This window comes from Lathamus discolor, chromosome 5, assembly GCF_037157495.1.
Source record: "Lathamus discolor isolate bLatDis1 chromosome 5, bLatDis1.hap1, whole genome shotgun sequence".
Lineage (NCBI taxonomy): Eukaryota > Metazoa > Chordata > Aves > Psittaciformes > Psittacidae > Lathamus > Lathamus discolor.
Genome location: NC_088888.1, coordinates 13,554,819 through 13,698,533, shown reverse-complemented (window position 1 = coordinate 13,698,533; position 143,715 = coordinate 13,554,819). Strand labels below are relative to the sequence as shown.

The following is a 143,715-nucleotide window of genomic DNA, read 5'->3' as shown; positions in this document are numbered from 1 at the left end:
CCAAATTACTCACTCTATTAACATATGCACCATCCCTCTCAGGAGCTCAAGATGATTTAAAATTGCTAATTAAGCTTCCTACACCGGAGATGAGTGAGGATTATGATGCCCATTTTACAGATGCATGTTTCCATGTTCCCTGGAAGTCTGGTGGTGTACATAAAACCCCCATGTACCTATTTTGGGTCCCTAGCTAGCTCTTAACCAGATATAATGCTAATCTGGACAGCAGCTGAGCCTAGCACTCTGCAGCAAGCAGAAACTCTTGAAGCTGAGAGCAAAGGGAGCTTAGCTGGCATCTGTACAGCATACGTAGAAAATACCACATGCGTTCATCCTCCTGCTTTCAGGAACTGCAACTTTTGATTCAAGGACAAGCTCTATAGCTCTTTCTGCATAGCCTGAGCATCTCAACAGACCTAACTACCAACTTCATATGACTTTGATGCACAGTACTATGTGCATTCTCAACAGAGTGAATTATCCTGCAGGACACTGTGCAAATACACAAAAGGTTGCCATCCAAATCTTTCTATCTGCCCCTGATGTGTATTTTCCGCTGAACAGTTAATGGGATCTAAGTATGCAGTCTAGACAATGCTTTGTCTTTTTTTTCTTTATCAGGCTAACAAGAAGACAGTGTGAAAAGATGCTGAACCCAGACAGATGTATAACAGACTACAATTTTCAGAGGATTATGGGGATTCCACTTTTTATGTTCACTTATTAGGTTCCACATTATTTTGTCCTCTGCATGGAAAGAAATACTGATTATCCCATGCAGTAGTAACATAAAGCTGACTGTACTTTTCTGCTGAATACTCAAAAAAATTATAGACCCTGATATCTGTTTAGCCAAGAAATGCATCTGATCATGTGCCCAGATGAAAAATCAGGCTCCAAATACCCATCTGGATTCAGAAATGAACTCAGCACCTCAGGCTCATCCCCAGTGGAAAGAATGACACACACAAGCGTGACTTCATGGTCATAAGGCCTTGAAAATGTACATCCAAATTGTTTGCAACAATATACATTTGATCAGATTTTGGAAGCTTTTAAAAATAAACAGCCAAATGATGAAGCAGTGGAGAGTGTCTGCAGGGAAAAGGTGCTTTGTGCCAGTAAGCTGGGGATGTTACCCTTGGCTCACAAGTCTTCATTATATTTTGGCCATACACTCAGACTTGAATCATGCAGATCCTGCAAAGATGTAAGAGAAGCAGAAGATGTCACTTGCTTCCTTAGGCTCAACCCCCACACTTTAAAAGCTGTATTGAATGTTACACACAGCATATGCTTTTCTACCTGTTTTTCTTCCCTTGCAATTAATATAGAAAAGCAGCCCTAGAATTGGGTGAATATTGCAAGAAGTTTTTGCATAAACATTTCCTGGTTTGCATGTTTAAATGAAGATGCTCCAGGCATAGCTGTTAAGTGTGCAACTGCACTAAACCTGACAAGCTGGAGAAGCCCAGGAGGTGGGTGGTGAAGAAAAAGTGAGCAATGATTTTAGTATTACTCATGGCTGAGTATGGGCTCTATTTCATTTCCACGACCAAAGGTCCAGATGAACTCTGCTATCCTACTGGTTAGCTCTTCTTTGAATGGATTTCTACCCATTTTGTATTTCCACTTTGGAAGGGCTCCAGTAAATGAATTTACTGGTGATGGTACATGATAACAATGGCATTGTATGGAAATATCACAAAAGGATTTGTCAAAGACTTGAGGTTTGTATTGCCGCCTCGAGGATTTACATTGTAAAAGTATTTCCAAGAGCTACCTTCCTCTGCAAGACAGCAGAGTGATACTTCGTGAGCTGTGTGTCATCAAGGCAGCAAACCTCCCAGTGAGCCCTGGAAACTCATCTTGCACCGACGCGTGTTCAGCCCACTGGAGGGGACCCTCAGCTCCACCTTCAGTTACTTTGACAAACAAGTCTACTTCTACCTCCCTGAACCTATGGGGGAAAGCTGGCACCAGTCCCAGACATGTTCCAGCTCTCTCCTGAGGCTGCTGTGGATGACCTGCCACTTGGGCTGAGGGCCAGGATAGGAGGTAAATGCCAGATCCCAATGCTGTTTCCTCAGGCAACAAGCAGTCAGCCCAGAGTAAAATGGGTGAGAAGCTTGGGTCTGAACTGGAAGTGGTTTGGGGATTTTTTTGACCCGCAGAATAGGCAAGATTCTCTAAAAAGGGATAAGGACCTAGTATCAGGCAGGAAACTATGCCACCACTATTCCAGTTCACCCATGGGACATGGTAAGGAGTAACATGGGGAGAGGACTGTGGAGGAAATAGCTTGGAGGATCCTGTGTATCTTCCAGGCAGGAAACACCACCAGGTGATGGCTGGAGAAGCTTGGACTCACTCTTCCTTCCCAGACCTGCTGCTCCATCTGTTCTGGCAGTTTCCAAGCACTGCCAGTGACATATCGGTTCTCGCAGCTGTGTTGGTAGTGTGTGAATCCTTCTCCTTAGAATATTTGTAATCAGCTACAATTTTGATGTGCTGCCAATATTTTATGTTTCAGCAATTCCTCCAGGAGTGAGGAAATAGTAAGTTTTCAATCATTTCTATTGTGGCAATACCTGAAGAGAAATTCACAGAAGAAAACCAAGGTACTTTTCTGTGCTGATCACTTTCTTCCTGTCAGATTTCAAAGCATGAGGCAAATAATAAAGATGTTGGAGCTTCTTGGAAGTGGAAGGAACCTTTCATCACATGCAGTGTTAGCCCAGCAGCCGGGATCACAGGGATCGCTGTAAAGCTGGCAGGTAAATTTGGCCCATGTAGATAAAACAGAATAATAGAAGGTGATGAAGGAAACTCAGCTCTAGGTAAACAAAACAAAGACTCAAAGCCTTCAGAGTAAAACCCCCTTTTGTGAGAAGAATCATCTCTCACAATGGTGATCTTAGTCTTCTCCTCCTCCTGTCGCAGGAAGGTGTCTGTGGCAAGACCTGGGGAGCTGCTCTATTTCTGTGACACACTCCTGCCTGCAGATAAAGTTCACGGGGAGCTGAGAGTGCATCAGAATTTTATTAGCAATTTTCCATTGCATCATACCAGACAACCACCAACATGAAAACTAACGTTAGCTGAGCTGGTGTGACACGGGGTTTGTTCTAACTGAAAAGTATGTCTAAACCAATTCCATCAACACTTTTTGTCGTGTATGAGACACGTAATGATTAATGTGGAAAGTCTTCATCAAGAAGGGCCATTCCACGCCCTCATCCACGTATTATCAATTCCCACCTATAGAAAACATGTCTGGGCAAGACTCAACTATATTTGCTTGGTGAGATGTTTTCTCAGGAAAATAATGAGATTATTCATCCAGAGATTAGGGAGCTAGATTTAGGCTCTCCTTTGAAGGACAGACTCTATAATGACACAATGCTCTCCTGGCAATACCACACAGCTCTATTTTCCATGTTGGACTCAGACCTGATCCTCCTGACTCAAGTGTATGGGTGGTACCCACTGCTTTCCATTGGGAAGGATAGGATGTGTAATAACTTCTAAGGACTGCATAAGATGGAGTCCTGGGCTTTTAAAAAATAAATTTAATTGATTATTATTTTTTCCTTAAACTGAATAATTAGGCATAATCACCACTGCAGATGCATGAAAACACTTCTTACCAGGAAATAAGCTGTATGTTGTAGAAATGCTTCAGTATTACAGCTGGTTGCTATTCATTTGTTTCTTCTGCTCTTCCAATGATACTGATGTAGTTCAAGCATTTTCATCTGGACAAAGGTTTCAGTTTTTGATGCCTAGTTCACTGAAGCTGCTATTGAGTTGTGTAAATTCTGGTTTAGACATGTATAAACATTTGTTTCCTGGATGCGTCAGTTAACTCAGCCCAAGCTGTAGCATGGAGATATTTTTACAGCGAGAAGGTAGCTATTTGCACATGATATGATGTTTATTTTGACAATTCTCCTTGTGCCTTTCCCCAGCTCCTCACTCGGGCACCTTCACTACCGTTTGCTGCGCAGGTGGTGGATGTCCAAACACAAAAAGAAGGGCAGTAAGCTTTCATTTTAAACCCCATCTAAGGACAGCTGGAATTTTATAGAAGCAAGCACAGATTTGTTAACTTTTTTCGCCCTTAATTGACTATAATTTGTCATTTTGTTTGTTTGTTTCTTGAGGATTGTTACTCGAGAACAGCAAATGAATAAAATGCAGTGTGTTTGGAAGCAGACTGACTGCCAATGAGATAAAACAAAAAAAGGGCTGCAATAAATCCATGAGTCATCTGATGTTCACAGGAAAAATGTGGGATGTACAGTAGGAAGGGAAAGTATAGAATAGAAAGAGTTGCTGCAGCATGTCCTGTTCTCCTGCCGTGCCTGTGTTACTGGCAGCTGGAGGTTGGATCTTAACCAGCATGGCTGTTCCTATGTAAGAAAGAAGCTGCTTCATGAGTATTTCACAGTAGAAAAGCGAACAGGAGAGTTCACAGTTTGCATTGAGGGCATCACCAGAAGAAAATGTTGAGAAAGAAAAAATAATACAGATTATCTCTGGGTATTTTTATGCATGGCATGGGTTGACGGAGAGCAGAAAACCTTGCAGAAAGCCAAGCGAAAGTCATTAGTGACTGTTACAATGGGGAGACTGTAGGGCAGGAAGAAAAATGTATTCTTTCTTAATTACACTGTAGACTTTTTCCCGTGGGTTCTCCCTTGGTTGGAGTATTAGTGCTTCATACTTAATTAGCTCTTCCCTCCTTCAAAGCAATTTTATGATATTAATTAATACAGCATTGTTAACCTATTAATCCTGCCAACTGGCTTGAGGTATTGCACAAATGGTTAAAAACAATCAGCAACTGAAACAGAGCCATAATTTATCAAGGCTTTTTCAACTTGAAATAGGCTGCTCAGCCCTATAAATGCAGTGACTCCAGGATCCCTGTCTGTGAGAGATCTGACTCAGGAATGCTAAAGGCCATGTAGAAATGCAGGTCCTGAATCTGAGATACTGTCTCAGGTAAAGCCTTATGTCCTGATCCAAGATGCATTTTTAAGTCTTACTTAGCTCTCAGGATGTGAAATGTCTCATGGAAATTGAAAGAATTAAGAAGTAAGTGGTGCATCAAAACCTCAGTGATGCTGAATCCCCACTGTCAAGATTCATTTCGGAGGAAGTTCACATGGATGTGGAGCTACAGCATCAAGGCCACTTAGGCTGGCAGATGCCAAGATGCTTTCAGACTTTTGAAACCAACCTGCAGAGGTTATGGCTTATAAATGGCTTCATTATAAATGGCTTCGGGGAAGATGTGGGAGACAATATAGCAGGAGGAAGAGTTGGTTTTGAGACAAGCAGTAATTTCATGTTCTGCAGCGGGTCATCTGTAAAATACAGAGTACTGGGGTCGAGTTAGACAGCGCTTGTACAAGCTGTACTCATGGTACTATACATTGGCACCTCATGAGCTGCTATTTACTCTTTTTAAAAGAAATAAAGAAGAGTGAATAAAGTGAATATAAATAAAAAGGCATAGAGGCTGGGTGGAGAGCAGAGTGGGGCCAGCACAGAGCTTGGGACTCTGACACGAAGAGGTCAGAGGAGTTAGCTCAGCAATGAGGGGTGGAATACAGCATTTTAAGTGCTGTGTTTGCTGGTGTAATGGCTGGATGCATGGGCTGGGCACACCCTGCAGTCACACCTCTACGCTGATGGTGGACAAAAGATCAAAAGCTCTCTGGGAGCTTTTGACCAGGCACACACAGGGGCAGAGCTCTCCTTTTAAAACAAAGCCCGGGAGAGACAGATAGCTGTGGCCGTTGCATCAGCACGTTTTCATCACAGAAAAGAGGAGGCACAGGATCACACTCCCACCCCACCGAATGCTACTTGCCATCTTATAGAAATGTGGGGGAAGTTTCCCTCCTGTAAAGAAGGGACCAATCCTTCACCATCTACCGAAGTTCCCAGATATATTTTATGTGTGAGGCAAACCTAGAGTTCTCCCCTCTTAACCCTTCCTTCCTTCCAGGTGAGGATAAACCACAGAAAATGTGGGAGTTACTTGGATGGGTCAATTCCAGGTGGAATTTTATTTGGAAGAAAAGCATGATTTTGACAGAATACAGGCAGCATTATTTCTTGTAGTATTAGGCAATAAACTGTAATGCGTTGCAGCCCAGTTTTAACAGAGAAACTTCACAGTCATATTATAAACAGGAACATTAGCAGTTTTATCATCTTGTTCCAGGTAATCATCTTGTTCCATATAATTATTAGCTTTCGCTTCTTGGATGAAGTAATCTTTGCAAATCTGTTCCTATTTAATTAGCCACATTCCCTACTGACTGCCACAGGCATCTCCTGTGCAGGTGTAGTCTTGAAGCTGTAAATTCATTTTCAGAAGCGATTCCAAGAAGGAGCTGCTCAGGCTGGAATTTGCAGCAGAAACCCTCTTCTGCATCGGTCTTACCATGTAAGACAAGATGATTTGCTCCAAGGCTGCGTAACAAGCTCAATTCTGAGCAGGCAGCCAACCAAGCAATGAGACCTGCTCACAGGTAGGCTTTCTTGTTGCTACTTTTTTGCTCAGTGCTTAGAAAGCTTGGTCCTAGCTTCCACTGAAGTTACTTGGAGTTTAGGTGTACTTAGCATCATCCAAAAGTAGGTCCTAATTAACTGATCAAAAGGCAGGACTCCAAATGGAATAATGGCCTGGGGATGAGCTTTGTATTCTCACTGGCTGAGGTGTAAGTCCTGCAGTTATACACACATGTTCATACCCTGCCCTTCATCCATTATGTTCAGCTCCACACGATCCCAAGCTTTAATGCCAAAAGGATGTGCATTAAAGCTGACAGCAGCATGTGGCCACTCCCAGGATTTCAGTCTGTTTCCTGACTGGCTGGGGATATTTTTTAGAGAAAGGATGATGGCAGCTGTGATTGTCATGGAAAGGATTGGCCAGGGAAATGAATAAAAGATAAGGGAAAAAACCTGGGGCTTTTATATTCCACAATAAACTACAAATCAGTCTTTAAGCACCTCTTTCACACTACAAGTTAGGCCAGAATCAAAACAGGGTGATTGTGCTGTAGCCTTTTTGGCTAATGGTAGCAAAGAAAGAAAGTTTCCAGCCTTCTTTCATTTACAAACCACAACTATGTCAACTTGCCTAGGACACAAAGATTACACAAGTTTACAACATCTCCATTAGAAAGCAAAAAAAGGGCATATACTGAGTTCTACTAGTCATGGTAATCCAGTAGTCTCCAGAGTTCAATGAAGTGAGGAACTTTGAGGGGGGAAAAAGGAAGAGAATTGCTCTAATAAGGCCAAACCCCTTGAGGAAATCCTGCTGCTGATGGTGGTCTCCCAGCATCAAACACCTTCTCCAGGAGTTTTCCGTTTGTTATTTGTTACCTCAGTACAACTGTGCCTATACTGGATCATCCATATCTTGATATTAGGAAGAGGAAAGTTCAATATTTAACTGCCCCCCCTGAACATTAGATGATGTCTGTAAAAAGTAATTTTGTAAAGTAATTGCCATCTGCTAAGAAATACAAGTCATTTTAAAAAACTAAGGTTGGAACTTCCAAAAGAGCAGATGAGGTGTTTGCCTCAGGCCACAACTTCAGAGAATTAGAAGCTACCCATTTTAACTGTTCAGTTTATCTGGTAAGTTTTTAAAAATACATCTCTGTAGTCTTGTCTTGGAGTTTCACATGGGGCTTTGGAAATCAGCTCCCAGCTTCTCTCTCCTGGTGCTTCTCTTATAGGAGCACGTATTTCTCCTGATGTTGGCCCAGCTTTTTCTCTCCATAGTGTTACACTATGTGCTTTGAGTAGTGGCAAATTTAGCTCTAATCTTTTTGTCTCCAGAAGCAGCTGATTTTATCTAGGTGCTGGAAGAAGAGACTTTGGGGATGCTCTCGAAGGGAGAGACTGGTAGGTCCAATTCTGCTATGTGTTCAGAGTTAGAATGAATAGCCTAAGGTAAAGGGAATCCTCCTCTGCTCCAGAAGGTTTATTCCCCTGGCCCCAGGCCATAGCAATAAAGAAGTCCTTTGAAATTATTCCCCAGTCCACGATAACCTTTGTAAATCCCACATCAGGAAGGGATTTGGCAGAGATGGTGTTGCCATTATTCTTGCTTTGACCCTCATCCAAAGCATGTTTGTATTGCAGAAGACAGAGTGAGTTTTCCCTGACTGCCTGTGCACAGCATGGACAGGGAAAGCTGTGAAGGGTCTCTGTCACGTCTTTGCTCTCTGTGATCCTTGCTGCTGCACTGGGCTCTGGTAAGGGTAAAAGCCAAACTTCTTGTGATAGTATCATAATTATTAGTCCTGGATGATATTCCAAAATTACATCAAGCTGTCTACAACATATAATAAGTTATTAAGAGGATTAAACTGAATTTAAGCTGTTTCTTGCTGTCAATATCTATTGCCTACATAGTGGCATCTGAAACTGAGGAGAGGAGTCATTGTCAGTCAGAGACTTTCATTTTCACTGAAGGAATTTGGAATCATAGAGTCGTAGAATAGTTAGTGTTGGAAAGAACCTTAAGATCATCTAGCTCCAACCGCCCCTGCCATTTCAGAGAGGCAAATCCACCAGCTTCAGGAGGGATGCTCTTGGCTTGAATGAGTCTAAAACAGATGAGAAGCAGGCCCCTAATATCTATATATTAACCTTCTGCTTGGCTACCCACCACTGTTCCTTATCTCTGCCATAAAGATATTTATGCTGATGTGATTTTTAGATGTAGTTAAATGGTGGCTTACTTAAGGGATTTTGTTGGGGGGTAATTGGTACTGTACTGCTCTGTGCCTGTAGTTGGTGTAACCGAAGGCTCAGCAGGGCCCTATTCTACTCTTTCTGTATACTGTCTTTGATGTACACCTCATAGTGTCTGAGCACTTCCAAAGGACGCAGGGGTTCAGCCTCACAGTGGCCCTGTGCAATGGATGATATCCCATTTTACAGGGGATTACATATTCACACTGCCAACCTTTAAGCTTCCAGCTTGGCACATAGGAGCCTTAGGCTCCTTATAGAGTCAGTTAAGTCTTCAGCCACCTAAATTAGGTATTCTGAATTATCACAAAGAGATTAAACCCCTGACTTTCAAGCATGGCTTCTAATTAGGGGATATGCCATTTCTGATGCTTTGGGAGAATCTTGACTTCGATTTACACACGGTAAAAACTGCAGGTCTCATAGACTTCGTATGGAGTTGGAGGCATTAAAGGCCAGGCCTCCAACTGGGCAAACAAATCCAATCAATCACAACAAAAATCAGAAGTCAGCTATGAAACAAGCCCTAAAGCTTTCTTCAGAGGAGGCTTGGCATAACTTGTAGGGGATTGTTCTCCTACATTTTGAGCCCAAATGCCTTAACAACATTACTCTTTCCTCTTAACGAAAGAAGCTACAGGAAAGTCTAGAAGCTATGGGTCAAGCGAAAGGGTTTCATATGGTTTTTTTAAGCAATTATGAAAACCTCAGGAGAAGAATGTATGGCAGATATGGACAAGTACTCATCTGTCTGGGAGGTTACTGGCTTTCTAAAGAAGGACAAAATCATTTATTGTTTGGCTTCTTCCTACATATATATCACCTGTTTTTAATGGCAAAGTTATGAATAAGCATGTTATTTCTCAATCTGTAATTGCTGCTGTTTTTTCTGTAAATGTTCTTGTGGTTACCCTGTCTGTCTCTAAGAAGTGCAGGGTTTTATTGATCGTTATGGAGTTGTTAACTACATAGCATTGACTTAGTCTTTTACCTATTTTCTCCTCTTTATTTTTTTATATTTTAATATTAATATTGTTAATATTTTCACTTGTTTTCCCAGTAGATCTGCCTGCCTGCTTAACATTCTGTTCTGCCTTGCATACAGTGAAATATACTTCTCAAATATGATAAGCTACAAAATGTGCTGCATCATGCGAGTAATGTACCTCACATATATTCACTGCATATACTTGATGCACCAAGCATCAAGGACTGCTGGAAACTTGAGCAGTCTAAAAGGAATTTCTTATAATGAAAGAATGAGCAGAAAGTTAAATTTTAAGGCTATGATCTGACTTGTGTACTCTGAATGCAAGGAGAACTGAGCCCTGACTGGCAACGCAGGTGAAAAAACGTCAAAAGTGAGAAAGTAAAAGCTATGCAATGTGCTGGGATGAAATGAATTTGAGAAAATTGATTTTTTATTTTTTTGTCCTATTCTCTTCCAGTTACTTTATTCTCTCAGTTACTGTATTCTCAGATATTGCTATAAAGAATGGAAGGATAAAAATAGACAGAATCATGGCATTTTCTTAAGATGCAGAATTATTAATGGAAAGCAAAATAATAATGTTCATATTAAGCTGTATGAAGCACCTCTTGACATACACCACAAACAAAAGCAGTGGGGAATTCTGAAGTTGCCAGCCTGAAATACTTGATATTGTATTAACAAAAGCCTTTTGAAAAGACTTGTACAAATCCTCAGTAAGTTCCTGTATCTTAGGTAATCCAGAGCTGGCTAACTGAATGATAAAAATGCAAACTTTCGTATTTGGGGTCAAAAATAAAAAAAATCTCCCAATGAGCCTCAAGTTTTCTTGTGAATCTGGTCCAACTTCCTAAATCTCTCTACTTCCTGACCAAGCAGAAAACTACATGGGTTACGAGTCTAGGGACAGAAGATGCCACAAGCACTAAATCAGTAGGTTTATTCTCTGTATTATCAGCCTTCAAAAAATAATTTTAAACTGAGTTGTCCTTTCTCTCTCCCTTTCCTTCTTTTTTGATGTTGAAAAGCAGCATGAGAAAATTCAACCTCTAAATATTGCCTTGCTTTCTTTTCACCTTACACAATCTGGGTGAGGGACTTTTTACAAGGGCATGTAGTGACATGATAAGGGGGAAGAGTTTTAAACTAACAGGGGGGAGGTTTAGATTTTACATTACATTAGATTAGACATTAGGAAGAAATTCTTCCCTGTGAGGTTGCTGAGGCACTGGCACAGGGTGCCCAGAGAAGCTGTGGCTGCCCCATCCCTGACAGTGTTCAAGATCAGATTGGATGGGGCTTGGAGCTACCTGCACTAGTGGAAGGTGTCCCTGCCCATTGCAGGGGGTTGGAATTGAATGGGCTTTAAGGTCATCTCCAACCCAAATCATCTATGATTCTGATCCAATTCTGGGTCTCCACTGGTTTTGCATAACATTTGTTGGCATCCCTGAAGAATGTGTGTCAGTAATTCTCATGCACTTGTTAAAATCACCATGAGGAGGTGAAGGGAAAGACATGCTCAGTGCTAGACAGCTTTATGACAGAGGCTTCCTTCCTCCAGCATGTTAATTAATCTAAAATTCAACCAGTTAAGTGCTTTTTAGGAGAATAAATTGATGGAAACACAGAGCCATCATTCCCTCACTCCTTGTAAGCTAGCACCACTGACTGAATGCTGATGTCATGCCATCAAATGATGTAAGTACAATCAGTCATTTATTCTGGGGCTACATCTAGGCCTGAATTAGGGCAGAAAGAGAGCACATTATGTGTATACACAAATCACAAAGAATTGAAATGAAAAAGAATAAACCTGTCTTTTGATGTTTGTTTTTTATTTCTACATGGCAGGTCATTTTCAGCTGTTACTCTGTGAGTGGCACAGTAACCTGTACTGAATGCTCACCTTCAGATGGATTTGGACATTCTGAAGAAGGCTGTGCTGCTTGTGTCTGTCACCACTTGTTGGTGTAACTTTTTAATTAAAAACTGACAAGACTATGCAGTTGTCAGTGATTGATTTACAAGAAGTTTCTTGAAAGACCTCTATGTATGGGGGTTCTTTGTTATTCAAAGAGCACGCAAGCCGCGGACATGTTCTCAGAATCTGAGAAGGTATTAGTCACAACAGAGCAAGAGTATTCATTTGAAGTGTTCAGGAAATTTGGCACGATAGGTCCCATTTTAAAATCAATCCATTTTCTCAGCCTTGGGGGCACAAAGTGAGGTGCAGAGGAGCTATCTGACATCATCCCGTTGTCTGACAAATCAGATGACTAGAACTGTTGTTCGAACAAAACATTGGGATGGGCAAATGATTCATAGCACTATCCAGGGAATGATCTATGTGGAGTCTCTGGAATGTGAAGTCAGTCAGTAGTATTTTTAAAAGACTGATACGTTGCTCACCTCTAGCAGTAACTGCTTATATTTATGTATTTGTTTTAATTTCTTCTGTTAAAATTGTCTGCGCGATGCTGTTGGAAGAGGTCAACAACACGTGAAAATGATGTTTTTATGGTACATATTTCTGTGGTGGTTTGCTCAACTTCCTACTTAACCCTCTTCCACTGTATTAATCATCTGGCAAAAGATAATTGCTGCAATATTTTTTGTTCCCATACCTCTATATGTTCATCAGATTACTTCATCATCATCAGAGTTCATCTTTGCAGAAGAGATTGAAATGTCCCCTTTAGGGAAACTAAAATGAAATCAGGTGTTCCTTTGTACTGGCATACTATTGCTTCCAGCTTCAGAATGCAAAGCAGGCCACTGTTGTAGACAAGGCTGGATGACATGGTGGTAGAAACCTCATTACCAGCCCACACCACATTCCCTATAACTTACACAGTGGAGCTGTATCACTGGTTTTAAAAGAAAGTGTAATATATGCAGGCCGTTTGTGATTTGAACAAAACAGCAAAGTTTTGCCTTTTCGATTGGAATAGGAGATGCATGATCACATTGCTTTAAGTCTTCAGAAAACATTGTGCATGTGAATAGCTGTGTATAAGACTACAGAACCTGTCTTTTCACACAGAAGCAGGGACCAAGTTACTAGAAACATGCAAATATTGAGTCTGAAGAAATCAGAACTAGTTGCTCTTTTAACAGAAGTGTGGACTATAAAATTGCAGCGTGTTGCTAGTGACTGTCACAAGCAATGAAATGAAATGATAGACTACAGTCCTGCAATGGTGCTAAGGAGCACAGCTGAATGATCTCATGATATCTTACAGCATGAAATCAATTTTCAGAGGTAAAATGATAACTAACAAAGCAGCAAGCAGATGTGTCATGCAAGGTTTGTAAGGAAGTCACCATCAGGAATGACTTGGCAAAAGAAATCAAATCTTAAGGGTCTTGAAGAATTTCCACACTTAGAACCATATCCTCCATACCTCTACATCCTACAACTGTCCCTGAAGCTCAGTCACTGCCACCTCACACTGTGCAGCCCCATGGTATGCAAGTGTTGGCGCTGTGGTTAGGGCTGGGACTTCCCAAGCTTCCCAGTCTGGGTTTAAATTAGGAGCAAGAGGATGTGAGGTCAGCACTTCATATAGGGCTAGTTTTGGGCACTCCAGGTTGGAATATTATGTGTGAGCTTGTTATTATTTGGTATTTTAAAGAAGAGTAACTATCAGCACTGTAGCAGCTATGCCATGGTGTGCCTTTTCTGAGAGAGAGAAGGTTTTACTGGCCCTGACACAGACCTCTGCAGTCTGTCTCAGAAGAGCCACCAGAATGCAGGCACCTTTAGTGAACACTTCCAAGACAAATGGGGAAAAACAAATGCACCACACTGGCCACTCTACGAAGGCAGAGCTAGAGAGCTCCAGGTGAATTACCGAAGGACAAGCTGGACCACCTTTTTCCAAGTGTTGCAGGCAGAGACTCTAAATTTTATGTGGTGGTTATCTATTCACAAAGTACCCAAGGCTGCAGCGCAGGCACTGCCAAACAAACAGCATAAAACCCACTGCAAGCTCCTTTGATCTTGTGTATGCATTGTGATTCTACCAGGAGATTTATGAGAGCAGCCAGCAACACTGCACAAACAGCAGGGCTGAAGATTGCACAAGAGCCCAGCCTAGAGAACACTGAAGCCACTGGGCCACCCTCACAACAAAAGTCCTTTCTCTTGCACAAGACCCTTGCAAGGGTTTTTCTGGTTCCTGTACAAAGAGAACAGGGGTACAACAGAACTGCTAACCTGCTGACTGATTTAATCTATTTACATGAGCCAACACAAACCCCCCAAGCTAATTGCCCCTTCTTTTGACATATTCCAAAGCATCTCATCTTTGCTACATGAAGACCTACAGCAAGTGAAAGCAATTTGGATTACACTTTATTGCCTTGTCTGGACACCTCAGTGTGAATTAAAGATGGGGTAGTGTTAAGGGAGTCATCTTGCATTTAGCATGAGGACTGATATTGAGAAAGTATAATTTAAAATCCCTTACTCTTTTTTAACTCTGCCTTAGACTTTTTGATGCCACAGCTCCCCTGAAGCAGTAAGTAGTGCACACAGGTGGATGGCCAACATGTAGTTCAGAAAGAAAAAGGAGCAAGAGAGGGATCTGTTCCAGCAACTACTGGACCTAACCCAACAGAAGGCCCTAACACACTTCCCAGAGAATCCTCGGAGGACTGAAATGGAGCTCATTGCCCTGAAAAGAGCACTGACACAGGCACTGCAGGGGAGGAATGTCATGAATTAACTTCTTTTGTGATCAGCTCTAAGGACTGCATCCGGGAGTACTGCGCTCTGGAGAAGATACACCATTCAGGGGTAACTGGAGGGCCCTCCCGCAGCATGCAGTGTGCAGTCCCACTCCCAAAAGATGGATGAGAATAAACACATTACCTACATTGGTCATTCTTAACCTGTGGTTTACAGATCTCCAGCACTTTTCCAGTGGAAGTCCTGCTTTGTATTCAATGAACTTACACCATCTACTTGCTTTGTTACTTACTTACCTAATTACCAAAAGGTCAGTTCACCAGGGGCTTGTTAGTCCATAAATAATGTACTACTTACATTTTTATGTTTATTTGATGTTATTTATTGTAAAATAAACTTATTCTGATAGCACTCAGAGTGGTGCTACACAAAGCAGAGATGTTGCGGAGAAGTGTTCTGCTGAAGTTCTTGCTCAGTTTCTTTGTAATCAATACCTAGAGAAGAAGCAAGGACATTAATTTCCAAGCCCCCAGCCTGTACACTTCATGGTGGTCATCCTATAGGGTACCACCAGAGAAACCACTGGGTGCAGAATGATGGAGCAGGCCCTCACATCAGGGGTTGTCTTCCCACAACACCATGCCGTTCATTCAAGCAAGCTATGTCATTCAGTCAAACAAGCTACGTCAACGCAGTGATCAACAAGGAGGATATTATAAATCATCATGGTTTGTGTATACTTAGGTGCCACATAGTTTAAGGAGGCTTGAGCAAAATCACAAGACACAAAATCAAAGTGTAAATGCATAATCATAAGGGAAAATAATGTGACATTAGTTCTACAGAGGTGATCTCTGCTGTGTGTACTTCTAGAGCAGACTATAAGCCAGCCCAGCAACTATCCTGCAAACCATCCTCCCATTAGAAAGAACCATAGAATCACAGAATGGCTAGGGTTGGAATACGCATTAAGCTGTAGCCCGTGGAAAATATTTCAGTCGTCTTTTGGCTGAGATCCAGCCTGGAGTCAGCCGAGCATCTGTGGGAGTGCTGGGCTCCTCACTGCAAGCATTGTCTTCAGGCTGACAGCATCACAGCTGTGAAAAAGGACACCAAGGAGCCTTGGCAGAACACTCCACATTACTCGGTGCAAAATATTGGTGTAACATATGATGTTTTGGATAACTATCTGAGTTATCACTAAAACTCTATAAATGTGATGATATTCCTCCACTGCCTGGGGCTCACAGAAACATCTGTTTATCAGATATGAATGCAAGGGGCTGGATCACACTCCAGGATTTTTTCATGCTGTCCTAGTAGAGGCTGCCTTAAGAAAAACAGAAATTGAAAAGGAAATTCCTGAATAAAGGCAAAAAGTTCATACCATATATGGATAGGAATATTTGAGGAAGACATCATGATTAAAAAAATAAGATTATAGCTACATATAAGATTACTGCCAATTTGTTCTGATGAACACTTTTGGCACATCGCATCTGATGGTGTGCAGTACTCCTCAAGCCCTTAAAAGAACTTATGCAGAGACAATTAAAACAAATGGAATCTGCCTTGTGACTCCATTGGGATTTGGAAATTAAGTGCCAGAATGCTATCAGTGTTTTATCACTTCCTAGTGCTCTTTCTGTCTCTTGGATTTGAAGATCACACCCGTTGAATAGATCACAGGAAATCCAGGCAGGGAAACCTTTATAGATATATAGTAAGGCAAATAGATAGATCCAGTAGAATAAAAGCATAACAAGATGATATAATTACTGTATGGTCAGAACCAGAGTTCTGTTTTTGTAGCTGACCCTTAAATTGCAAGGGGTGACATTCTTGCCCCACTGAAACCAGTGGGATTTGTGCCATTGACTTCAAGACAGCTAGGATTTTAACTTATTTAATTAGCTATGAAAACAAGCCAAAATCCCAAATCTTCCTTGAACTCTGACTAACTGGAAATCCAGTTTCAAACTTCATAGCCCATGTTCAGCTCTGTCTATAACAGACTCAAAGCAGAGGCTGTCATCTTGAGAAATACATCCATAGGTGACCTAGTCACACTGACAACTTTGGGAAAAAGAAAATCACAGGCAAAAAAATCTGTTTTTCATGTTGGTCTTGCTACTGCAGCCAACTGTGTTTGATTCAGTGTGCCTCTCCAGCTCCCTCCAATCCAAACGTCTTTGCCCCTTTTTCTTGAAGGAAAGCATTTGTAGCACCAAAACCTATTGCTAAAAATTTGCTTGTTAATGTCCTGAACTAATCAAGAGATTTTTACTAGCAAAAAGGAAAAGATGATTTATGACCGTATTTAGAAGATAATCAGGTTCATGATAATTTGTATGGTATATGGGAGTTCCTTGTTGAGAATTTTCTCATGTCTGAGTCCCATTTAATAGAAGAAAGAAATTCCTTTGTTGGTGACTCTGTAACACAGAGGAACTTGGGGTTCAAAGAGCACATTTATAATACGATATGCGTGACTATTTGCAAGTGTAATAGCTAATTGTACATAAAGAAAGGGCTGTATTTCCTCATCAGAAGTATACAATAAAGTAATGACACACAGAGTATGTGCCCACTGGCTGCAAATTCCTTTCTAGAGGGAATCTGGAAGGACCCTGGTTTCTGGAAGAAATCCCCAAGTGCAATAATTAGTAGGCTTAATAATTTCATAGTCCTCTCTCTGTTTCATCATTTATCTGTCTTCTCATGTCCACATTCCTTGTATATTGATGTCAGCAGATTTCAAACTCAAATGAGGAGTTGACAGAAGTAGAATGAGACACTACTATAGGGGACTGAGGAAAAAATATGCTGCAATCAGAAATTAATGATTGATCTGAGGGCTTGCCTTCCTCTGTTTCCTTCTCCTGTATCCTATACAAGGGGCATTTTACATCTTCCTTGAGCAGACATTAACAGCATGGAGAATCTCTGTCTCAGAGTAAACCACTGTGTGGAAAAATAAGTCAGAGCTGGCCTGGAAGACGGTCAAAGTGGCAGAAGGCAGCTGCACACTGCACAGACTTGTCTTTCTAAGTGGCCACCTGCAGAACCAACAGTACAAGGAACCATCTGAAAGTTGGGGTGCATCCTGGGTATGTTCCTGGCTGAGAATATTGAGAAATACAGACAACTAGGGAGAAGAAGATTTGTAGAAGGCTCTTTGCCTGATTTGCTGATCAAAGTTAGGAAACCTTGTTATAGTCAGGGCCCAACAGCAACATCCTGAAAATATTTAAGAACAATATATTTCCATTAAATTCACATGTTTTAAGACCGCTATCCACACTCTGTTGCCCATGAGCAGCATGAGCATATCAATATCCTTTCCCACACACACAAGAGTAAAGACAATAACTTTCACCTAAAGTTCGCCCTTCAGTTTTTTCAATTTTTCAGTCGTATGTTTCTGTTTATTCTTCCTCTGGATTTTGTTAAAAAAACAGTGGTACAAGTGCTCCACTAAATATTTATTCTGTACTACACATCTTGATAAAGTATTTTGCAAATAGGGAAACACGAGTGAGATTTTAAGGGAAAGACAAAGCTATATCTTGGACCATTTACCTGTATCAAGAAGAAATGTCACGATGCAGTGTGTGTGTGTTACCATGAGATAACACATGCCTTCTGGGAATTAGGAAACACTTTGCCTTGCTTATACCTTCAGCAGACTGGTGGGAATTATCTCATGGTAATAAGTAACCAAAATGTCTAATTCCTACAACAAAAAAGCAAGGAGAAAATAAGCAATAACTTCATTGTTATGAAAGATCACATTCCTTCCCACTGACAAAAATGTTAGTAGTTGAAAATGCCTTGGGAATGTATCTGAACTAATTATATGCCTGCACCTAGTGTATCTACTGTGTGCAGTTTATTATGCATACAGGTATAAATACACATTGATAGGTACTATTTCCAGATGTGCATAGACACTTGAGAAAAAAAAAGGTTATGCCTATACTTAATAAATTATGCCCATATATTTAACTTTATAACTGCTTTATAACATGAGTTACCCTTTAATTAGAATTTGGAATTGCTTTGAACATGTGGCACTATTGCATCTTTTTGAATGCTGTAAATGTTAATGCTGCAAGAGGAAAATAGAACTTTTACTACAAGGATTTATGTACAGGTTCATAATTCTGTTTCAGAAACAAAACATCTGACTATTTAATTTTGAAAATAATCAAATAGGCATATTTTAAAGGATTATATCAACTGAATTGCTTCTGTAAATGGCAATTAGGTAGGGTTTTTTCATACTTTTAGAAAGAAGCAGCTTAAATTCCAGAGAAGAATATCTTTTGACCCCCAGATATCTTGCTTTATAGGTACTCGGTATTGAACCTTCTCTTGATTTGAGCGAACTGCAGGATTATGACAAATCATGATGCACTTCCCTGCATACTTATGTTTTGAGCTTACTGTGGACTTATATGCCTGAAATCTGGCACAGACAGGAAGGCACATGGCTGTCTCATTATTTTTGTCACCTCAGGGCAAAATTTTACCACTGTCAGCCTTGGGTTGTTTAGGAATCTGCTAGAAGCCAAAAAAAAAAAAAAAAAAAAAAGGAAAAGAAGAAAAGATAAAAGTAAAGGAGGATGTTAATATTTGACTTTAGGATTAGGAGGATTTTATGTTAATTATTGATTTGTGTCCTTTAATGTATGTGATGTGTCCCTTGAGACCGACAGGATAGCTATAGATTACTAACGACCTTTCCCTAAACTAACATTAAGCAAAATATTAACAACAAAAATTGCATTCCTTTAGTCTTCTTATTGGTAAGAGATCAAAGAACAAATTTGCAGCTCCATAAACATGGGCTTCAAGACACATTCCTCATACCAAAGTGCAGGAATCAGCCTCATTCTTCCATTTGCAGGATCTAGCCTTTGGTGCTGGTTATTATTTGATAAATGACTAACACAAATATATTGCAGCCAATGGCTTGCTCATGAACTATGCGTTAGGATGATTGCTTAGAATACCAGCTGCCTATAGTTCGGCCTGACTTGTCAGATGGTAAAGAGAAGGATGGGATAGGATTGGATGGGATGGGATGGGATGGAGAAGGCTTGGAGAGCTACTGCTAGGTGATGGTACCAGTAGCTGTGCTAGTAGGAGGTAGGGATCAGCCACTCAGGCTTGGACAACCCATCCTGGCAGCCTGCCCTGGTTCCAGGGATGCCTGCTGCTGTGGGCCTGTCCTAAATCTCCCCAGTTGCATGGGATATAACTGTCATGAGAAAGGTGCCCAGGTGCCATGGTAAAAGAGGCTATGTAAGTACCAGAGATATGACCATATTCTTTTTCATCTTGTGAAGGAATTCCCATATTCACTGATGACATTGTTTTGAATCTATATTAAGGGCTCAATCAGTACATTTCTCCAGCCATTCATTAGTGTTTTTCTTACTGCTGGTCACAATAAATGACTCTACAGTGAGTATATGATTGTAAAACATTAGTCAATTTTGGCAGACCATCTTCCCTAAACTGAACAAGCATTTTCTTGGCTTTGTTCCTTGGTATTTCATTCTTGCTCTGCTATTTGCTATGCCCATTTAGTGCATAATTTGAATTTTAGACTGCTCTTCCATTTCTCCTCCACATCTTGGCATGCTACATACTGGTAATAATAGCAACCAAGATCCATATTCTAAGCTTGTTAACAGAAGAATAAATCTGAAGCTTCTGTGTTGGCTTTACCAGAGGTGTAGAGAGCTTGCAAGGACCATGATCTTAACACTGAAGCTGCATATATCCATGGCTTTTAGCACAGACCATGTTGTAACAACAAGGCTTTTGTTTGTATGAAGCTTTAAACAAACTGGACTCCTGATTTCTCTCACAGTATTAAAAAAAAAAAAAAAGTCTTTTAAAGAGTAAGTACTTGCAGTTAATGTAACTTGCACTTGTCATTAGTAACACAATTTCAATGAAAGTGGAACCTATTACCATACACTGTTTTGATAGTATTACTATGCATCAACATTTGCTTTGGCCTATAAGATGGGTCACATGGAGAACTGTCTGCATTAACAATGATGAGGACCAGATTGTCTGCTGGTATATACTGGGATAGCCCCAGTGGGGTCAACAAAGAGGAGCTGTCTTACAGTCCCAAGGATTACGGCCTTGGCAGCCCCACCATAAGCCTCACTGGGAGTCAGATCCAGTCCCTAGTGTACATTCTCTAGGAGATGAATAGCTAACTAGGAATGAAAATTAGGGAAAGAAAGAATACTTGCACAAATGTGTTGCTCGCTTTCAGTGATTCAAGTTTACTGTTTGTGCTACATCAAAACAAATCTTTGCAATTACATTTTTCTTGGGGGAAGGGAGGTGTGTTTTTTTCTGAACTCCTACACCCTGGTTAAAAGCTTAAAGGAGGCTGAGTTGTGCAAGGCTGTGTTGAGACTGATTATGCAGGAAAGCACGCTGTGACACTCCCATCCGTGTGAAAGAAGAATGGACCAGCTCCTGTAGTCCGTCCTCGGCAGAGCTTTATCTTCCTCCCACTTGCTCATGTCAGCAGCCCTGACGCAGGAGCAGGAGGTGCATCCAGTCCTTACTCAGCAACAACTGCTATGGAAATCAGATGGAAGGGTGCATGCTCAGCTGCTTTTTATCCATCAGGATTTGAACTACTGTGAGTTCTGCTTCTAGTAAGATCTCAATAAAAACTGACCAGGAGACCTTAAGTTTTGATCTGGTAGGTTTTCAATGTACTTCTACAGGACAAATATTGGCAATAGAGGTGCAGTGCCAAAAGTAAGGCTCAAGATACAAATCTAACCTGAAAATGTTGTATATATATATTTCAGCCTTGCAACTGAAATACACTTCAGCGTTCTCAAGGATAGACTTGAAAACCATACTAGAAAATGTTTTGGTACCCCAGTGAGATCTTCTGACCCATATTTCATTGCAACTATATCAGAACTCTGTAAAAAATGGAACTATTATCTTAAGTAAACTTACTAAACTTATTCTCAGATAGCTTTTTAGTGTTCCTAAAAGGTGATGGACTTTACAGTCTTTTAGCTATATATACTTAATTCTGTCATCACTGTCACCAACAATGCTTAGCTGAGTTTTGCATAGGTTATCCCAGAATAATGACTGGCATTTTCTTCTACCCCTGTAAGTGCTGGCATCCTCACAGAGCATTTTCACTGGCTCTAAACTAAGTTGAAGAGTTACAGAGAGGAACAACATTTCCTCTAGCAGCAGGAGCATACCAGGCGTCAGATAGGAACAACCGGCCGTGATTAACCCCTGACAGATTTGAGCAGTGACCTAGAGATCAGAAGCAGCATATCACCTAACAATGTGAAATACAAACATAATCCATAACCTTTATTCAATAGTGTTGTGTTTCATCCCACTGTAGATACGTCATTAACATGCTGTAGGCAAAGATGAAAACACCATGCCTAATATTATGCATTTATGTAATGCATAATAATGCTTAGCATACGTATATCACTGTTCATCCTCGAAACACTTCAAAGCATTTAAACCTGAAAAAAGCTGTGAGGTAGATAAACATGTTGCTTCTATTTATTTTTTAATTTTATTTTATTTTTTAATACATATTTTTCCACTAAAACTTATGTGTAAGTGCATCACATCAAGGAACAATAGATCTATGGCCAAATTCTGATCAAATTACTTTGGTGAAACTATTAATTATCTTTGAAGCCAATGGAAAACTTCCAGCAGTATAACCAAAATCAGAGTCTGGATCCTATTCCTACATGCCATAAAGCTGAGCTGTTACTGAATAGCTTGGTACATCTAAAAATAAACACTTTGGTTTATTTTTAGTTCATTCTGGAAATTGGGTTGGCATTGTTTCTTACATCTCCAGCTAACTTAAAAAGTAAAATCCGACAACATGCTTCTTTTCTTGGTTGCTGTCTTCTACCTGTTTCCAGGCACTCTCCCTCCACAAGCTTGCAAAGCACAGCGATGTGGCTTTGCAAGGCAACGGTACTGTGTGGTCATTTATCACATCTCAGGCACAACCAGGTAACTCAGAGTAAGGTCCTCTTTCCTCTCCCTGTGCCTGACTTTGGGTGTTAAGTTTTGTGTAGTCATTTACTCAATGCAAAGTAAACACTGCTGCCTATAATTCTCATCCGGTCATTTTATACCCGCTTAGGACTCTTTTAAAAAAAGAGACCTGTAGAATCTATCCTCTTTTAAATCCACCACTGAAGCTATTGCAGCCAAGGTTATTGCCAGCTCCACGGCTGTTACGGGAGGTCCAGATGGCCTTTCTTTGTTCCTGATAACCTCAAAGAAGGTGGGAGGGATTTCAGCTTAGTCTTCAGTCTGCTGTAAGACGTGGTCAGTTCAACTCACGGCAGTTGTTAGCCATTTTGCTCTGCACGGGATTTCTGGACATGATGAAATTTACTTTCTCTTGTGGGACTAATATGTTCATTTGAACAGGCCATTGTGGTGTAACTGTTAAGAAGTCCGGGAATGCCTGTGTCAGTTCTTCCGTTCCAACATTTTATTCTATCCTGTCATTTTGTCAATTATCTTTAAGGTTATTCTGCCAGTTCAGTGCAGTCAGCAGAAAACAAAACAGGGAGACTGCTTTTTTTTTTTTTTTTTGGGGGGGGGGGGTAGTGAGGTTGGGGGGAAAGTACCCAACATCGCAAGCCATTTTAAGCCTCTAAAGTGGTAGAATGACTCGGTAAAATATGAAACTCAGTGCACTCAACAAGGTATCTTAACCAAGTAAGATATTATAAAAATATGAAATAAAAGTTGTCTTAAATAAGTTAAAAAATATTCACTCACAGAGACACACACATGCTTAAATGTTGCAGTTGGGAGTTTAGCTCAAATCTTTCTTTCCTTGGCTACTTTAAAATGGTGGAAAGACTACTAGAACTGACCCCGGAGGATTACATAGGGTCTCTGTGACAGAAGCTTCCCTGAAACAGAATCATATATTGGATTAATGCATATAAAACCCTGAAATTATTCCTGGATCAAAAGCTGTTCTAGTTTGAATAGGAATATGCAATGCTGCTGCTGCAGGATAGCTTTGCACCTTTCTGCATCAACAAGCTCTTGTTGTGCTACTGGAGAATATACGTCTTTGGAAAAAACAGATCCTGCTGGGGACAGCAGCTCCATTTAGCAGAGTTTCTGTTTCCACAGAAACCACACCAATGAAGTCTGCAGAGGGCAGATGTGGAGTGAGAACATCTGTGACCACTTAGGTTAATTGCCTTTCCCAACTCGTCCCCCACTTCTGGGCTCTGATGGCCCTCTGAAGATCAATGGCAGATCATCAGGCATCTTGTTGCAGGCTTTCTGCCATCCTGCCCCATCTCCTGGGGTTATCTAAAGCTGGTTTTAAATCTGTATCCAGAGAGTCCCAAAGGACTACTTATGGAGAGTCTGCTGTCTCCTTTGTCCCTGTCTTCCTCTCTGTTCCTGAACAAACCATTTAGTCCCTCCGCTCCTCAGATCTACAGCTGAGCAGCACCTAGGGAAGCTTCCCAACTTCACAGACCTAATGCAGTGGTGCATTATGTCTTTTGTGATAGCTCAGATACAGCTGTGATAGGAATCATATAAGTACCTGCTTTAGATAGCTATTTTACTATTTAACATGCTTTCATAATGAATAAATATTTTCAGATAAAAGGGATACCAAGATGTTGCATTTTGTTACAGATATTTCCAACATGCTACACTCTGTTCTCATTGTTATTACTCTGATACATAATTTCACTCTAAGAATGTTATTATTTAAAAAAAAAAATGAGTATCAAAAAGGATATTGTCAGCGCTGATGCATGAAAATGATTCAAGCCTTACCTCCTCTGCCAACATGCTTAATCTAAACTCAAGCTACAAAAAGGAAAGAAAGAAAATGAGATTTTTTTAAAAGCAAGTTTGAAACCACTATTGAAAGCCACAACAGTAAAAAAAAAAAAAAAAAAAGACTGCAGCAAATGAAAAGTAGGGCTGAAATTCATGCAGTTGCCATTGCCCCAGGTTTCATTGTGGTTCTACCTCAGTGCTATAGTGGCTTGCTAGTTTCCTTTTTGAGACTCTTCAGATGTGGGAAGAAGTTGGCTGTGGCTGTAGAGACTGGGGGCGTCACAAGAAAGATGAGATATCAAAGCTGAAGGAAACAATCAAAACTATTTATTTTTAACCATGATTATTAAGAGCCAGTACAGAGATCTTTGGCAATGTAAGACCAATTTATAACACCCTTCTGGTTTTCTTCAGGCCATTAGAGGCATGCTCAGGAACAGAACAAATGTCCTTACTAGCTTCTTCAGACCATTGGCAACCCATGTTTTAGAAGTGTCTTCCTTCTGTCAAACAGATTTGCTGATACCATTTTAGAGGCCTTGGGGATGTGTGAGAAAGCTCTGTAACTACGGAGTTGTACTATGATTTTACTATCCTCCTCCCAGAGATCCTGCTGGATCAGCCAAATGCTGCTTTTATTGACTGTTTTCATATGAAATTACATGGACTTTCTTACAGCAGGTCTTCATAGTGGCTTTGAAGTTACAGAAATCTTCAGTTACCCAGAAAATGTGAAGACAAACTTAACTACTTTTAGGGCCAGTTTTCAGTACAACTCATCTTGAGACAAATTCTGGCCTCTTAAATGTATTTATAATAGTATAAAATATATGATAACAGTAGTAACAAGAGGTATGTGTTCCTGTTAAAATGAAAAAAAAAAAGCTCATTTCTTTAGAAGTTTAATGTATTTGAGGCAAATTATACATTATTGATATTTTCACCAAGACTGTACTTCCTAATGATTCTTAGGACAAAATCAAAATCTTGTCTGATATATATTTAATATATATATATAATTATATATATATTTACAAAGTCTACAGAGTCCAAGTATTCAGAGTACATATAATTTTGTCCTGTGTCCCCCATGAAAGTAAATAATTCATGGAGCCCTGTATCTGTACTTTGTAATGACTTCAGGAGTCCATAATACTACTGCAGTATTACTACATGCAGCTGCAGGTATATTACTTTTATGCATTTGCCAGGTCTTTTGTTTCATTTTCCACAATATAGTATATTCCTTGTGCAATGAAACTCATTAAAGACCAAGATTTTGCTCAATTTTATTCACGTTTCAGTGCTCATCTGTTCCTGCATTATTTCTGAACCTCTCACCCTTTCACTGTTCAGAATTAGATTTGAAAATTGTGGGAAAAGGTTTCATTCAATTTAGTGTCTGAAATCACTAATACAGTTGTGGATGGGATTCACTTACTGTTAAGGTGGTGGAACATCCACTCTTCAGAGCTGAAGTTCATGCCAGTCATTAAATTAACTACAGACCATTTGAGGTGGGTCCAGAAGGAGCACTGGAGCTGGGAAGCCAACCTTCTGCTGGGCAGGAGAGACTGGGGTTTTTGTGCCTGTGCTCGCCTGGCTGTGCTGCTCCCATCCAGCACATCCCTGCAAACAAAAAGGAAAGCAAGCCTAATCACCAGACAGCTGGCTTCGTGGAGGAGGCGCATGGGCTTGGCTTCTACAAGGCACAAAGCAACAAGTATGTTCTGCCTGTGTTGCAGGAAGCTGAAGCTGACTCAGTGCTGGAGCTTCTCTTTGGAGGGACAAGTGCCTACAAAGCTGACTGACACCTTAGTTTCCTCACTAAACAAAGTTGTCTAGTCATAAATAAACATGTAATTTCTGGCAAAAATGCAGAGAATGAGTGCATTTCAGAATAATAATGCTGTATGAGTTCAAGTCTTGTGATTTGCATCCTCTCTTTCTGCCTCAACAACCAGCCAGGAACAAAACAATCAGGCTTGAGAAGAGGCCTCTGCAGGTTTCTCAGAGCTCAGGGTAAAAGATCACAACTACTACCCAGAGCTCACTGTTGACATGAATCTGCCCTTTTCACTTCTGATGTGATGAGCCAAGGCTTCCTCTAGCCCCTTAAAACAGGTATCCCAAGCAAAACACTTGTTTCTGTTTTATCTCTTTGGAGAGCAGCTAGAGGACAATGGGGCCATCTTTGTGGTCACTTTCTAGTCCATGCAGCTCGTCGGTCATTGTCCCTGAATTTTCTCACTCAGTGGAGATGAGAGACCAGTGGTAATAACCAAACACAATTAAACCAAGCTATTAAATGAATGAGTGACCTTATTAACATGAAGGAAGATTGTAACAGTAACAACCATGGCCAAAACAACTGCAAAACAGATCTTTAGATACAAACAATTACTACATTACTCCGCTTTAAATTTCATGATGAACCAACATTTTCCTATGAATTAGTGACCACAACACATCCATATCTAAGGCAGGAAGTCTTCCTAGGCTTTCCCTTAGTCAGCGGTGCCATTAAACACATTTAGAAGACATTTGAGTCTCCTTATCCAAACACATGTGCGTAAACAGATCCATACCGCAACAGGCTTGTGTCAGCAGGAGTTTTCACCAAGCAAGGGTTGCAGCGAGGCTCCACGCAGAGCCCTAGACACAGCCTTGTTCTTATTTGGGATAAAAGTGAATGCACTTTGATGAGCTAAGCAACCAAACTGGGTGAATATCCAGTTTAGAATCACAGAATCAACTAGGTTGAAAAAGACCTTTAAGATGACTGAGTCCAACCATTACCCCAGGACTGCCAAGTCCACCTAAACTATATCACTGAGGGCAAACTGATCTCCCCTCAAGATCTTCCCTTATGGCTGCCTCTCATGATCTCCACTCACATCCATCCCTCATCTGCCCCTCACAGTGGCCCATGCTGCTGCCCCTACCCTCCATGGCCACCTCTCACATCCCATGGCCACCCCTCCTTTCCCCTAATGATTTCCCCTCATGGCTGCCCTTCCTCTCCCCTCACGATCTCTGCTCACAATGGTGCCTCACCCCTCACTGGCGCCCTTCCTCTCTCCTCCTGATCTCCCCTCATGGCTGCCTCTTCTTTCCCCTCACAATCTCCCCTCATGGCCACCCTTCATCTCGTATCATGACACCACCTCATGGCCGCCTCTCCTTTTCCTCCATGATTTTCCCTCATGGCTGCCCCTCCTCTCCCCTCATTATCTCCTCTCACGACCACCTTTCAACCCTCATGGTCTCCCCTCATGGCCGCCACTCCTTTCCGCTCATGATCTTCCCTCATGCCGCCCCTCCTCTTTTGTCATGATCTCCCCTCATGGCCACCCTTCTTTCCACTCCCTATCTCCCCTCATGTTCACCTCTCCCCTCACAACCTCCCCTTACGGCAACCCCTTCTTTTACCTCACGATCTCCCCTCATGGCTGCTCCTTGTTTTTCCTCATGATCTTCCCTCATGCCTGCCCCTCCTCTCCCCTCAGGATCTTCCCTCATGGATGCCCTTCCTCTCCCCTCACAATCTCCCCTCTTGACAGCCCCTCACCCTTCATGGCCATCCCTCCTCTCTCATCATGATCTTCCCTCATGGATGCTCCTCCTCTCCCCAAATGATCTTCCCTCACGGCTGCCCTCCCTCTCCCCTCATGATCTCCTCTTACAACCACCCTTCACCCCACATGGCCACCCCTTCTCTCCCCTCATGGCCTTCCCTCACAGTCACCCCTCTTTTCCCCTCACAATCTTCCCTCATGGCTGCCAGTCCTCTCCCTTCATGATCTCCCCTCACCCCTCAAGGCCAAACGTCCTCACCCCTCACAGCTTCCCCTTCTTTCCCCTCGTGATCTTCTCTCATGCCCACCCTTCACCTCTCATGGCCACACATCGTCTCCCCTCACGGTGGCCAACAAACTTGTTATGGCTAGACCATGGCTGTTTACCCTGAGTAAACCAAACCTTGGGTTGTTTTATTCCCAGGAAAATGAAGGCCCCTGAAGTTTCCCTTGCAGTAACGCCAGCTCTGTGAGGAGAGAGCTGGGCCTTGCAAGGACTTGGGAGGCTTTGTGCTGAGGACTCGCTGGGAACCTCTGTCATTCCAGCCACTCGAATCATCCACTCTCAGAGCAACACGATGCTGAATGTGCAAAGGGCAAGTCCAGTCACACTGCTCGTACAACATGGGGATGTTCTCTGCCTATGCCTGCAACAGCTACAGAGGAAGAGCTGTTTTCCCAGACAGCTGGAAAACTCCACTGTCAGGGGCACTAACGCAGAGCTAGCTCAGCCAGAACTAAATACGCTCTAGCGCATTTACCTATAAATATAGGTTCACACATACATATTACCTATAAATATAGGTAATGAATAACAGTCTCTGCCCTTTCACAAGCACATGCAATCCATCATAGTACTTTCCACGAGGAAGGTCTTTCAGAACAATGACTGTATTCACAGCATTTATGGTGTTTATAGCCTCAGCTACAAAACCCCACCAATACACTGCAATGGAAATTGAGGCACATTGTTTTTGTTGTGGTTTGGTGCAAGGGAGGTTGTTTTTTCATTATTACTTCTAGAATTTGGAGGAGGGTTAATGTCATGTAAACACCAGTAACATCTCAAAGACAAAAAATGCCTGTATGGTTCTAATTTTAAGTACATGAGGTCATTGGTTAAGCATTTGAGTACTGTGTGCGGGTTGGACCTAAGTGGGTAGATGCATCGCAGTTCTGCTGATCCCGTTTCAGCTTCAAAGCGGGTAAAGCAGGCTGGCTCAGGCACACCAATGATTTACACAGACGCTGACACAGGGGTTTAAGAGCCTCCAGAAAGTCCGTGACTTGTGAACTCGGAGCTGTGCCGAAGGCGGGTACAGCCGCCCCACCGCCCTTCCTAAGGCCGACCCCTGGTAAGGGGAGAGTCTCCGTGGCGAGCCCCTCGCCAAGCTGCACCGGACACCAGCACCCCCGTGGGCCCGGTCCAGCCCCCCTCACGCTGGGGGCTCCGCTGACCTTCTCCCCGGGAACCGTATCGCCCCGTCCCCTCTTTCTCCCTCCCGAAGCAGCACACCCGCTTCTGCCCGATCCCTCTCGGGCCAGCGCCTGGCGCGCCCTCCCGGCGAGCCCCGACCCCGCCTGTGCCCGGCGCAGCACCACCCGCCACGGCTGCCACGGCGGGGGGAACGGCGGCGCCGGCAGATGCCACCCGCCCGCCCGCGTTTGCCGCTCCCGCCCGCACGACCCGGCGCTTCCTGCGGCGCGGGGCGGTGGAGCCTGGCCGGCGGGGCCGGGCCCAGCGCGGCGGGGCGGGGGCAGGGAGGACAAGGGGAGGGGAGAGACGGGGCAGGGAGCGTGGGGTAGCGGCGGCGGGAGGAGGAGTCGGTGTCTCCGCCGGATGCTGCGAGGTGGTGCCGTGGCCGCCGTGCGCTGCCGGCCGCTCACCTGAGCGGGCAGGAGGAGGAGGAGTCGGTGGTCGAGCTGCGCGAAGCCCGGCGGCGGCGAGGCGGGCGGGCGGGCGGGCGGGAGCGAGCGCAGAGGGTCGGCCGGGCGGGTGAGACCATGGCGCCGGGAGCCTAGCGGGGCCGGCAGCGCGGCAGGAGGCCCGCGTCCCGCCGTGTGCGCCCGGCTGCCGGCGGGAGCAGCCGGCGGCCTCCGCCGCGGCCTAAGGAGAGCGGGCGGCCTTCCTCTCAGCGCGCCGGGTGCGGCTCCACGGCCCACAAGATGTCCACTCGGACGCCGCTGCCCACCGTCAACGAGCGGGACACGGAGAACGTGAGTGCCGTGCCGGGCCTTACGCCTCCGCGCCCCTTCCCCCGCCCGACGCCCCCTCCGTAGCCGCCTCTCCCCGGCACCTGGCGGCGGCCCGGCCTTGCTTGTCCTGTCCTGCCGCCCAGGCCGGGTGCCCGGGGGGTGGGAGGGCCGCAGCCGTCCCCTCGCCTGGCGGGCCGGGCACTCCCCAGCGCCGGGCCGGCTCCGCCGCCTGCCCGCGCCTTAGGCTCCTCCATGCGGCGCTGCCGGGGCGGGTCCGGCGCGCTGGGATCCACGTCGCCCCAGCCCGACTGCGGCCCCGGGCCTCCGGCAGGGTCGGCGGGAGGTCGCCGTTCCACACCGAGACCGGACAACCTCTTCCAGGCGTTGTTGCGCTGGGCCGGGCTGCCCTTATATGTACTTTGCGGCTGTAAGCGCACACAGGCGATTTGCTTCGGTGCGTCGCCGGGGAGAGGCCTGTGGCCCCGCGGGCTGCATGCCGGGCTGCGCTGCCTTCACTCGTCCCCCACTCCGTGTACCCCTGCACCGGGGCCGGGGCGCCCGCTGGTGCGCTTCCTAACTGCCTGGCGCTCGGTCCTGTCTCGCCTTCTGAGATTCAACGGTACTTGTCCTTTGTTTGATTTGCACCTCGAAAGTGGTCCCCAGCATAGCTGTTGCTGTATTCCTTCCTCTGTTTTGCTTTGTGTTGCAGTTGAGAGAGGCTGTTGTCGTGTCCTTGGTACCTCCCGAGTTGATTGTTTGTATCTTCCTTTGTGCGCTGTTTAAACATATTTGCTCTCTTCCTCTGCTCCGCCCGGACTTGATGGAGCAGAAGCATAGTGTCGTGGTGGTCTTCCAGCAGAAAATAATCAGCCTTGGTTATGATAGGCAGTGTACCTGGGAAATCTTAAAATCCTGGACCATGTTTGGTCCTGTCCATTGATGGTGATTATTTAAATGGACAGTAGTATGGAAGGTCTGAAACTTCTGTCTTAGCAGAGGGGACCAATATTAAAGAGGTATGTTTGGAATGTGGGCTAGATACAGTTAGTTACATTCGAGAAGGTGCAAGAGGCATACAAAATTTGATGCATGCAGTCACACCCAACTTTGACTTGGGTAGAAAGTGATCAGTAAGAAATGAAGGAAGGTGGCCCGATGGGTTGAAATTGGTTGAAGAAGATGCTTGTTTGTATTGCATCAGTGTGTAGAAGTCGTGGCCCACAGTAGGAGCTAATAATATTTGTTACTGTACAAGCCAAAGCAGCAGTGTCTGCTGAAGGGGTTATTGAATTATATGAAGTGAAAAGTGAGAAGAGGGGTTGGAAGACAAAGGTAACAGAAATAAGGTAATATAGTTAAAGAAGTGAAACCCTAGCTTCCTGCCTTGTTATTATGAGCTTTTTAGTATCAGTTGCTCAGTGGAAGCTGAATTGACATAGCAATATCAGCCTGGTTACTAGTTAAAGCAAGTAAATGCATTTGGTCTGCCCTTACACTTCATGGACTGATGAGTCCTGTATTACTGTCAGAATGAAAGCAAGTCCTTGAGATTAAAATGAAAGTTTAGATTTAATTAAAAGACAAACTCTGGGTTTGAGACTCATGAGTCTCCGTTTCAATGTATATGGGAATGTAGATGAGAGAGAGATGACAGGAAGAAATATTCATGCATCTATCCAGTAATATAGTGCATAAGATTTGCAAGGTACATTTACACAAGGCAAATGGAAATCATTCGCAAATGCCATCAACTTCTATAGAATGAAAACTGCAATTAAAGTGAGTAGTTAATTTAGAAAATAATATGCTACATTTGAATATTCTGACACCTAGAGATGAGTAAGGAGTATTTTTTTACTGTTATTATTTCAGAGAGTGCATTATCAACCTCCCCCTTGCCCCCTAAACCAACAAACCAGGTTTGTACAGCATATCAACATACTCAGAATTGCACATTTGCTCCTGAAAATCTTGGTATAAGTCTGTAACCTAACACTAAGGAGTATAATCCTCCAGTGGCATAAACAGTAAAAAGCTGTTCAGGAGTAAGTTCCCAAATCTGCACAAAATAATTCAAATGCTGTTGTTAGTATAGCATCAGCTGGGGTTTGGAGCAGTGATATCAGGGAGGTTGTCACTTCTGCCCGTTAGGGAGCCTCAGGAATTCCTCTTTGCTACCCGTGATCTCCCTTACGTAAGACCTTTTGCTGAAGTGGCACTTGTGGGATGGAGGAGGAGGAGGAGGTCTGTTGCTGACTTCCCAAACAGCAGCATTCTGTGATTTAAAATGGATTCTGTCAGGCTGAGTTGAGACTCTTAATTTACTTTGCATGTGCTTCCTCCTGCTAATAAGCACTAATGGTCTAGAGAAGTGTTTATGCCAATGGGTCTTGATGCACAAAGTTTAGCTAGTAAGTGTCAGTGACTGAGGTGGTAAGAAGTTGCAGCTAAGGGGAGAAGTTACTGGAAAGAGTGAGCAGTTAAAGAGCAGCATAAGTATGAGTGGTTTTGACCTGGTAAATGACTTGATCTTTGTAGTGCATATTTCCAGTTCCTGAGTACATAATATTAGCAAACGTCTCACGAGTTCTGCAGCTAATGGTGATCTTCAGGAGATCTCCATCTTGTATGCATGGCCATCTCAGCAATGTAGCTCCATTGTGTGTCTCTCAAGGGACAGTCTGTATCTCTGTATCCTGAAGAGAGCTGATTGATGGTTCTGAGTACAAACCTACATGTATGTCCAGCTGTGGCTGGCACGTGGTGTGAGGCATGAAATCACAGGGAAATACCCTACTAGTGCCACCCCCTGTCTCTTGGCAGCTGCTTTTGGTGCTCTTTAAAGTAGAAAAGAAATAAAATGTCCATGTACGCTTTTCTCAGTGAGTATGTAAGCGTGTGCTCTTTCATTTGGAAAAAAGAAGATATAATAATTGGTTATAGCCCCTATCAGAAGAATATACATTCCTCGAGGAGTTATGGGAGTTCCTGGAAGGATGGGTGAAAACTGGGCATATTTCCATAATTCTTTGTGCCTTTTCTCCCACAGCACCCTCTGAAAATGGTCTAGAAAGCGATAAGATCGTGCAGCAGATTACTTTATAAGGTCTTATCAGAAAGCTGATGTCTAAGGTACAGGGACCATCAACAAGGGACAAGCAACAGGTGGAGGGAAGCAGTGAAACAATGTGTGTGGAACAGACAGGTCTGGTTACAGCAATTCACACCCTCTTTGTGTCTTTTCCTTTTTGCTATTATTTACATCTCTCGGTGCTATATTTAACTTCTTAAGCAGATGTCTGTCAATATTTTCATTCAGGAATGTTATTTCTCTTTCATGAAAGCTATGCTTAAAGAAACAAAATTGAGTATGAGTGTCAAACACTCCTATTGAATGGTTTATTGGGGAACTTGGGGAAATTAATGGGTGGAAGCAATATGACAAAGATTATTTTCATGCCTGTTACCAGATTTTATTTTTTCAAGACAGGGATAAGAGTAGTATTCAAAATACTAGTTTTCCTGGGTTTTGATTTTGCACAAGTAACTATTAACAGCTTTCTTTTGATACATTTTACTTAGGTTGTGGTAGGTAATGTTTCATTGCATTCAAACACTTGCTAGTTAGTGCTTTGGTTTAGTTTGGGTGAACAGAGCTTTCCATCCCTGCCTAAGCTGGAGGAGGAGAGGGACAGGCATCAGAAGGTTTGTGCTAGAGTAGCTTCTTTGTTTTCACTGAGTTCATACTCATTGAGGGAAGATGGGCTTTTATATTTTTGCCGTTTATATTGTGTTGGTTTGTATCGTCATTAAACTGGGGGATGGTTTTCCTGAATTAAGGCAGAAGAAAATATGTCAGTAATATATTCTCTTAAATGTTTTCTTGGGAGCTTTGTATAAGAAAAGACTCATTCAGTGGTCAGCTGTATACTATTTGCTTTAATAAAATTAATAAAAATGATAATGCTGTAGTCTTGCTTTTTCTGACGTGAGGCTCTCCGAGTCTACCATCAGAATACTTCTACAGTAAGTGCAACTTAATCTTTTGAAAGGTATTACTATTATTTGTGAAGGTATTATTAATTATTTGTGTGGCAGTGTCACAAATGTAGCTAAACTTTAAGGTATTATTTTGCTTTGTACTTTTCAGACACATAGAATTTGACTAATTGTGCTGCAGAGATCTTGCATGTCTCCAGCAGAAGAAGGAACAAACAAGGCAGGAGTGCCGGATGGTAACACTGGCCAGAGTCAAGGAGGAATGTGGGAATTGTGGTTTGCTTTAACTTAACCAGTGCCATATGAGAATGATGAAGAGATGTCATGGCAGAGGGATTTTTAAGGAAGGATAACACAGAGACCTATGCTTGTGTGATTTGCTTCATTATCATACAAATAATAATAATTTTGATATGTACACCCATTTTCAGGCTAGTGAGGGAAGGCTGATGTCTGATGCCATCCAAAGCTTTCTGACAGGGAGGCTGCATTTCAAAGAGGAAAATAACAAAATAGAGCAGGAGATTAAGACAATGGTCAGGTTGGGATAATAATGATTATACCAATTTCTTTCTTTTTCATTTTTGTTTTCCTCTTTTTCCCTTCTGGATTTGCTTTTGCACATTAAGAACACATGGTTTTGATTTGGACAGAGGGGGCGTGGGAGAAAGTATCTGACAAGAATTCTTTCGTTCAGTGCCTTAAGCAGAAGAATGGCCTAGTTTCCAAGCCTTATGGGTTCAAGAGTACAGCTGTATCTTTCTTATCCACAGGAGATGGGCTTTAGCAAAGTGGAGAATGCCTGTGTTTTTTTCTTTATAAGATTATTTTCTTTGGTCATAAATACACCATGAGGTCATAGGGGTTTTTGGAGTGGTAAGAACAGGGTATGTTCTCCTAATCTTATTTTGAAGGCTTGTGTTTTCTCTATGCAAACTTTTTTTTGTCATTTTGTTTGTCTCCATTCAAGTCTTGGGCGAGCTCTTATGTTGTAGGGAAAAACACGTTTAGCTAGAGCATTATGCGCAGAGACAGCAAGGTTCCTTTTGTCATGAATTACAGTATCCATTTTGAAGCCTTTGTGTGAATCTGAGAGTTGTGGGGCAGGTGATTTAGATGTTTAGTTTCATTTTCCTTTCATAAAGAGAAGTATTTTGGAACGAATGAGGGCAAAATGTAGCTTCACTGTTCAATGTTCTTTTTACGCATCATAAAAGAATATATAGTGTTAAAGTTCAGGATGAATTAATGCAGTTTGATTGTACTGCTTGTTTCATACTTCATGGGGTTTTTCAGGTTCACAGGTGAACATCAAGTTGGATTGTTTGTGGTTGGCATTCTGAAAACTGCACTTACATGGTCAGTGGAGTTAAACGCTGAACTAGAACAAAGAGATTATGTTCCATGAAGCCTTGTTCTCAGTGGGCTCTCTACTGTTACAGGGTCACGAGGACTTGCTGTTTATAATAGTATAGCTTTATTTTCAAACTCTGCACTTGAAATTTTCTAATCCTCACTAAAGGCAGGATTTTTTTCCTCCATGGCACCTGATTATATTTGTAAATTAGTGTTTCTACTGTAATTGTGGTAAGTTTTTATCATCGCAATTGCTGTTGTTCAGCAGACAGACCTCCTGCTAACTTCTAATTGATACCAGTAGTTTTAATACAGAAAAAGTAGTGATTTCATTTTTCTTTTAAGTGCAAGTACAGTGATTTCTATAAAATTACATTCTCCATCAGTGATTTGTATTTGCACTTGCAGAGGTTTTTTTCTTGTTCTCAGAATGTAGTATAGACCTAGCCTTAATATCTTATTCATGTTAAACACTTTTCCAGTAGAGCAGGTTCATTGACAAACTATCGTATAAGGAGAGATGATTTTACTATTAATGTGGAGCTAGAAAACACTGGTGCACCTAAAGCCCTAAGACAAATTTCTTATTAATTGGCCTACTAACAACTTGTGAGCTTGAGCTTTCCAAACATTGTGCTATTAGAAAGAAAGCACTTTAGCATTTCAGTTTAGATACTATCTTTTAGTAGCTTCAACCTGTCTTTTTAAATATACCTTCATGCTCTGTGCTGCCCTCCAGAATGAATATGCTACTTGTAAGTTGCTTAACTTACAAGTAGTAAGTTACTTGCATGACATGTTTCAAATTTAGCTTGTTTGTGTTCTGGTCATGACATGATCTGTTAGATTTTTTTTTTTTCTTGTTGGAAACACAATGCTTGCTTTTTGTGTGGGTGCTTTTTTGTTGTTGTTAGTTGTTTTTTTAGTCTTTCTGGAATTTCAGAATCACCAAACAACATTTTTTTTATGACTTCACCATTTTTTCTAGGTCTTCATTCTCAAATGTTTACTCACCTCTAGGTAGTGATAAATTAAGATTAAATGTTCTCCGCAGTCAAATGTTTCTGAAAACAGCTAAGAAAACAGGAAAACTTCATTGAAACATTCACATCATTCAGTATAATGAATTATAATGCAACTGAATCTGTTTTAATAATTAGTTGTTTCTCCGCATCGACTACCAAGCCTGTTTGTTAACATATTTCTACTTTTCTCACATTCAGAATTAATTCATAAGAGTGTATGTTCTTTCTTCTTACTGCTAAACTGAGCTTTAAATTGGGCCAGTTGAATTTCAGCTAAGAGAGACTGTTTCTCCTTTTTTGTTTTTGTTTTTCTGTGAATAACGTAGTGAAACAGTAAAATCAAAGGGTTGCTGAGATCTGAAGGACAGTTTAAGACTTCATAGCTGTACATGATGATGCAGCTTAGACAGTTTTGCTGAGCGTCCTATTGAATCTAACATTAAAAATCCAAGAGGATAAGATGGTCCTTGTTCTTAAGGCAGTTTTCCAGGTGCTTGTTTCATCTTATATTTTTTCTGAGTAGTGACCAGCACACTATAGCTATCATAGTAAAATAGTGTAAAACAGAAGCATTGGAAAGTACTCTCTGAGCTTATTATAATCCTGCATCTTTTGGGGCTAAGATAGCAGCTGTAAAAAAAGTTCAGTTGTTTGGGTTTGTTTGGGATTTTTTTCAGATGTTAGGGATTTCTGTATGCTTTTAAGGAAAACACCAACTTATGCAGAAAGACGTATGTTCACAGTTGTAGTAGGGCATCTGCACAGTTAAATTCATCTGGGCTACAATTAACCTTTAAAGCAGTGAACTGGACGTGCTCATAGAGCAGTACTATGGCATAGGCTGCAGTGATTGATCAGCAGAGTGTATTTATGTAAAACCCAAAAGTGCAGGTTCTCTGTGTGTCTATATAGAATGGAAGATCATTATGTTATTTGAAAATTCTCTGTCTTATCAACACAGCTGATAGACAGTCACTTTACATCACTTAAATCATTGTGGAAGGTAGACTGTCTTCTGCTGGAATGAATGCATTGCATTGTTTCTAAGTTCTCATATTCTGTGTTTGTTGTGTATGGATGCATGAAAATAATTTTCCTTCTTTTATCTTGCTGTTCCTGTTTGTGGGACACTTTAGGTGTAGGCTGTGAGTGTCACCTTGAGAGGTGGTCTGCACTCCACTTGTTTAGTTAGCATTAGCATGACTTAAGATCAAGATGACTTTTGTAAAGACTCCTGAGATTTAAGTGCTCAGAAGCAAGGACTCATGGCTCTTTGTCTGCAAACTATTTCAAGTTTGCAACATTTTATAAAAATGGAAGACATGTTACCAAAACCTACATTCATAATAGAGTAATATAATGTGGGGTTTGGAGAAAAAAAGATTATTTTTCTTCACACTTGCAGTCTTCAAAAGACTGGCAATATCAGAAAGAGGATTCTTAGTTACAGTAAGCTTTAGCCAGTTTCGTTCTTGTAATTTCCAAGCTGCATACCAAATCTAAAGAAGCACTTGCAAAAAAAAACCAACAATCCTAGAAGAGCAGTAAAACATTCTTTAAATTGTTCAGTCATTTTGAATACCTGGTGAGTGTAATCCCTGATAGGTGTTCATAGTCCTAATGATTTCTCAGGTAAGGATTGATAAACATAGCTAATTTATGCTGAGGAGAGGATAAAACACATTCATGACTTCACATCAGTGTCTGCCTTGTTCACCGTGACCCTAGTAGAGTAATAACCTTGTTTTATGTTTAAACATGTGGCCTGTAGAATTCACAGAAGTAGGAGAATGTTAATCAGACCAGAGAATGATACCCAAACTTATATATTTGAATTTGATAAGAACCTTTGTCCTGTTGTGTTGCACAGTGTGTTTTAAACATACATAACTGCAATGTGGATAGCTTGAATAATAAGACAAAAGTTTATTTCACCTCTGATGAAAGCACTTGTGTAGTAAGTACGTTGATGTTCACATAGCTGAACATGCAGAGCTACTGGATAGCCCATGGCAGTCTTTTGCAAGAACAGATAATGATAATATTACTGGTGACAAAGTCTAATTGGTTTTGTATTATAAAGTAATAGTAGCACATGATAACTTTTAAAATCTTAAGGATAGACAAAATTAGGCAAGGTTGTTAGACAGAAGTGATATCTTTCATTAGCCAGGTGTGGTTGGAGAAAATAGATTAGATTTGGATAGATTAGGCTCTAGCAGAGCTTGTTGTAAAGGCTTCTGCCCAAGGCTAACCTTGTGGTAAAACCTGTAGTGCCTCTGCTCTGCTGTACTTCTGGAGGAGGACCCATGCCTTACTCATGGTGCAGTAAAACACGCAGCTTCTTGTAAGTGGAGACCCAGCCTTAATTACTATGATAGAGTGCTATTTTCAGCTCTCTTGGAAGCTTTTCTCCTGACTTTCTCCTGTCCCCACTGTGGGTTTTTATCTTTTCCATCTCAACCCAATACTTAAGAAGAAAGTAGAAGAAAAATAAAGTAAAACATCTTCTACTTGTCTCCAAGCACTCCCCTTTTTCAGAGGGGAAGTGGTCATTTATTTTTAATCTTAAGAAAAAATGGTCTGTGATGATCTTTATTTAGCCCTTGAATATTTGACTAATTTCATTTTAAACCTGGTGATAGTCTGTAACCTGCCCTCACAGCAGCTTATTCCTTACATACTTCCCAATATCTGTCTCTTTGAGGTTCCATTTAACAATGTTCAGTAAGTTGCTGGCCATTTAATACGCCTAATTTCCTATCTTATCACACCCTTGCCCCCATCACCTTGTTTTCTCTCACATTTTGCTTGCTAATGTGCTTTTGTGCTTGATCTGGGGAACTTGTTGCCAACTTACTTACACTTCTCACTCTTTCTGGGATCTTTTCCAGTTTTGCTCATTTAATGACGTAAGCAAAACCAATACAAAGCTTTACTAAAACTACATAGCTGTTGCTCCTGCTTATCCTTCAAGTCATATTCTTCTGTATGAATCCCAAGGAGCATTTTAGTATGGGAATAATGTGAACTCGGACTGAAGAAATGCTTCACTATGGGTGGGTTGGTGGGAGTTGTTTCTGGTTCTGGGGCTCTTATTGAAATTACTAGCAAAAAGGATTACTACAACTTTAAATACTCACCAGTCAGATTACATTTTCCTCACTCTGCATTGCCTTCCCTCCCCCCCAGTAAAGTTACTGTGCTTTCTTCTCTCAGATAACAACAGAGAGTAAGCAAAGCTTTATAATGATTACTTAGAAAGAACATGCAATTTTATAATATTTGTACAGAGATAATTTCTTCATAAACTCAGATACATGAGAAATGTAATGTGTGAGAATTGCTGAGTTAGGGAAGCAAAGTGTAGGGCATACTGCAGTATGTGTAGCAGCAGTGTAAATTACTTGTGCTTAAAGAGTAAATATCTGGAATTCCTTTTCAAGAGTGCATGTTTGGCTTCAGTTGTATATAAGTACCTTTCTAATTCTTAGATGTTTCTGTCATTACTTAAAATAAGCAGAGGCACAGCTCAAAAATTCAGAGAATCTCATGCATTAAGAAAGGTCTGATTTCTGCCTTCTTACCTTAGCTTGTTAAATGCTATGTTGAGCTCTTACAGAGGATATGGTTGTTTTCTATAAATGCATTACACATGTAATGTATTTACTTGTATCTCTCTTCCAGATAATATTATTGATTGAAGGTAATAGAATTGTTTAAAGCATTTGGGGTTTTTATTTGGTAATTTTTCCAGCAGTAATCAGAATTCTTCCCCCTTGCAATTATTACAGCAAGAACTGTGTAGCAGAGAATGTCATTACTTGGTGAAGGACTAAAGTAGTATTTTCTCCTTAAGATTAGACTCTATGAAGAATAACAATTGTAATCTTTCAATACAATGAGGTGTATACAGGAAATGTTAATACTACTGCCTCTGAGTAGTCTTTACCAGGCATACCTGTGTATAAGAGCTTTTCAGATTTGCTTTTCTTAATTTGATATTAATTTAACAAAGGTAGCTGCTTTTTAAAGTTCTTTCTTGCAGTGATGGATGTAAGATGCACATGAACAAAGAAAATTTATGAAAGCAGTTCACAATGAAACTCTTGCTCCATCTACTGCATAGTCCAGAGAAATCTTACCTACATGAAGCTGGTATGAGTGATAAGGGTTGATGTAATACAGATGCTGGAATTAGTCAGTGGAAGACATAATTACTAGAGGATGTATGCCTGCAGTAGTGTTCCTAAACAGGCAAAGGGAAATCTAATCCTCAAGCTCTGTAAAGCAAAGCAGACTGATAAACTGCATTTAGAGGTCTTTCTTTATTTTAAGAAAGCTATTCTTGCTTATCCTATGATTGCAGAAGGATAATGCTCATATCAAAATAAAATTGGATGTTTTCTAAATGCTACAAGAGAAAACCTTGATTATTATTATTACAATTTCTGTCATTGTTGGGTGGTTGGTTGGTTGGGGGGGGGTTGTGTGACCTTTTGTAAAACTTTATATTTTGGTATTGTGCGCAAGCTTTTTCACATTAAATTAATATTTATTTACACATTAAATCCATTTCTTAGTGGTGTGTAATATTTTGTTTAAATAGAATTGCTTTCAAAGGCAGTGGTGTCAAGCCTTCTTGGACTAGCAGGGAAGTAAAAGTATTAGAAAATTAATAGATTTTGTTAGCTGCTTGGTGAAACAAGAAACAAAAAAGATGCAATAGCTTTTATATGCTGGGATTGGAAGGGTTCTAGTAAGTTTGGTAAATTAAGGAAGAAAATTACAGCTGGAGTTCCCAGTGAGGCTGTGACAATTCAGGAATCACAACAGTTGCAGAAGGGGATATGTGATTATCTCCCCTACAGTGCTGTGGCTTTCCTCATCTCTTAAGAGGCAAGGAGCTTCTTAGGGCAATGGGTGGGGGAAAGACAGGCTAATGGTGGAGAGAACATAACATTGCTGTCTGACCCTAAGACTTGGAATAAATCGATAATATCCATTTGAAATCTGTATAAGGATGACTTTTCTGTAAGTTTTTCTGGATGGATTCCCAGTTGCTCGTAGGGAGATTGATAGTCCCTATCACCTGCTGACAGTGTCCCATGATTTCTGTAATTTCCTCACTCTCACTCCCTTTAGGCTAAATGAAATTAATTCCTGTTTTAATATGAGATAGCGACTGATTAGGTAAACCACCACAGTTGGGGATTTCCAGACTGTAAGGCTTGTTGCTGTATTGATGTCTAGTTCACGACGGAACCAAGAGTTGCCACTGGTAATAGTGGGCACTGTTGCTGCTACAGGTTATTTGATGTAGATCACCATCTAGTTAAAGAAGTCTAGAAGTGCCTGACTTTGACAGCTTGCAGTCTAAAGGCCATAGCTGGGGATCTGGGATTCCTTACCCACTGACTGTCAAGGGCGCGAGAGAAAAAGATTCTTTGGCTTGTATCCTTAAGTTTCACATAAATATATGTATGTATATATATGTATTACTTCTTCCACATTTTCTTACGTTTTTACTTTAATAGGCTGGGTAAATCCAGCTTCTGTTGTTTTTAATATTTTCTTTGCATCCTGTGATGTTTTTTCTTTCCCTTCTGTTGCTGACTTATGTAACGTGGGCTGTTTAATTTACGTTCATTCTTTTTCTTGTGCTTGGCTTTTACATCTCAGCTATAATCACACCTGAGTTCTGTTTACAGTTTGAATTCAATACACTGACAGGTATCTCCAGTATATGTGTGATTGTCAGTATTCATTACCTACCATATTACTTTTTCTGCCACTTTAAAGCATATAAAGAAATACGTTCTTTTTTTATTAGATGTATTAATGCAAAGTCTGTGAGGAATACTGCTGCTGTTTGCTTTTTCTTCTCCTTCTTCAGTTTGGCTTCCTAGTTGCATATATTTTTAAAGTGCTAGATTATGGTAGTTTATGATCATAAATAATTGAAGCCCAAAAGTTAAAATAGGTGGTTGCATGAGTTGAGAAACAAGGGTCCTCGAGGAGATTGAGCTCTGCATAGAGCATACTCTTTGATCATAAGATATGAGCTGGTCCAAGGGACATGCAGTGTTTGCGCAGCTTAAAGTTAAGCATAAATCTGTGCAAGGCTGGGGAATACATTTGCTAAGTTGAAATGTGGTGTAGCATTATCCGCATAAAGGTAAATAGTTATTACAGCCCTACTGAGGACATTTTATTTGGTCTGTTAATTAACACATGGAAAACAGGGCAGAGAGCACTCGGCAAAAGACTCTTCGTTTTGCTTTGCGTTTTTCATTTGCGTTCACAGTGTCCTACTACACCAGCTGGCTTGGATACATCATCATAATCTGCCTCTGTGTGTAAAACACGGTTGATACTTTCAGAACACCAGCTAAGTTTAGTGATGTCCTTATAACCTTACCTGCAGCTCCTACCATGAGATCAGACTCTGCCAGACTGTTCTGGATAAAGAAAAACATTTTAAGTGAATGCTGCTTGAGTGCAGGCTCATTGCTACAGGTGTCCTACGCTGTCAAAGGTGCTTCCTCCTCTTAGGAAAGTGGCCAACATGCATGTTACTACTCAAAGTCAACCTTTGTATCAATGCTTATGAAAAGTAATGTCTGCAGAATGCTGCGTCTGATGGTATCCTGGCTTAAATGTTAAAACTGCATCTCCTTGGCAAATGTGCTCCAGTAAACACTCTGCACTTCTAAGGCAAGATTTGTTAATGAAATTAGAAGGCCTTGCTGCAGATACATTTATCAGAAAATGTTATGAAGCCTTAAAGTTGAAGAAAGTAGGCTACTATGCTTTAGTGCAAGAGGCCATGAAGGTGCTGTCCAGGTTAGGAGGGATTCCCTGCCACTCCCTGAGGACTGCAGCTGCTGTGGGAGGGCAGGAGATAGGCCCTGTGAATCTGCTGTAGGTCTGTGCAATTTTTCCTTCTTCTAATTCTCAAAATTGACTGGTTGCCCATTGTATTGTAGGAAGGGAAATATTAGATGAATCTCCATACCCCTTAGATTAGACTTCCAAGATCCCAAGATACATGTCAAAAGAATATTGGAAAATCCTGCTGAATACAGGTAATACTGGTAACTTGATTTGAAATGTGACTTGACGTGATCCTCAAGCATCCCAGAGTCCTGTGGTGCCCTATAATTTCTTTTCTGGGACACATGTGCTTCAATTAGTATGTATTGCTATCAGGTTGGATATTTTAATTGGTCATCTCATCACTTTTTAGAAGCAGGCTTTACTTCAGAAAGTTAATAAGACCTTGAGGTCAAATAGTCTTCAAGTAAGATGGTGATCTGTCTTGATAGATTCATCATTGGATCCATTGGATGAATCCAGTAATGGGGATGCTAAGGCTTCTGAAGTGCTGCTAAAAGAGTAACTTTTCTATGTAGCATAAATGTTAAGGGTGCTTTGCCTATTCATGTCACTTCTTTAAGCTCAGGTTACATGCTTCTCCGTCTCACACACCAAGTGCAGGGAAACAACACAAATAAGCAGATCTGCTTATTTGTTTGTGGGATTTTTTTTCTTTTTTTTTTTTTTTTAGTTGGTTTGCTTTGGAGGTTTTGTTTGCCTGTTTTTTTCTTTTTTATTTGTTTGTTTTGTTTGTTGTTGTTGTTTTGTTTTTTTTTTTTTATCTTGTTTTGCAATGGGAATAAGTATCTCCCAGCTGCAGTTTCACCACTGCTGTTAACATGGAGCTGATATGGCCCCCTCTTCCCAGTGATGGATGTTCCCCTTCTTTGCACCTGCACTGATGCTTGGGATGCTGGGGGTACATGTACTTGAGGAGCTGGTGGTTCCCCTGGCAGGAGAGTTGCTGGGTTTTGCCTGATGTGGCTTCCTGTGTTGGCTCTCTGTCCTGCTGCCCCAGTGATAATGTGGTTGTGACTGGGTGCAGGCATGTAAACAGTGTTGGATCAGCTTTAGCAGCCATTATGCCACATGTGGACACTTCCAGAGTTGTTTTAGGTATGCTGTGGGCAAGGAAGAAATTCAGGTTTCATAAACTTGGAGAGAAAGAATGAATTGGGGTTCAGAGCCTGGTCCCAATTAGCTGCTGTATGCTTTCCTTCTGTGGAAGAAAACCCCTCATCTGGCCCAGAAGATGGGTCGTTTGATCCTGAGTGTCAGAGACAATTAGGTCTCTAATGTAGTCACTCTTCTGAAATAAACCTTGCCTCTTGCTGCTGTTCTCATCTGGAGGAAAGCCTCAGGTTTCCAAACTGTAGTCTCCAGGCTGCATAAACAGCCCTTTTGCCTCAGTTTTGAAGTTTGATATTAAACCAGTTTCCACTTCTTGTACTACTGCAAGTGTTTGGGAAGCTCCATGTGCTTGATGTGATCCTGAACCATAAGTTGTTTTGTGTCTCTCTTCTCCTTTCATCAGGCCAGTTGAAAAATGAACTGGCTGCATCAGTTATAAGTTCAATAAAAACTCCTGCCAGTTTCCTTTGCCAGAAGTTTCGCTTTCTGGGTGTGTTCCTGTTCTTGTTTGGTTGGTTCTGTTAACAATCAACATCAGCATTTCATTGTCTTTTTGTTTTACTGAGGGGTTTTGATCAAACTGTGAGTGCCGTGACATTCAGCAACAGTGCCCCATAGCTGCCTGCATCTCTGGGTGCAGGGTTAAACTGATCACATCCTGAGGAAAGTGCAAGAAATGTAGAAAGAACTCTGTCTGCATGAAGGGTCTTTCTCTGTTTAAATGTGTCCAGGACACTGCAGCAGGAATTGCCTTTCTCCTTCCTTCCCCTTCCCATAAGTGCTTTTTTTCAGAAACATGAGTTGTGTTAGATTTCATAGGTGAGAGACATTAACTGTTTTCCTTTGACAAGATAGGAAATATGTACTCTTTTGCTTGATGGGGCTCACTGTAGCTTCTAGTACTACACCAAATTACAAATAAAAATGAGGAAACATAAGAGGATTTCAGGAAAAAACTCTCTTGCCCCCACTTCCCTGGGTTCTACCTGTGGTTTACAGCAGTAGCTTTTAGCTGGCTTGTCTTTAATTCTCACTGGGGCGCCGGGGAGGGCTCAGTTTTGCCATAGCAATTAATGGAGATGATATGGGCCGACTGTCCTGAATTAGCCCTGGAAAATGTTTGTGTGTTTGGGATGAGTCAGGAAGGAAAGTGCCAGGTTGGAATAACTGTGCCAGTTCTCAGTGAAGCGGAACAAAAGCAGGAAGGTCCTGTTCTGCTGCACCTGCACGCCTGGCTGGGCCCAGGGCTTCAGGCCTGGGGAGAGGAGGAAGCATGTTGACAGAGTGCAGGTTACAAGACCTGATTTAATGCTGTGAAGGTATTTGTTGTTCTGAAGTGTTTTGGCTGACTTCTCAGGGGAGGACCAGTGCAATTATTATGTTTTAATCCTTTAAATAAAAAGAGTCTGTGACTCCATGTAACAATGAACTCCACCCTTCCATATGATGTCACTGCCATGTTAAAAAAGAAAAGAAACTGGGAGCAAGCTTACTATACCATGAGCAGGATTTATGACAAGTTGGTGTCACCATATGAAGATTACAAGTATTCTGAAGAACCTTGTGTATGAACTTTTGAAACTCAGCTGTGTGTGGCACTGCACTGGTCATGGGCTCTGTTTTCTATCATAGATTGCTGCAAGTATGGAGCTGTAAACATCACATCCTGTGTATTTTGTGATTAGAAAAACAATTCTGTCTCTAAGTTGGCAAACTTATTTCTGCTATGTCTCACAAAGCTCTGTTGAGCACTTAAAAGCAAACAAACAAAAAACCCCAAACAAAACAAAAAACCCCACCAAAACTTGTAAGGGGCTTAGGAACCATAGTAACAAGCACAGGATAAGATTTATTCAATGCTCAGCATAACTTTAGCTGTCACCAACATATGTATGCTTTTAAAAGGCATCTTTGTTGTAAATTGACATTAAGGGATTGTATTTCACCTTGCAATAGAAATGGTTCCCTATTAGCTTTGAAGTTGTTTTTTTGGAATACAGAAGATTACAATTGGGAAGAAGAGAAAGGAATAGAAAAAAAAAAAGAGCAAGGGGAAGTTACTGTGTTTAGTATCTCACTTGATACTATCTATTGAACTCCATGCTTATAGTTTGGATTTTTTAAGTTTTATATAATGGCTTTCAGAGTTACAGGATCAGTTAATGAAATGTTCCCATATGCTTGACTGAGGCCAGCTGTATTCAAAATCATTGTTTCTTATTGCTGACAGGTTCAAGCTCTTTTAAAAGTCTATGGCTGGAATTCCTACATATTATGTAAATCTGATATAAACTGAAAGATGCACATGTATGTGTTTGATTGGTTTTTTTGGGGGGTTTTTTGTGGGTTTGTTTGTTTGTTTGTTTGTTTGTTTTTTGCACTTCTGGAAAGCCTCTGTGAGCAGGCTCAAACTGTGGCTACGAGTTCCAGACAAATGTCCCAGTATTGTCCAATTCTCTTCTGTTTCTGCCATTTATTGACCTTGGTATCTGATTTAAAAATCTATATATTTATATAGATCTCACTGTGTGTGTGTTTCTTGGGTTTTTCTGAGCAGAGTCCTGCGTATAATCCTGTTGCAGTGGAGTAGGTTGATTGCTTTGGGTTCGGGATTTATTTTTCTGAATGACAAAGTTTCTCTCATGCATTCCCAATCTAGTATACATTTCATAATTTCTTATCAACAATTAAAAGAATCAGGATGTATACATTCAGTCTTAATTGTTCCCCCACAGCACTTTTTCATATGTCTGAGATACAAAAAATCAGAGTAGATAATGCTCTATTAGTGTTCTGGTTGAGATCAGAGGTGCTTTAGTAATTGTAGTGTGATGCAGCAGGTACATGTGGCCAGAATGAGCTGTGGTTTTGTGCAGATGGGAGGTTTACCTGGAAGAGGGGTGAATCCCCTTCTGCAAAGGCTGATAGATCAGGTAGTATCATCTTGTGCAGTTCAGAGTTGCACTACGCTTCATACCCTGTAAATCTGGACCTCTGAGTGCTCTTGATGTATGATGTAGAACAAGCTGATGTGAATGTTTCTGTTAGTTTCTACATTGAGGTTCACCAAGATCTTTCTTCTAGTTTACTTTTAGTTTGATCGTTAGGTTAAGAAAAGACTTGCTTGTGGTGGTTTGCTAGAAGCAAGAGAGCAAGCAGTTGCAGAGGGCAAGCAGTTTAAACATGAACACATCCAGGACTTTACTTCTCTTTCTCCCCTTTCCTTCCCCTGTATTCTGAATCAAAGCCATTGCAGATGAGAGCTGTTTAGAAAGACAGTCTTCTAAAGCTGTCAGACTCCCTCTGTCTGGCATAGCTATTTTGATTACCTTGCAGGATATGACAGCTGTTACAAATGCTCGTGTGTATTGCACATGCTTGAAAATGTTGGGAGTAATGAATATAAAAATTGCCTGGAAGAAATTTAAGTTCAGAACAGGGGATAATAAAGGAAGTGTGGTGATGTGCCTTTTCTAGCGCAGTGTGTGCATACTTTGGACTGACTATACCAAGGAATTTGCCTTGCAGTAATTCAAGAAAGGGAAAATTCAGGGCAAAGATGTTTGTTTAATCAAGTGTGGTGTATTTGCAGGCAGATTGACGTGTAGAAGTTACCTATTACTCAGAAAGGCTATAGAGGCCATCAGTTTTACTTGATTGAGAAGGACTGTGGTTTGGTGGCCAGAATAGTTTCGGGGGCATTTTAAGAATAAGCTGTAAGAGCAGTTTATATATTTGGTGATGTAAGTTTAATTATGGTGTATAATCTGTGAGAATACTACTCCAGTGGCAAGCTGAGCGTCTAAAGGACGCTGAATAAGCAGAGTAATGGAGTACATACTTTGTATCTACTTGGTGGGGTTAGTTCCTTGGTGCTTCCTCAGAGGTAATGTGTCTGGGCATCGGGTCATCTTGCTTTGGAAAAGCTGCCTTGGGTAAACACGGAAAATGATAGCTTTGAGCCTTGGGGAAGCAGTGGATCAAGTTAACTCTTGCAATTTTAGTACCTTTGGCTTTGTTATAACTCTTAATGGAATGTGTCAGAAACAAACCTAGTTAGGCATAATAAGTGTTAATTGAGCTCTTTTCAGTAGCAATCTTAAGTTGAATGCTAAAGTTACTTTTCTGAGGTGTCAGAAAAGGTGGTGGATTCTGGTTTGTGTGGGTTTTTCCTGTTGTATTGTTTTTTGTTTTTTAAATACCTGATTAATATGCAGAATACTAAATGGCTGTTCTAATACACCCTTTCAACTCTAAACATTTGTTACTGCTGCACCTTTATTGTTTAAAATTACATTTTATATTAAGAAACATAATTTTTTGTACTGATTTCCAGACATTTTATTTAACACTGGCATAAACTGAACATACAGCGGTGGTGTATATGATGTACTAGTAAGGTAGTGTTTTCCACTAAAAAAAGATAGGAAAATATCAGAATCTGTAACTAAAATCCCATGTGGTTAGCTGGAATTGTTTGAGATGACAGTGAGCTCCAGGGAGAGCAGTGGTTTTTTACAGCCTGCTTTTTTCCAGCACCCTGTAAAACTTCTCAGATTTTAGAGATTGTTCTTCTGCAATGGCGTAATCAAATAGCCACATAGTAGCTGATGCATAATGAATGAACCTATTGTAATGGACCAGAAAGATCTTTAAACTATGCAGTCTGTCTTTCTAGACAATGTGGATATTACGTGCTTCTGTGGAATTCAGCTTTAGCATTGTTTGGAAATTGTCTCTGAGATACCATTATTTGACTGACCTTTGTTGTTGTTTTCCAGCATCTTAACCTTGATATGTTTCAATGTTGTTGAATGCTTATTTCTAGAAGTTGCTGAGATTCTAGTTCAGATTCCTCTGTACTTTCCAACAATAGCAAGCTGTTGATGTGCAAAAGAAGGCCGATTGCAAGACTTAAGAAGAATAATTTGAATTTCATGCAGTTCTGTTCAAATTCAGAAGTTTGTGAGCACTATATATGTATATAAACTAAGAAACTTGACCTTTTTAATGCATGTTTTCTGTCATCCTTGGGCATAGCTGAGGAGAATGGTTGACTCTGAAGATAACCTTAGAGAGAATAATTAAGAAACTGTCCAGAGGGGCTTAGTTTTTCTGTCACAGGAAGGCCAAAGTCATCATGACCATGAACTTTGTTACTTTCCCCACAAACACACACTTCGGATTTGTGTCTGCATTATATTGTCATTTATGCTTTCAATAACAATAGCTATAGCTGCTTTCCTTGTTAAATCTGCATTAAAATTATCTCTTCTGTGAAGCCACCGTATGCTTTGTGTGTGGCACTGGTTTTGCTTGGCTATCCAACTGTTTATCTAAAAGATCCCTTCGAGCTGGAAGTAGGCTAATCCTGTGAAGCATATGAAATTGGCAGTTGATATTGGGGTTTCCAGTGCTTCTGGTAGGCATTGTAATTCAAGTAGTGAAAACCTAATTGTGTGCATAAACAGGCTCAAAGACTTCCAAAACTTGCTTTTGTAGCATAGTACTTTAGCTCTGGACGGGGTTCTAGGTACAACTGTAATATTCATTATTGGCGCCATATAAATACTGTTCTGGTGGGTGTTGTGGGATCACAGACTGGTTTGGGTTGGGAGGGACATTAAAGCTCATCCAGTTCCAACCCTGTGCCACGGGCACGGGCACCTTCCACTAGACCAGGTTGCTCCAAGCCCCATCCGACCTGGCCCTGAACACTACCAGGGATGGGGCAGCCACAGCTTCTCTGGGCAGCCACAGCTTCTCTGGGCAACCTGTGTCAGTGCCTCAGCACCCTCATAGTGGAGAACTTCTTAATGTCTAATCTAAATCTCACATAAATTTCTTAGGCAATATTTTTGGGGGCTGTGGTTTATCATATGTGCAATTAATGTTGAAGTAATATTTCAAAGCCTCTTTGCCTGGCTCTGTCCTTCTGATCCTCTCTTTCCAAGACCAGAAAAAGTATTTTAATTATGTGCTTCTAAAGTATAAATGTTACTGCTAGTGTGTTACTTCATGGTTGAATAAATTTGTCTGATACAGAGAATCTAAACGTGCCTGACTTGCTTGGTTCTGGGGTATCTTATAAAACAGTTTAGCAGTGGGATAAAGTAGTATTTTGCAGAGAGAGTCTGGTAATGAAAAGACAAAGAGAGAATTATCTTTAGGACCATTCTCCTGGCTGTAGTGAATAATTAATAATGCTTTAGGTGATGTGAGCAGAGCTGTGCTACATTTGGGAAGAAGATTCTGGTTGTGGTATAGTTGTTTTTTCCGGTTCTGTGGCAGCTGTTTGCTAGTTTGCCCAGTTCTGCTAGTGCTTATGACCTGAAATAGTCCCCCTGAGCCAAGTGGAATTATCTGTGAGCCATGGTGTTTACAGGAGGGGATTGACTTTAGTGTATACTGAAAACACACTGGAGCCAGAAGCATTCTTTACATTTTGCTTGTAGAAGAAAATGATTATTTGCATAAGGAATGATGGGTGAAATCTGCATAGACCCACATTAGATTTGGTATTGGTAGAAACCAAGTAAAGCCTCCCACTGCCTTCTGACTCTGCTTTCAACTTAATGTCAAAGATCTAGAAACCTTTGGTCTGTAAAGAAAGTCTCAGAGCTCTAAAGGTACAGGTTCCCACTTTTTGACTGAAGCAGTGAATAATGGGAAAATATTGAGGTGTATTTTGAGTTTTGTTGATGCTTTATGCTTAGCAGGAGCTGGGTGAGCTAGGAGTAATCATGCTTTTCTGTTGTTGAAACCTGAAGGCATGTTGTTGTTGAAACCTAAAAACTGGTCTGCAAAGGCATTGTTTCTACCTACAGTATTTGCCTGCCTTAAAATCCTTACCTTAAGAGAGCAGAGGCTGAATTTTACCTGTTACATTTGTGCCCAGTAAGTTAGAAAGCAGTTTGAAATACTGAAACACTTAACACCCCTTTGACATTTTCTGTTACTTTGATTTCTCCTTGGAACACTTCCAAGCCCCATCTGTATGTTGCCCCTTATATACTTGGAAGTTAAAGGGTACAGAAGCTCTGCAGATTTCAGTGACTAACACTTAATGTGGGATGATGTGTTGGTATGCAGTAAAAATAACATCCTTTTAGTTCTTCAGACTTTTTACGATTTAAAATTACATTTATGAGATATGGAGTTTTTTAAGAATGGATTATTATTTTTAACTAAAGGTATAGAGTGTTTGTTGTTTGAATGAAAACTTCTCTGCCTTACAGAAAGATGCAGACAGGTTTGGGGAGCAAAGCTTACTTGAATAAATACTTTTTTCATAATGTTATTTGAAGAAAGTTAATAAAATAATTGGGTGAAATCTTATTTCCAAATATGCCAAAGTACAAATATTTATAGTTTGTTTTGAAAAGACTAAATTTGGTTAGGATTAGTCAAGTTTGTAATGTAGTGTAGTGTGTAGTTTGGCACAGTTTCATATTAAAGTCTGTAATGGTTTGTTTATTACTACCTAGGTGTCTCTCGTTTTATTTTGGGGGCTGGTGAAACTCTGTCTGTAGGCTTTTCCTGAGATATTGTCCAAGGACAGTATGTTCTGCTTAGGCTGCATCCAAAGTTATCATATGTATATTGTAAAAGTAAATAAATTACTCCCCTCTACACCTTTCTGTGCTTTTAGTCTATTTTGCTGCAACTGTCTAAGATCCAAGTAGCTAAATTCCAAACTATTTTATCTGCCTTTCAGCATACATCCGTGGATGGATACACTGAACCACACGTCCAGCCTATCAAGTCAAGTAGCAGACAAAATATCCCCAGGTGTAGAAACTCCATTACATCTACCAATGAAGAGCATCCTCACATTGGAAATTACCGCTTACTGAAAACAATAGGAAAAGGAAATTTTGCCAAAGTGAAACTGGCCAGGCATGTCCTTACTGGAAGAGAGGTAAGCCTTTCAAGAAACAAAAGTTAAACGTGTGTTTTATATTCTCTTTGGCTATCTTTATAGGTATTTCTGCTGTTCTTTTACTTTTCTCCCTGTAACCTTTCACCCCTCTTTGTAAAATGTAACTTCTTGGTGAAGAAATAAAAATCTTTGTGCTTCCAGGGGTATTTCGGGGTTGGGAGGGGGTCCGTTCAACCCCAAACCAAAACCAAAGAGAAATCTGTTGATAGATTTCATTCATATTGATAAATCTATTGATAGATCAGTCTTTGTTGTTGAAATATACAGATAGACAGATCTTGTGTTTGGAGGACCTGGTTTTGCAGTGGACAAGATAACATTGTTCTGTCCAAACACTGACAGAAGTATAACACTGATTCCTTGGTATTACCATCTTGTGGCAAAGTTCTGAGCTCCTGCTGATTAATCCTCATAGGTGAGGCGATTTTGCTTGGCGTAATGCATAAAAGCAGACATATATGCATGTCTTAGAGGTATATCTATGATTTTGCTTGCAAAGGCGCAATATATTTTTGTGCAAACACTTTTCTGAGTTTAATAATTAATTTTGGTTTGTTTTGTTTGTTCCCCAAGGTTGCTGTGAAAATAATAGATAAAACCCAGCTAAATCCTACTAGTCTGCAAAAGGTAAGAATATACCATAACATCTGAAATTCTGTGAACAGTTGAACTGTGGTCTTTTGTGTATTTAACAAAAATATTCGGTCCATTTATCTTGCTAAACAAACATCTTTGTGTGCATATGACCTTGGGAGACAGTCTTTGCTATAAGGTGCATGGGCAAGTTGTCGCAGTTACTCTGTGTGTTTCCTATCTAAGTGTTGCTTCCTTCCTCATTCAGCTTTATTCTTTGCTGACAGTAAAATTTGTATCTAATTAAGTACACAAGTAGTTTGTCTACCTAATAAATCAAGACATAATGCTGTAAATGAGTTTTTCTTTGATTTTTATGTAATATAGTAATTGTGTATAGAATTGCCAGAATGACTGAACATAGTCAGAACATTCTTGCTTGCTTTTGCCTGTAGACAGAAATTCAGGAGTCCTTCATAACCGTTGTGATAAGTGTTTTAACAGAACCCTATGGGTTTCCATGTGCTTTGGGTTGCTAGTATATGAGCTAGTGAAGAGGACCCACAGAAGCAGTACCTGACAGAGCATATTGGGGAAATCATGTGCTGCTCACATAGCTCGTCTGCTGCCTAGCTTGGTGTTTACACTAGGAGAGCTGTATGAGTTTGTCTCATTGTTGAGCAATGAGAGGGTAAAAATGTTAAAAAGTTCTGGAAAACTAAGCATGAAAAACTTAACTTCTGGGATAATTGCTGTAATGACAAGTAAGTTGTATGTCACACAATAATATTCAATAATAAATCATTCCAGGTATAAATGAAACTTTCACAGCCTATAAAAGATGCTGTCACACTACACAAAATACTTCTGTGGTAGGATATTGCTGCTGTTACTTGGTTGTTGAGTGGGAATCTGATAGCAAGAGAAACATTTTTAGGTACGGTTAGAAGCAGCTTATATCAGAAATAAGTTAAATTTAGTGATTTAACCACAATTCCATTCTTCAGTAACTTCTAAAAATATTTATCCCATCTTCTGTTTACACTGGAAAATGTGAAGTTTTCCTTTGTAGCATTTTGATTGAAATTGATTGTAGAAAAAAAGTAGGTTTTGTTTTGAAGCTTTAAATGTCTTCAGCTTTGCAGTTTTCTGAGAATTTTGAGTATTGATTCCCTGAAAGCTTTTAAGTAAGCTTAAGCACAGTTTTTTGCACAGTCACTCAAGCAACTGTTTTTTAAAGCGAATAAGGGTAGGAGGGTGGTTCATTAGCGTGGTTAGATTTACTTCTGTTTCAGGCCTTCAATCACTATTGATTATTATAAATCACACAAGGCAAATATGATATTATCTTGGGCACAGCGTTATTCACAAAACCATCCCCTTTCTTTTCGCTGTAGTATAAAGGATAGCAAAAGCAAGTAATTGCTACTGACCTAATTAAGTAAAATGATGTGGGGCATTGTAGCTTCTCATGTGCCATTCTGTTTTGTAAACAGAAATATTTAAGCACATACTTAGGTTGCTGAAAGTATTATACAAGCTGGGTCTGTAGTCAGTCATGAGTATGAAAGCAGAGCAAATCTTCAGTTTGTTCTTAGCCATTCTCCAGTGTTCTTTGTGGCATACAGGATGATGTCATGGTTTAGCCCCAGATGACAATTAAGCACCTTGCAGCTGCTCACTCACTCCCTCCAGCAGGATGGGGGGAGAGAATCAGAAGAGTAAAAGTGGGAACTCATGGGTTGCCATAAAGAGAGTTTAGTAGGTAAAACAAAGCAAAACAAGGCATTCATTCACTATTTCATATTGGCAGGCAGGTATTGGGCCAACTGCAGGAAAGCAGGGCTGTATCACGCTTCATGGTTACTTGGGAAGCCAAACACCGTCACTCTAAATGTCCTCCCTTCCTTTTTCTTCCCCCAGCTTTATATGCTGAGAATGATGCCATATGGTCTGGAATATCCTTTGGGTCAGTTGGGGTCAGCTGTCCTGGCTGTGTCCCTTCCAGCTCCTTGTTCACCTCCAGCCCACTTGCTGATGGGGTGGTGTGAGAGGCAGAATCAGCCTTGATTCTGTGTATTCACTGCTCAGCAGCAACTAAAACATCCCTATGTTATCAACACTGTTTTCAGCACAAATCCAAAACACAGCACTATGTCAGCTACTGTGAAGAAAGCTAACTATCCCAGCCAAAACTAGCACATATGGACAGGGTACTTAACAGACATAGTTACTCTAATTTAAACCATTAAATGTTAGGAGATGATTGCACAAGTAAGCTGACCTTGTGAATTTTTAATACCGCATTCTTGTGCCTGCAGTATGTTAGTCTGAGGTTCTTGCTTCAGAACCTCTGCCTTCTTAAATAGATAAACAATGTTGAATTAAAGGCACTGCCTTTTGTTTTCAATTTGTTCAGTATGTGGTTCCCATCTTAGTGGGTTAGCACCTGTTTAGAAGACAAAACTGGCTTTTTTATGAACTTGCTGTCTTGATAGTAACATATTGTACTGACTTAGCTTTTCCACTGTCATGATTTGTAATTTGTTCCCAAATATAAGTATTTGGGTTTCATCATAACTAGAGTTTATATCAAAATAGCTGTTCTATTTTCTGCATGTCTGCTACATCTTCTTGTACTGGCTCAACTTAGGGAGGTTTCTGAAATAGCCTTCTGTTGCTGTTCTGCAAACTGCTAATGGAGCAGAAGGGGCTTTTTTTCTTCTTAATAGGCTTGATTAGCAAATGGCAGTTCAGATTTTCCTTTTTTAGGGGTCAGCATGCTTCTTCTTATTATTTAAACAGATCTAAAGCCTCAAACTTAGTTTCTTTCTTTCCTTAACAACAGAAAATGGGAAACAATTTCAGTACATTACCTACTGAAAGCTATGCTTTTTTACAACATCCATTCTCAATAATGATGTAGAAACTAGAGAAGCATTCCAGCACATCTTTCAAAGCAAGAAAAAGCCTTGGTTAACTGAAGGTTTTTTTCGTTTGAGTGTAGTGACTTAAAATAGTACATCTTCAATGTAGATGTCAGCCTGACGGCAAGTAGAAGTGTTAGCAATGAAAGATCTTTGTACTTGCTGCAGCTTGCCCTGAAAAATGAAACTGGAAAAGCAGGATTCAGGTTTTCAAGCATTGTGCCTTTTCCATACGTACAAGTTCTACAAATTGAGTATGGTGCTGGCTGTCCTCTATTATGAGTGAAGCTATTGACGCTACAGCCCTTTTACAAGGAAATGCTTGTCCAGGAGCTTTTCTGAATGGCAGCGCTTTGTTAAGAATGAAGAGCAGCCCTATAGATGTGGGGTGGATTATGGGGCAGGAAGTCAGGGAGCACTTAAACTTTCTGAGAGAGCAGTACCCTGCTGCTCAAGAAAGTAGAGGTGTGCATGAAACCTGAATTATATTCTTGTATAATCCTGCAGCTTGCCTCGTCACAAAAGCAGAACTAAGCTCTCTGATCTGTCTAGATTTCTATAAAATTAACAAACTTGGCTTTGTAGGAAAGAACTGTGGTCTTGTTGCTTTAATGCATCTATTCTTTTGCATACAGAGATATCCTGGGTGTTACTGAAGGGTGTAGTGGCTATTGTTTAAAGGTATCTCTATTTGTTAAATACATAGTTATTGACATAAATGGTGTTAATGACCAACATGCTTCTGCAAAGGAAAAGGGGAGGACGGGATTTATCCCAAAGTAGTGCTTCATAGAATGCAAAGTCTGAATGTTAAAACAATGTACTGAAATACTGGAATACTGTTAATGCTTTTATTCAAGTGTTATCCATTTGTCAGAGATTTTCTAGATTGTTTCTCTCATATATTTATAGCGGTCTATATTTTAATTCTGCTTGTGAGAGAAAATTGGATGGAACGATGGCATCTTCTTAATTTGTATAAATGCACATTTACACTGGACCAAGTAAAATCTTGAATATACACCAAGACTCCAGAGAACAGTTCGTTTGCCCCATTTCCATCCCACTCCCCCTCTGCTGTTTTGAACATCTGTATTGAAAAAAGGGTCCCTGCTCTTTCTTCTTTGAGAGCCCCTTACACATCCCCTTGGACCACATGGGCCATCAACTACACAAGGTGTAATGGGGCTTGTTTATGGTCTGTATACAGTGCTATTCCATTATTTCAGTTTTCAGCCTTTCAAACAATTTCTTTCTTCCTGGGTTGGAAGTATCTGTCATGCCAAGCAGCTTTAACAAAGCTGCTTGACTTAGTTACATCACAGTATATTGGAATACGTAAGTTACATCTGCCTAATTTGCAGGATGCCTACACCTGAGTTACTTCTCAAAAATATCTGAAAACATCAGTTTCCAGGTGTATCACTGCTGAAACTTGTCAGATGCTGATGAAAACTGCAAAATACAATCTCTCAGAGTAATATGGATCTCCCCATGAAGAAGGCAGCCTTGTGTGCTGTAGTTTCAGTAGTGGGCAGGCAGTTGGGAGAGGGGTTTTGCGGGGCATACAACCACTTAAAGTTTTTAATCTTTTCTCAGAGCAAGCCATTTAATTAACAGGTACCTGCAGGTAGGTTCCAAGATTTCAACTGTTCTTTCAGTTCTTACTCTGCTGATTTCTCTTTTTTGCTGCTCTCGTGTTTGCAGGGAGGTGTTGCCATCCTGACTGTAAAATAAACCAGCCAGTTTCCCTTCATCCTATGCTTGACGCGATTTGCGTGGATGAGCATCACCTAAGATAACTTAATCTGTTTCAGCCTTGCCCCATTCTTGCCCTAAGCATGCAAATGCATTTCAACCAAGATTAAAAGTGCCTTTAAGTCAAAATCCCCAAACTAAGAAGCCCACCACAGAGCCACTAATCACCAATCCGACCTTGTGACTTTGAGTTCATCTAGAATTTGCCTTGGAATAGCTGCTTTCTTTCAAAAGGTTGAGACTAACTACTCCCTGTGATCTCCTCATGGTGGCTCATACCTGGACTATATACTGCTTGTATATGAACATACACTTTAGTTTTCTGAAAAATGCCTGTTCAACAGGATACATAATACAAGAGGCTGTTAAAAAACGTACTGGTGTGAATATGGATAAACCTAAGCCCACACTTTGTATCTTAGTGATGTCTTTTATTCAGAACCAGGGCAACTAGGTGTTTCATTTCATATAACAGAGTATCTGCATGAGGCTAGAGGGCTTGAGGAAAATAGACTTTTTGTCCTTTTCCTAGTAGGCTTTTTCCTTTATGAAGAAATTAAAAAAAAATAAAAAATTCCATACTATGTTAAACAGAATTCATGCCACTGAAATAAATTCAAATCCTAAACCAATTAGTCAACTTTGAAATCCTGTAAGAGTATTGAATAGAACAATTCCCATCCCACTTCTATTTTTACAATTACTGTGTGCTTCCCATTACATGTAAAATTATTTCTTTGATCTTTTTTTCTAGATTGGAAATTATTTTATATATAGCAGTCTATATTTTTATTCTGCTTATGAAGGCATGTTTTCATTGCTGAAACTTTTATACCAGCATTAATACTGTTATGAAATATCTTTCTGACATTCTGGCAGGAATTGTGGTTTTCCGTATACCTGCTTAGAAGCTCTTCTGAAGCTGTACCCTAGCTTGGTTTAGGTTTGTTAGCTTTTGACTAATTGATACTGATTTAGCTGGGAAATGTATTCTTGTGCAGCAAACTCAAAAACCAAGAAATGCACAAAGAACAGTCAGGTAGGATGTATTTTTGTGGGAATAACTGACTTCATGAGGACACAAGAATATTTGCCAAAGTTTAATTCTAATATTTTAATCCATAGTATTATGTACCCATGAGTTATATTTTGAATACAAGCAAACTGCATCATACTGATCAGGTTGTTAGAGAAATGTTTTTATAGTCCTTGCTTCCTTCTAAAATTGTTTTAATGGCAACTGTAAAGCAAGTGGATTGTAACTAGATTGAAATACTTAAATAATGTTAATATAGAACTGAGTAATATTGATCAAAAGCTGAATTGCAAAAAGATGTTTCTCTGTAGAATAAATGCAGAGTTTTACAAATGTTATGACTAAGTAGCTTTGTCTAAGCAAAAGAATTTCAATTTCTCTTAACTTGTAGCCTCAGCCAGCATAAAATAGAAACTGTGAAGTGCTGCTCTTTGAGGAGGTGTCCAGTCTGTGGCTTGCCTCACAGTACCCTTTTGCAAAGGTAGAATCTGAACAAATGGGACTTATTTTGAAAATGGAGGCAGAGATGCTCTCTGAGACATCAGAGAAGCAAAACAGCAACATACTTCTGCACTGAGCCAGGTTGCTCTGTAAGGAGGTCTGTACTGCTAAGACACCTCCAAAACGTCTTGAGCATTACACTGAAGCCAGTGAGCTTTTCTTCATTTCAACATCTTACCGTAATCCAATGCAGTACTGAGCATGCAGCACAGTAAATAGAATTGACAGTGGGGTTATGCTGTTCACTTGAAGTGAAACAGTGCAAACTTACCAGTATTGACAGCCTTAAAGCACAGAGTAATGGAATTGTGTAGTCATTTTGGATTCCTTCTTTCTTTTGACCCCCTAGGTTAGTCTTGCTATACCTCTTATTTAATCACTAAACCCATGAATGCTAGAAATTTAAGAGCTAAAACCTCATTTCTGGTTAAAAAAAGTCATCAACCCACTGTTGCCTAAAGTGTATACAGGTAGGGATGTAAGTTTGTGCTGTTGTTTTCAGTTATGTGACTCAAGATTCTAAAGCAGACTTTGAGCAATCATAAACCTTCAGGCCTTGCCAGGGGGAGAGGGGACATTGCTGTTTATGACCTAGTGTAAAATCTGGTAGCTGGGAGAAAAGAATTTGCCTGTTTCACCTCTGTGGAGCAGCAGGACTGGGGAAAGTCATGGTATCTAATTCCATTTCAACATCTGTGTGCTCAACTTTTCTGTAGTTTCAACTACACCTTGTATTTGCACCCACTGTTACATATGTATTCAGAGTAGTTAGGTCAGCTGGCCAGTCACTAAAGAAAACAGAACAAAGAGATAACAAAAACTTGTGTGAATAATCTGTTTGTTTTGGTCAATGCTGAAACTCCAGAAGGGGCTATAAAACTTACCTGTGTGTGTTTGTATAAGGCTTAAAATTTAGTCTGGTTTTGATATGTAGTTGGTAGTGGTTATTTTCATATAAGGTGTGAGATACAGATTATGTTTTCTGGAATTCACTGTGCTATATATTTATCCATATTTTATGCTAATGCTAGTTTCTGTGGTTTATGCTTCTCCTTTTTGGCAGCTAACATTGCATATCTTGTGTAACTTCTCTCTAATAAACACACTCTTAAGAAAATTGTCTTGCTTCCTTGACAGTTGTTTCGAGAAGTGCGAATAATGAAGATACTGAATCATCCCAATATTGGTAGGTGCCCTGCATTTCTGCAAACTTTTTTCTATTGTACTGTTTACATTTTACTCTCTTTGGCTTTATTTGAATGTACTTTACTGCTCTGCTGTTAAACTTTTTTAAGATAATAGGACAGTGAGCATTCAGTAAATGCTTCATTGTCTTACCTCCTTTACTCACTCTGCTTGAAACAGGAGTGGTGCTCTGAGGAGAGAAACTGCTCAGTCCAGGAAAGCATTAACATAGGAGATGCTGAGTGCTCACACTGGTCTGTTGAGGACCCCAACTCCCGTTTTCTGTTGAAATTGTTCTTGAGGCCAAAAAGCATGATTTTTTTTTTTTTTAAGTGAAAGTAGCAAAACTCCATTAGTTCAGTCTAGGAGAGACTCCTGCTGACTAACATTTCCATAAAATTAGAATTACGAAGTATGTAATTTTCCCTTTCTGCTTTAGTTCTTTCACGTACCCCACAGCTTCAGGGCCCTACTTTGTGATGACAATTCTTCTGGCTGAGGAGGGCTGGACAGTCTTGTTCCAGAGACAGTTAATGGTCCTGAATCGGCCAGAGGGCTTGTTGCATACAAGGTATGGACAAGGTGTACAAGTTATTACACGCTAGGCACTCCCTCTCATCCCTTAAATTGTCTGTTGCTTTTCCAGCATTCTTACCTTCTGCTGGTTTTTGTTTTCTTGGGGGGGGTGGTGGGGGTGTGTTTGTTTTAAATGAATGGTTACTATTGCAATCTGAGGAAAGTCTTTCAGACCTAATGTTTCTGGTACCCACTTGGTCAGAATCTCAAATTTCTAATTGGGAGCAGTTTACTAGAGAAACAGGGAAGGTTTGTATGATCTTAAAGACGTCCATGTCAAATTGAACACTAATTTCAGCATGAACTCATTTGTACAGTGTGCATAAACTTCTCGGAAAATTGTGAATTAATATGCTTTGTTATCAGCTGTGATTTAGAAATTAATTTTGCTTTCCCCCCCCCAAAAAGAATGCTAACCTAAAGGATATAAAGTTTTTCTGTGGTTTAGTGTTATCACTGGCCATAAATTATACTCACTTCATGAGTATGATTTTTTGTTTGTGCTGTGCTTTTGCTCCCTGCTGCAATCTCTCTCTCATTCATTTTTCTTGCAGTAAAATTATTTGAAGTTATTGAAACTGAAAAGACATTGTATTTGGTAATGGAATATGCCAGTGGGGGTAAGTGTATTCTTAATTCTGCTTTAAGGATAAACTGAAATATGGAAAGCCATGTGGGTTGCATGCCTAGGAATGATATAAGAACTTCATGGTTAATGGGTTATTCTAATCTGGCCTTCACAGCACTCCTAACAGACCTCTCACGGCAGACTTTCTTGCTTGCATCATGTTCTGTAAAGTAACCCGTTAGGTTTGTGTTTAAGGGTAGTCACTGTTCTGAGGCTTCTGCTGGAATTTCAAGAGATAACCTGGTGCTGAATATGGCAAAAACTTGACTCTCTCTGCTTTACTTAGGCAAGCACTGGTGCCTTGTATGATCTTGAAAACGTGTGCCAAAGCACTTGGAGAGGCAGGTCCAGGGATAGGAATAAGGAACACAGGAAGGAGAGCAGCTGGATTGTAAAGATAATGGGTGCCTGCTTGAGAAGCTGCTTAGCAGCTGAATGGGAATGTTTGAATGTGGGAAGGGAATCCAGCATAGGGTGACCAGCTAGGAAAGGCTGCTCAACAGACAGTGCAAAGATTAGGATCTGAAAGGCATTTAAGCAGCTTTATTAGAGAACAGGAAAGGAAAACCAGAAGTAATATAGATAATGTTGTGAAACCACTAGAGATGTGCAAAACAAATCTGATACATAAGAAGCTACCCATTTCTCAGTTTCTTATATGCTTTATGAATAATTTTTATTATTTAAAGTCTCTGATTTGTTTCACAGTGGTTCTTTAAGTAAATTTTTTCTTAAATTTAAAGAAGCCTTAGTATGAAGGGTTCCATTTTTATATTTCTTGACTATTGATGTCTGGAAAGTGAAATTCAGTGAAAACAGTCAGAGGGAATTTTTTGCTGGCTGCTTCTATTTCCCTTCAAGAAGCAGGTGTGTGGGATGTTGTTTTCAAGCATGATTTGATTGTGCATGACAGTCAAAAATAAAACCTGTGCAGTAGAGCTGATGTTTTGTCCATGTTGTGGTCAGGAGAAGTGTTTGACTACCTAGTTGCACATGGAAGAATGAAAGAGAAAGAGGCTCGTGCAAAATTCAGGCAGGTATGAAATTAAAATTCACTCTTTCTTTTGTTTCTATTTATGGTATGTTTGGATAGACATAAATGTGAGTGTACTTCTTTTACTTTAAAAGAATATTCATTGTTGTGATAATGTTTATTAAAGCTGAGGTGGAAAAAAATCCCCAAAGAGAAAAGTATCTGCTTCCTACGTACTGTCTAAAAATAGTAAGACTGTTTTGCATTCTTTTTTAGTGGATGTTCCTAAGAGCCCCATTTTTTCTTGTGAGTCATTTGAGGGTTGTGATCCTTTTCTGAATGTTAGAATTTAACAGATGTTCTATCTAGAGATGTTGATATGATGACATGTATTGCTGTGTCATGTCATACCGTTTTCCATGAAAAGTAGTCTCTAACAGGTTTTTATACTGTTATTACAAGCTTTCTCATCTATTTTTTTTTTACCCTGGTTTTGGTGATTTTTATTGCGAAAAGCTTTGATTAGATAAAATTTGGAATTTTTCAGAATGAAGGTATATAATTAACATGTAAAGAAACTGCTTTTAATTTGCTGTTTCAGACTTGGGTTTTGTCATATATATGTGAAAGGTACATATGGACATGTTGAATGAACTGTTCTGTTAGGGATGAATTGCAGAGCTATGCTGTAGGTATTTCAGAAGATAAAATCCAAGTTGGTACATCTGGCTATTGGGTTGGGGGAGTGGAATAATTTCCTTTTATAGTTACTGCTATTGGGAGATCTGCATTTAAAATAGATGTTTCTCCTATTACATCAAGGAATATGTATTAAGCTTTTTTTAATAAGAAAATGAGCTGCTTTTAGGGACTTTTTAGGTTTAGTGTTTGAGCTTTAATGAAACTTACATGAATATTTTCTAAAATTAAAGCTTTGTACATAAATATCTTATGTTCTGCTGAATCATATCAGAAGCCAAAATTATATACTAGATTATATACAAATGCTGAGATGGAAATGAAGTATTTCACTGATCATCTTGGTGTTTCAGATTGTATCTGCTGTGCAGTACTGTCATCAGAAGTGCATAGTTCATCGTGATCTTAAGGTAGGCTGTTACTTACTTTTCATTTTACTGGTTGACAGTCTATAGAGTTATTTTCATTTTATATACTTGTCCTTCCCACCGTGAATGCCTCAAACATGTGAATGAGGTAAATATCACTTACTGTCTATTTTCTGAAGCACAAAAATAATGTAGTTTGCCTGTTGGAACAGGGGAGAGGCAAGAATAGAATGTGTTACTTTCATTCCAGTTTTAGCTTTAACGAAAAGACATGCTCTCCAAAGAATTGTACCTGCTGGCATGCAGATGTACACACACCAAAGCTGCAGAAGTTCAGTGATACCAGTCAGCACTGAAACATTTTCAGTTAAAATATATTGCATAAACATATAAGCATATATATATAAAAAACAATCTCATCATAGTGATTCATAAGGAATATGTTAGGGTTTTAATCCATTTGAACTTCTGTTTTATACTCTCATGTTTAATGAGACAGAAAAATAAATCTAAGGTAAACAGAAATTAGTTGAGCTTTTTTTTTTTTTTTGATGCTTTCTAGCATTCTATCGGGATAAACATCCTAGACCATGTTAAAGAGTTCAGCTGTTGCAGGTACAACCTAAGCCTTCAGTCTGAAGTTGTCTTCATGCCAAGTTTAGATATCACGGGACTTGGACACAGTATCTTCACCTGCTTAAAAGTTGGCTAGTGCTCTTGGGTGTCTTTGTATGCTTACAAAGAAAACACTGTAGTTTCTTTTTTACTGATGTATCTAAAATGTTGAATAAGCTGAACTTGAATAATTCTTAAAGGTTTGTTTTATCAGTATCTTTTGTCTTAAGGGTTTTTTTTTACTATTATGTTTTGTATTAACTTCCTTATAATACACTGCAGCATGCTGTTGACCTCTTTCTCACAAATCTGTTCCCTAACACCTGTCAATTTGCCAGCTTGTGCATGTGCATATGGTGCTGGATAATACATCCTTTTCTGCTGAGTCCTCTCTGCCCCAGGACCATTGTCATCTGATGATGGAGGTGCCGAGCCAGCACTCTGAAGTCGGAACGTAAGGAAGGAAAAGGCTGGATCTCATTGAAATCTTGATATAAAAAAATTCCTCCCTGTCTTGCATGGTGGTTTGGAGCCTGCGAATGTTTTGTCAGGCTCCCTGGGGCTTACAGCAGTCACTGTTGAGCTTTCCAGAAGGCTGCACCCTTTTCCAGACGGGACCCATTGGCTTGGCTGGACAAGCCACTTTCAGTGGTTGACTCAGCCCTGTAGTTTGCTGCGAGTAGGGAGCCAGCCGTCTCCTTGCGCTTATCTGGCACTGGCTTGCTCAGTGCAGCTATACTATTATTGAGTCCTACTGCATTAACCCCTGTGGTTAGTTAGCATTCTGCATCTCACTCTTTCTCCCAAAGCCTGTCACAGCCTCCACCTAATACTCATTTCTTAGTTCCATAGGATGCATACAGCTCACTGCATTGCTCACAGGATTGCTCAAAACCGCTTTGCGAGGTTTATGCAGTATCCCTTTCACCGTCTGTCACAAGTACTCTGCTGTTGATCTCCTTCCTGTTTGCGAGACAGGCAGGCAGGCTTCAGAATAATTTCTTTGCCTTTCTCTCTCTGACTTCCCTTTGATGGAGTTATGCTAGACTCATTTGAAAAGTTCAGTGTTAGGTGCGATTGAGAGCCAGTCAATGAAAAATACATTCCCTGAAGAAAAAAGAGATAAATGCATGGCTTTGAGGAGGTGTTCGCACTTTGTCTTTTCTTTTCAAACATTATGTGTCATCTCTGTCTCACTTAAAACTCTTCTCGTGGAGCTGCAGAGGAGAAAGAAGCACGTTTAGAGTTGCGTCTGAATTTTCATCTGCTTCTGTTGACTTTCTCCATAGTACCAGCGTGCTGACCAATAAACATTGTTATCACTGCAAGGCAGAGATTTTTGCTAAGTCTTTTTGGCTTTAATAACAGAAAGGATAAACTCTATCAAATAAGTTACTAAACTAGGAAGACATACAAAAAAATGTGCAAGTTTGTCCAGAAGAGGGGGGAGTGCAAGGCCTATGGATGTTTAAATCATCTCCTTTTAATTTTCTGTGTTTATAAATGGCTTGAGTAGAAAGGGCTATAACCAGTTCCAGCTTTGCTCATCCTGTGATGCACAAACTTTATCTTACCTTTTCAGTGACTTAATACTTTTTGCTCTCAATGTGTAACCAACAAGAGCATAGCCTTTCTATTTGGCATGTTAAGAAAGGATGGGGTTTGATGTTTTTGAAGTGAGGAACCTAAAAGCATAGGGTACTTGTTGAACTAGAAGGACTATTGTAATCGCAGAGCAGCTGCGCTGACAGTAATGTTTTCACCACAGGGAAAATGAAGTCTTTGTTCAGTAATGTAGAAGGATGTCAAATCTGGAAAATAGGTACCTCTGTAAGTCTGTCTGCAGGCACATCAGCTGGAACCAGCTGAGATTACAGGTCGTGAATTGGGAAAATAAAATATTTTCTGGGGTAGTTAATTTATATAAGCAAGCTGTATTTTACTCCTGGTAAAGGCTTAATTCTGTTATGCAGCTTTGGCTTGATGATATACTGGTAATTGTTTCCTGTTCTGTTCACTGAGTGTAAGTGAAATTACTAAACACAAAACCAACACACAAACCAACCCAAACAAACTCATGTTTACCCTAACAAACTGATTGCTGCTTCTCTTTGTCTTGAACTTTTCTGAGCATAGCAGTTGATGAGAGATGTTTGTGTTTGCTATAAAACTGATGTTTGGCAATTAGGTGAATGCTCTGCTCTGGCTGATCTCTCTCCTCCTGTTGAAAAAGGATTCCTGTACTGCTCAGTGCTGCTAATGTGCAGATCAGGCACTGGGACCCAGACAGATGAGCAAACATTGCCCAGTTCTGCTGCCCTTGTTTCTCAGCATCCTTGCATTTTGAGAATGCTCTGTATGGGGTGTTTTTCAGTAATGTGTTCTTATTTATCTAATCTTGCTCTTTTAATCTTCTGACCTACCTGTGATACTAAGGTATTTTTTATTGACTCTCCAGGTTTCTGAGTACTTGCATCTATGTATATGTGATGCATGCACTTACATGATGATTGCTGCACAGACATGAATATTCTTAGCTGTATGAAGCATGCATTTTTTTTCATATGCAATGTAATTATTGAGTGTTAAACACCTTTGGTGGTGGCATTACTTAAGAAAGCACCAGTAATAAAGGGGAGAGAATTTTTTGGTACAGAATGCTGAGATACAGTGCATAGCTTGAAGTATGTCATCGTGTGAGCAGAACAGATCTTCTTTTGAAACCTTAAATCCCTTCTAGCGTTTACCCTACCGAGATGGTAGATGATGTCTGGAATTAGATTTACGCTTCTTAGCGTCAAAAGTTGGCATGAACCTGTCAAAAGCTGAAACTGCTGTCCTGAGATGTCTGGGTATTTCAGTCTAAACCTGAACTGAGTTGGTTCTTCCAGAGAAGAAAATCTTTACAGCTGATTCACTAGCTGACTTTCCAGTCTCTTTAGCTGCTTTAACAGTAATATTTCTTTGAGTAAACATAGTTATTTCCAATCTTTGATGTATTCAAGGGAGATTTGTTTCTTTCATTCTGCAAGAAAGAAAAAGATGGTGAACTGTTTAAAAACAAATATTTGCATTTATTGATAAATACTACTCTGTAATATATTGATCTTATTCTGATACATGAATTGTTCTTTTCCTCTCATTTTTCTCTTAGGCAGAAAACCTTCTACTTGATGCAGACATGAACATTAAAATTGCAGACTTTGGTTTTAGTAATGAATTTACAGTTGGTAATAAACTGGACACGTTTTGTGGAAGCCCGCCTTATGCAGCTCCAGAACTTTTCCAAGGAAAGAAATATGATGGTCCTGAAGTGGATGTGTGGAGCCTTGGGGTGATTTTGTACACACTAGTAAGCGGATCATTGCCGTTTGATGGTCAGAATCTAAAGGTACAGTTGCAGTATGAAAGCTTGGCTTTCAGTCTCCTTAAATCTTATGTGTGATTAGTGGGCTCACCTTTTAAAACTCTGTTTTAAAGGAACTGAGGGAGCGAGTGCTGAGGGGGAAGTACCGCATCCCATTCTATATGTCTACAGACTGTGAAAATCTACTTAAGAAGCTACTAGTACTGAATCCAATAAAACGAGGCAGCTTGGAAGTAAGTAATCTCATCTTGGGAAAAAAAGAGGGACTTAAATTAAGAAAGAATAAAATACAGTAATTGCTTGAGACTTTTTCACAATAGGTACTTTCTTTGCATTTTAAGGACCCAAAAGTTTTCTTTAAAAAAAGACTGAGAGAGGAAATGTCCCCAAAACATCTTGAAAATATAAAATGTTAATGGATGAAAGTCTAACCTTAATTGCAACTGACTAAAGACTATAACTGAAGAGTATTTCGAAATGCAAACCGCTCCCACTTGTTTCGGTCAGGTAATGGAGGTGTTCAAAATGGGGGCAAGCAGGACAAGAGTGTAAAGATCTTATTCTCAGGAGTTTTTCAGAAGACCAAAACCAGCAGCAGGCAGTTCCATCAGCCATTTTGACTTAATTTACCATATGCAGCGTGATTTTTTAAAAGGGATAGATAAAAGAATAACTGTGATTGAAAACTGTGTGGGTGGTTTTGTTTTAGTGCCATAATACAGGCAAATGCTTAAGAATACAATGAATGATAAGCTAGTGATTGCCAGTAATTTCTGTGCCGCCTTTTCTTTCCCCCTTCTGGTACTTCTGTTTCTGAGTAGCCAGTTAGTTAACACGTGTTAATACTGTGTCCCTCAGCTAAAAGCTGTTTCGGGGATTTCTACTGAGTTATGATTTTTGTGGTGGTGGTAGTAAATTAGGCTTTGTAATATGGCTAAAAAGGTTCAGTGTTTTTAAGGTGCTCTTTCATTCAAGATTGCTATACTGGCATGAACTTACTGGATGACTCTCGAGCTGCTGTTTAGCAAATATTTTGTGTAGTGTTCACTCTAAATGGTGTCCTGTTCTGTTTTGTGAATTGTTTAACCAAGATAGACTCTTGAAAATACTACCTACTTAGCACAGAGATGAAAGTAGGGTGAAAGATAAACAGAACGGTTTTAAAGTAGCATTTATGTGAGTTAATCACCAGTGATTTCATTTCATCTTTCTCTGCTTACTTGTGCAGCAGTGGATGGTGTGCCAGAGAATAAATCCCATTTAAGCAGTTTTTTATTTGTGATGGCATGACTTACACTTTCTGACACGGATGCTACCTGTGTTAAGGTAGCAAACATTTAGTGAGCTGTGTCTGCATACAACTTATCTCAAGGTGATGCTGGTTTGTGACTTGTTATAAATAACTGTAGCTTTAGTAAAACCTGTGCTGAAGAGAATAGTGAATGGTGGCTTCTTTATTGATACTTATTAATTATTATGTATTTACTACTGTCTAGAGGACAGAATGGTAAGAGCGCAGTGACTTGAAGATGGTGAAAGATTGTGCTTTTCTGTGTTGTGTTTTAAGGTTTAGGAAAAACATTTTTGTTTTATTGAACTTTCCTCTGGATTTTCAGCAGTTTCTCTTGAGATCTAATTTTACTTTCATTCTAGATACTGTAGTGTTATCCAATTCTCCTAAAATTCCTTCCTGTCCCTAGAGAGATGTGTTGGATAGCAGTCTTGCTGGAACTGCATAGTCTGATTATACAGAAGAGAGCAAGAAAATGTTATTGTGTGACAGGGGATCTTGAGCTATGGATCAGTACCAAAATACTGATGATAACAGGTATTGATCAGTTTGCTAATCTGAGGGAGAGAGACATCACAGATGCTCTTAAAATATGAGTGTTCCTGAAACCACATGTATGTTGATTTAGACAGCCATGGTTTGCACTTTGGAAAGAAATTACTATTTCTTCTGTTTCTAAAAATACATATTTATAATGCAAGCACATTTATTCGTAGATTCTAAAAGTGGAAAGACAGTCTCATTTTTAGGTGGGAAGGGCTTTTGCCTGTGCTTTGTCTTTTAATTATTTGTTCAGTCCTAGCCATCCACCCGCTCAGTTCCCATGCATGTTTTTCCTTCACCATTCAATAGGATGTTTGTCAGTGACATGAGCATCAAAGCTGAGGCTGACACGGGATCGGCACCATATGGGTTAGGCTTAGCACTTTTCCTCTGGTAAGGACCAGGCAGATGTTTATTGAAATGGTTCATCTAGACATTTTCATGGTTGCAGCAGAGAGAAAACATTTTAGAAGCAAGAGAATGTTGTTGTAAAATCTTCACAGGAAGAAATAGGAAAAATGCGTTGTCAGAAAATGTGGGCTCTCTCTTAACTGTCAGGATTTCAAAGAATTCCTCCTCCTCCCAGTCTTCAGTTCTTTCAAAGCCACACTGTGCAATTCCCACAGAGCAGATTTATGCTTACAAAGAGTAATAAAACAAATAATTTTGAGACAGACATGTCTTGATCCGGATTATATTTAAATTGTTTTCCTGAAAGTTGAGGGAAACCTCATCAGTAATACCTAATTGGTTGAAAACTCAGTTTGAGTTGGTCTTTAAGAAATACAGTTTGGGTCAGATCTTCAGCTTGACCAAGACTCTTGAATCAGCCAAGTGAAAGCACAGCAGAACTTATGCAGATTTAATACTGATCCTGGAACTGGGTCATTTGTGTCACTTCAAAATGCTTAAGAACTTGTTTTAAGAGTTGTACAATAACTCAACGTGCCTATGAGATCATGTATTTAAAAGATAGAACCTTTATTTAAGATGATATTTAAGATATTAAAGGTATTTATTTAAGGTAAAAGATAGAAGCTATATTTAACAAATGGAAAACCTAGAGCAGATTACATTGAAGTGATCTGCCTACTGAAGAGATAGGAAAAACCATAAGTGGGAATTGTTGGGTTTGCCTGTTCAAGAAGGACTGAGAAAGGGAGATAGGATTTGAGCAGTATGATTTGTGTCATCCAAACACAAACTTTACATTTAATTAACAGCATCCTTAAAAAAAATTGTAATGGCAGATACCACATACTATTCTTTGGGGAGTCTATCATGTTACTGCAAGGCTACAAATACATAACCAAAGGCTATTGCAAAAGAAGCTTGTGCTAACTATGCCAGAGATACAATAAAGCAATACATGTACACAATCCCTTCCCTTTTATCTCCTGCTTCAAAAGCCAAAAAATCAATCCTGTGGCAGAACTTTGAACAAATCTGTAAGTCTTACTGTCAGCCAAATGTTAACTGGCCCAAGTACAGAGTTCTGTATTGTTCTTGTAAGGATACAGCTATTTGTGTCTGTAATTTGGCAGCAGCACTACGTACAAAGACTCTGGTTATATCAATGGAAACTTGAGTCTTTTGCTCTTTGTGAGAAATAACTTAATTCTGTATTTGCAAAGCATATTTGGAGCTTGTGGGAAACTTGATTTCTTTTTCTCTCCTGTCAACCTAGTAAGCAATATTAGAGAATGTCCCTAAAGAGGCATGTGTGTCTGTTGCTGTAGGAAGGAAACCGATTTTAGCTGTTTTAAAGATTAATATATCCATAAGGAGAGATTGTGGTGGTGGTTAGGATTCCAGCTGCTCAGTCTGGCAGGCTTATAAACAGATCCAAGCTACAGCAGAGGAAATTTTCCAAAGAATGCAGAAAGAAATATCTGCACGGCACAGAGAGAGTTAAGAGGCATTTCTCACTTCAGCCAAACTGTGAACATAGAATCATAGAATCATAGAATAGTTAGGGTTGGTAAGGACCTCAAGATCATCTAGTTCCAACCCCCCTGCCGTAGGCAGGGACACCTCACACTAAACCATCCCACCCAAGGTTTCATCCAGCCTGGCCTTGAACACTGCCAGGGATGGAGCACGCACACCCCCCCTGGGCAACTCATTCCAGTGCCTCACCACCCTAACAGGAAAGAACTTCCTCCTTATATCCAATCTAAACTTCCCCTGTTTAAGTTTTAACCCATTACCCCTTGTCCTGTCACTACAGTCCCTGACGAAGAGTCCCTCCCCAGCATCCCTATAGGCCCCCTTCAGGTCCTGGAAGGCTGCTATTAGGTCCCCACGCAGCCTTCTCTTCTCCAGGCTGAACAGCCCCAACTTCCTCAGCCTGTCTTCATACGGGAGGTGCTCCAGTCCCCTGATCATCCTCGTGGCCCTCCTCTGGACTTGTTCCAGCAGTTCCATGTCCTTTTTATGTTGAGGACACCAGAACTGCACACAGTACTCCAGGTGAGGTCTCATGAGAGCAGAGTAGAGGGGCAGGATCACCTCTTTCGACCTGCTGGTCACGCTCCTCTTGATGCAGCCCAGCATACGGTTGGCTTTCTGGGCTGCGAGCACACACTGCTGGCTCATGTTCATTTTCTCATCGACCAGCACCCCCAAGTCCTTCTCTGCAGGGCCGCTCTGAATCTCTTCTCTGCCCAACCTGTAGCTGTGCCTGGGATTGCTCCGACCCAGGTGTGGGACCTTGTACTTGTCATGGTTGAACTTCATAAGGTTGGCATCAGCCACCTCACAAGCGTGTTGAGGTCCCTGTGGATGGCATCCCTTCCCTCCAGTGTATCAACCGAACCACACAGCTTGGTGTCATTGGCAAACTTCCTGAGGGCGCACTCAATCCCACTGTCCGTGTCAGCGACAAAGATGTTTAAGTCAAGCGCAGGGAGAAAGAGCCATAGGATAAAGTGACCAGTTGGCATCATGATCCTGGAATGAAAGACTGTAGGAAGCATCGGCATGCTCCTGAAATAATTCTATAGTTTGTAAACACTTCCTTTGTTATTATTTGAAGGAGTTACTTATTATGATACAGTTGATATTGTAGTAACATCTAGGATTTTAACCAAGGTTAGGGCACGAGTGGCAGGCAGTCAGCAAGGTGAGATTAAGAGATGGTGGAAGTGAAGGGTACAAATGGAAGGTTTTTGTGTGATGAACTGCAGGTTCTTTCCTTTGGTAGTTTTTCTGGTATTTTGAGTGGGTAGGTATTGTAAAGGATAAATAATGGGGGGGTGAACTAATGGAGACTAAAGGATGTGAAAGATAAAAGAAGAAACTGTAAGATGGGAGGGGAAAGGTGTGAGTGAAAGAGCAAAATTCTGTTTATTATGAATTTTAATGGTTGTTTTTCCCCAGACCAGCTCGCCCAGATTCCCTAGGCATGGTAAATGGCATATTGACCTAAACTTCATTTCTTTCCCTAGCAAATTATGAAGGATCGGTGGATGAATGTTGGCCATGAAGAAGAAGAACTAAAGCCATATACTGAGCCTGAACCAGATTTTAATGACACTAAGAGAATAGGTAAGACTTTTACAATGATGTTGCATCTGATGTTCATAGGCAATTTTATCTTGTAGATCCAACTAAGCTCTTACCAAATTTGACATGCAATCTCATCCTACAAGTAAAATGTTTTTATTTAAATGAGAAATTTCATTACAATGCCCTCCTTATAACTACTGTTGTGACTTCATAGAGCTGGCATAAATCTACAAGCATAGTAAAAGACAAATAAGATTACAGAATTCAGCATGCAGAAGGAAGCAAGCAACAGTTTTTATCTGGCATGGTCAGAGAAATGTTATGTTGTTCCTGTAGCTGTTTGTAGTTTCTATTTGCCAGTGTTGTCATTGCATAACATTTCATGTTGAATAACATTGAACTCTGTTGAATAACATAGTTGAGTTTTCAAGAGTATAACGATGAAAGGAGGGAAGATGCAGTCTTTTTCATTTTGCTCAGCAAAGATGATGCTGGTTGAATTGAATCCCAGTTACGTGTTAATTTAACACGTGGTTATTTAGTTGTCAGGAAACCCAAGCACTTACTCTGGTAATGCATCTAGTTCTTCTAACTTTTAGACATAATGGTGACAATGGGCTTTTCAAGAGAAGAAATCCATGAATCTTTAGTAAACCAAAAGTATGATGAAGTCATGGCTACTTACCTACTTTTAGGTAGAAAACCACCTGAAGTAAGTGCTGCCTAATTTATATCTTCTTTCACCTTTATATCTGCCTGAATTGAATATTGTGGTGATTAATGTTTTACTGAACTATTTTGCAACATCTTCTGTTAAAAAAATTGATAACTTGCTGATGTCTTTCCATTTTCATATCTTCTTGGATATGTTGCTAGTTCCTATAAGAAGAAATAGACTGAATATAGTATCTTAGCATTTGCTTGTAAATCTGTTGAATTGCTTTGTTAAAAAGCTAGTTGTTAATCTGAAGTGGCATGACTTCTAAGTGCTGAGTCTTCTTCCTGTCATGTGCATTTACAGTTAAAATCTGAAATAGTCTCACTAGAGCAATTATTCCTCAAACTTCTAAGATGTAACATAATTTATTTCTCAGAAATGTGTTCAGCCTTTCTCACTTGTACTATTTTATAGTGTATTTTATTATTTAATAAATAACTGAGTGATAGCCATTAATATATTTGTGATAGGAAATATTTCGACTGTTTTGGAACTAGAGGGATCTTTTAGGACCATAGGGATTTTCAAGAAATCAAATCAAGACCAAGGCTTTCTTTTTGAAGGAATTTTTTTCCTGCTGCTTCATTAGCCTTCCTTCATTTCCAAGACTGTGTGGATCTGCTATGTGCATCATTGAGTGCATTTTCCCACAACATCTCTGAACCAGAATTCCCTTGTGATAGCAGAGCATGGAGGGAATCTGTCTAGCATGATACTGACTTAAACTGCTTGGAAAGAGGATATTTGTCTTTTCCACTGCTCGCTCTTACAACTTAGGCTTTTTAGATATCAACAAACCGGTGGCTGAATTATATGCCTTTATAAAGATGTGTCGAAGGGCTGTAAGGAATCCTTGAATCAGTAGTACTTTCTTTTTTAGCCCTTCTGACTCACTCTGCATTTTGAAATTTTTCTGAAGCTAGAAATGCTTTTTATGCTTAAAAAAAAGAGTTGAGGGAGCCACTCTTTGGCTTAGGTTTTAAAATAGCACAGTTTTGTAACTGTGGAGTCTGCTAATTTTGTTTTCAGCATTCATTAACTTCTTAGCTTTAGCTGTGTTTTTTAAAGCACATTACATAGAGTCACAGAATGGTTGGGGTCTGAAGGGACCTCTGGAGATCATGCAGTTTAACCCCTGTGCTAAAGCAGGTTTAACTATTAAACACACATGAAGTGATAAAATTCATTTTGAATAAAATTTAACTCTGGATACAATTTTATCTCTTCACTTCAAAATGCTCTGAAAGTACCAGCAATGTTGAATTTATGCTTTGAAAAACTTTTTCTTCTAGTTTGAAGGTGAGTCCTTGACAAGCAGCAACTTGGGTCAAAGGTCTCGTCCTAGCAGTGACCTCAACAACAGTTCTGTGCAGTCTCCTGCTCACCTGAAGGTCCAGCGGAGTATATCAACTAACCAGAAACAGCGGCGTTTCAGTGATCATGGTGGGGATGACATTCCAACAAGTAAAGTAACATACACAACTCAAGTCTGAATGTGCAGTGTTTTGTGAACCTGGCAGGTCCACCACTCTGTGCATTTGTTGTGTATCTTGTTGTGCTCCACTGTGATGCTTTTATTTGTATGAACGCTTCTGTCATAATTCTGGGTCAATGTCACTTAGTTAATGTTTTAAACTTGTTACTCGCTTTATTCACTAAATAAGAGCTTGAGGATATTTTGTGTTTAGGAAGTAATGGCAAAATATTGGTCTGGAATACAGTCAAAAGCAGTAAACCATTATGTTTACCAGTGCATTTGGAGCTGGGTTCAAATTATTTCCAAGGGACAACAATTTTACCAGTTATTAAGGAAATATTTTCTGGTGAAAGTGGTTACATCAAAAAGGAGTGCACATTTAAAACACTAACTAAAAAGGTGATTTTTTTATTTTTTTTTTCCCTCTCGCCCCCTGAGAGAACTATGAAATTACAGGAAATATTTCTAAAATGCTAAACATTTCCCTTTTCTCTGCCTTAATTTATATTATTATTTCTGTTTTTACCATTTTCCCTCTGCAGTAGTTTATTGTGGTTATTTTTTGGGGGGAGAAAAGGAAAATTGTGAGGATCATCAGCTAATGTGATTTTTATTTCAAGGGAATGTAAAATTCTACAGGTGGAGAATTTGTCTCAAAGCATTTTAAAGAATTGTAAGGGGGAAAGAATTGTAATTTTCCAAGCATAAACAGGCTTTTAAACAAAATAGTTCTAGGGTTTTCAGGGGAAAAGGACCTTCCATGGTGTTTAAAGTTAGAATTAAAATACTCTTCTAGGTTTTACATCCTGATGTGAAATGGGAACTAATTCTGAACTGCAAAGAGAGGGTAGGTAAAAAACTTAATGTGACAAACCTCAATTGAATAGGTTGATGTACGTGCTGAGTTTGCAGTCATAGTTGTTCAAATGCTTTTTTGGGCTCAGGGAATTATATTTGGACTATCTTGGCCAGGAAGAATGCAATGATTATTTTTAGGTATTTATTAATTCTGTTTTTATTTGGCAGTTGGTCCCTCAATTCCTCCTGCTGTGTCATACACGAAAAGGGCTCAGGCAAATAGTGTGGAAAGCGAACAGAAGGAAGACTGGGACAAGGATGTCTCACGCAAACTTAGCAGCACTACAGTGGGATCCAAAGGAGAAATGGCTGCAAGTCCACTTGTGGGTCCAGAAAGAAAGAAATCCACTGTTCCCAGTGTGAGTGTTTGCACTTTTGGCTTCTTATATTTATTTTTCCCTATTTAAACAAAATCTGCAGCATAAGGTTACTATAGACATAATGGTTACTGAATAAGCCACTAAGTCTATTTCTGGTAACTTTTGCTGGCAGACAGAAATAGACAGGCTTCAGTGGATGTCTTTAAAATAAACTTTTCCCTTCCCCCACAACTTTACTTTTTCTAACACTAACATAAGAGTAAGCACTAGGATGTCAGCACTTGGGCAAACTGAAGATCTGTCAAGACAAATAGTGGATATTTAGGGAAAGAACGTAAGAACAGTGCCAATATGGAGTGCTCTTTAGCTGGTTTCTGATGCTTGTGTATTTACAAGGAAGCCAAGGGACTTTCTGAATCAGATTTCATCTGAATAATCCTACGTAATATCCCTCATAAACATTTTCCCTGTGACTTCGCTTAGTTTTCTGGAACCACCGCTCTTTGGACTTCACAAATATGGTGGAGTGGAGGGCAACAACCTACTTTTCCCCTGGTGTGTGTGCCTGTTGATGTTATGAATTACAACCTGTTTCTTGTAATAGGAAATGATTTATTTTCTAGTTCTTCTGTTACAACATCCTTCACAGTTTTGTAAACCAGTATCATGTTACTGCCTTAGACATCTTTGTTCCAAATAGGAGAGTCTGTCTCTCCTAATGTGAAAGCATGTGCTTTCTGGAAGTTCATGGGCAGTAGTATCAGTGTTTAGGCTATACAATGGAAAAATATTGTGTAATGTTTAATCAGCTACTTAGGAGCAAGAGTTCATGTGGGGAAAAAAAGAAGGAATTGTAAATTAAGATTCAAGTACACTTTATGCTATTTAGGAGGCACACTGTATTAAATACAAAAATTCTGGCCATCTTTTAGTACAGGCAGCAAGAATTTTCATTGTTCTTTGGGATTCTATATGCTGGCTCCCATCTTGGATACTCTGGGGAGATTAGATGCATTTCTGCAGGAATTTTCTTTAAATAAAATAAATGCTGAAGTTCATGTAACTCTTGCTGTTCTACAGGCTGTGTCTGCAGTGCATCTGCAGGCGCTTTAAACGTTTCTTTCAAATTTAAAATAAATTGTTTATCCCCACAAAGAGTCTTCGAAATTATGGCTGTGTGGATTATATGCAGGAACTTTGTGACTTCTAAGATTAGATTTTGTATCTGAGCCTTCCCAAAACTATATAGCCCCAGAGCTGATTACAGTCATGTATGGTACAAGCTGATATATCAAAAGCATTTCTCTACTTTCTGAGAACTAATTAAATGGAATATCTTTGCTATTAAGAATAAGAAACTGATTTACTTGCTAATGGTAACTTCAGTATTTGTGGTTTGGGGACTTAGTAAGAGGCTTTGTGATGGGCAAGATTAAGGAATAGTGGTATCTGATATTGCAACAGTAGTTAAGGTTGAGCAGCTTACAAAAAATCTAAATTTGCTTTTTAAAACTCAAATGTTTATAGTGAACAAAGCAAATTTAATATGGATAATTTTAAAATACTTCGGTGTAACTTTAAGGGTGATGTTAGGGAAGGCAGGATTTCTTATAAACAAGTCTGTCACCTCCAGTTATACTTGTCTAGCTTGCAGGAGTTAAATTCCAAAACCAGGTAAGTGCAGTTATTGAAACAGTTAATTCAGTAGTCTCTGGGGGGTGATACTAATGCTGCAAATGTGTAGATGAGGGAGACCTAAACACACAGTCAATCTTGCAGAGTTCATGATGCCTTACAGTTCCCAAATTTAAGAGTATTTGAAATCTTGCCAGCGTGCATCAGTATGTTAGGTTAGTACTTTGCAAACCTCTCTCACCCCAAATTCACTATGTACTGTATTAAAACCAGAATTGTGCATCATGTACTGCAAGTAAGTCTTCAGCAGCTAATCTGCGTGGCAGGGGAGGAGGAGAACATTGGTATTCAATGAAGTATGTGCAAACTGAAATCAGTAACAGGGAAAGTTACGTCAGTATTTTTTATTCTGATTATTTGGGTTTATTTTTATTGTTGCTACAAGACATATCTGGTGTTACCTGTGTAATAATTTATGGGTTGACAGACACAGATTAAGAATATTTTCTTTTTGTTCTCTTGAAACCTCTTTTGGCAGAAGGCAACTAACTGTAAGGCTGGAGCCTTAGCAACTTAATCTGCACAGGGAAGCCTTTCAACCAGCCACATAGATGTGTTCTCTAGGATTCCAGTTTGTTCCTTTGATCCCAGAGACAAATAATTTAGTAAGACAGTATATGGGAATTGGATAATAATACATAGGAAAGCAAGTGTCAGCAAATTTCAGTTGCTCTATGTTTTATTTTAGTGTACTCTCAATGGTACAGTAAAGAGATGGTGAATAAGCTATTGGAAAAGATAGCTGATATAAATTATTTGTTTCAATAGATTAGGCTAGTACATTTGAAGACTATACATAAATGGATGAAACTGGTTTTATTTGTTTCCAATTCTGGCATTTCTGTACAACATAATATACAGTAGAAGAAGGTATTTAATTTAATTTTTGTCTTAATTTTCTTCTAGAGTAATGTATTTTCTGGTAGTGGAATGACAAGGAGGAACACTTATGTTTGTGAACGTTCTTCAGATCGCTATTCTGCAATACAGAATGGGAAGGACAACAGGTATTCTTCAACTTTTACTACTTACTAATTTGGGTACAGGAGCTGAGGCACAGAGAAGCAGGTTATGCAATTAGTGAATACCATTATGAAGCATGGTGCGAAATATATGAAGTCTGATTGTACCTTTTCATCTTGTCTTCCACCACAATTTCTATGTTTGTAATGAAATTTATAACTAAATGTGTAGATTTGCCTTTGTCTCTTTTTATGGATCCACATTTACTACCAATGGTTGTCTTGCAACAGTGAGTAAAGTAACTGCTTACAACCAAATAGACAGCTCTGTTATGGAGAACTTCGTTGGATCATCCCAACAGTGGAGCCTGATCACTTTCCATTTCTTCTAGTAATCAAAGTTAAAATTGTTAAGACTTGTCAGTTCTATATGGTACAATTTTTTGGCCTAAAATAATATTTTAGTAGAGATAGTAACCAACTTGTATGTGTATTTGGGATGATAATTACACTGTTTATACGTTTTGTGAAATATTATTGTACTTAACACTGCCACAATTACTGGGGGTTTTGAGATACATCCTTTGTTCATCCCTGGTGCTAGTTAAACCCTGTACCTGACTGCAAAATAAACATTGGCTTTACTGGGGAGCAATGCAAACTGGATATTTTTTAGTTTAAAGCATTAGATCTTACTCTGATTTTATTTTGGTGTTAGCTGCTTAAATAACAAAGGGTAAAATGAATCAGAAAATCCCTAGCATGAAATAACACCATCTAGTAAATTAGTTTAGTTTTGTTTTCTGTCTTGGTGTTTGAATTTTTTAATTATACATTTAATTTTGAAAATAGCAAGAGTATAGGGCTGTTGAACTACAGTAAAATGAGCTGTGGAGCATGCGAAGTCCAGCTATCAAGAGTGCTATAAGGAGGTACATTAAAAAGACTGATTTTCAGTATTTAATTAATTTCAAATTATTAGGTGCTCTCGAAAGCATCTTTCCAAATTTTTTACTATAGATAAAAATATTTGAACAAAGTTTGCAACAAATTTTTTTTTTTTTTTTTTTTTTTTTTTTAAGAAATAAGAACATATTTTTTAGGATTAAAATTTATACTGAAGTGATTTTTCTGATCTCACAAAAATGAATACAGGTTTTCCTGCAATAGATATAATACCAAAAACATAATGAGAAGGGATTTTATTTCAAAAGTTTCTCATTTTATAAATTTACATTTAATTGTTTTTTCTATAGCACTGAAATACAACTCTTAATCCCTGTTCCTAAGTGCAAGTATGTTCAGCTTTTTGAGCAGATTCTGAAAAATGAAGGATTTTTGTTTGAATTGTATACTTGCCTTTCCTGTAATACATTGTGGTTGTATTTGGTGTAGCTGCAAATCTTGTGTAATTGGTTTACTCGCACTAAATCTTTACCTCTTTGCTACAGATATTATTTAGCTTTGGGACTGTTGTTGCCAATACATTATTAATGCAAGTTTTTTTATGCTTGTGGAGACAAAGCTGTAGTTTGACTTCTGTATTAAAAAGTCATTTGACTTTTATATTAAAAATTAATAAGATAATAGTTTTACTGCTACTTCCATCTCTTCCTTGCCACTTAGGCAAAGCAGGGTAGAGAGAACTGTATTTTGGCTCATCCTAGCAGTGGTTGAGATGGTCCAGAGAAGTACAACTTTGTCCTTTGAAAATAGACTCACTACCAAGTGATAATGTGACAGCAGTTCCAAATGTTTCAAGTTCTAGGTGTTTGAGTTGTAACTAAAAATAAGGGTATTCATTTCACAAAAGGAGACTCTATTTAATCAATCTATTTAAGGCTTTTGCAAATTTCTTTTTTCAGGTTTTTTTTTTTTTTTTTTTTTTACTATTTCCATGTACTCTTTGTGGTATTTCTTCATTACTTTGAATAATGTGTGTACAACCTTTAATCTTGGGAGGAGTGAAAAGGCCTGATTTAACATATATGGTGATGTGATTTGTGGAGGAACATAATTTTCTCAGGATTCTATATTCTTTACTTAATCTGACTATGGCAGCCAGGTCACTCAGTCTTCTGGATATTTAAATGGCACTAAAAGAAGAAACTATTTTCCCTGCTTGCTATGGTGTTATACTCTAACCTTTCTTTTCCTTTTTCATTTGTCCGTCCCTCCTGCCTTGCTGCCATGGTAAAAGCCTAACAGAAATGTCTGCGAGTAGCACGTCTTCCGCAGGCTCTGCAGTAACTTCTGCTGTATCAACACGGCCTCGGCATCAAAAGTCTATGTCTGCCTCTGGTCATCCTATAAAAGTTACACTGCCAACCATCAAAGATGGCACTGAAGCTTACAGACCAAGGTAATAAATTGATTACTATTTCTTTAATGCTGTGCACTTCAAAAATGCTATTGTTCAGTCCATGATCTACTTTGATTGCAGTCTATTCAAAACTGTCATTTTGCATTCTGTCTCAAAACACCAGGTTACTCAAGTAGTGTGGGCATTACAGTCAATTTAAACCTGATTTTGTTCATAGAATGTTTGCATGTAGTTAAAGAAGTCCCTTGACTGCCTCCCTCTGGATGCTTTTGGAAAAATTAAGTAAACATTTAACTAATTTAGACAGGACTGTACAACACATGCCACCATAAATTCATGTGAGACACTGAAATGTTAACCTTTTGGTTTTGTAGATTGCTAGGCTCATTTCTGTCTTAAAAGCACTGTAGTATAGTTACTGTTAATTGCCCAAATAGCTTTATGCATTTATTTGTGCCAGATAATTAATTCTTAAGAAGTATCTGTTAAGCTTTTGGAGTGCTTGTGTGTTAAAGGTTTTGATGAACATAGTTTTCAGGAAGAGGGCTGGGAACATATTCAGATCTTACTACAGACTTTTCTAACTTTTCCCTTTGTCCTATTATCTGTGTGTATTTTTTAACTGCTCTTAATACTTGAGACAATTTAATTTTACAATGATTATATATCTTGATTATTTCTAAGTATGAATCATAAAGGCAAATAAGTAGCAGAATCAGGTTTAAAGTAAAAGTAATCAAGAGCAGGGGTTTTTTCCTATCTTTGAGAAATGGTTGTCATGTAGGAGGGTTTCTAGCACAGTCTTTATTTATGTTTCTGTTTTCCCAGCAGTGCAACTCAAAGAGTGCCTGCTGCTTCCCCGTCTGCTCATAGTATTAGCACTACCACTCCAGACCGAACCCGCTTTCCTCGGGGGAGTTCAAGTCGAAGCACTTTCCATGGTGAGCAGCTAAGGGAGCGGCGTAATGCCACTTACAATGGACCGCCTGCCTCACCATCACATGAAACCGGTGCTTTTGCACATGCTAGAAGAGGGACGTCAACTGGTATTATAAGCAAGATAACTTCCAAGTTTGTTCGCAGGTTAGTACCTCGATTTTTAAGAGAAAAAAAGAAAAGCCCAGCTTATATAGGGCCATATTTGCAAAGTCACTGAAAATGTCCAGTTTAAGTCTGAAGTAGATGTACATTTAGTCAGAATGCTGCTTGGTTTGTATGTTCCTTTCAGAACCTGCCTTGTTTTACTTCTCTGTGTGTATTGTAACCGTTATGTTTGATCAGTTATTCTGCTGCTTTATCTGAAAGGAGCAAAAGAATGCTTCTCAAAAGCATTCTTACTCATGCTTCACAGCTAAAATACAGAGATGCTACAATTAAGTTAAAATGAACTTAAATACTGAAAGCAGTGACTTAAAAATGAGTCATTATTTAATGTTAACAATATTTTAACTGGATGCACTTTGTTGCAAGGGCTGTATTTACAACTATTTCATTGCCATGCTTAGAGGGAAGAGGTATTAACAAATTATTTCAGGGACTTCTAAAATATGTGAATAAATAAGAAGTGTAGAAGTGGGCAGAAATCTGGATGTCTGGAAATACTAATATTTCAGTATCATGCAGCCTCTCATATCATGTTACCAGCTTCTTCAAAAGCAAGTTCAGGATTCTGAAAGAAGAAAACCCACACACCCTGGACCTGCGGTCATTCCCGTGATGATGCTAACAGTAATAATATTGTAAGAAGTGCTGGGAAGGATTTTCAAATACATAGTTTAATATTATGTGACTGTTGACTTCGCAGTCCCAGTAGCTTTCCCAAAATGGGATTTAATTTTCAGTTTGCCCCTTTCTAACAGTGATTTACATATAATTCTTAAGCCTACTTATGGATGTATCCATATGCATTATTGTCAGTTTTACAACAGAGCTATGTCTTGTAAACCTCTCTTTTCTTTGCAGAATTATGCTGTTATGTACTGAATTGTCATTTGTCTGTGTGTGTGTATATATATATATAATACATAGATATAAAAATTCAAACCTAGGTTAAGATAGTAGTTGCAAATTTGTAAGTAAAATATGAGTTGCGTGATACTACAAGGGAAGAGAAAAAGCTAGAAATTCAGTGTTTTCCTTATAAAATGGATCTAACCTGGTGAGCACCTAGTGCCTCACTGTATGTTTAAGTAATACCTCTTATGATGAACTAAAAAGAAAAACCAAAAAAAGTATGTGAATTATTTTCTTTTTTCAGAAACCTGAAGATACAGGACTATGATCCTCCATTATTGGTATCTCCAGCACTTTACATGGGGAGAAGGGGAGGGGGGAAGAATTTGTTCTGTGGTTTAAAACAAGAAACGAAAGTTACAGCAGAATTAGTCTCTGTGTTGTCAGGGTACATTTCTTAATGGGAAAAAAGGTATTTTCTGTTACTTACCTAACCAATTTCAAGAGCACAGGCTGGTTTTTTGCATTACAGCTCATTGTTATTTGCAAGGAAGGGTATCTTGAATTGTTTTGACGAGTCGGAGCAAAGAATTAATATTTTCATTATACTGCAGTGTTAAAATAATACTGTAAACTGTGTATTTAGAATTAACATATTGTAAATTGATGTCTTAAAGTTATCTTTAGAACATTTTATACAATTTCCTATTATGCCTTATACTGCTAGAAATGTATTTTCCTACAATGAAGGCCTTGTAAGGGTTTTGTTCGGTTTGTTGCTGGTGGTGGTGGAGGGTTTGGTGTTTTGTTGTGGTTTTGTTTCTGTAAACTGGGAGTTGTTTGAGACTTTGGGTGGAGGTTTGGGGGTGGGGGTTGCTGTTCTTTAGTTGGATCACATAACTGCATGCCTGTTAACCTGTGTGCTGCTCAGGAAATAATGGTTTAAAGCATACTTTGAATAGAAGGTATCATGAAAGACTTTTATTATCTTCTCGCAAAGGTTAAATGCCTTTTCTGGTAAGTATATAAAATAAATCCATAATGAGAATGCTTAATGAATAGGGTATTGATGTATTTTGCGTAAATGGTTTATGTCAAATGATGCTTCTCTGATGTTATTTACTAAAGTATTTGTGTTGTGAAGGTATTAAATTAGTAGCTGAAATTGTGTGCTAAAATGTTTGTACAGCAGCACTAGGAACACACCTAGGTGGCTTACACATTCTGTTTTTCAAGCTGATTCAGACTAAAAGGGCATAATACAGAACAGTTCCTTTTTACAGTTCTAATTCACCAAAATGAGGAAAAAAAATACATGTTTAACTTCAAGCTCACCAGTAATCTTACCAAAGCCAATGTAACAGCTGATTTGCTTAAAGATAAGCAGATGTTGAAATAAACTTTCTGAACTGGGCTCCAAACATTTGATCTCACAAACTCTTAGGCACGTCTTACCTTTAATTATTTGAGTGTGCCTAAGCAAGGGCACCTCCCTGTGCTCTCGGGACTGAGGTGTAAAGGCTTGGCCAGAAGGGTGCAGAGTGGAGCCCCCCCACCCCAGACCACCTTGATCCTGTGTGCTTGCTGGAATTACATGTGGCCATTGCTCTCTGTCTGCAGTAGGTTAAGAATAACCTGTTGATATTACCATCAATTTAAAAAATAGATAAATAAACCATTACGTGTCAGAGCTGCAAGAAGTGAAGGTGTCATAAAGTTAAAATTACAGCTGTGGGAAAAATACTGTTAAACAGTGTTAGGCTTGACATTATTATACTGATTTTTCTCTTTTTTTGATCAGTAGCTATTTGACATTGTTCTAGATGTAGGCTTTCTTAACTTTTATTTTTCACCTTTATCATTGAATCTCAACCTTAACTTTGTTTTGAGGGATCCAAGTGAAGGCGAAGCCAGTGGCAGAACTGACACCTCAAGGTGAGGAGCCACTATTAATACTTCGCTCCTAGGTCTTTCGCATCAAGGTTTAAGTGATTTCTTCAAGAGTTAATCAGGATGTAAAATAGAATAGTGTTTAATTAATCTGCATTTCAGAAATGTTTTTTAATTGTGGGGGGAGGGGGCTTTGGTGAGGGCCTTTATCCCTTGCGAAGTATTTAATATAAGACTTTTATTTAAGTATATTCCTGTGAATAATAAAGCCCCGTGTAGGAGTTAACCAATTATTTAGGCACTTAAAATCATGTTTTGGCTTATAAATATTTAATGGTGTTTACTTTTGGTTTCAGTGGAAAGTATAGTATACTTTGTGTCTGTGTGTGTGTATATATTTAATATTGCATTTTTACTATTGTTGCTTACCGCATTCATTATTAAAGCTGCTGTTAACCAGAAGTAAACACCTTTAGTCCCTGTGAAATGAATGTCACTTCACATTGAGAAATAAGTGACATTCAGAGACAAAAAGGGTGGTGACTGCTAAGTACTGAATTTGTATGGCAACCACTGTACACAAATCTGTATCTGCTTTCTTAGTACTAAAGCATTCCTTCATATGCTCATTTTCCAGTATATCTCTGCTCTTTTGCCATATTTCAGCATTTGGTTCTGCATTTTTGGTGGCTTAGCACAATGCATAACTTTTTATTTTGATGCTTTCTAATGAACAGGCATTGTAGTTTGTATCCTAAACTGGTCACTTATGGAAAGTATCAACTTAGATGTCAAAACAGAAAGCCTTTATTTAAACAACAAAAAAAGGCAGCACATTTTTAACAGGATTCATTGTGTAATACACAATAAATTTTATTTACGTTAGCCCTTTTCAATTCAAAGTTTATTAGCTGTCAAATTCTTGATGTGGAAAGGGGAAAAAAGAGATTAATCAATTGTTCAAATGAAGTGTGAAATTGCTTTCAGCTCTTGCTTTCATTCTCTAGCTTCCTCTACTTTTTGTCATCCTACAGTGTCTGTTTTGGGCTAAAAGTCTTTGAGATCTTCTCCCTGCCATGCTCTATCGCTTAACACTTACGTGGTTTCTTGGGGATCACACTGAAAGTCAAATTAAAAATGCTTGTTTTGACTCCTCTCTGAATAGTGACAGTTTGTAGACTATCAAAATGAGAACAGCACCCTTCCCCAGTGACAGACGGGGGGCATCAGGCATCTGAAGTACCTGGCACAAGAATAGAAACAGTTGGCTGTTACTTTTAAATAATTAGTGCTGTTTCTCTAAATGCTTTCTGCAATTGAATAAATAAAAGAAGCGTCAGAGCAAGAACCTTGGTTGGAAATTAATCCTTTGAAATTTTGTCCATGTCATTGCGTCAACAAAATTACTTTGTGTCTATATGTCACTCTTTCTTCCATGAAAAAGCCATAGGCTATGTCCTCAACTGCTTGACAAGCAAGCTGTTTACAACCAAATTACAGCAAAAAATTTTGCTTAATCTGTTAAAATAAAGCACGTTGTTATAAGATATTTTTACAGAGAGAGAGGTCAAAAATACATAATAAATGCAAAAAGGAGGGAAAGGAAGAAAAGAGGGGAGGGAACTAACTGAACTCTTGTGAATCGCAGGGTGGGATTTCTTCCTCTGCTGCTTTTACAGTATGATTTCTGCTTCAGGATTGTCTCTCTCGACTTCAGTTCTGTCGGTATATGGCATGCTCCAGATCATGAAATCAGCATAACTTCAGTCATGCTTTTACATAGATTCCACTTTCTTTGGAGCAGTATGGAGTAACGTGTGTCCGCTGCAGTTACCATTCCACATGTCATCAGAACGTTTTAGAGCAGGGGTTTTCAAACTTGCTTTGCTTGTGTGCCACCAGTTCGAGCTGCTTCAGTGCTACTCAGCACTGGTAGCAGCTCCCAGTGCTGCACTGCAGCACCCGTGCGCGCAGGAGATGGTGCACGACTGTTCCAACAGCATCCTGTCCATCAAAACATTTGAATTGGCTTGTGTGTGACTGTGTGGCAATGGCAGTTTAGAAACCCCTGCTCAAGAACTGTATTTCTCTTCTATCTCTTGGTTCTACAGCTTTTATTCTTGACTGTTCTGTATGTCACTTCTTCCAGGAGTGCTTCTGGGGAGCCAAAAGACAGAGAGAAGGAGGATAGCAAGGATTCCAAGCCACGCTCCTTGCGGTTCACGTGGAGTATGAAGACCACTAGCTCTATGGACCCTAACGATATGATGAGAGAGATTCGGAAAGTGTTAGATGCTAATAACTGTGATTACGAACAAAAAGAGAGGTTTTTGCTCTTCTGTGTTCACGGTGATGCACGACAAGATAGCCTTGTTCAGTGGGAGATGGAAGTCTGCAAACTGCCGCGGTTGTCGCTCAATGGAGTTCGCTTCAAAAGAATATCTGGGACTTCTATCGCGTTTAAGAACATTGCATCCAAGATAGCGAACGAGCTTAAGCTGTAAAGAGAACCTAAATTTCTTGGGATCAGGGAAGATTCATACATGATCTACACTTTGAATGTACTGGTTACGCCTAATGTGATTGGCCTGTGAAACTCCCCATGTAGAAATTGCCCTTATTGCAATAAGGTTATACATAGTTATTCAGAATTGTAAAGTTAAATCCAGTATGACCTATATTAAATAACTGTAGCTAAAGAAGTTATGTTCACATGTACAGGTAAGTATATAGAGCATTCTGTTCATTTTATGTTCATAGAGTTGTATAATAAAAAGATGACTGCTTAAATTCAGATCTTGTATAGTTGTCTAGATTTCTGCACAGAAATGTATGTTTGATGCTTTGAGTTGGAAAAGTTCTTCCCTATCATTTACATTTTTGGTGGTTTTTATAAGTCTTACCTCTGTCATGCGTTTTTTAAACAACTTTTGTCCTGAGTCAGATGCACAAAAATAGTTTTGACAACTGTAGCATGACCATTTTTAATTATTTAAAGATTGTTCATGATGTGAACCAAAAGCTAATGAATAACCAGCTTTTGTTCTACACAAGACTGTTCCTGCTTCTCTTAGGCTCTTATTACCCTTGTTATCAGGTGGTGTTTAGTTGAAAAACAAACAAAATACAAACATGTTTACAGTGTTGGCACTTACAGTTAAAATCCTTTGTTCTGCCTTGGGCCAGCTCAGAACTGTGGGGGAACAGAAACCAAGTGTAAGTGATGTTCTGTCTGTAAGTTACAGTGCTTACTCCCATGTCCCATCAACCAATGTAGCACCACAATGGAGAACCATAATGATTTATTTGAATCTCATGGTGTAAAGTATCACTTGTTTTTTGCTGCCTTCAGAATACTATAAATTCCATTTTATGGAAATATATTAATATTGGGACTGTTTAATAGCACAAGATAATCTGAAGTGTTGACCAATTGTTTCAGTTAATAATACCACCTCAGGAATTAGCTTGGCTTTTGGAACATGTGCCCCCCCTCCAAAGAGTACATGCAATTCCACAGGATATTTTACAGCTAAACATACATTGTTTATAATGATAAATTGTTGATTTATGCTTTCGTGGTTGTACAGTTTGTTCCCATGTAACCTGTTTGTGTTTAATATTTTACCAGATTTCTTGTATTTATTCCACATCATTATGCCTGTAATGTGCAGCTTTGTAATTAGGCACTTGCCTATGGAAAAGAGGAAAAAAAGAAAACCCCACACATTTTTTTCCTTCATAATTAATGATTATAAACTATGTAAAACCACTAGTACTGGTACATTTTAATACTTGTTATTTTGTACTGAATTAACCATAGAGGTTGGTTGTGCAATGTTATTTAATGTCGTAATTACTGTAATATCAAGATAAGGGCCCCATCTGCACACTCTTGTGAAGAATAGAAAGTTCATTAAGAAACTGTCACTTTAAAATAATAAAAACTAAAAAAAAAAAAAAATTAAAAAAAATAAAAAACCCTGTGGTAAACTCTGTAACCCTAAGTTAGAAGGCTGTAAGTGTAGTAAATGTGCCATTCTCTAATGGCTTCTTGACCGAGATGGACTTTACATGCTGTACTGTGATGTAGCTTTCCTATGTAACGGTTATGTTCTGAAATGGACGTGTATTGTTGCCTTAGAAAAAGGGTGGTGTTTGGAAAGAAAGAACTGTAGCCCCTTTTCTTTTTCTTTTTTTATCTGATGTTCATTGAAACAAAATCTGATGCAAGTCATCTTGATTCACTGGTGCACTCTATTAAAACTTACTTGAACAGTTCTCATACTAAACTACTTGTTGGTTGCCCTTTATAAAAGCGCAGTGATTACTGCAGGGAGCAAGCTAGGCTCAAGGGGTACAGGCTTCGTCTTCAACACCATGAATTTAGGGTTAGTGTTGCATTGGTTCTGGGGTCCTGCAATGTGGTTTAGTACCTCTCAGTGGAAAGACGGGGTAAGGGATCCATGAATCATAGAATGGTTTGGGTTGGAAAGGACCTTAAGATCATCCAGTTCCAACCCCCTGCCATGGGCAGGGATGCTTTGCACTAAACCATATCACCCAGTACTCCATCCCATGTTCATTTATCTTTGAAAATACACCACTGTTAACCCAAGATCATGTATAAACTTAGTCCTGAAACAAAACCCTTTGCCTTTTCAGAAGGTTCAGTGAAAAAAATATAGGTCATGCTGTGAGAAGGTAGATTAAGGGCTCAGGATGGCTTCCTGAGCCATGGTTTTACCCGGTTGACTCTGCCCTAGATTGGCACTGGGTTTCAGTGCTTCATGTAACCAGAGATGTGTTCATATTCCCCAAAACACAGGTACCCTTTCCAGAGGATGGAGGTTGTGTTTCAGTTCAGCGCTTATGTGAAACGTGGTACCTAAAGTGCCAGTTTAATGGCATTATGTCCAGTAATGGCCAACTGTGTGAACTTCCCTGATTCCCCAGCCCTGCTGCCCTTCTCCTTTCCACTGTTTGAAGACAAGCTCTGAACCACCTTATCCTCTCTGGAGCACATACACCAAGTGCTTCAGCATGAGCGTGAGTTGTGAAAGATGTAGCTGCACCCAAACGCACCATTTGGCTTCCCAAACCTCCTGTTCCTGGCAGGGATAAGATGGGAAGATCCAGACGGATACTTTTTCAGAACTGACGGGTTTATTGGCAAGTAGAGCACACTTGATATAGAAATCAGTGGGATATTACTGAACCCTCGAGGCCTGGGGTGTTCTTGGGTCCCTCAGTAACGGTCTTGTTAGGTACCTGTTATGTCTAAGTTACACTATGGGTAAGAGTGGGATGAGAACATTTGGATCCAAATGCAGTTTGACTGTCACGTGGGAGGGGATCAGTGTGGCATTTAACAGTGTGGCTTTAACTTGCCAAAGCTGAAAGACACTTAAAACACCACATCATGTTCCACAGCTCCGGGGAGGGGAAGGGATGCCTTGAGTCTACAGGGGGCTCATGTAGTTGGCTGTAATTCCTTGGCAGCATTTCTAGGGGGTGTTTGGGGGTCAGCAGTTAGACTAGTGCATGGTTCTGCTGGTTTGGGTTTTGGTTTTGCTTCATTTCTTTATTTAAGGTATACAGACAGTTCCAAACTAAGTAAATTGGAGCGCATGAAAAGGGATCTAAAACATTAACATGTACATAGGTCAATGGAAGGACTATAAACGTTCACTCCTTGTGAATCAAGTGGTGTCGTTAACGCTGGAATGTTCCAGTGGTGGTTAAATTCCATGAGCTGTCGGACGTGAGCCTTTTGATACCCAGCGTCATGCATCTGAGAGGTACTAGGTACAAACCCGGTCTGTGGACAAAGAGCTGCCCCTCGCGAGATGACAGATTATCTTTCACTACCTCCACGCTTCTTGCTTAGGGACAAAGCATACATTCAGTAATGGTCTATAAATAGGAAACCTTGACCTAAACACTTTCCAAAGCCCCAGAAAAAGAGTACCATTTTTCAAGGTAGCTTGAGGTTGTAATTGGCCAAATTTAGCATTAAACAGCTGATACTTTATTTCTTGATGCTGCTACTTGATCAGCATCAAGCAATTACTTCATCCCTCAAACTGTCTTAGAAAGTGGCACATTGAAATCTACAGCAGCGTATCAGAGCAGGCAAAATGGAACTCCTACACCATGCCGTTACTGTTAGAATAGGTGTTTGGGACAGGACCTCTGGTGTCACCTCTGTTTCACTGTCTCTGCAGTGTTTAGGACATCCCTGCGGCTCCAGGACAAAGGCAAGCGCAGCATCTGGCTCCTTGAGTTGAGGAAGAGAACTGGGTAGCTCAGAGACAGGCACCAGAGCCCAGAGGAAGAAGAAGCTCCAAGGGCCATGCATGGACTATGGTAGGAGTCTGTTTGGGACCAGTTATCCTGTCCTGGGTTTAGGTCTCCACCTCAACCTTTTGGAAATACACATTGAAAACCTGGTGATGGTAACAGGAGTGGTGATGTGTTTAATACAAAACAGGGGAAGGGACAGAGCACTTTTCACATAGCGACAGGCCTGAGACTTGGCTCATATCCCCACCCTTCAGAGGACTGGCCAGGCTCTTGCTCACACAGCTTTCTGGCTGGAGCTGTGACGATGGTGACACCCATCCTTGGAGCCAATGACTGTGCTGGGTGCAGGATTCACTTGCTGAATGTTAAGGGCGCGTCTTGGAGACATGGATCCAAGGCTTTGTTCCTCGATAGGGAAAATACTTAGGGAGGTTTAGACTGGAGATGAGGAACAATTCCTTCCCCAGAGGGTGCTCAGGCACTGGAAGAGGCTGGAGTCACCGCCCCTGGAAATGCTCGCACACTGTGTAGACAAGGCCCTCAGTGACATGGGTTAAGGGTGGTCTTGGCAGTGCTGGGGAACAGTTTAGCTCGGTGACCTTAAAGGCCTTTTCTAACCCAGTTGATTCTATTATTCTAAAATCCACAGTAAAGGATCTGTCTGTCCCCTTAATGCATCTGAAGCATTTGTGTTGAGAAATACACCGCCTGGCTTACACAGCTTTGCTTTTTGTGATCTACCCCACCTACACAAACGCCGCATGGGAAGCTCAGCGGTTAAGCTGCAGCCCGTCCATGTGCAGGGGCCATCCGCCTGCCCCCCATGTGGGCACAACACTTCCCCTTGAGCAGGCAGCCCCGGGTCCACGCTTCCCCCGCCGTCCCTCGCGGCGGCTCTCAGGTTCCCGGTATCCACGGGCACTGCGGGGATTTGCTCGCCTCTTCCCGCAGCCGTCCCGCCCCGGGGAGGGGGCAGCGGCCGCCTCCGGCCACACCTGCGGCGGGGGAAGCGCTGGGCGCAGACGGGGCGGCAGCACCATGACGGTGGGAGCGCGGCTGGGCGACAAAGCGCGGAGCCGCTTCTCTCGCCGCGGCACCGGCGACGACCAGGTCAGCATCCTGCCCGGTGGCGAGGAGGAGGCTGCGGGGAGCGGCGCGGCGGCCCCCGAGGAGGACGAGGAGGAGGAGGAGGAGGAGGAAGGCGCTGGCCGCAGGAAGGTGCGCTTCGCCCTCCTGCCTGATTCCTACGAGCCGCTGCGGCCGCCGCGGGCCCCCGGCAAGCGGCACTACGGGAAGCGGCTCAAGAAGTACGGCAAGGTGAGGGCAGAGCGGCGGGACGGGGCCGGGGCCGGGGCCGGGCGGGCAGCGCGGGGCGGCACCGGCTTCTCCGTGCCTTGTCCTTCGGGCGTTTTAGGTGCCGGTGTTCAGCGCTGAGGCGGGTGTCAGCCCGCTCCCGGTCTTGCTCTTGTTGCGGAGGGCAGGACTTCGGCCCCCGCCAGGTTCAAAGAGGAGGAAATCTGCCGTTTCGCACTCAAAACGGCACTAAGCCGATCCATGTGACGGGTATTTTGCCTTTGTCCCGTATTTCCTTCGGCGTCACTGTTTTGACACTATTCCTTAAAACTTCCAGTTGTTTGGCCTGCTTTCTTAAGGGACTGCAAGACGGTACTGCCACCCCTCCACTACATGCGTTTGCCGTTTTACCTTCTAAGTGTTTCCCGAAAATCACTAGCATGGGTTAAAAAAGCAACATGTTTTTCATTGTGTAACAGCTATTTTGGGTCAGAATTGTTCTATTGCTTTCCTGTGGGACAGTCAGAAATCTGGCAGCCTGGTGGTTTACAGCTTTTTTGCCCTGAAAGGCGGGTGCCTTTGATTGCTAAAGTGACATTTGGAAGAATGTGGTTATTTTTCTCTCATTCGTGTCTCTTCAGTACAGCTCAGGTATGTTTTGGATGTTTGTAGCAAAACATAACGTCTGTGTTAGCAGGAAAAACCTGCCTGCTGTCGGGAATCTTTTCCTATCGGAGAGATCACAGCTGTCAGTACAAGACATGACTTTCTACTGCATTCCTTAAGGAAATGATGATTTTGGTAAAGATATGCCAGCTATGTCTGACATGCAGAAAAGGCCAGATAGCCTGGCAAAGGTACTGCTGCAGTTGACAGCACAGTCATGAGCTGCTGCTCCACTGTTTCCTAAAGAGGAACAGAGTATTTCCTTCTTTCATGATGGGTTTGATACTTTGAATTTCCAACACGGTGATTCTCATGTCACACACATGGTGCAGTTCTTGGACACTGCGTATTCCCTTTCATATAACTCAGACGACGTCCCCAAGTGAAAGCTTGGCCAATTTGGCTTTGGCAGTGAAGACCAACACGTGAAGGTGAGCTGCTCACAGTGCAGAGCCTTAAGGCTGGTCTAGTTCCAACCCCCTGCCACAGGCAGGGACACCTCCCACTAGAGCAGGCTGCTCCAAGCCCCATCCAACCTGGCCATGAGCACAGCCAGGGATGCGGCAGCCACATCTCTGGGCACCCTGTGCCAGCGCCTCGCCACCCTCACGGGGAAGAATCCTAAGAATATAATAGATATAGACTGGATGTCACCAATTTAAAAGAATATCCTCTGTTTCAGTGTTTTCCATATTGCAGGGGATGATTTTGATCTAGTCCCACTCAACCATAAAGGTTTATCATGCTGGCAGTCCTCCCAAACTAACCACATTGTATTAATTCCGTGTCATGACCAACTGTGTGAGCACAAACAAGAGTGAAATTAGAATAAGTTTTTAGTTTAAATAATCTGTAGCAAGTTCTCTCTAATGCAGTACACAGATGAGCTCTTCAATGTGTGAAATAGGTGTGAAAGTGGCTCAAAACATTCTCATTTTGACCAAAAAAAAGTCTTTTTGACAAAAAGCAATGAGAGTCCAAAGCAGGAATTCTCCTTCTGACCTTGTTCTAGTGGAAGGTGTCCTTGCCTATGGCAGGGGGTTGGAATTGGGTGAGCTTTAAGGTCCCTTCCAGTCCAAGCCAGCCTGGGATTCTGTGAAATTCCCATAGAAGTATTCTCAGTGTTTTATTGCCTTCTCGTTCAGCACCAGTTTTAACAGCCTATGTGCCCACATACTTAGCACATGTGTGTGTGGGAAACACATACCCCTATAAACTAGGTGTGAATTTCAGCTAATTTTGTTCTTGACTAGAAGCCCACGATGAAGCCTGGCTTCCTGTGGAGGCTGCATCCGCTCGGTTACACTGTGCTCTGTGGGTGTGTATTCCTATATAAAAATAGATGGTGAATGTTGTTCTGTGCTCAAGCCCTCATTAGCTGTGGGAGAAGTTGATTTTCTGGGTCAGAATGACTTTATGTGAAGGTATTTCCTCTAATTTCTGGGGGGTTTATCCCCTTTCTCTCCACAGAACGTCAGCAAAGCTCTGCAGAAGGGATGCCGCTACTTGGTGGTCGGCCTGCAAGGATTAGCATCGGCTTATTCTGCTCCCTTTGGAGTGGCAGCTCAAGTGGCATCCTTCGTCCGCTAATGCAGCCCCATCAGCGAGGACATGAGGCCACTTAGGGTTAAATCTGAGCCCTGCATCTGAGAAACCTCTTGGACAAATGGCCCCAGCCTCTCCGCCAGCCCTGGGGAGACCCAGGACTGAGTGCTCTTCTCTGCAAATACGGCATTAAATCATATCGGGTCAAAGAAATACAAGGATTAGGAAATAATCTTCCACTAAGGGAGCTGAAGTTTGTTTTCAGACAGGAGTTGGTTTTCTAGAGCTTTGTGCTGCGTGTGGAAGGGAGCCAAGGACGGGGGGAAAAGCAAGTAGGTGAGGGAAAGAGAAATGAAGGAAAATAGAGGATGGGGAGGTGGAGATCAGAGTGTGGCTAGTGAGAGGAATTGTCAAAGCAGTGGAGGAAGCAGATAACAAGGGGTCAGGAAAAGGCAGTCTTTGGTTTTCTGAGGTTGTTTTGTTGGGTTAAGATTATGAGTATATTAAAAATATACTTGGATATAAATGGAGTATGGTCTGAAACACGGAGAGCTTTGCTGCATCACGATTGTTGATTTCGAACACTGGGCATCATGAGCCATTAAATGTTGAGACTGATCTAAAAATCCAGAAAGGAAATGAGATGCGTTTGTTTTCTGATCCAGGGGCATTAAAAGTTCTCTGTGATTGGTGTTTGAAGCTTTTCCGCTGCTGTGAAATCCGAATGTATTTTTTTTTACTGAGAACAGTTTGTCTCTGACATACCTGATTCTGGAAGCTGGGGCATAAGAACACTCAGTTTCTGTGGTGTTCACAAGGAAAAAACCCAAATTATCAGGTGCGTCTGAAAAGAACTGCGTACAGCCTTTGGTGTAAGAATGTACAACCATTCTGTGTAAGAATGGGGCCAAAAATCCTGCCAGCTCCATCTTCATTTCTATGTGTGGATGTTGTAGCTAGAGGATGCCAACAGCAGATGGCTCAGCTCAGTGGTGCAATGGAGAACTTCCAGGGATATAAACCCTGTATATGATTGTACGGATGACACAGGAACAATGGGGTTTGTGGGCCTTAAGAATTCTGTGGGGTTTGGGGTTTTGGGGTATTTTTTCTATCAGTCTTTTGTGGTAGCAGTCAGTGATTTTCCTGCTAGCACTTTCTGTGTGTTACAGATCTTTCTATAATATAAGTATAGTTTTGATACTGGTTTTGTAATCAAGCAGGTGACTTATATGGTAAAAAGTGCTGCTCATTTGCTTTCTTTGCCTTTTCTGAATGAAGAGGTTTGCATGTCTCAGCAGACCACGCTGTATTGCTTTTAAGTGTCACAAATGAAAACGAAGTCAATATTTTTAATGCTGTAAGTGGACTGTAAATAAAAGCAGTGTAATCGATGCTGTGTGTTTACCTTCACACATAAGTCAGCACAGAGAGGAGGAGTTTCCCAGCAGCAAGGGGAAGCTGCAGTGTAAACTTCCCCATGTTGTTCTGCCCTCAGCCTTGGCTCTCTGCTAGGACATGGTTGTAGCCCAGGCCACAGGGAATGGCAGGAAAGGCAAGGTGCGGAGACGAGGATCTGACGTTGCACAAATTGGGGTAGGAATAGCCACAAAGAGATTTCATTCACTGATTTATACCTTTAGCTGTTTCTCTTGAGCTTCTTCGTAGGGAGCAGCCTTCCAGTATCTGAAGGGGGCCTACAAGGATGCCAGAGAGGGACTCTTCATCAGGGACTGTAGCAACAGGACAAGGGGTGATGGGTTTAAACTTAAACAGGGGAAGTTCAGGTTATATATAAGGAAGAAGTTCTTTACTGTGAGGGTGGTGAGGCACCGGCACAGGTTGCCCAAAGCAGTGGTGAATGCTCCATCCCTAGCAGTGTTCAAGGCCAACCTGGGCAGGGCCTTGGGTGACATGGTCTAGTGCGAGGTGTCCCTGCCCATGGCAGGGGGCTGGAACTGGATGATCTTCAGGTCCTTTCCAACCCAAACCAGTCTGTGATTCCATGATTCTTTGACAGACCTGTCCTGATGTGCTTCACCAGCATGGCAGAGGGTATTGATAACAGCTGGGTGTTTTGCAGTAGGAACAGATCTGTACTACCACCCATGTGCCACACCAGCCTGCATTGCTTGGGATTAACTTCAAATTTCATTACACCACTCTCTGTTTTACAGCCTGAATCATTACAGCTCCTTTTTTCAGTTACTAAAGCAATGCAGGGAGGGTTTGCGTTTCCATTTTTCCTGTGTGAAATGAGTCTATTCAACCGTGTGTCCTGTGAATAGAAAGGCTGCTCCCTTATTGCAACACCAGGGGTCCAACCCATTAGTGCAGGGACTTTCCACCGAAGGTAAACATGAACTTTAGCTTGTGAACCATTAGCGCAATGGTTACCACTGACTTTTGCCTGCTGACCTATGGTCTCTGCTTACCTGGTGCAACGTTAAGTGAATAACCTGGCTGCCATCCATACAGAACCTGAGTGATACATAAATGGTGTTTCTGTGTGAGCCTGAGAAAAGCTTCACACATCTACATGAGGCAGCTTCTGCTGAATGGTGTTTCTAAAATGCCCCAGAAATGAAGAAAGAGGACAGAGAAAGAAAAAGTAAGCACGTATCCTCTTGTGCTGTTGCTATAAACACCTGGTGATTCATGCAGCGTGTTTTCCTAACTCAGAATGAACTGAGGCTACCAATTAGTGCTGCTTATCAGCTCTCCCTGGGCGGTGATCCACTTCCCAGCTGGTGAGGCCAAGCCTTGGCTAGGGGGTTTGCTGCTCATCACCAGCCCAGCTCGCGCAGCAGTGTCGAGAGGATCTGAAGCTGAGCGGTGAGGTCCAGCAGGGTGGATGGCAGAGGGCTGTGGTTCCTGTCAATTGTGGCAGCATCTCTGCTGTGCCGGGTGGAGTGTAGCTACAACACAGACATGTGGGACAGGGCAGATCCTGCAGTGCTGCTGCTAAATGTTGTCTCGGGGATGTAAGAGATGATGAAGTCCTCCGTGAGTAACTCAGCTTCGGGTGGCAGGTCATGCTGCTCAGTCAGTGAGATGTGGAAACTCCAGCCGCAGCAGAGCAGTTGGGAGTGACTTGGAGGAGAGTGAGTGATGAGAGCCTGGGCTCAGGGCATCCCTGAAGTGTGTCAAGGCAGGAGGGCAGACTGGGATTAACTCTTGGCTTCTGCATGGGCTTTACATGCTCTTGGCAGACTGGCCTTAGAGGAGGATCCCAGCAGAGAGAGCTTTCAACCCACGGGAACAGGAAGGCTCTTTTGTTGAAAGGGGCTTGTCTGCAGTTTATCTTCTGGTTCCTTAGAGGAACAAAACAGCCCTCTCATAGACAAAGGTAGGATGGGGTGGACATTACAGAACAGAAGGTACATAGGGAAGATCTGACTTGACATTTGACCTGAGTGAAACATGTTCCCCCCTTCAGGCACTTGCTTGGCACCACCATCAATCACTTTATTTCGCATGATTTTTAGTGGTGTGCTACTGTGCTGTCCTGGTTCCCTTCAGATTTCTACCCACCTTTCACCATGCTCTAAAACAAACAGCAGGTTAAATACGTTTGGGCACCTGAATACGTGCAGAATGGCAAGAAGTAGTCAATTCATCCAAGCTGCTCTCAGGAATGAACTCCACTAACCCAACAGCCTGGCACGTTTATAGAATCATAGAATGGTTTGGGCTGGAAAGGACCTTAAGATCATCCAGTTCCAATGCCCTGCCATGGGCAGGGGCACCTCACACAATGTCACCCAAGACTCCATCCAACCTGGCCTTGAACACCGCCAGTCACTTTTAAATCCCTGGCTATTCCTAGTGCCTGCTCAGTGAGTCACAAAGCTGAATTAAGTTTATTTCTGCTGGTTTTGCCAGAGCATTTAATTGCAGCTCTGGCTTACCATAGCCTCTGAGGAAATGGCAGAGGTCTCACAGCTATTGTCCTTTGTCCTGCAACATTAGCAGCAAGGAAGCTCTCTTGCACAGCTTCCTTTTGAAGCGCTGTAACTGAGGAAAGCCGCACCACACCACATTGCTTTGCTGCTTCCAGTGCCAGGCCAAGGCTCACTTCGAGCATGAATCATAGAATCATAGAATCATAGCATATTTAGGGTTGGAAAGGACCATCAGTTCCAAACCTCTGCTATGGACAGGGGTGACCTTTCTGTCCTCTGCCTGTCTGTACGACTGGCAAGGGGACAGGTTCTGTGTTGTGGTGCTGTAAAACCAGTTGTCTCCTTTTCTGTACCATGGGTTCCTTGTTAGGTGGCCACGGGTTTTCTTTTGATAAAAAAATGGTCCTAAAGTGTGTACCAAGTTACTGCAGTTACCTGCACAGGGTATGCTTCAGAAATCCTTTATCTTCAAGGACCAGTAAGGAGTCTAAAGAGCTTGGAGACTAATGGAGATAATCAAATGAAAAGAAAGTAAAGGAATAAAATCCATCCCTTCATTAACCTTGTAGGAAGTAGTATAAGGCTGCCGGGCCTGTTTTAAGGTGAAGTCTAGCCTGAGCTCAGACAGGGTGATGCTCCTTCCTGAACCATCACCTACTAGGGAAAGGTCAGGGCTCTGCACTTGTTCAGCTGGAGAGGGAAGGCTTAGGAGGGGCCTGACAGCAGCTTTTCAATACCTAATAGTGGGATCCTGCTCCTGCTATAAGCAGAAAGCTTGTATTTACCCACTCTATGGAGATGTAAAGACTGACGTCCTCAACCTCGCTAAAAGCACAGATGCTAAGAATTTTAAAGCTTTGCTTCTGGTAACAAGGAGAGGCTTGCAAAGATGGCACAAACCACCTGCCTGGCCCTCAGCGAAGCTCCGGCTGCGTTGCACTATGCAGGCTGAAAGGCAATCGTCCTTTAGTGCCATCTCCTGGGAAAAAGTCAGATTCCCAGGCTCGGTGTTGTGCCTCATCTCCTGCAGGGATTTCCTGCCCTCCCCTAGGCTGGCCTCCTGGTTTGTGCAAACCCATATTCAGGATGTTGGCTCCCAGCCTGGTAATGTGTATCTATATACCAGTGTTTTCCACCCAGTTGAATCCTGACCCTCCTGCGTGCAATTGTTTCAAGTGTAAAGCCATAGGAACGTTGCTTTTGTGTTGTTGTGGATATTTTTTGCCTCCCTGCCTAATAAATATATTATACTTTGCCCTGAGATTCTTGCTGTGCAATAAAAACATTCATTAAGGATGCTTCACGGGAGAGAACGGGATGAGCCATGGCCACTTTTCCACTGGAGAGATCATAACTGCTTAAGACAGCATGTGTAATTCCTAATGAAGGAGGCACAGAGGTGGGCAGACTGGAATGACCTCTCCCAGGAGCCAGGAGTTGCCTTGGACCCCAGCTCCAGCACGCCGCATGTACTTGACTCATTGTGCTTTCTGTATTCCCCTGTTTCTGCTGCTCATAAAGGAATCCTTGCTCCTTCTTTCCTGGGATGCTAAGCTAGCACCAGATTGCTTTTTCAGCTGTTTTTGAATGAGAGTGGGGACATTCCTGTCTTTGGTGAATGCCATCCTCTCCCACAATGGCTGCCAAACCATAGCTGCAGAAGTGTGTTAATCCTTGTGCTGCAGAAGAAATGCACTGCTTCCCAGTAAGGCCTCTACTTTGGGCCTTACCTGCTTTGTCAGGTGACACTGCAGCTCTACCCCGACTACTCATACTCCTGAAGCTGCCTGATGGATATTATATGCACCCAGAGAACCACAGTTACAGAACATGGGGAGAATTTATAATGCAATTAGCCTACACTAGTTAATACCAGGCTGAATATCTGCCTGGAACAACCACTTCTGTATTGTCCTGGTGAGTTTAGAGAAAATGAAGTTGAACATTTGACTGGAGGAAAAGGACAATTTTCAATTCATCTTCGTATATGACTTGACAGTCAACAAAGCAGCCAACAACCTGCCTGGCTTTTACATATTTATGATTCTCTATGTAGGAAAAGACTCACAAAAAAAAGGATCCCTTTATCGCATTGCTGTGGCTCCATTAAAAGGCATCTATCATTAATGATATTAGTCTATTTTTAATCACCAATTATTTGCCTGAGATATTTCACTGAGCTCATTTCTAGTGCATGACTCACTGAACTCTGATCTCCTTGAAGATTTTAAGAGGAAACAGCAATGCTTTTATCACCCCTTCCTCTCTATGAACGAACCTTTTGAATTTGTTAGTTCATAGTTTGGAAGAGGATATAATTTCTCTGTGTGAGTGGATGTAATATAATTTTTATCCTATCTTGTTGAAATCAGCATGTTGAAACTGCATACTCAGCCATGTCATCCCTTCATCCCTGCCCTTTGCTGAGTTATCATAGAGTCACTGGAAAAACAACTGCACATCCCTGGAAAAGGGCATTTAACCCTATTCCTTCATTGAGGCAAGCCCAGCCTACATTGGCTCTAGCCGAACACCCTGTCACTTAATCTAGGCCAGCATTTTGCTGTCTTTATCACTGGGAATTTGTAATGTCCATCCAGATCTCCCCCTCAGTATGGTACTTCATGCCTTTCCCAGGGCCAGCACTGTGCACATACTGAAGACCTACAAGTTCCCCAGTCACTTGTCTTTCTTTTTTTAGTGGAAACAAGCAAAATCCTTCATCTCTTTCTTCATTATTCATGTTCGTCCTCTGACTGAGCCGCTGCAAGAAGGGAGTCTAGATTTGCCTCTAGAAGAACCATCTGCCTCTGCATCTGAAAGCAGATATGTCACTACTTTTTCCTTGTGTTCCAGCTGCAAGTTTGCCACATGGATGCTTCTGAGCTGACACTATGTTTTTCCAACATATGCCAGCATTGCCTGCTTTCATAACTGATACAGCCCAGCCCCATCTTTCTGTGGAATTGGCACTGTGAATCCTTCATATGATCAGATACGTTATAAGGAGCCTGGGGCTGGAACTGGGTGTGGAGAATTTCAGCTGTATTCAGCATTTCAGTGTTATGAAATTATAAGTGATTGAACACAGTCATTTCCCTTTAAATGCTGGTTTGCCGTGACAGCAAATACAGTTCTGTCGCACAAGAGGCTGTTTGGACGGTAACAACAGCAGTGCCTATGTTTTGTCTGAATGGTTCCATTCATGTTGCTGTACAGCAGGAGCTGGTGGCTCTTAGGTAAGCAGAGTGTGCCTGGGATGGAGGACTAAGCAAACCTGTTGGTCAAGCTATTTACTGGAGGCTTTTTGAGAGGTGCCTAGTGTATGGGTGAAGGGTGCTCTCCTCAAAGGCTGCAGTCTTAGACTTGAAGCATTAACCCATCAACCATATTCTCTCTGAAGCTATTTATAATCTTATGTTCCTTGTATCACAGCAGGAAAGGAGAGATTATGCAGATGTTGTCACCTTCTGCTATTCCTCTTTAAGCTCCTTCTCACCATAGCCATCAAGAAGAGTCAGGACTGAATATAAGAGCTGCTTTTTGGTGGTGGTCTGAACAAATTCCCCTTAGGCTCCAGGTTGGTAGATTTAGGGACTGGAAATGTAAGGTTCTTCTTGGATTTAGAATTATTTTTTTTCTCTAAAATAATATTCAATCATTACCAAAGGTGAGTTACTTCTGAATTCAGTTAACAAGTCCTTCAAACGGAAAGAATCTGATCTGTAACTACTAATCTGTAGTTAGGGAGCAGCTGTAGCTATTCACACCACCATCACACTATATAGGTCCATAATTCTTCAGATTCTCATGTTGGTAAAGAATGTATGCACTCCAGCCCAATTTTCTCTGCATCTAAAGGGGAGCAAGCAGAAAATCACCCAACATTTTTTCATGTTATTCCAAATCCCATCATTTTGATGCCTCATAAAGTTTAGAGGGCAAAAGCTGTCTGCATTCTGTGATTTGCATAGTGGAGAATACTACCAGTGCTCAAGAAATCACAGGAGACAGCTACTAGTTTTTCCCTTAAGCTTGTGAAAATAAGCATCAATGTTTGTCAGCAAGCCCAGGCTTTGTTAAAACTTTGTGACCAAGTTATTGTTAGACTGTAAATTCAGCGTGTGGTTTTGTGTTTTTATCCCTTTAGTACTTATGTTAATTCAATTCATGCTTGCAAGCACTGCTTATCAGACAGTGCTTACTAATTAAACACTGCAGTTTTGTTGAGCATTTGCTAATACATGAGAGGCCTGGTTCTCCTTACAGCATTTTCATGCTCCTCTGGGTGCAGTTGCACATTAAAGATCTCTGTGTGATCTCAATTCAATTACAAAACATTGACTCCATGTTAAACATGAAGGTGTCATGTGATGGATTCAGGCTCACCGCTACCAGGAGCAAGGAGAGCCCACACGTGCAGAGGTCACCCCTAACAGAGATACCCCTCAAGTCTTCCCTGCACTGGTCCCATCTCAAGCACACCAGTTCTGCCTCATTTCAGACTGGCCATTTAGGATTGCAAGGAGGGGAGGGCTGTATTGGTGGAGTGGGAAATCTGCAGTGTTTGGCACAACTCTGCATCCTCCTGGGAGTCCTGGGGGGCTTGCAGGGACCTGTGATCTTGAGGCCACAACAGTGTGACTGAGCAAGGTGCGAAGGAAGCAGCCTTCAGAAGATCCCCATGCCATACACACCAGACAGGTAACTATCTTATGAAAACCCGTTTTGCTCAGTAAAGTAGCCTAAGAAGGTGTTTTGAATGATCTGGATGGTGAGCAGTGTCAGACTATCACTGCACGTGCCTCCCTCACAGTCCAACAGCAGCACTAGACTCTGCTGATCAACAGTTAATCTCCCAAATTAACTGGGCTTGTGCCGGGACCAAACACAAAATGAACACAAGCCCTGCTTGTCCTTAGTGCTGTGGCCTACTGTAGCAGGAGAAAGGTCTCAGAAACCATGACTGGCATTAGGGCATGATTTAAACAGCAAAGTGGTAAACAAGAGGGCTTCTGTCCTTTCCCAAGGCTGACAGAAGCAGGCAAAGATATCAGCAACAAAATCAGGTTTATTTCCTTCCTCTGTGCCCCTGTGTTCAGGCAGAAGATGTCTGTCTCTTTGGCACTGTTTGCTTCACACTTTCATGCCCACAATCATATCATGGACCTTCTGGTTGAGGGCTCTTTCGTGGACTCCCTTCTTGCCCATGAGGAAGATCAGGGCTCTGGGGGTCTTGCCAATACAGATGGACCTGCTGTCATTGCCTTTGCTTCTGACATCCATCACATTGTCTTCATCCACCAGCAGGTTGTCACGAATCACACTGCACTTTTTGCCAGCTATGGTGATTCCCGTTAGCAGGAACATCTTCCGATCCTGGCCTGTGATCAAGCCCACTTCTTGAGGTGAGATGGCTGCAAGGAGTCCTCCTGGCTTGGCTGCCCAAACGCACTTGTTGTCAGAGAGGCCCACAATAGCCACATCCTCAACAATCCTGTCCTCCAGGATGATGTTGATATATTGCTTCCAGTAATCCATTGTGACTCTGAAATGAAATCGTGACTCGTGCTCTCTGAAACGAAATGCCCAGAGCTGAGCTTCCCTGTCTTCTGCCTGCTGAGACTTTGGTCTTGGCACACTGATCCTAAAAACTTTGAGTTATTTGGCCTTCAGCTCCCTGCAAGCCTGAATAGGGGAGCTGGGGAGGATCAAGAGCCAATGCTCCTGCTTTGCCTGTGAGGACAGACCTGTGACAATGGCGGCAACAGCCACTCCACCCTCTGTTGTGATGTTACATCACAGAACTGGGAGAAGAGAAGGCTCTGGGGAGACCTTAGAGAAGCTTCTACTGTCTAAAGGGGCCTACAAGAAATCTGGAGAGGGACTTTTTAGAAGGAGAGATAGAACAAGAGGGAATGAGTTTAAAGTGACAGATAGGAGATTTAGATGAGACCTTAGGCAGAAGTTCTTCCCTGTGAGGGTGCTGAGGCGCTGGCACAGGGTGCCCAGAGAAGCTGTGGCTGCCCCATCCCTGGCAGCGTTCAAGGCCAGCTTGGAGTGGGCTTGGAGCAACCTGCTCCAGTGGGAGGACTGGCCCGGATGATCTTTAAAAGTCCCTTCCAACCCAAACCCTTCTGTGGTTCTACGGTTCTACAATACTTCCTCACTGCTGGGTGTCCCACAAAGTGACTTCCCCATGACCCTGCTGACAAGAGGTAAGCTCTCAGAGGCAGTCTCACAAGTTTGGTATCAGGCAGCTGGCATGGGCACGCCAAGACATCCAAATGGGACCAGGATCCCCCAACCCAACCTCAGGTGCTGCCATTTGCTGCCTTCCCCCTTGGCTCTTCACCTCCAGCTATGTGTTTTCACCTTCTTACCCAAGTCAAACCAAGTGGCTGAATTTCACATACTCATGCATTTCCACACAGTTCATACTTTTTCTGTAACACCACTTCTAATAAAAGCCCAAATACTAGAAGAAAAGCATTTGCTGCCTGCATTTTGGCAAGCTGGACACTGACAGCATCCACTTTATTTTTCACACCGTGATCACACTTTCTCTTCCACCAAGAAGAAAGGGCTCCTGGCGTAAGTCCAGAGGCCACAGAGAAGCTCTGGGGGCTGGAGCACCTCTGCTCTGGAGACAGGCTGAGAGAGATGGGCTTGTTCAGCCTGGAAAAGGCTTCAGGGAGACCTTAGAGCAACTCCCAGTGTCTAAAGGCAAGAAAGAGAGGGGCTTTTTTAAAAAAAATATAGTGACAGGAGAAGGGGGAATGGGTTTAAGCCAAAAGCGGGTAGATGAGGTGTTTGGAAGTTCTTCCCTGCGAGGTGGCGAGGCGCTGGCACAGGTAGCCCAGAGATGTTGTGGCTGCCCCATCCCTGGCAGTGCTCAAGGCCAGCTTGGAGTGGGCTTGGAGCAAGCTGCTCTAGCGGGAGGTGCCCTTGCCCGTGGCACGGGGTCGGAACTGGATGAGCTCTAAGGTCCCTCCCTACACAAACCAGTCCCCGAGCCGATTCCACGAAAGGCCCTGGCCCCGCCGAGGCCCAGCGGGCGCGGCCTCAGCGCGGTCCGTTATTCGCCCAGAGCAACAAGGCCGGAGGTGGGTGGCTGCCGGCCCACGGCCCGCCCCTGGCCCCGGCCCCCTGAGGCTCCGCGCCGCCGCTGCTGGGGCCTGGCCGCCATGAGCGGGGCGAGGAGCGCGCTGGGCCTGCCTGTGCGGGCAGCGCGGCCGGGCTGGCTGTGGGGGGCTGCGGCGGCGCTGCTGGGGCTGAGCGCCCTGGTCGGGGCATGGCGCTGGGTCGGTGGGCTGAGGCGAGCGGCGGGGCGCCGCCGGCGCCTGCAGCGCGTGGGGACGGTGCTGAGCATTTTCGTGTACCCGGTGAAGTCGTGCCGGGGGATGGCGGTGCGGGAGGCGCAGGTGACGCCGATGGGGCTGCGGAGCGGCGAGCTGCGGGACAGGTACGGCGCGGGGCGGGCCGGGCCTCGGCGGGACCCTGCTGCGGGGCCCGGGGCTCGGCGCTGCCCCGCGTCTCTCAGGTGGTTGCTGTAGGGCCTACAAAGAGGCACCTGCGGTGCCCGGCTGCGGGGGTCCCGTTGCCTGGTGTCGGCCTTTAACGTTGTTGGACGCGTTTCTGTGTCCCCTGTCGCGCCGCAGGTTTTGGCTTGTGACCAAGGAGGATGGGCACATGGTTACAGCTCGGCAGGAGCCCCGGCTCGTCCTCATTTCTGTCAGCTCTGAGGATGGGCACTTGACCTTGAAGGCACCAGAAATGAAGAAGCTGCGCTTGCCTGTGAAGCTGCCCAGGAAGAACCGTGTGATGAACTGCAGGTACTCGAGAAGGGGCTTTTTACTCGTTTCTGTCCGAGCGCTGCCTCTCGCTTACATGCTTCCTTTTCAAGGTTTGGTTTTTGTTATGCAGAAACTGGAGGGTGAAGGTTGGGTGCTGCTTTTCTGGGTTTGGGGGCCTGTCTTACCCATCTGCATAAGAGACTTCAGAGCAGGGCCTTTACTGAAAGGATGAGGGACAGTGGTTTTAAACTGAAAGGACGAGGGACAGTGGTTTTAAACTGAAAGGACAAGGGACAGTGGTTTTAAACTGAAAGAGGGTAGGTTTAGATTAGACACAAGGGGAAGCTGTTCCCTGTGCGGGTGGTGAGGCGCTGGCACAGGTTGCCCAGAGAAGCTGTGGCTGCCTCATTCCCTGGCAGTGTTCAAGGCCAGGTTGGATTGGGCTTGGAGCAACCTGGTCTAGTGGAAGGATTGGACTAGATGACCCTTGAAGGCCCCTTCCAGCCCAAACCATTCTGTGAAATTCTCTGCCATGTGTTATGCAGGAGGCCAGGGTTGCTTGTCACAAGAAAAGATCTTGTTTTAATCCTCTAAACACTGGTGAAAACAAATCTTGGGAAAAGCTGCCACAATATGCAGAACCGTACGTATACATCTGCCAAGTGAACTGTGGTCTTTAGTCTTCATAGAAGGCTATGAATACTCATTTGTGTTTACTTCTAGTGTTCTTGTTTTTGCTCTGGTAGGTAGTTGCATCTCAGAGCCTCAGTCATGCATGTTGGTATTTCTTGCTCACCACTAGTATATGCATCAGCATTTTGGATACACGCTGGCTGTTTGGAATTGGTGAAAGGTCACAGTTTAGATCCCCTCACCCCTACCTGTAAGCATTTAACCAGGCTGTCTAAATTGAAAACTTGGTTGCTGGAGGCTCACTCTGTGTTCATGGGGGAAAGACTGGCATCCCCAGAGAGCAAATTATTCCCTGTAGGTGCAATTTTAAATGGTTTCAGGTGAACAGGTTACAAACAGTCATTCAGCTGTGTGCCTAAAGGTCTGTTGTATGAATGCAGGCCTGGTTATTCTATCCATATATTGAAATCCATGCTGGAAAATGGCCAGGAGGAAGCATGAAACATTTTCTCTTCTAAAATGTCTGTTTAGTAACTGTAAATAGCGTTGATTCCTACAAAGATACTTGTGTCTTTCCTCTGTATAGCCGAGAAAGAAAGGCTAGCTTTTGGCATAAATCTGTTGCTGTGGAAACCCTTGAGCAGCATAGCTTTGTATCTCTGTTTACGCAAGCCAGGTGCAAGTTACACATGATTGCATTTCACATGGAGAAATAGGATGGTCTTTCAAAACTCTGTCTGTAATGCTTACATATTAGCCAATGACACATACACTACAAAACCATGCTGGTTTCAGTGTGTTATTTTGCTAAAACTTGTGCCATTAGAAAAATATTTAAATAGACCTAAGTATGTTTCAGCAATGACAGATTCTCTTTTCCAGTTTCAGATCTCAGCAATTTGTTTTTCTCTTTATTACTGTTTCCTTAATAACCTATTGCATTCTCTGGTTTTAAACTTGCTGGAATTTGGGAATGCAGATAAGCAAAAGTTAGATGCGTGCAGTTGGACTTTAAAATTTACCAAGTTGTGTGGTGGTGTGGGTGGTGTCCTAGGCTGTGAAATTAGCGATGCCTGTAGTTAAACTTTGCCTTGTACTTCATAACCAGAGGGCTACAGAAATGCTGAGGAAGGATCCTGAGGTTTGCCATTTGTCAGCACAAGGCTGGTTCTTTCTGATCCATTCAGCCATTCGTAAGAATGAGGTTTGGTCATAGCACTGTATTCCAGCAAATGAAGATTTGGCTTTTGCTCCTGGATTCTTCCCTTCCAGCTTGTGAGTGGGTGCACAGTATGCTCTGCCGGCAAGGCTCTCTGCACAGGCTTGTATTTATTCTGCCAGTGGGCAGGCAGGATGCCTTAAGTGCAGGATGCTGGCTTGTGCCAGGTGCTGTGAAGGTAAGGCAGTGCAGTAGCGCATCTGTCTGCAAAAGGCTGTTCTAATCTTTAAAACTGGTAAATCCAGTTGCAGATTTTACGTGGGTATTTAAGAATCCTGTGTTTGGGGAAGCGTAGGACTTCCTAGTGTAAGGAAGTGTAGGACTGAAGCCATTGTGTAGGCAAAGTTTCTATTTGATCAAATGTTAGAGGGTTTTTGTATTCCTCTGGTTATGAAGCCTCATGTTCTTCATTTGTGCCCTTTATCAGTATGTGTGGGAATCGCCGGGAGACGAGCTCATCAGATGATGACCAACAAGTCTCGTTTATTGCTAAGCAGATGGATACTTATATACCTTGCTTGCATGTTTATAGTTTGGTTACAGAGAGATCATTGGCTTACAGCTTTTACATGTTACAAGATCATTGGTTTGTAGCTTCTACATTTTTTGCAGCTACACCGTGCACCCCCCCACCATCCTCCTTCTCATGCACTTATCACTTAGTGGCCTTGGCTGTGATTGGTCATAGTTTGTTGCTGTTTGCCGGTGTCCTTCATTTCCTCATTATCTGGCGTGAGAGGTTTGCATCATGTTCTACACAGATGTCTTGTTTCAGCTCGTTGATGGGAGCGTGACCTTTGACCTTTTTTCGACAAGCCAATCCTCCACAATTCCCCCTTTTTCTTTATAAAGGAATAAGGACTGAGTCAGGAGTCGTAAACAAGCAGAACAACATTGCAAAGCATAACAAAGTAACAAACCCCCTATAACTATGAGACCTATAACAGCGAAGCAGCTTGTAAAGCAAACGTATATGCAGCTCTATGAAGTGAAACTTCTAAAATCAGCTAAATATTTCTGAAGCGCTATAAGCAGGTTACATAAAAGATAATTTGACAGACTATACAAAAAGTCTTTGTTTCAGCTAACTCTGGCGAAGATGCCTTATAGACTGACAACCACAATACAATTCTACTGTAGGCTCACACTGATGACAAAACTACAGAGTTATCGAAGCACTTGTTGTATCACCAATCTCAGTTGTACCACTATATGCCTGTGGCCATGGACCGGATCTAGGAGGGCGACCGTGCTCAACGAAAGCTCTGTGTTGACTAAGGAGTTAAGTTCTTCTATTAGTGGCTGTAGCGCTCGGCGCAAGCAACGCTCCTCCTGGGCCTGCGAGTCAGGGTCCATACACTAGCTCGGAGACACCGTCACCGGAGCTTCTGCAGCAGCCGGTCTTAGTCACTTGGATGGTACCCACAAGGGTCCTGCAGGAGCACAAACACAGGCGTAACCACGGCCCAGATATATTACTTCTGCCGGTCCCTGCCACAAATCTGTATTAGGATCTCGATAGTACGCCTTAAAAGAAGGCTTTATCTTCTGTTTGTACAAAGTGCTTAATAACCGCTGGAGTTTGTTCATCACCAAAGATGCATAAATAATTTAACATAATTTCACCCATATAATCAGCATCGATGACACCTGGAACAATGAATAGTCCTTTCAACGCAGATGATGATCTCCCCAGTAGCAAGGCTAGTTTCATAGATTCTTTTAACAATTCTGGACCTAGCTGGACTTGAGCCTCCTTAGTGGAGAACTGTCCAGTTCCCATAAGGTGTTGTAATTGCACCCCAATCAGGGGATCTCCCTGGCCTCGCTGAACTGCAACTGCCTCTTGACAGGCTTTCTGCCAATACATGTTCCATAACAACAACTGCAAAGGGGTGAGGATTAATTTCACAATACTTTTAATATAACAGCAAATCTGTTCCCCAAATATATGACAACATCTGCCTAGTGGGTTCAAACTGAATGCCTGTAGAAATAACAGTTTGCCTTAACTGAGATAGCAATTTCAATTTAAGGGAGACATTTCAGCATTTACTGCCTGACCTTGAGCGTTAATCTGGTACTTAACAGGAAAGGCGAGAATCTTTTCCTGCAACAATCAAAATCATTGTTTGACAGAGTCTCTCTCTGAATAGATTTCCAATCTATCACCTGGATTTGCATTTGTCTACCTGTGCTCTGCAACTTTACCTTCCTTTCTTCTCCCCCCCCCTTTCTTTTTTTTTTTTTTTTTTTTTTTTTTTTTTTTCTCAAAAGTTGTTCACCCTGCTTTGCACGGCTACAAACAGCAGCCTGCTCGGCAGCAGCTACAGCTGCCTGCCTGCTTCAGCAGCAGCCATAAATACCTGTCAGCAACCACACTTTTGCATTAACCCTTTCTTGCCTGAAATGTTAAACCACTACCTGTTAAAAACTTTTACATGAACACGATAACAAAAAAAAATACATAGAACACCATCTGCTCTCATCACACACACACACATACGTATGCATATGGGATCCCACAAGCACATTTCACACAACTACAATATTTGAAACACAAAATCCAGACAATCATTACTCGCACTACACAGTTCCACGTACAGAACGTGGCATAAGGACTCTGTGAAGACCATCAGGAAACCAGCTCCAACAAGCATCATCCCAGTGTGAGGTGGCAGGCTCAGCCCTAGCGAGCGTCCCCGCAGAGGCTCTGCCTCCCTCACATCGCATGAGGCTAGGGCTTTTATACTGATCAAAATGCACACTCATTCTGACACAGGTGGCCAGTCTATGTCAGAAGAAGTGGCCAGCAATATCTATAAAGGTTTCCAAGCATCAATAGAATCATAGACATTTGCTAACTTCTAGTACATGAGTATCACAGAGAGACTGTATCAAACGAGTTGTGTATGGGGCCCCAAGTCCACAGTCCGTCACAGTCCACCACAGTCCTCCCAATACCCCTGATAAGGGCATACGAGACCTTCCCACCGCGGGTCTTGATCCAGCACATACATCACAGGGAAAGCACACAATACATCTGCATCCCCCACCCATCTCGCTTCTCCCTTTACAGCTGTCCATTTATCATGAGGATCTGGGGGATATAAATTAGGCTTCTTTTCTGGCTCCATGTCAAAAGGATCATCCAGGTCAGCATCAGAATTAACAGGCGTCAGAACTTCAGGAGCAGCAACAGCAGCCTGATGAGCACGCACAGGCTCTTTCTTGGGGTCAATAGGGTCTGGGTCAAAAGAGTGTCTTCATCTCTGTCTTCCTTAATTTCTGTAGGGATCTTTTGAGGTTGTGAAGTTACAAGTGTTATTTCTACAGAGGTTGCCAGGTCCAAGCCGAAGCTTCCGCTGGTTGCGGGTTGCAAGGGGGTGGAATCATCTGAGCTGCAGCGGCAACTTGTTTCTGCACGTGGCCGTTGGTGTACGCGCTCCTGTTGCAGTTTCCCGAACCTCGCCGACACATAGAGGTGTTATGTGAGTTGTTTCGGCATTTCTGACACCACACTCCTGAGACAGTGCATTCTCGGCGGAGATGTCCCATTCCTCCACATCGATAACAGCGTAGAGGGCCACGGTTGCGCTGGCCAAGTGCGGCCGACGCTTGAAGGGGTGCAAGAGCGGCTAACACCTGAGTCTGTGAAGCCTTTGCTTGTTTCTGAATTCCCTCAGCTAGCTGTTTTATGGCATCTACTACCATAGCTTGCGGCCCTGTTGGTTGTGAGGCCATTCTTTCTAATGCTTCCTCTATAGTCCAATCAGCTCCCAAAGTAAGAATAACATTTCGGGTAATGGGGTTGCAGTTTTGTAAAGCACATTGTTTTAACATGGCTCCCTTCATGTAGTCTGGGACGCCTGCTTTCTCAATAGCTGCAGCAGCTCTGTCTATAAAGGACCCAAATGATTCGTCTCGTCCTTGCTTGATAGCCATATATGAAGGCACACCTCCTGGGTCCTTAACTTGGTTAATAGCTTGCCGTACCAAATTCATAGCTGCTCTACACTTATCGGGTCCTAATAAAGCTTGTGCCTCGGTTCTAAAAAACGGTCCTGTACCCATTAACTCATCCAGAGTTACCCCGTAAAGGGGATCCCCAGGTTGTCTTTGTATAGCTACGAATCCATGAGCCAGATTTTGCCAATGAGCGTTAAAAAGCAACTGCTGATGTTGTGAGAATATAAGCTTAGCAATACTCTTGCAATCGGATGGTAGCAAGATATGAGCAGTCCAGATATAATCTAACATCTGCTTTACCGGCTCACTGGTGACTCCAAATTGACTGGCCGTCGCTCGTAATTGTGATAACAGTTTCCAATCTAAAGGGGTAACAGTTGCCATCAAACCACCCTGGTGTTGCTGAAAAGTCACCGGGCATGCCAAGGAGGTCGCCACCTCATTGTCCCCCTTTTCAAGGCTGTCCTTAGCCACCGCTGCCCAAGCCTCCCTTCTTTCTTTAGCTATGGCCTCCACTAGGTCACTTTCTGCCCCAGGGATAGGCTCATTGCTTGAAAGAGGGTTAACAGAGGGCTTTTCTGGTTTTAGAGTCGTAGTGGTGGGGGGAGCTGTTGGTTCCGAAACTGAGGGGCTTGCTCCGGTGTCATCTGCATTTTGTGGAGATGGCAACATTACTTGTGAAAAAGCAGATGGCATTGGAACGGAGGAAGGCCAGTCAATTTCATAACTTCTGTTTTTTGCCTGAGCCGTGAGTGCCTGCTCGGCAGCTTTCTTTTCTGCCTGATATTGTAAAAGTTCATTATGTACCACCCGCCATAATTTACCTAACTTTGACTTTAACATCTCTAAAATAGTTCTCCAAATGACCAACAAATATTTCACAGTGTCACTGCCTTCTGTGGTTGCATTCTTCGGAGCTTTCCCGATCCCTGCTGTCTTCCCAGCCTTTTGTTTTAACAGGGTATTATGTATAGCTTGCCAAATCTTATCTCCAAATTTTCGCCTTTCTGCTAATTTATGGACAGTGTGAGGGTTAACAAAACATCCCTTAGACTGTCCATAAGCTAACAGTCCCTGCAGCTCTTTCTGCAGGTCGATCCCTTTAACCTGCCGCTTTTGTAAGAAGGCAGTAAATAAATCATACGCCGCTTGCCTTTCCATACCTTAGCGCGCTTGTTGCAGCCCCTTCAGGTTTCGGCGGCGCGTATCGGCCAGGCTCGTCTATACGGTCACCCAGGGTCCGGCGCTTAAAATCCTGAGATCTTGGCGCTTTGACCGTCCTGTGGCTGCGATCAGGACCCGAGCAGAACTTACGTCGTCCCACCGTGGTGTTCGAGGGTTCACGTCGGGGTCACCATTTGTGGGAATCGCCGGGAGACGAGCTCATCAGATGATGACCAACAAGTCTCGTTTATTGCTAAGCAGATGGATACTTATATACCTTGCTTGCATGTTTATAGTTTGGTTACAGAGAGATCATTGGCTTACAGCTTTTACATGTTACAAGATCATTGGTTTGTAGCTTCTACATTTTTTGCAGCTACACCGTGCACCCCCCCACCATCCTCCTTCTCATGCACTTATCACTTAGTGGCCTTGGCTGTGATTGGTCATAGTTTGTTGCTGTTTGCCGGTGTCCTTCATTTCCTCATTATCTGGCGTGAGAGGTTTGCATCATGTTCTACACAGATGTCTTGTTTCAGCTCGTTGATGGGAGCGTGACCTTTGACCTTTTTTCGACAAGCCAATCCTCCACAAGTATGTGTTGCAATACTTACATTGCATGGTCTAGTGCCGTGGATCCCTGTACCGCGGACTGCTCAGGATATATCTGCCTCATGGGTAGAAAACAGTGAATTGGAAGCTGTTCGACCCCCACCTCCATTGTCCTTTGAACCAGAAGGCAACAGAGACTGAGAGAATGGAGGGAAGAGAAAGGCAGCTGAACGTGGTCTGGGGCAACGTTTAATCCCAGTCAGAGTTGACACAGGGATCCCAGTGAACAGAACAGGAATATTGCTGGCAGCACACTAATGATTCATCTCTTCCCCAGATGAATAAAGGAGGGGTCCTAGGAACCAGGCTCAGCCTAGATGATCTGCCTGGGCATTTGTATGCTTTAAGCTGGCCAGAGCATGATTGCAAAGGTAGAGGGAACTGCAGTGCGTTTGGATCAAAATCACTACTTTGAAGAGAGTAGTTTAAACTGATCTTGGCTGGTTGATGTTTATTGAATGGTTGAGTTGAAGTTTACCTTTTCTTGCCAGGGAAGTGTTCCCTATATAAACTTATTTGTATTCCGATGCCAATGTTTTTTTATGCCCCATGGACTTTGCTTCTATTATAAGTCTTAAAATCTCAAAATTTAAGATACTGAGTGATTGTGTATGCTAAGTTTGAGCTTTAGAGTTTCACAGCGTTGTCTTAAATTTTTACAGCACTAAAATCTGAAGGAAAGCTTCTTTAATAGCGATATTTACAATTAATAAGACCTATAAATGTCAATGACAGTAGCAAACCACATCATTTGAAACTGTCATTTGTTTTCTGAAATTAGTTATCTTTCAGCTGGTTTCTGGATAGAAATCTTTTGGTGTTGCAGTGATGTGCATATGCAAGAGTAGACGCTTGGTGATGTGTCTTCTGACTCTTCAGGGTGTTTGGACTGGATATCCAAGGCAGGGACTGTGGAGATGAAGTGGCTCAGTGGATCACCACTTTCCTGAATTCACAGCCGTATCGCCTGGTGCACTTTGAGCCCTCCATGGTGCCAAGAAAGTCAAAAGACATAATAAATCTTTTCCGAACTACAGATGAGGTAAATGAATGTCTCTTTATCAGGTGTACTTTCTTTTAATCATTTCCCCCCACACACACAAAATCCTGCCATTCCAGCATCGGTGACTGAGCCCTGTTTAGCAAGGTATGTAGTCAGGTAGTGAAACTGCGTGAATGTTCTCCTTTTCTGTGATGGGATGGCTTGCTTAAATTTTGCTTTAAATCTGTTCCAAGCTATTGACCATTCACAGCTAAAGAGTATGATACTGGTATTTGAAGAGGAACTCTTGCATTGCAAAATAGCATTCCTTTTGTGCTTCAGTTAATAGAAATAAAAATGAGTTTTTAAAGATGTTTTGATGGTGCAGTCTGTGTTGCGTACGTAGAAAACCTCCATTCCCTATCCCTTACTTGATCATGGAGTGTACTGGTAAGTGTTGTGTTGCCTCATATTTTGTTTTAAGGAACATTGCTTAACGCAGGGATCTGTAGCTGTGGGCTTAGAATTGAAATCCAAAGAAGGTTACAGAGGTTTCATTCACTGGGAAGAGGCTTGGAGGTGTGATGTTGGAGAAAGTTAAAGCAGGTAGGGACAGGAGATTCTGTGCACAGTCATCCTCGTATCGTTGGAGCCACTGATGCCCTTCGTCTCATTTGATGAGTGCTCTCACATGAAGGTGGTTTGAACTGTACCTGATGAATGTAAGCTTTTTTAGGAAATGGTGAGAACCTTGCCTTACTGACGTGATGTTGCTATCAACAGGGCAGTGATTTTTTGCTTGTTGTTGCAGAGAGAGAAGGTACATTCATTTATGGACTTTTGTAGATGTGCATTCATTATGTAAATATATAAACATTATGTAAATGCACTGAGACCAATGCAGAAGTCTAGCTTTCGGCGAAAGGAATGTCAGGTTAGGAGGGATGACATTCAAGAATGCTAGCATGAAAAGAGGGCAGAATTGTTTATATAGTTATTTCAACACTCATCTTGTGGTTGTAAAGGCATAGACAAGGAGGGGGGAAGGATAATGTAAGAGTAAGACAGGAGGAGGCCCAAAACTCTTACTACATTTTCCTTTTATTTTTCTGTGCAACTAGTGTATGTTGGAGTTTTCTTTTAGTTCATTTATTTATTTATTTATAAATAAGCATTTATATTATTTATTATATTATAATAGATATTTATATATTATTGTAGATAACATAGTTAAATATTTCTATATGATATTTTATTATTAAATATTCATTTATTTATACATAAATATACATTTATTTATTTAGTTCATTTGCCTTGTTTGCTAAAATGTCAGACCTCCTACTTACAAGGTTAAACTGACAAATGGACACTTGCAACGTAGTGTTGCTATACTGTAATGTGAAGCTCCTTCTGGTGCTGTGAGAACATAGATTCATTATATATTGAGGAGGTCCCTAAATGTCTTAAGTACCTTTCATATCTTGCCATAACATGTTTTATTCATATATTTAGTTCTGTCCGTAATAATTAGAATATATGTCTGGGACATGCATGTGGTATTATTTTGTGAGAAGTTGTGGTAGCTTATATAATTTTGGCTTAATTCTGTACGTACAAGATCAGTTTTACAGTTCGAGCACATGCAAATTGCCATGGTTTCTGAAATAGGAAAGGGTGTGCTATTTTACTTACTAACCTGCTTCCAGGAAAATTTAAAACCTGAATACAGCAGACTAACAGGCTAGTATGTGGCCACTGGTTGCAACATGCCTGTCTTTTTGCCATTCGGTAACTTTCCTTCCACGGTCTTTCAGCAGCCTTAGAGCCTTGAGATTTCTTTGTGTTTGTTTCTGTAGGTTGCCTATCCTGACTGTAGCCCAGTCTTGGTCATCTCAGAAGCTTCATTGGAAGATTTAAATGCCAAGCTGGAGAAGAAAGTGAAGATACAGAACTTCAGGCCAAATATTTTTGTGACGGATTGCAGTGCTTTTGAGGAGGTAAAAGAAGTGTCTTCAATATCTTTTGAAGGCTTGCCTGTGTTTCTTTGTAACTCTATTTCCTTCTGCCTACAAAGAGGGGGGAAAGCTGCTATTCTGTGATTTTAACAACTGGATTCAGAGAGATACAGTTCTGCTCACATCAGTGTCTGTGAAACGTTGAGGGAGGAGACAGGTCTGGGAGCACTTACTTACGTTAGCAAAGTATAAAATAAGTGTTTTTAAATGACAGGCTTGCTACTGAAAGCTCATCTTTAAGTGTAAATTAGGGAAAGCTGCGCATGCTGTAACTGATCAATTAATGATACAGATGAACAAGTAGTAAACTAACAACAGTGTGATGTTTTATAGCACAGTGTTACCTTGGCACGAGAGGAAAACTGACCCGTGCGATGCTGGGGTCTGTCACTGCATCTCTGACAATGTTCTGGTAGTTCAAAAAACACTATCTAGGAAGGTATCTGGTGGTGAAGTGAATGAGGAACGATGGCATTTACATGTTTTTATGTTGTGTTACTGTTCTTCCAGAGAATTTCCTCAGGATAGATTTGATTATTTCCCAGATCTAAGAAGTTCCTAAAGTGGAAATGGCTTTTGTGTTCCAAGAGGGATTGTAATAGGAAGCTTGTATAGATGGGCAGTGAAAACTTACTTCACTTACTAAACATTTCCTTTCTGCAAAATTGGTGACTTACTAGAGTTCAGTAGATCAGATTATCACACCTACAACAAGAATGAGCTTGCTTTAGGTTCAGACAGGTGCAAACTGCAGAACAGGATCTGTTACTTGTATATACTTCTTTCCAGATATAATTAATAGTAGGCCCTTACCTTGGTGGTGAGTGCAGTGACCACAGGGTTTTCATTAAAATAGTACCATAACACAGTGTACTTATTTTAAGGCACAAGTGAAGGTGATCAACTGGAATGGTACTGTTTCTTCTAGGAATGATTGTGCCCCTCCTGGAAAAATGGTTGCATGTGGATATGTCTAATCTGTGTGTAATTTTTGACTTCCCTCAGGACACCTGGGAGGATGTTCTTATTGGCGATGTGGAAATGAAAGGGACAGTGTGTTGTGCCAGGTACACATTTGAGACTGTTTTCTTATAGAGATGTATGGAGATTTATGGTAAGAAGCCATTATTGATTTGATGCTGTCTGTCATTGCAGGTGTATTTTAACAACAGTTAACCCAGATACTGGGGTGCTGGACAGGAAGGAGCCCTTGGAAACATTGAAAAGGTTGTAAAAACGCTTCTGATGCTGTGGGAGTAGATTTAGGCTAGATCGCAACAGATGTTAGACTAGTGTTTAAAAAGTATGTGTGGGACATAATACTGCAGTGTAAAGGTATGTGCGTTTTGGCTTCCATTCTGCTTTCTGCAGTTCTTTATGGTAAGAAAGTTCAGGAAGTTCTCTCTTCTTTCTTGCAAACTTTACATTCCCTGTCTCTTTCATCTGTACTAGGGTAAACACTGGGGTAACAGGTATTTACGTTATTTAAAGATCTAACTTTGCAACACTGGCATCTCTTTTTATAAAGCCCTTTGTATGTGTGTTGCATATGGATGTGTGAAGACAGGCTTCTTTTTTGTTCCACTTGAACTGCTTGGTTCTCTTAACCATAATACTTAGTTTTAGTCTAGTATGGTGACTAAAACGGGGCATCACTGTTCATATGTCTTCTCTCTCATCACTGGTATTTTGATGTTCAGGCTTCTCTGATTCTAAAGAAGTGCTCTGTCTCTGCAGTTACCGCTTATGTGATCCATCTGAGCGACACATCTACAAATCCAGCCCTCTCTTTGGGAGATACTTTGCTGTTGACAAAACTGGAACGATTCAAGTTGGAGACCCTGTGTACAAGATGGTCCAGTAATAAGGGAGACTTCAAACAGAAGATACCTTTTCACTTTGATGCGCAAATTGCTTTTCTGTGAACACAATCACCAGCATAACTTTCTCTTATTTTGTGCAGTATTTTTCATGCTATGTTCATTTGTAAGGTGCAGGAGAGTCTTTGAGGCTACGAAATGCCAGCCATTTCAGATCATGTAATCTACTAGTATGCCTGTAACAGCCACATCTTTAATTTTTTAGAAGCTGTGATCGAAGGCTGACTTCACAGCACTACTGCGAGTCACACCCCTACAGTTTTTTGTCAAACCCAATATTGGAATCCATAACACAAGGGCTTTGCATCGTGTGTTACAATACACTCAGTGCCTACAAAGACCCACAAAAACAGTTGTGCCAAGTGTGAAGTAAATATGTTGGTCAAAGAACTGCCTTTACAAGTAAACATGGAGTGCAGATGGCAAGGCTGTGTCTCAGATTCCACCCTGCTTTGCTCCTGATCATCTTAGCCTGTCTGTATTTGGAGGTACTTCTTTTGCAGTGTGTCTTATCCTGCAGTCATTTCCTGAAGGTTGCTACTGTCTTTTGAGGCTGAAGCAAGATCAGAAGGAGAAGGACTGGGGGCTGACTAAGTGCTACTGTAGTCTGGAGGTGGGAACACCTGCTAACAGTGTGTGAGACTGTGGCTTTGTTAGTTTATGATCTCTGTTTGAACCATCAGGTTTTTCTCTTGTGAAGCATACACTAGCACCAAAGTTGTGGAGTAGTGATGCATTTGCTAATGTTTCAGTATGTCCTGTTTTAAGCCCAGCCAGTAACTCAGAACCACACAGCTGCTCGCTCACTCCTTGCCACGTTCTTCCCTGGCTCCCAGAGGGATGGGGAGGATAATCAAGAGAGTGTAACTCCCACGGGTTGAGATAAGAACAGTCCAGTTACTAAGGTATAACAGAAACCACTACTGCTACCACCAATAATAATACTAAGAGAAATAACAAGGGAAGAGAATACAACTGCTCACCACCTGCTGACCGATACCCAGCCCAACCTGAGCAGCGATCTGGGCCTTCTGGGTGACTCCCCCCCAGTTTCTGTACTGGGCATGATGTGCTGTGGGATGGAATACCTCTCTGGCTAGTTTGGGTCAGGTGCCCTATCTCTGCTTCCTCCCAGCTTCTTGTGCCCCTCTGCCCTGGCAGAGCATGAGACTGAAAAGTCCTTGATCAGGGTAAGTATTACTTAGCAGCAACTCAAAAGATCAGTGTGTTACCAGCATTCTTTTCAGGCTAAATTGAAAACAGCACTTTACCAGCTACCAAGAAGGAAAAGAATGACTGCTGCAGCTGACCCTAGGACGCAGTAGAACTTCCAGCCTGACTGGAAGAATTAGAATCATAGAATAGTTAGGGTTGGAAAGGACCTCAAGATCATCTAGTTCCAACCCCCCTGCCATGGGCAGGGACACCTCACACTAAACCATCTCACCGAAGTCTTCGTCCAGCCTTGCCTTGAGCACTGCCAGGAATGGAGCATTCATAACCTCCCTGGGCAACCCATTCCAGTGCCTCACCACCCTAACAGAAAGAACTTCCTCCTTGTATTCAATCTAAACTTCCCCTGTTTAAGTTTTAACCCATTCCCCCTTGTCCTGTCACTACAGTCCCTGATGAAGAGTCCCTCCCCAGCATCCCTGTAGGCCCCCTCCAGATACTGGGAGGCTGCTATGAGGTCTCCACGCAGCCTTCTCTTCTTCAGGCTGAACAGCCCCAACTTCCTCAGCTTGTTTTCATATGGGAGGTGCTCCAGTCCCCTGATCATCCTCGTGGCCTTCCTCTGGACTTGTTCCAACAGTTCCATGTCCTTTTTATGCTGAGGACACCAGAACTGCACACAATACTCCAGGTGAGGTCTCACAAGAGCAGAGTAGAGGGGCAGGATCACCTCTTTCGACCAGTGGTCACACTCTTCTTGATGCAGCCCAGGATACGGTTGGCTTTCTGGGCTGCAAGCACACACTGCTGGCTCATGTTCATTTTCTCATCGACCAGCACCCCCAAGTCCTTCTCCACAGGGCCGCTCTGAATCTCTTCTTTGCCCAACCTGTAGCTGTGCCTGGGATTGCTCCGACCCAGGTGTGGGACCTTGCACTTGTCATGGTTGAACTTCATAAGGTTGGCATCAGCCCACCTCACAAGCGTGTTGAGGTCCCTCTGGATGGCATCCCTTCCTTCCAGGGTATCAACTGGACCACACAGCTTGGTGTCATCGGCAAACTTGCTGAGGGCGCACTCAATCTCACTGTCCATGTCAGTGATGAAGATGTTAAACAAGACCGGTCCCAACACTGATCCCTGGGGAACACCACTCGTTACTGGTCTCCAGCCGGACATTGAGCCATTGACCACAACTCTTTGCGTGTGGCCATCCAGCCAGTTCTTTATCCACTGAGTGGTCCATCCATCAAATTGATCTCTCTCCAATTTAGAGACAAGGATGTTGTGTGGGATAGTGTCAAATGCTTTGCACAAGTACAGGTAGATGGCATCAACTGCTTTACCCTTGTCCATCAGTTCTGTAGCCCCATCATAGAGGGCCACCAAATTGGTCAGGCAGGATTTCCCCTTAGTGAAGCCATGCTGGCTGTCACCAAGCACCTTGTTCTTCATGTGCCTTAGCATTCCTTCCAGGAGAATGTGCTCCAAGATTTTACCAGGCACAGAGGTGAGACTGACTGGTCTGTAATTCCCCAGGTCTTCCATTTTCCTGTTCTTGAAAATGGGGGTTATATTTCCCTTTTTCCAGTCGTCAGGAACTTCACCTGACTGCCATGATTTTTCAAATATGATGGCCGGTGGCTTAGCAACTTCACTCGCCAGCTCCTTCAGGACCCGTGGATGGATTCCATCAGGTCCCATGGACTTGTGCACATTCAGATTTTGAAGATTCTCAAACCAGATCCTCTCCTACAGTGGGCCCAAGGTCTTCATTCTCACAGTCCCTGCATCTACCTTCTAAGACCTGGGTGGTGCAGTCAGAGCCTTTGCCAGTGAAGACTGAGGCAAAGAAGTCATTCAGAACCTCAGCCTTCTCCAAATCCTGTGTAGCCACTTCTCCTGAGAGCTTCCTCAGGGGGCCTGTGTTGTCCCTACTCTGTTTTTTGTTTGCTATGTACCTGTAGAATCCCTTCCTGTTATCCTTAACATCCCTGGCCAAGTTTAATTCTAATTGGGCCTTAGCCTTCCTAACCTGGTCCCTAGCTTCCCGGACAACATCCCTGTACTTTACCCAGGCCGCCTGTCCTTGCTTCCACTTTTTATAAGCCTCTTTTTTCCTTCAAATTTTCCTCAGCAGCTCCTTATCCATCCAAGGAGGTCTCCTGGCCCTCCTGCTGCACTTCCTTCTAGTTGGGATGCAGCACTCCTGAGCTTGTAGCAGGTGATCCTTGAATATTAACCAAGAGCCTTGGGCCCCCCTGCCCTCCAGGGCTATGTCCCATGGAACCTTACTAAGCAGGCTCCTGAAGAGGCCAGAGTCTGCTCTTTTGAAGTCCAGGGCAGTGAGCTTGCTACACGCTCTTCTCACTGTCCTGCGGATCTCAAATTCGACCATCCACTTAAATATGTGGAAGGAAGTGGAGAGCATAACTTTACAAACCTTTTAATATAAATATCTTCATATAAACGTTGAACTGCTGTAACTGTAGGAATTGTATTTGATCTTGCTAAAGCCATGTATGAAATGGACTGAAAACATGTCAATCATATAACACTGTTTTTTAAATTGTGTACTTAAAAATGTTAACTGCTTTTGTAACTCTAGAGGAAGCAAACAAAAGCATAAACTTCTGTTGAATCTTGTATGGTGTCATGTTTGTCAATCTTCTTTTTTCTTGGTTTTCTGTTTCTGCATTTAACTTCTGCTGTGGTTTCCAGGACCTCATATATTAGTGATGACTATTCTTTTAATCTTACCTCTAAGTTCAGGAAGATAGGCAGTTGACCAGAGGAAGCCACATGCATAAGAAAGCAGAACCATCAGATGTAAGTGGTCTTCAGACTCAATTTTACAACCTTTATATCCTTATGATCCTAGATGATGACACAGATGTTTACAGAGTGCCTTCTCTTTTTCCAGACACCTATGAAAATAGGGCAAAATGGATTTGAAAGCAGGGAAGTTTAGTACAATCAAGGTCAATACAATAGAGACATCTTTCTCATCTCTTAAATATAAATCCAAAACCTTTTTTTACAGCACTTAACTGCACCAACACAATTCTTGCAGGTGACATTGTGAGAGAACAACAGTCCTTGCAGGCAGGCACTCCTGAATTTCCTGGTTGGTTAAGATTTGAGGTGGGTACCCCTTCAGCCAAGTCTGCCCCTCCCCCCAAAAAACCCCAGCATGTTCCCTCCAGAGGGGCAGGAGGCTAAACTCCAAATGTTCTCTGAGCTAAGAAGGGGCAGCCTGGTACACCCCTCTTCCCACAGTTCCTCATTTCCATGCAAAGCTTTAGTTACCCAAGGGCATAATTCACTGCCATTAGAGTGTTTTCTTTCATGTGCTTTTCAAGACCGCAACAGAAAATTATCACTTCTTTATTTGCACAGGTATGCTAAAATAGGATTTCATTTAACTTAAAAAATAACCCAAAAAACCACCCCCCCCCCAAAAAAAAAAAACCAAACCCAAACAAAAAAGCCCAACAACCAAACCCCTAAAACCAACCAAAAGTGGGGGGTTTGTCTGTGATGAAAAAGATTCCCAACACCACAGCTCCAAGCAGTAGAAAAGCCATACTACTCATGAACAAGTGGAGTCCTTTAGTTAGTATATGTAATCATGATAGATCCATCTACCAGCTTCTCTACTAAAACTGTGCTTTCCTGAAAAACCCTGTCAAGCTCAGCATCCTTACAAGAGCCTTTGAACACCACTGCTTCTCTTGCATTCCTCTGACCTTTCTGCAACCCAAATATAGCTGTTCCTACCCCACTGAACTTTATAATACGTTTGATGCCAGCTACATTTGAAGACAATATTTAAAGCTATTGGTTAGCATCAGAGATAGTTCCTGCCCTCCCTAGTCCCCCGGGATTGTTTGCCCTTTTTAAATGGAGTAGGTTTGGATAAAGTATGTAGTTTTGGCATGCACATTATGAAAGAGATGCTATTTTATATTTCCTCCATTAATTCAAGTAGGAGGGGTTGGTATATCTCATCTATTCATCTAGATTTAGCTGTCAAAGTAGGTTTAGAGCTGGATTTGAAGACATCAGGGTATGTAAATTTAAGAGGGAGAAACATGCCGACAATGAGTCTGAATACAGCCACGCTTATACCAAGCTTATTTATTCTTCAGAAAAAAAAACGATATCGGATTTTTTATAATAGACTTCATATAATGCCCCAGAATCATAGAACATGAATGTGGCTTATTTATTGTTGAATGTATAAGAAACCAACCTCTGTTTCAAAATGGTGTGGTTTTGTCAGGCGGCTCCTCTGCCCCAAGCAAATCTCTGAAAGCATCTCAAGTGGGCAAAATAATCAGCTCTGACCATTTTATTTCAATTCCTGATTACTTTCTTTTTCCCATGAGAAAATGCTTTTGAATGACAGGTTTAGCTTGTGTAAGCAAATGGAAGCTCCATTCCTGCAAAACGGCTTGCTGTTCTTGTTTTGTGCTCACCACAACCTGCAATAGATGTATGTATGGAGTTTTTTGGTTCCTTTCCTGGCAGGTTTCCACTAAATGGAGTCATCACTATTGGTACATCCTCTGGACTAAAAGCCTCCTGGCGTCAGTGAAATAAAGCAAGAGGGCACATAGTGCCCTATCCTGGATGAAGTTGTGTTAATTAGCTTTCAAAGCTTTAAAATTTGGGGTTTGTTCATTGGTTGGGGTTTTTTCTTCTTTTTTTCTTTCCTGTGGTTTTCCTTCTCATATGCCTTCCTTTTGGTCAGAAGTTCAGTATTTTTTACATCATTCTAAAAGATCAATCCTTTTGATGAACTCTATCAAATGGAAGAAATCACTTTTCATGTGTTACAGGAAATAGAGGCACTTCCACTACAATTTGCAAGAGCACTAGGGTAATCTCTGCTCTCAGCACCAGGATGCTGTGGCTCAGTCCCAGACGCTAACCTACTTCTCAATGCTGCCCACTAGTGCCATGCCTGCTGTGTGCAAAGGAGGTGGCACCAGCCAGTCCCTCTTGGTTCTTATTTCGATGGTAACAAGCTCTTTAAAACAACGAATGTTATTTCCGCAGCCAAGTGGTGGAGTAGGAGACTTTGGAGTTAAGAGGAAGGAGTCACTTTTACGATACTCCACGAGGGCTTGCAGCACCTCAGGCATGTTAATTCAGCTCCTGGCAGGCTTCAGGCTGCTTAGAAACCCCAAAGGGAACAGGCAATCGTCCTCTGAGAGGAGCAGCAGAGTGAAACAGGAGAGGTGAAATGCTCTGATGACGACGGAAAGCGGCAGCTGTGGGAAGGCTGCCAGGCGTTCCTCAGGGACAGGAGGAGCCTGTGTGCACCGTGCAGAGCACGCACAGTGAGCCTGCAGCATCCAGAGGGCTTCTTACTAACCCATCTTACTAACCCATCTTACTAACCCAACTTACTAACCCATCTTACTAACCTTACTGCAGCCCAAGCAGTCTGTCCTCATTAACAGATGGGATTTAAGGAGACCCATATGTGCACCAGCCCTCACTTTGTTTAGCTGAGTGGCAGAGCTCATCCAGGTAGGACACTGGGAAAAACCTTTCTGTATAGCAAAGAGAGAGGGAGAAGCTGAATTGGATTGTGCAGGCACTAGGAGAAGCTTTGATAATAAAGATTTTTAAAGACAAGTTGGACAAACCTTGCTCAGAAATAACCTCATAGCTGATCCTGCCTTACAGCAGGGATTAATTTGGATGATTTATCACAGTTCTTCCCATTGCCTTTTTCTTTGTTTTTGTTTATTGTGGTTTCTTTTTGCATTGCTGCTTTGGTCTGTAAAGATGTGTAAGTGCAGCACCTACAGTAGCTATGTCCTTTCCCAATGGTGCTGGCAGCGTAGACATGTTATGACCTCCTTCTTCCCTGCGCATGAAAACGTTAGCCTGTGCTGATGCACTCTCCCAAATAGAACTGGTCTTTGGGGAATATAAGTAAAAAGTATGCATAGGTATAGCACGGGAGGCATGGACTGGAAGGGTGTTCAAATCATTGTCCCTATGGGTTCAGCCACTTACATTACAGAGTGGGCATTTTAAGTCATTAAAAACAAATACTAATTTCTGCCTGTGCTGGAACAAATAAGTTTGGATAGAAAACTCTGTACAGAGAATGGACTGACTAAAAATGATTTAGATTGTTATTGAACACTCCTTGCACCTTCTGGAACAAACAAAGCAGACCAAACAAACGAACCCAGGGCATGTGCAATCTGTGGACACAATGAAAAGCTGAATTAGCTTTGCATATCCAGAGGGCACAACAAACCTGCGTGGCTTCCCTTAAGTTTTCATTCATGCTTGTCAAAACTCACAGCACAATACAGTACATTTTCACTCTCAATTTCCAATGGAAATTGCTTTTAGAGTGACACATTCCTTATTTGTGTTCTTTCTGGGGTTCCTGACATATTCCACATTTCAGTAGCTTGTCATGGGAATATACACAGACTTAAAGGTTGGCTTTTTTGGCTGTCTTCTTTGAACTGTTACGGGTTTATAAGTCCTAAGAAGCCATATATCCAGCATCTCCAAGAGTGAGACCTGAAACTGAAGAACCATTTTGCCTGAATAAAGTGAGTAGGATTTGATTTGAGAGCTCAGTGTGCTACAGCTGAACTTTGCCTTTCTCCTTTCCTCAAGATGTTTGTGCTGAACAATACTGCAGGGATTTGTGCTGTTGATTTTTCAGAGCTCTGGGGTTTTTAGTGTGTGAGATATTCAGCTTGATAAACTTTCCACACAGGAGCATCTCTGTTTTTCTTACTGCTATTTATATACAAAAATGCAGCATTGGAAACAGCACTTTTGCTGCAGGACTTGTTTCAGCACAAGTCCACATCCAAGGAGTCCTGATGTGGTGTACTGCTGTCTACCTTCTCCCTGGATGTCTGTATGGGTAAACGCGAACTGTGTCTATAAGGGGCTTAGCACAAGTAAACTGAACTCTGCCCATTTTCTGCCATCTTACAAAACTCATGAACTTCTCCCAGATAAAAGAACTCTGCACAAGCTCTCTAGCCTGTCTTAGGGCTATGCATGAACTTTAAGCTCCCATAAATATAACAAAGTGTAGGTTTCCAGGAAAGGGAATCATTAATTTGAGGGACTGATGTCCTTTGCTGCACCCCAGAGGACAGGTCCGAATGAAGATCCTTCAGTCTTGCCTGGAGAAGCTTTGCATTTGGCAACACTGGGTCCTAAATCTGTGCTAGTACTCCAGTTGTCATCAAACTACTCTCCTACCCATATCATTTTCCAGATGTTCAAGAAGAAAAGCTGCATTTTACTCCTGCTGTCAGCTGTTTGACAGTGCTGCTGCTTTTTAAATAAATACAAAAGTGAAGACCTTAAATCACTGATAAAGTACAAATACACTTTAAAACCGCATTTGAATAGAGTTGCTGTTGCTCACCTGTCAGGGCTCTTTCTGGAGCTTGGATCTCCCTTGGCTGAATGTTTCAAGGAGCTTGCTTTGCTCCTCCATACTTTTCAAGTGTTTTGGTATTTCTGGAAATGCATCTCTTGTGGCTGGGGTCTTGGGAGAGATCTCCCTCTCCCATGTGCTGCTTGTGGTATGTCCACAAACACACCGCTGGTTGTTTTACAGCTGAATTGCCTGCCCTTTAGCAGCAGAAGTTTTACTGTTGTTTTCAACAGAAGTAGGATCAGACCTTTAACAATTTAAGGTTTTATGTGCTTTCCTTATTTTAGGGCATCTCATTATACATTTTTCCTAGGGTTCAGTGAGTGAACTGAGTTTGGTGAAAGAAGCCACCCTTTCTAGGCAACCTGTAGCCTTACAAATTGTCCCAGATATACTCCTCTGCTCCTTGCAAATCCACAAAGAAGCCAGCTCTTTTGGTACCAAGTGAGGGATTTCTAATGATGAGCTGGGAGAGACAGCAGAGCTTTCTATATCCACAAACAGGCATTGCAAACACATTATACTGCAGTATATCCTGTCCTCTTGTTCCCGAGGGAAGAGATGTGCAGGCTAAAAATCATGCTTTAGAAGCAGCGTTTCTGATTTTCTGATGGTGAATTTAACTTGTACTGGTGCTTGAGGCACAACTTCAATTATCCTTCTCTGAATCATCTTAAACTGGTTTCATTTCCAGCGATCTTAAGGTATCAGCTGCTTGGAGATGCACTTTGGTCAGAGATGCCTTCCAGAAAACTTCCCACCAACTTCAGGGTCCAGCAGAGTCTGGAGTTAGCATGGCCAAACCACCCCCAAGAGATGCCTCTGTCTTTCCCTAGACTATGAAGAAAGCAAAGACGATCTCATGCATGGAGTTGGGTGAGGGGAATCCAAGCTCCCACTTACAAACTGAGCAAGGGAATATATTTTCAGCTATCTGAAAATACTTCTTTTCTGAATCCATATTTCTGAGATAACTACTGTGTTCCCTTCTGATTTGGTTTTTACATTGCAGAGGCCTCTGGAAAAATGTCATCTAAATAGATTTGCCAAGCTTTATTCTTTCCTCTCATGTCACCAGGTAATATATTGGTGTTTGATCTTCAGGGGTTTTTTACAACATGAGTTTACTCCTAATAAAACAACAGTCCTGAAATGAATATTAGCTATATTTTAGACCATATGTTTTATCTGGTTGGCAGACTAATGAGACAGAAGGAATATGACAAGGAAGGCAGTTGTTCAGTGTACTTTCCCTGCAGACCAATGCAACTAGAGTTGTTAAGCACAGCTTTACCACAGTTAGGTTGGATGGGATGGTTTTGCTTTCTTTTCTGTGCAATTATAGCTTAGACAATGGCATGAAAACTTATTCACCAGCAGAAGGAATGCTATAAAGGGGCTGTGGCAAGTCAGTTAGTCATGAACACAGAATCATAGAGTGGTTTGGGTTGGAAGGGACCTTAAAGATCCATATTGCAATAGTCTTTATTCATTTGCCTTCCCCATCACCTGCCTGCTCTCCGTGTGCTAATCTATCCTTGTGGTTTTACTTCATCTTTGCTCACTGATGCTCATGTGGTTGGTCCTTGCCCTTGCTCTCTTTCCTAATAGAATCATAGAATCAGCTAGGTTGGAAAAGACCTTTAAGATCATCAAGTCCTACCATTACCCCAGTATGAGCTATGTACCTGGTGATAGATAATCCCTGCTCAGGCTCCCACTGACTTCAACAAGACCTTGTTTCCACTTGCTTTTCCTAGAGGCACAGATACTCAGGCAAGCACTAGGGTGACAGAGAGCAAGTGCCACAATGCTGGGCTCTGCTGCCCTCCAAGCTGCGCAGAATAGCCCCTTGGGCAGGACCTGGCAAGCGGTGGAGCTTGCTGTGTCTCTGTGCCAACGCCAAGAGGAGATGCACCCTGCTGCAGCCTGCTTTAAACCCTAAAGCAGTGACTGTGGCTCTATGAGCATGACTGCATGCAGGAGAAAGGAGGGAAGAGGCAGCATGATTTAGCAGCAGCGTATTGAAACAAGAAATGCTGTGTCAGCATTGTGATTCTGCTGAGTGATTATAAGATCAGCCCTTATAAAAAAAACACCCTGCTTTAAGAAAGGAATTCAAAATCAGGCTTCATGCTGGGGACATGGATTTAGGATATCTCAGAGTCAGGAGCCAGCACACAGCATGGTAGTGGGGGTCAGGACTGGTTTCCAAATGCAGAGTGTGTTGGAGCAGCAGCTGTCTGCCACTCTATTGCTGATGTGCCATGGATAGTCAACCCTGTCTCAAACTAGGCTGCTGGAAAAGAGCAGTCACAGTACCAGGGAAGGTTTAATCATCTGTGACAAAAATAGGCATGGGAAGGTGAAAGAAATCAGATGATGGGGATTTTATTTACATTACTCCCGGTTAGCAGTGTGGGGCAAAGAAAGAGAAGGCAGCAACTTCACCTTCACACTAGTGTTGTTTGTTTGTTTCCTTTAACATATTAGAATCATATAGAAATAATGTTGCCCAGTAATTAATACCATTGAAAATTAATTCATATATAGAATCGATTTTTCAACTAACTGCATAAAATGGTATACTATCTGTTGCAGATAGGACTGGAACTCAGATATTCAAAAGGTGGAGACTCTTTTGAGGATAGGTGGCCTTGGGAAGGTTCAATCTTTTGTGATTAATAGCTCTCACATTTTACTCATGAGTGCTTCATTCTTAGATCTGAATAAGCAACTCAGACCTTGTGCAGATGAAGAGCGTTCCCAGTAAGTGTGTATATTTACAGTGTATTTGATGTGTAAGAGCTCCAACCAACTGAGGTACTAAACTTGTTTAAATCAGTTTCAGGTTTTTTAAAAGGAGTCTAGATACACATGACATCGTGTTATGGATTTTCACTCCTGGTCTTTATGTTGTATGTATCCCTAAACTCACGTATGCAGCCACACAAAACCCCAACCCTGAAACAAACCACAATTCTCAGGAGACAGTCACACACTTGAAAGAGGAGGTGATTGATTCAGAGGTATGTCTATCCAAAGCAACGTTGACTAGATTCCTTCTACACAGACTTTTGTATTAGATGGGTAAGTATCTTGAAATGTAGACCATGCTAATAGCAATAAATGCATTGGAAGGGTAGTGATGCACATTTTATCCATCTATTTTCTGGCTGTAGCATGATGGGAATCAGGATTTCCCTGTTATCCTGACTTTCCCCTTGCAGTGGCTAGTGCAGAAGAGCTGATACTCTAGTTGGCTTTTTGTTTTGTTAATGGCTATCTCTTCATTTTTCTGTTAGTGAAAGTAGACAGGTGGGATTTTACCTATAGGCAGCCCATAACTCACACGACTGGTGTAATCATTTAGAGGAGAGTAGTGGAGTGAAATGGATGAGACTTTTGTTTAGACAGGGATTCTGTTGCTAGCTCTGCCTAAAGTGACCCTGCACAGCATTTCCAAGCCTCCTATATTTTATCTCTGGCATGGGTGGATTGATACTTGCTTTCCTCATAAAGTAGGAAGATGGAGCTGTGCTTAGGAATAAACTATCTGAAGTGTCAGTATCTTTAGGTGTAATCAGGGAAAGAAGTAAAAGTAGGATTCCTGGGTCCCCTCCAAGCCTTTCCCTGGCTAGCGAGGCACTTTAGCAATCCCAGCTGCTCTTCCAGTAAGTGCTGGGGTTTGCTGGGTTTATTCAGTTGTTTTTATAAATGATGGAGGAGCCACAGAAATGTGCATAGGATGGGTAGGTAAAGTCTGTTTAGAAGTAAAAGCATATGAAAAGCAAGATTTCTAGTTTTTCAGTGGGTGGATTTCACACAGTACCACATCACCTCTCTCAGTCCATCCTGCTGGACTCTCTTCTTGCCAGAATCTGAATTCTTACTACAAATCCTAGAAATATAACAGGCTTTTAAAATCATTTAGGTTAGAAAAGACCTTTAAGATCATTGAGTCCAACCATAACTTATGCTGTTAAAACAGTGCAGTTTTTACTGCTCTTATTTCTAGAAGTAGATGCTGGTCAATGTAAAGGGTGAAATGTTTCCCAAAGTATGCACACATTTGCATTTAATCTGAAAAAGGAAAACAAAATTAAACTGAGGCTGATTGATCAAGGTAAATATCGTATGGTTAAGGTAGGGGGTTTGATTTGCTAGCAATTTTGAAAGACCAGAATCTCCGTAATCACTTCTTTTTGGTACTACAGATGGCATCCAGAGAATCTAGCCTGAACACAACAGGAATGTCGGAATGAAAGGGCTTACTATTTCAGGTTTTTATCAGTTCTTTTTCATCAGAAATATTAATGGAGTTCAGATGTAATTCGGTGGAGTCCCATGTATAAACACTTCTCTGCTGTCTGCATTTATCCTAAGCTTTAATGTTCCTCATCAGTTTAGCATGTAGAGGAAACTATTTCAGAGAAGATAATTTTTAGCTCCGTTCAACTCTTTATGTGCTTGCTTTTGCATTTGATTGCTCTGTGTTTATGTCCAGATTTTCTCAGATCCTTTCATATGGCAGTTTTCCCTGGTTTGGCTGTGTCTTTCAAACCAAAAAAGGCAAAAGAACCTACATTAAAGAGAGTTGAAGGTGTGACGTTTAAACCTCTTTAAATCTTACCCGTTTGTGGTTGGAAAACATTCCAGCGTAGCAACTTTGCTAGAGTCTAGGGTAAACAATCACTACACAATGAGAACAATGAGATTAATTAGGAGATTAATTATGTGCTTTAATGCAACTAAAATGTGTATATGTATGCTCAATACACCACATACTGGAAAGCTTATTTGGGATTTCATGTACTGCATTTTGAGCAAAAGTTAGATTTTGGTTGCTTGAACATCATTTCCCTGCCCTGGTCTCCTATTTTATCATCACCCTAGCCCTGGGTCTTTGATATTCTGACACCTGCTGGGTCTCAGGTTGAACCCAGTTATTAGTCCATATCTTGTTGCTAATTTAAATCAAAATACAGATTGGTTAGAGAGAAATAAAGCAATGTTTTCAGCCTCTGAGCACAGCCCCCTGGGACAGCCAAGGACAGCTGTAAAGTTCTTCTTTTTAAGAAGTTCTGGTTAATGTCAGCTGAGAAAGCTCTCAGTAAACAAATGAATAATTGATTGCTCAGCTTTCACATAGCTACTGCGTTTCTGGGCTCACATGACTCATTTGTGAACCATTCCTGTCATCCTAATGCCATAACATTGGAGAAATGATGATTGTTTCTTGGAGGATTCTTCTGTGGACATAGTTGCCAAGACCAAAGCTGTAATGGTTTGTTATTATGACCTTTGTTATTCCATTAGGCTCAATAGCTTTAAAAAAAAATGATGTGTGCATACTTTAGGAAAGTTTTTACCCTTTACATTGACCTGACATCATAGTTTATGCTACAAAATGTATTAATGACAAAGCAGTGTTTTCATGTCAGGAGGACAAATTTTAACAGCTATAATCTGCCCTTAGTCATCATAAATACAAATGTATTGGTAAAACAGACCTTGTTAATGCAGCCAAGACAAATGCTGGACCATATTTCAAATCAATTCAAGCACTGGTCTGTACACACTACGATATTTTTGTGTAGCTTCAAATACATTATAGCCAAACCGCTGTTAACGTTCCTTTTCCAGTGGGTGTTGTAGAACAGTAATGACCCATCCGATACAAACAATCTAGGTCATTTTCCTCGATTATTTAAAGAAGTGTAAATGTCTTTGAGGATATGGAAGAGCATAGGGAGCATTCCATTAATATTGTTTTGATGGTTTTTTAATACTTGGAAAGTCAACAGTACAAAACCTTGTGAGCATGAAAGTGCTTGCAAATTGCTTCCATACAGTAAACAGTTTAATTTGCAATCAGTTCTGCGCATTATAGTTAACTGAAGTACCATATTCAGTACCCCCTGCTCACTGCGCTGGTGATACAAAGTAGGCGCACTGTTTTCAACTGCTCTAGCACTTCAAAGCTGATAGGCTGTCTCCAATTGCTCCTTTCTGGTTCTGCTTCCGTAAATTCATTAACTAGATGCAAAAGGCTCTCATAGCTATGTGCATTTGCTCTCCTCCTCTGCTTACACCCTTTCTTGGGTACACAGGTCTCTCAGGATGCAGAATGGGACCCTGGGAAAAGCTATGAAGCAAAAAGACTACCTGCTTTCTCCCAGCTCCCGTTCTTTTTTCTACCTAGCATCTGAAGAGCTCTTGTTGCATGGACAGACCTGCTCTAAGAGGTCCTGTGGAAATGTGTGAGAAACTCTTGGTCTCTGTTTTTCCAGTGTCTTTCTGGAGGGGGACTGCCTGTCATTGTACTTATCTCTAACAACATGCTTCCAACACAATTGAGTCTCTCTTTGTGGAGGCTTTGCTGTAAGGCATTTAGGCAGAGAAAGGAAATAATGAACTTTCAGAACTCACTCGTAGATTTGCAAGGAAGCAGAATTGAGGCAAATCTGGGTATTTGTGTCTGCGGCTGGGGCAAAGGGAAGTTTCTTCACTGTGTTTGCAGGAGATGTTGAGCTCACCAAAGAGATGGTTACAGGAGAAATACACCAGAAGGTCTCACTCCTGTTAATGTTGCTGAATAAATGTCTGTATCACTTAAAATGACACTGCAGCAAGGCAAGTTTGAGAATGCATGTCCTGTCCAGGATGTAAGCTGAGGAACAGGTATTTACTGCTACAAAAAGTGATGAGGAATTCTTAATGTTGGGGAGCACGAAGAAACTTAGCTCAGAATATCTCTGCAAGGAGAAAATTTCCAATGCATGTTGTTATCCCATGCAAATGGGTAAGAGCATATGCAGAGACTCATCTTTCTGGTTTTAGACCTAAATCCTTCTGGAAAACAGTATGTATCTTAGGAATCCTGGATGCAAAATGATCATGCTTCTGCTTGGTGCTGTTAACTGCTGAATTAATCAAGTACAATCGCTTAAGGCCCTGAAGGGAAGGATGTAATAAATCTTGGGAGTATTTGTTCTGGTTTATGGCTGGGAGAAACTGCATAACATTAAATCAGATGTTATAAACATTTGCAGTGGCACATTTTCCATACTGCGGGCATTGTGACATGAGTCTTGAGACACTAACGAGGTTCTATCCTGAGGGCTGGATGCGTTTCTTCTTATTATTGACAATTGGCATCGCTTTGCAAGGGGTGGCGCTGGGCCGGGTTGCTGAGCTGTACGCCCTGCGCTGTCGGGTAGAGGGCAGTCGGATACAGCAGACGGTGCTGGGATCCCGGCTCCAGGCTGAGCTTCCTGCCTGCTTCCTGGCTCCCCCATTCCGAAGTAAACTTTCACTTCATTGGAGAGACAGAGATAGATTCATTGTACCTGGGCTCCGATGCTCCTCCGCAGTTGGACAAATAGCTGTTGGTATGCGGAGCTTCTCCGTGCTGGGAGCAGGAACTAGAGAGACATGCAGCAACCAGCTGGAAAAGAATTGCCCTACCTTAATTATGAGTTGAAATGGAGCTGCCTGGAGTTGTTTTCCTCACCGCAGTGGGGAACTGCCCCAGCACACTGCCGAGCAGAATGTGCGCTGTTCTCATGCACACAGCACATCCTGCCCTCTGGGACCTCAGTCGCTGGAAGCGGTGAGAGGAGACAGATCCTCTTTCCCCAGGAAAGACGTGTGTCTGCCCTCCAGCAAAGAGACCTTTGTCCCTGCTTCAGGGAACAGTGAACTGAGGAGTTCTTGTCTCTGTATTTGCAAGTACCTAAACAAGCTTGTTTTGCACTGTGCTTGCTCACTGCATGCATTGCTCGAAGCCCTCAAGGCTACTTAGGACCTTAACCGTGTAAATGCTGTCAACCTGGATGAGGGGCCAGGGCTTGACCCCTCTTGTTGCAGGGAGAGAAGGGTAAGCTGAAATGTCTCCTCCTTCTGCTCCAGCCAGTGAAGGGGGAGGAGCTGCTGCTTCTGCCCCATGCTCCCTCTGCAGCAGTCGCTTGCTGACTTGCTGGGTGAAGCGGGCAGAAGGGCTGTGATTATTGCATTGCCCGGGTAGTCCACTGCCTTAGACGTGGTGCCATGAGCTGGTGGTAGCTGGTGCTCTGAGGTCAACGCCAGAACCATGCTGCTCCTCAGGGAATACCAAGCCGCTGTGGTACAAGGTTTTCTCCTTGCTGAGATGTTTGAGAGCCTCTGGATGATGGGAGGATGCAGCTGCTTGAACTGCTTGAAGGGGTCACTTGTGAAATGGATGTAAAACCTGTGTTTCAGAATTTGGGCTTTTATTGTTCTATTAGTTTAAAGGAAGGTAGAAGATGAAAAGCAAACAGGTTTTTGTGCTTGAGAAGAAGCCGTTGATCCCAGTATAAATCAGCGTGTTGTCTTAAGTCTGAGCCTGCAGTCAGCCTGAAAGGAGAAGTGAGCTGCCCTGTTTACCTTGGGGCTATTTAAAAACATCAGTGCTGTCCCTTGGCTTACTGCTGAAAGGTGTAGCTGTTACTTCAAGCATTTTGGTATTCCATGGCCACGCTGTTGGCTACAAGGTGTACGGTGTGCTGGGCAACCAGAGAAGAGCATCTGCTGTCAAGGCTGAGGTACTGCTCACCCATCTCCTTGGAGTGCAAGCCCAGGACCTATGGGATTGCCTTGCCTGTACCAATATCATATCTGGTCCCAGTGCTTTTGCATGTGCTGGGCCATCTCAGCCGGCTTCTGTGGGCTCCCCAGACCTTCACAGGAGCTGCTTCACGCTCACTGGGCAGTATATCAACAGATAAAGCATCCATGCTTTTAAAATGCAGCTGAAAACATAAACGATGCAGGACAGAGCTGCATGTGGGGGCTCTTCTGCGGCACATCTTGCAGTGACTGCAGTGTAAAGCACATCCCCAGAGCTGCACAGTGCAGGAGCAGCCTGCCACAAGAGCCTTGCAAACACCCTGGCCAGCCGGCTGTTTCCCAGCTGGAGTTGGAATCTCATTAGGAAAGTGCTCCCTGCTGAGGGGCTTTTACTCATCAGAGTGATATTTGTGTCATGTTTCCTATTGGGTTGGTGAGAGCATGGTTCATGAGCATCTGGATGTGCTTGAGCAGCGGAGGGACCGTCCCCTCTCTGGCAGCAGTGGCTGGGCAGGAGCAGCAATGCCGAAATGCCTCAGAGTTTGTCTATTGCAGCCTCATATCCAAACAAATACATTCCCAACTCTGGTGCCAGCAGTGCGGGGGGTGCTGGTGGTGCCCACGGGCTCCCATCTCTCTGCTCCCCTGTGCCTGCCCTGGCATCTGGACTGCCTGGACCGTGCATGTGCATCTCATGCATAGTGCCTGGGTTGTGAGAGCTCAGCACTTCCCTGGTTTTGTTTGCAACAGCTGTGGAGAGCACAAGGCCACACCACAAAGTATAACCATTTTTTTATTAGAACAATTTCCTGGGAAGCTTTTTTTTTTTTTTCCTTTTTTCCCCCCTCTTTTTCCCTCTGTAACGTTGCTTCAGGTTTTAAGAGGGGAAGGAAAATAACAGTCTAGAGAAAATAGATCAGTGGGACCATGTTGTATAACACTAGAACAAAGGCGCATTCAATGAAATTAGAAGGTGGCAAATTCGAAACAGATCAGAGGAAGTACTTTTATATGTGTGCCCAGGCTGAGAAGCTCCCTGAAACAGGAGATAGCGATGCCAGCAATGCAGTGGGTTTTGGAAAGGGCTGACGTTTGGATGGGCAGCATGAATGCTCAGACCTACTGAAGTTGAGAGAGGGTGCTTTATATTAATTGGCTAGAAATACTGAGTTTTCAGGCAAAAGATGAGCTCTGATTATCACAGTCTGAATCTGAAGTGGGACAGGTTACCTCTGTACCTAGTGGGGCTCCAGGAGCAGATCTGAGCATCCCTGAGACAAACCAGTGATGCTGAAGAGAACCTGCGACAGCACCAAAGTATGAGCACAGGTTCCCTGAGTGCTAGCCATGAGGCCACCCTCTCTCTCACAGCCAGGCTCTGGCTTTCAGAGGTGTTCTTCATATGGACAAGGTGAGCAGGGCTTGGCCACAAACACTCTGGACTTGCCTTCGATGAGGAATCATAATCGTGTGCCAAGAAACTTGGGGTTTACTCCTCTGCTTCAATGTTGCTATAAAAATAAATCTCTTTGGAGATATTCATAATAGTTAATGGAAGTCTTGAATAGAGTATTTTTCCCTCCTACTGACCTAATAAAATGTATTGCTTTTTCTCCCAGGTATTTTTATGTTAGCAGGCAGTGGCTGCTTGTGGAGGAGAACCCTTTCTAAGTGCTATCAAATTACTCTGCATAGAGACCCTCTCGCCAGCCACTGACCTCAGGCGCAAGCAAGCTGAAATGTAATGCTTGTCCTGATGGTCACCATCCTGGGCCAGGAAATGCAGCAATGTGTTTGGATCAGGGAAGAGCAGCATTCTCCCCTTATGATTGTCTAATTTATTGTATGTCTGTTAAAACAATACTTTCTGACTCATTTTTAGATTTGCTTTAAGAAAAGGGAGAAAATGAAGATGAATAGAATGGAACTGGCGCTCTGGGCTTGACAGGCATAGCACAGAAACCAGTCCCCACAGACTTGATGCTAAAAGTCACACTGAATGTCTGGATCCAGGGCTCCTGGCAGATCATTTTTCCATCTGCTTGGGAAAGTCACCACCGCACTCTCCCAACAGCTGATGTGGGGATGCAGGCAAAGCTTCCTTCTAGCAGCCTGCACCAGCAAGGGCTGTGGGTGCCCACCACCATCAGGATCAAATGTTGTCAACCCCCCCAAAAAAATACCCACGAGTGCAGGAAGGGAAAAGAAACCGTTTTCCTACCTGCTGAGGTACATCACTGCGGTGGCAGCAGTGAGGCAAGGGGCTGAGTGAGCTCAGCCCTGCTCAGGACGCCTCCACAGAGCATGTGGTGTCCAAACGTGCTGCTGCAGCACCAGGAGGGCATGCGGGCTGAAAGATGGTATTCACCGCAGGCATATGCAGCAGTAATGATGGAATAAGGATTTTCTGTGCCTTAGGGCCGATGTGCTTCACCTATCACAGTCTCAAATCCAAACAAAGAAAATCCTGGCTCTGGTGAAGCAGCAAACAGAAGCTGCCTCTTCCTTCTGCTCTGCAGAAGGCAAAGGAAGTTATCTATTAGCTGATCCAAGCTAAGGCTTTAAGTGTAAGGAATCTTTGCATATCATCCCCATTTTAACTCTTGCAGAAAGCCCACCCTTTCTTCTCCAGCCGATAATTTGTGCATGTGGCACGTTTTCTTTGGAAGTGACTCGTGCGATGTTGGATTTTGATTCTCTTTCTCTGCAGCCTGCCAGGTTTTGTGCTCTTTTCTAAGTGCCCTGCATTTAAACAGCTTGTCCTGGCTGCCGTGCTATTGTTCTGCACACATGTGCTATTGCCACTATTGCTGCCGGACTGTTTGTCTTTTGATTCCATGTGGCTTGAAGATTAAGCCTCAATGAGCAGCGCTGTTAAGTTCACATGAGTTTTCCTCATCTCTCTGCCTGGCAGGTGACTTTGGCATCGTTGTGCTCTATGGGGCTACGTATGCATTTAGGAAGTTCACAGGGTTCTAAGCTCTCCTTTCCTGGCAAATGATCTGTAAACACACTCTCAAAGCCAAGCAGTTGATTTCCCTGTTGTCCTCAGGGCCACAAGCTGAGGATCAGCTGTGTGCCACGTTTTCTTCCCCCTTCAGAATAATGGGAGATTTCAAGGGGGTGAATTGTCATCCATTGTTGGATACCAGTTCTGTAGTTTTTCCTTCACCACCAAAAACAGCCGACAGGAAAGTAATTACAGGAGCAGATGTGACTTGTGACGTAAATGTTACTTCTGGTCTTTTTTTCCTTTAAGTAATCCAACAGGGTGATTCCAAAGCAGCAGTGAGACACATGGGCCTATGGTGGTCATTTCAAGCTTTTCCTTGACTCAGGCAGGTCCAGAGACAATTTTAAATACCTTAAAAGACACGTTTTCAAATGAAATTATGAAGTAAGTATCATTTTCAGAGCAGCCTCAATATGTGCATCCTGCATAACTGCCTGCATGAATCCCTTCTCCCTATCCACTGGCTTACTCATGTCTGTCCTCAGCAAGATACTGAAGTGTAATTACTTTGGAGTAACAAATCAGTGAACATTTTCACGTTTTTCTTAAAGACAAGTTAATTCCATAGTCTTGACATAAAGCTGAATTAAACTATTTAGATCTTTGAAATCACCTTGTTTTCAGGACATTGTGTAATTTGTTCTGAATCAGATGCAGCTGTAACAGACTTTAATTCCTAATGAACTCACCTGGCAACATCTACCCAAAGCTCACATGGAAAATGGATGCAATGGCTGTTACTGAGTGGTGGACTATCAGCTGGTGGTGGGGCCAGGAGTAACAGGTACACATCTCATGTGGAGTCTGGTATCAGTGCACATCCCAGGAGCAGAGAGAGCATGCCTATGGCTCACCTTGTCACTGCACAGCATCCTGGGGTCCCTCTCCCTGCCTGCAGATAGTAGTAGCAGACATTGTGCCCTCTCAACGCCATAATTAAGTCCATGGAGCTTCATTTATTTCATACCCTTTGCTGGCAAAGGTTTTGCTTTGTGTTCTGGAGGGGTGGCTGAGGAAAGGATGCTGGCAGGAGTGGCCACCAGCGTGCTGCAGCTCTGAGTGGCACCTATATATGAGGGCTGACTTAATCTCGTGTTAAGTTATTCATACGCTCTTATTTCTGGCCAGAAAAAATGTTCTAAAACGTGCCCTGCCTCATTACCAGTTCCCAGCCAGGGACCTCCTTTCAATGTCGCCAAGCTTCCTAGCACTTCACCACAGGGACCAGTGGGGACACAATAGCTCTGGGGTGTTTATTTCATTTCACTTTTCCTCTCCACTTGGCCAGCAGCCAGCAGAGATGTTCTTTGCAAAGATAATAGTTTCAACTTAATCATTCACCTCTTATGGGTCTAAAAGGAGTTAAGGAGACTGGAAGTTTCCAAGAAAAATAAATGAACAGAGCTTGTTTGAGGGGCCTCCTTAAGGCTGTTTCATTGATTAAAAGAAAGGGAGAAGCAGCAAGCTGTTCCTTCACATCACCCATGCCCTATTTATTTCTTTAAATGCCTGTTTAAATGTGGGTGGAGAGTCGTGAACAGAAGGATTATGAAGTGTTTCTCTTTGCGAAGGGATTTGCAGTGTGTATGGAGAGGCGGCTCAAACGTGGAATTCTTGTCATGTTCATTTTGAGCTGGATCTGACGTTGGGGGACTCCATCCTAGGCCTGTGTGTGGCTGACAAGCAAAAATGCACCCATTTATTTGGTTTTGGTTGTATTTAAGGGGACTGTAACCCTGTCTGGTTCCTTTTTGGGGTTAGTCATCTCTATCGCACCCTAAAGGTGCGACGTGTCAGCTGGAGGACCCAGTCCCTTAATGATGGATCTCATTGTGTTGTCTCTAGTTAAGCAGCCACTATCACCAATTTCTTTTGCAATTAAGGCCTTTGTTTAAGCCATAAAAACCCCTGAACATCTTCCTTACACCTGCCCTGGCTGAGGGACAGTGATTGAAACTCCTTATCTTATTCACTCACATCTCCTGTCCATAGAGCTGTTAAGAAAATGCATGACTTTGGGAACTGTTGATAAAAACAAAAGGTTTCTCTTTCAACATTTCACACTCTCCAGTTTCACTGAAAACATGAAAAATCAGATGTCTTTGATGAAGAAGCAAGAGAAATCCCTGCTTGCTTGTAGCTGGGGGTGCATTAAGACAGCAGCAATAGGCTTGAACCTGAGGAATGAGCTCCTAAATCGTACAACTTCAGGGGAATCTGGGCTTTCATTTAACACTAAACCAAAAGCAACATTACAGTTCAGCCTAAATCATCAGAGCGTGCCCTGGGAAGAAACAAATGCTGGAAAGGCAGGAAGACCCCAGTGGGCTGTCCTGGGCTCAGGGCAGGGAGCGGACGGAGGGAGCTGCCTTGTCCCCACTCAGGTTTCCTGGCTCTCTGGTGTGAGGTAGTGGGTGGCTTCTTCAGAGCATCCCCAAGAGGAGAGGTTGTTCCTGATGTTACTGTCACTTCAGCCAGAGGTGGGAGAGGCAGAGCATGCCACTGTAGAACCATGGCAAGGGAACAGAATGCAATCCACAGTGGGAATCTACTGTAATCCAGTCAAACCAGTAATATGGAGAGATGCCTCCTCCCCTACTGTGTCTCTGTGTTTTCCCCTAACTCCAAAGAAGCTCCTCTCTGGAAAAGAGTGAAATACATGAATCCATTCCTCCTCTTTCATCCCCCCAGCTCCATCCCCTGAGCAAAGTGTCAGTGCAGTGCTCTGGGCTCTCTCTCATCAGCTGCCCTTTGCCCACACATGTGTATATGTGAACATACATGTACTTGGCATCCTCTTCTTGCAGGTATGGAGGGTCTCTGCCTGATCCCACCTTTGGAAAGAGGGCTTTCCTGTGGGTACAGATTGGAGGGCTCAAATCTCCATAAAATAGTGGAAAAAGGAATAAAGTTGTAACTGTCATCACCTATTCAGGCAAATTCCTGCAGCGCAGGCATCCATTTTCCAGTCTTTGATGACTAGGGGGGAAAATTACCTTGCCAGGTGGAGTGTGATTTCTAGCTCTTCTCTTTGGCAAATGAAGGGGCTGAATTTAGCACATTTGGAGTGAGATGGAAGAGAAAGATCCCTCCTTTTCCTCCCCTCTTCTTCCTTCTCCCCTGGTCAAGCAGCACCCTCCTTGTTAGAGAACACATTCTTCACAGACAAGCTGATTTTCATAAGGCCATAAGAAGGCTCTCGGCTGCATCTTGTTTCCCTTCCCCCTCGCCGAGTGCTCCAGTAACCACACATAATCCAAGCACTTTTTGCATGACTCAGATGGGGGTTTTTTTAAGAACTAGAATCCAATGGATGTTTCTCTCGCTGATACCACTGGGACTAGAAGGTCTTTTTTTTCCCACCAACCTTAAAAACATGCTGATATACTGCATTTTTTTTTTCCTTTTCACTATTTTGTTGTTATTAAAGCAGCACCAAGTCCCACAGCACCAAAGGATGGGATCTCTCTTGCTCTTTTCTCCTTACTCAACAGCTAAGGAAAATAAAAAGGGTGATTATTTATGAAAGAAGACACTGAGGGACATTTGGATCGTCCCTGATGGCTGGGCTGAACTGAGGGTGCTGGCAGGGCAGGATGAGCTCATGGCATAGGTTCCTATCTACAACAGCTGAACTACTCCCACCCTGGGGTGCAAATGTGAGAAGGGGGAACAGCCAAGGATTAGTGTCCCATCATCACCACCACCCTGCTGATTGGTCATGCTGGACACAACCTGCACTTTTCTGAGACCTGAAGCATCCAACTGAGGCAGATGCACATCAGCCAGTGCCTGGTGAAGAGTGGAAAATGCCTTCATGAAAGCAAAAGTGACAACCTGCAGTCCCTGTGTAACCCAGAGTCTTAGTCCTGGATACAAACAGAAGTGTCAGGGGGGTGAGATCCCACATGGAGGTGACTGAAGCCAAGGAGAGGGGTTTCACAAGGGTTGGCACCAGCTTTGGTTGCAACATAAGGTGGCACAGACAACCTGCATGATCTCCCATGCTGGAAACAGCTCTGTGGTGGATATCTAGAAGAGATGCTCTGCAGCGGCTTGGATGACCCAGCCCTGAGCTTCCCCTAAAACCACAAGCAGCATATGGGGCCAGTGCGTGTTTTCTCATGTGAATCCCAACAAGTTCAAACGAACAGGTTTGGGGCCACGGTTCCCATCTGATGTTGACTGCTTGATGTGATTATTCAACCCTGAATTCCTTCAATTGACAGCCACTCTATTTCCAGTCTCTTAGTCAGCATCCACCACTCCGCTTCCCAGTCTG

The 143,715-nt window shown here is 41.9% G+C and overlaps 4 protein-coding genes across 12 annotated transcripts; 3 read left to right on the top strand and 1 right to left on the bottom strand.

The window, feature by feature from the left end:
- The first annotated feature begins 29,906 nt into the window (after positions 1-29,906).
- Positions 29,907-89,518, top strand: MARK1 (microtubule affinity regulating kinase 1). Of its 9 annotated transcripts, XM_065679844.1 has the most exons (19): positions 29,907-30,169; positions 52,256-52,459; positions 53,054-53,107; positions 60,413-60,461; positions 61,591-61,656; positions 62,631-62,701; positions 63,690-63,746; positions 67,474-67,710; positions 67,800-67,919; positions 72,970-73,069; positions 73,630-73,742; positions 75,041-75,212; positions 76,252-76,442; positions 79,005-79,105; positions 81,261-81,422; positions 82,212-82,466; positions 83,641-83,677; positions 85,227-85,271; positions 87,376-87,463. In XM_065679844.1, the coding sequence occupies exons 1-18, from the start codon at positions 30,119-30,121 to the stop codon at positions 85,236-85,238; spliced, it is 2,052 nt and encodes a 683-aa protein (XP_065535916.1). In that variant the 5' UTR covers positions 29,907-30,118; the 3' UTR covers positions 85,239-85,271; positions 87,376-87,463. The 9 variants fall into 9 exon arrangements, with proteins under 9 accessions (XP_065535916.1, XP_065535912.1, XP_065535910.1 ...); XM_065679840.1 differs by lacking the exon at positions 83,641-83,677 and having other exon boundaries at positions 75,041-75,191; positions 82,215-82,466; positions 87,376-89,518; XM_065679838.1 differs by lacking the exon at positions 83,641-83,677 and having other exon boundaries at positions 75,041-75,191; positions 87,376-89,518.
- A 2,782-nt stretch (positions 89,519-92,300) lies between these two features.
- Positions 92,301-96,430, top strand: C5H1orf115 (chromosome 5 C1orf115 homolog). The gene is made up of 2 exons (XM_065682669.1): positions 92,301-92,849; positions 94,962-96,430. The coding sequence occupies exons 1-2, from the start codon at positions 92,328-92,330 to the stop codon at positions 95,079-95,081; spliced, it is 642 nt and encodes a 213-aa protein (XP_065538741.1). The 5' UTR covers positions 92,301-92,327; the 3' UTR covers positions 95,082-96,430.
- Positions 96,431-104,077: 7,647 nt separating this feature from the next.
- Positions 104,078-104,482, bottom strand: PFN3 (profilin 3). The gene has a single exon (XM_065682668.1). The coding sequence runs from the start codon at positions 104,480-104,482 to the stop codon at positions 104,078-104,080; it is 405 nt and encodes a 134-aa protein (XP_065538740.1).
- Positions 104,483-106,078: 1,596 nt separating this feature from the next.
- MTARC2 (mitochondrial amidoxime reducing component 2) lies at positions 106,079-119,936 on the top strand. Its single transcript, XM_065679835.1, has 7 exons — positions 106,079-106,406; positions 106,603-106,776; positions 115,214-115,376; positions 117,173-117,313; positions 118,337-118,398; positions 118,487-118,558; positions 119,069-119,936. The coding sequence occupies exons 1-7, from the start codon at positions 106,129-106,131 to the stop codon at positions 119,193-119,195; spliced, it is 1,017 nt and encodes a 338-aa protein (XP_065535907.1). The 5' UTR covers positions 106,079-106,128; the 3' UTR covers positions 119,196-119,936.
- The last annotated feature ends 23,779 nt before the right edge of the window (positions 119,937-143,715 follow it).

What these genes read in the sequence shown, in the direction of transcription:
- MARK1 (XM_065679836.1), top strand. Translation starts at nt 30,119, where the DNA reads ATGTCCACTCGGACGCCGCTGCCCACCGTCAACGAGCGGGACACGGAG. An exon ending in TTGATGGTCAGAATCTAAAG is followed by an intron (nt 67,711 to 67,799) that starts GTACAGTTGCAG and finishes TCTGTTTTAAAG; the next exon opens with GAACTGAGGGAGCGAGTGCT. An exon ending in ACTTCCAAGTTTGTTCGCAG is followed by an intron (nt 82,467 to 85,226) that starts GTTAGTACCTCG and finishes CTTTGTTTTGAG; the next exon opens with GGATCCAAGTGAAGGCGAAG.
- C5H1orf115 (XM_065682669.1), top strand. Translation starts at nt 92,328, where the DNA reads ATGTGCAGGGGCCATCCGCCTGCCCCCCATGTGGGCACAACACTTCCC. An exon ending in GGCTCAAGAAGTACGGCAAG is followed by an intron (nt 92,850 to 94,961) that starts GTGAGGGCAGAG and finishes TTCTCTCCACAG; the next exon opens with AACGTCAGCAAAGCTCTGCA.
- PFN3 (XM_065682668.1), bottom strand. Translation starts at nt 104,482, where the DNA reads ATGGATTACTGGAAGCAATATATCAACATCATCCTGGAGGACAGGATT.
- MTARC2 (XM_065679835.1), top strand. Translation starts at nt 106,129, where the DNA reads ATGAGCGGGGCGAGGAGCGCGCTGGGCCTGCCTGTGCGGGCAGCGCGG. An exon ending in AACCGTGTGATGAACTGCAG is followed by an intron (nt 106,777 to 115,213) that starts GTACTCGAGAAG and finishes CTGACTCTTCAG; the next exon opens with GGTGTTTGGACTGGATATCC. An exon ending in TTTTCCGAACTACAGATGAG is followed by an intron (nt 115,377 to 117,172) that starts GTAAATGAATGT and finishes TTGTTTCTGTAG; the next exon opens with GTTGCCTATCCTGACTGTAG.